The following is a 144,179-nucleotide window of genomic DNA, read 5'->3' as shown; positions in this document are numbered from 1 at the left end:
TTATGCAACCTGTGGGCTCAATTGTATAGTTAACCTATATAAAATAATGGAGGTAAGAAAAAGAGGAAAGAAAGAGGAAATTAGTTAAAATATATACGTATATACATGACATAGAAAGTAAGGAAATATGAATAGGTACTACAGTCCTTTTTTGCAGCTGTCTCAAAGCCAGCTTGAGGTCTTCAGGTAGCACCACATGTGTCAAGGCCCTTTATTCTGTATTGTGATCCAGACCTTCACCTTAAGGAATCAGAACTCATGATGGTCCTATCTGCATAGGGTTGCAGTAGTCTTCTGTTTACTTTTATCTTATTGAAAATTTCTAACATACATGAAAATAGAGAGTAGTATAATGAACTGTGTACCCATCACCCAGCTTCAACAGCTATCAGTCATAACCAGTCTTGTTTCATCTTTACCCCAACCTACCCATCTACTCTGAGGATTATTTTGAAGCAAATCTCAGAAGGATATCATTTCATTCATAATTATTTGTATCTCTAAAAGGTAAAATGTGTTTTATAAGCATAACCCCACTACCACTATCTCACATCTACAATAATTCCTGATATTAAGTATACAGTTGGTATTCAAATGTCCCACCATTGTCTCTTAAGTGTTCCTAAACAGCCAGTGTCTTTCAATTAAGATTCAGTAAAGGACACATACTGTGTTGATCACTGGTTCAGAGCATATACTGCATCCTTCAGGATAGCACAACATCATCACAAGGTGCTATATTGTAACTGATGTCATAACTGAGTCTTCAACAGATCATGATTCTACGGGTATTGTGTTACATAAGAGTAGTGAATCTCATGGGCATCTACCAGTTGCATTCTTTTGTTGTATAAGTAAGGTTCTTAATCAGAAGCAATACTGTGTGGGACACCACGGAAGTATGTGAGGCAGCAATTCTAAGAATGGTGGTGTTGATAAAATGATGGCCAGGAAAAGCAAATCCAAAACCAGAATAGGTATCTCTTCCAGTAAGGAAAAATCACTGTCTCCATGAAGTGGTCCAGTGTAGCTGGCTGATCCCTCTAGGATATAGTATTGAAATCAGAAGTCTCTCATTTTATGAGCCTTAGTAGGAAGCAGGCCTCCACATGATACTGTGAAAACTTAAAACTAGAGATGCCTAGATATTCTCTTTCTCTAGACAGCTACGACATGGCATGTGATCTAGGTTTGGCCATTCATATCATCGTTCCTGAGACTGCTACTCGTGAATATAGTATCAGTTTTGAAACTCAAATAAATCAGTTATCTCTAAATTTTGATTACTGTTTTGTAGAAGCCATCCTGATGTCCACAAATATAGTGTGGAGACTGTACAGTGGTATCCTCATGACACTGGCATGTTCACATCAAGCTCATTTGATAAAACTCTGAAAGTATGGGACACAAATAAGTTACAAGTAAGTACATTAAAAACGTTTCCAAGTTGCTTTGTGCGATAAATGAGAACTTAATCCTAAACCATTTTAGTGTGATTATTTGCTAAGATGTCATATATGTTAGATGTGAAATTAGTAAAGTAGTTAAGGAGAGCTAGAGTGCTTGAGTTCATATCTTGGTTCTGCTGCTGACTGTCTATGTGATATTTGTCTGAACCTCTCTGTATTTATCTGTAAAGGGGGTAATGATTGTACCTTATAGAATGGTTGTGAGGATTAAATAGGTCAATATATGTAAAGTACCTAGAACAGTGCCTAGCATATAGTAAGTGCTCAAAAAACATGAGCTATTATTATTATTTGCTTTATTATTCAAAAACTACTATGGTCTAGTGGTGTTGGGAAGAAAATTGGATTTATCTCCTATTGGCCAAAAGACTTAAAGGAAAAGAAAGTTTTTAACATTATAGGTTAGTAAAGGTAGACAGTAGATAATAGTTTTTATATTTGATCAAATTTATATTTCTTTCTCATGCTGATTTTTTTCCCTGAGCTCTAGTCCCATATGTCTCCACCTGTCTTCAGAACCTCTCTTACTTAAATGTAGTGTCATCTTCTCAAACTTAACATGTTCCAAACTGAAGTGAACATGATGGCTCCTCACATCCATTTAGTCCTCAAATCTTAGTAATTCTTCCTTCAAACTCTCAGATTTCCCTTTTCTATTTCCCTCACCATCACTGTACATCTAGACTACTCCTAAAAACTCCTAACTGGTTTCTCTGCATTATTTTTCTTCCACATTTCCACAGCAAGTTTACCCTAGAATTAATCAGAATCAAGCAGTTTCATCCTGTCTCAACACAAAACCTCTAGTGACTCCGTTGTCTAAATTCAGCCTGGCATTCTAAGTTCTCCATAACCTCACTTCCCACTTTCTCAACCTTAGCTTCTACCTCTTTTCAACCTAAATGATGTACTGCCACTAAATTGATCTTTTGCCTTCTGAACACATGTTATGTGTTATGTTCCCTGCCTCAGGTCCCCTTCCCTATGAAACTTCTCCCTTCTCTTACTCATCTTATAACTGGAAGTTTATACTCTTTAACCAGCATCTTTCTATTTCTCCCACTCCCCAGCCCCGGTAATCACTTTATTCACTGTTTCTATCAGTTTGACTTTTTAAGATTCCACATGTGATATTATACAGTATTTGTCCTTGTCTGCCTGACTTCACTTAATATAATGCCCTCAGGGTTTATCCATGTTGTCACAAATGACAGGATTTCATTCTTTCTCATGGCTGAATAATATTCCTGTGTGGTGTATGTGTGTGTGTGTTATCTTCTTTATCCCTTTATGCGTTGATGAACACTTAGGTTGTTTCCATGACTTGGCTATTATAAATAATGCTGCAAAAAACATGAGGGTGCAGCTATCTCTTTGAGAGAGACAGTGATTTTATTTCCTTCAGATATATATGCAGAAGTGGGATTGCTGGATCATATGGTTCTATTTTAAATTTTTTGAGGAACCCCACATTGTCTTTCATGATGGCTGCACCAATTTACATTCCCACTACCAGTCACAAGGGTTTCCTTTTCTCAGTATCCTCACCAACACTTATCTCTTTTTGATAATAGGCATTTTAACAGATGTGAGGTGATATCTCATTGTGGTTTTGATTTGCATTTTCCTGATGATTAGTGATATTGAACACCTTTTCATGTTCATTTTGGCCATTCTTATATTTTTGGAAAAATGTCTATTCATGTCCTCTGCCCATTTTTTATTTGGATTGTTTGGGTTTTTTACTACTGAGTTGTATGAGTTCTTCATATATTTTGGATATTAACGCTTTATCATGATTTTCAAATATTTTCTCCCATTCTTTAGGTTGCTTTTTCATACTGCTTATGGTTTCCTTTGCTGTGCAGAAGGTTTTTAATTTGCTGTAGTTCCATTTGTTTATTTTTGCTTTTGTTGCCTTTGATTGTGGTATCAAATCCAAACAGTCTTCACTAAGACCACTGTCAATGTTTTCTTCTAGGAGTTTATGGTTTCAGGTCTTAACGTTCAAGTTTTTAGTCCATTCTGAGTTAATTTACGTGCATGGTGTAAGATAGTGGTCCAGTTTATTCTTTTGCATATGGTTGTTCAGTTTTCCCAGCATCATTTATTGAAGAGACTATCCTTTCCCCATTGTATATTCTTAGTTCCTTTGTCATAAGTTAATTGACCATACATGCCTGGCTTTATTTCTGGACTGTCTTTTCTGGTCCATTGATCTGTGTGTGTTTTTATGCCAGTACCATAATGTTTTGATTACTATAGCTTTATAATGCAGTAGTCCCCCCTTATCCATGTGGGATACATTCCAAGACCCCCACTGAGTGCCTGAAACCACGGATACTATCAAATTACTGTGGTTATAGTATATACCAACCCTGTATATACTATATTTTTTCCTATACTCATGTGTGGGTAGCATATATGATATGGATACACAGAACAAAGGGATGATTCACATCTAGGTGGGACAAGCAAGCTTTTATCATGCTCCTTAGTGTATTATTTAAAACTTATGAATTTTTTACTTCTGTAATTTTCCATTTAATATTTTCAGACCACAGTTGACCTCAGATAACTGAAACTGAGGAAAGTGAAATACAGATAAGAAGGGGACTGCTGTATAGTCTGAAATCAGAAAGTGTGATGCCTCTAGCTTTGTTCTTCTTTCTCAAGATTGTTTTAGCAGTTCGGGGTCTTTTGTAGTTCCATACAAATTTTCAGATTATTCTTTCCTATTTCTAGAAAAATGCCATTGAGAATTTGGTAGAGATTGCACTGAATTTATAGATTGTTTTGGGTGCTGTGGACATATTAACATTGTTAATTCTTTCAATCCACTGGTATGGAATATCTTTTCATTTATTTGTGTCTTCAGCTTCTTTCATCAGTGTCTTATAGTTTTCAGTGTACACCTTTTACCTCCCTAGTTATATTTATTTCTAGGTATTTTATTCTTTATGCTGCAGTTGTAAATGAGATTGTTTTCTTAATTTCTCCTTCTGATAGTTCATTAGTGTATAGAAATGCAACTGATTTTTTTAACAGTTTGAATCCTGCAACTTTACTGAATTTGTTTATTCTAACAGTTTTTTGGTGAAATCTTTAAGGTTTTCTATGTATAATATCATTTCATCTGCAGATAGAGACAGGTTTACTTTTTCCATTGCAGTTTGGATGCCTGTTATTTCTTTTTCTTGCTTAATTGCTCTGGCTAGGACTTCCAGCACTGTGTTGAAAAAAGTGGCAAGGGTGGGCATCCTTCTCTTCTCCCTGATCTTAGAGGAAAAGCTTTCAGCTTTTAACTGTTAAGTATGATGTTAGCTATGAGCTTGTCATACATGGCCTTTATTATGTTGAGGTACATTCTCTCTATACCCAGTTTATTGAGGAAAATATTTAATACTTCTTAATATAAGTCAGTACCCATTCGTGATTTTTTTTAATTCCTAACATAGTAGGAATAAAAGGGAAATTCCTTAAACTGACATTTACAGATTACATGATTACGAACATAGAAAATCCAAAGGAAACTTTAGCCAAGTTATAATATAAGAAAATTCAGCAAAATTGCTGAATATAGGGCTTCCCTGGTGGCACAGTGGTTGAGAGTCCACCTGCCAATGCAGGGGATGCGGGTTCGTGCCCTGGTCCGGGAGGATCCCACATGCCACGGAGCGGCTGGGCCCGTGAGCCATGGCCGCTGTGCCTGCACATCCGGAGCCTGTGCTCTGCAACGGGAGAGGCCACAACAGTGAGAGGCCTGTGTACCACAGGAAAAAAAAACAAAATTGCTGAATATAAGGTCAGTTGTATCTGAATTCCAGGCACAAAGAATTATAAAATGAAATTTCAAGAGTAATATAGTTTATAACTGCAGCACAAGTCATCATATACCTAGTAAGAAATTGAAAAGTGTACAGGACCTCTCAACACTACACAGAAAACTATAGAATATTATTGAGAGAAATTAAGACCTAAATAAATGGTGGGATATGTCACATTCACACTCTCACCACTTTTATTCAACATAGTTTTGGAAGTCCTAGGCATGGCAATCAGAGAAGAAAAAGAAATAGAAGGAATCCAAATTGGAAAAGAAGAAGTAAAACTGTCACTGTTTGCAGATGACATGATACTATACATAGAAAATCCTAAAGACACCACCAGAAAACTACTAGAACTCATCAATGAAGTCCAGTAAAGTTGCCAGAAACAAAATTAATATACAGAAACCTGTTGCATTTCTGTACACTAACAGTGAATTTTCGGAAAGAGTAATTAAGGAACAATTCCATTTATAATCGCATCAAAAATTAAAATACCTGGGAATAAATCTACTTAAGTTAAAGAACTGTACTCAGAAAACTATAAGACACTGATGAAAGAAATTGGAGAACACACAAACAGATGGAAATATATACTGTGTATATGGATTGGAAGAATTAACATTGTTAAAATGAACATACAACCAAAAGCAATCTACAGATTCATTGCAATCCCTGTCAAAATACCAAGGGCATTTTTCACAGAACTAGAACAAATAATTTTAAAATTTTTATGGAAAAGCGAAAGACCCTGAATAGCCAAAACAATCTTCGGAAAGAACAGAACTAGACGAATCACGCTTGCTGACTTTAGACTATACTACAAAGCTACAGTAATCAAAACAGTATGGTACTAGCATAAAAACAGATACGTATATCAGAACAGAATGGAGAGCCCAGAAATAAACCCATGCACTTATGGTCAATTAATCTACGACAAAGGAGGCAAGAGTATACAATGCAGGAAAGACAGTCTTGGCAATTCCCTAGTGATCCAGTGATTAGGACTCTGCACTCTCACTGCCGAGGGCCCAGGTTCAATTCCTGCTCAGGGAACTAAGATCACACAAGCCCCGTGGCATGGCCAAAAAAAGAAAAGAAAGGAGAGTCTCTTCAATAACTGGTGCTGGGAAAACTGGACAGCCACATGTAAAGGAATGAAATTAAAACATTCTCTAACACCATATACAAAAATAAACTCAAAATGGATCAGAGACCTTGACATAAGGCTGGAAACCATTAAACTAAAAGAAAGCAGAACATTCAGAACATTCTCAATATAAATCATACCAATTTTTTTTTTGCCTCTATCTCCTAAAGCAAAGCAATAAAAGCAAATATAAACAGATGGGACTTAATTAAACTTAAAGCTTTTGCACAGCAAAAAAAGCCGTAAACAAAACAAAAAGACAAACTACAGAATGGGAGAAAATATTTGCAAATGATATAACTGATAAGGGGTTAATATTCACATATATAGACAATTCATACACCTGAACATCAAAAAAACAAGCCTGATTAAAAGATTGTTAGAAGATCTGAACAGACATTCTTCCAAAGAAGACATACAGCTGGCCAAGAGGCACATGAAAAGATGCTCAACATCATTAATCATCAGAGAAATGCAAATTAAAACCACAATGAGATATCACCTCACACCTGTCAGAATGGTTATCATCAAAAAGACCACCAATAACAAATGTTGGTGAGGATGTGAAGAAAAGAGAACCCTTAGGTGCTGTTGGTGGGAATGTAAATTGGTGCAGCTACTGAGGAAAACATTATGGAGGTTTCTTAAAAAACTGAAAATAGAACTACCCTATGACCCAGCAGTTCCACTCCTGGGTATTTATCTGAAAAAAACTAAAGCACTAATTCAGAATGATACTTGTATCCCAATGTTCATAGCAGCATTATTTATAATTGCCAAGATATGGAAGCAACCCAACTGCCCATCAACAGATGAATGGATAATGGAGATGCAGTGTATACAATGGAATACTACTCAGTCATAAAAAAGAACAAAATTTTACCATTTGCATCAAATGCATGGACATGGAGGGTATTATACTAAGTGAAATAAGTCATACAGAGAAAGACAAACACTGTATCACTTATATGTGGAATCTAAAAAGTACAACAAGCTAGTGAATATAACAAAAAAGAAACAGACTCACAGTTATAGAGAACAAACTAATGGTTACCACAGTGAGAGGGAAAGAGGGAGGGGCAAGATAGGCATAGGGGATTAAGAGGTACAAACTACTATGTACAAAATAAGAAAGGTACAAGGATATATATTACAACACAGGAAATACGACGAATATTTTATAATAACCATAAATGGAATGTAGCCTTTAAAAACTGAATCACTTTGTTATTGTATATCAACTATACCTCAGTTCTAAAAAGAAGAAGAAAGAAAAGAATTAGAAGGCTTAATATTATAAAGATAATGATTTTACCCAGTATGATCTATAGAATCAATGCATTTCTGATCAAAATATTTGCAGAATTCTTTTGTGGAAATTGACTAGGTAATTCTAATGTATAATATATATGGAAATGCAGAGGGACAAGGCGCTCTTGAAGAAGAATGAAGCTTGAGGACTTCACTACCTTTACTTTACTGTAAATTAATTACACTAATCAAGGCAGTGTGATATTGGTACAAGTGAAAACAAACACACACAGGGGAACAGGATAGAGAATCAAGAAACACACCCATAGCTGTATAACTATTTGGTTTATGATAAAAATAACACTGCAGTGAATTGGGGAAAAGATAACCTTTTCCATAAATGGTGCTGGATGAACTAGGTATCCATATTTAAAAACTAGTTTTGACCCTTACCTCACACCAGACACAAGAGTCAATTTCAGGTGGATTACAAGTATAAATGTGAAAGATAAAATGATACAGCTTAAAGATGAAAAAAGAAAATGTGTTTGTGGCTTATGACAGTTAAAGACACAAAAACTACAAACCAAAAAGGCAGAGATAGATAAATTGAGCTACATTAGAATTAGGAATCTCTAGTCATCAAAAAACACTATTACAAAAGTGTAAAGGTAAGCCATGGAATGGGAGATGATATATCTGACATATGCATATGTTTGAAAAAGGACTGATGTACAGATTATATAATCAACAAAAATTAAAACAGTCCTATAGAAAAATAGGCAAAACACTTGAATAGGCACTTCAAGAAAGAGGATATCCAAATAGCCAATAAATAAAAGTGTTCAACTTTGTTAATTGTGCACCTGGATGTGTTATTTAAATACATAATGAGATACCTCTCTGTACCCTCCAGAATGGCCAAACGTAAAAGAGGTTGATGATAACAGTTACATATGTTGCTGATGAGATCACAAATTGGTACAGATATTTGGTATTGACTGAAGCCAAATATGTGCATATCCTCTGACCCAGCAGTTACACTTTTGGGTATATAAATGCATGCATATGTGTACTAAAGGATATTTGTGAGAATGTTCATAGCAGCACTGTTGATGATAACCAAAAACTGGAAACAACTCAAATGTCCATTAACAGCCAAATGAAATCTGGCAAATTTTACATCGGAGTACTCTCATACAATGACAAGGGAACACTGCTGTATTAACAAAATGTATGAATCTTATATAATATTAGGTAAAATAACCAAAAACTAAAGAGTGCCTAATATATAATTCCCTTTACAGGAGGTTCAAAAATAGGCAAAACTGACCTAATGATGATAGAGGCCTGTATGATGGTTATCTTTCTTGGTGAGATTTGTAAGGGGGTGGTTCTAAGGAGCCTTCTGGGGTATTTGTAATGTTCGTAATGTTCTGTTTTTCAATACAGGTGGTCATTACTTTGTGAAAATTCACTTTGTGAAAATTAATTGAGTTGTACACTTATGATTTTTGTGTACTTTTCTGTATGTTACACTTCATTTAAAAGTATGGCTTTTAATTAACATTTTTTAATTTAATTAATTAAAAATGAATAAGCCATACATTTACATTTTCTTTCCTTAACATTGACTTCTATTAAAACTCTGACACCTTGGATTTAAATTTTCTTTAAAACATAAATGTTTTGCTAACTTAAAACAGTATTCCATGAGTTCATAATTCTGTTTGAAATAAAGGTATGACAGTATTTTATTGATAATAAATTTGAAACGCATTCAGTAAGAAACAGCTGTGCATCTGCTATGTATAAAGAAAAATAAGGAAGGCAAGATACTGTCCTTTTCTCCATCGTCTACTCCCATCATTAGTTTTCCCTATTAATGTATATATGAGGTACTTTTCATACCTTCATCTCAGTTTTCCATGAGCATGTTTTAATAGCTTGAGCATATGATGTGGCTATGTGTCTTAGAGGAGTGTCTTCTCTAGAGTCTTCTCTATTTAAGGTGTAGAGCCAAGTGGAGATAATCCAGGAATTGAGCTATACCTAGGTGGAATTCGGGAGTGAGGTCTAAACTGAAAATATAGATTTGTGAGTCACTAGGATATAGGTGGCAGTTGAAGAGAGGAGTGCACAGAACTAAACCTTGAGGAAGATTCATAGGACAGAAGGAACAACAAAGCCTGCAGAAGACAATGAAAAGGCCCAGCCAGAGAGAATAAGAGGGAAATCAGGAGTATGTGATATAATGGAAGCCAGTGGAAGAGATTGTCTTAAGAAGGTAGAATAGTCAACTGTGTTGAATGCTACTGACAGATTAAGTAAGAAAGAGACTACATTTGGTGATAGAAGGTTATCAGTGGTATTGGCAGGGTGGTGAGAGCGGGAGTAGTGGAGATAAAAAATAAGTTTGCAGTGAGTTGAGAAACACATAAGAGATAAGAAATTAGAGACAGCCAAAATGTGGATTTAAAGGGGGAGGAAGAAGATTAATTAGGAGGAATTTGGGTGAAAAGGATTTTGTTTTTTTGTCTTGGGGAGGGGAGTGCTGTTACAATGAAAGAGACTTGAACATGTTTTAGTGCTGATGGGAACGAGCCAGTAGGGAGAGAGCAGTTATACATACTCGGGAGATAGAGGCAATAATGTATAGGGTGAGATTTCTGACAGTGCTGAAAGTGATCTGAACACAGGTAGGGAAATTAAATAAGAGGAAGGATCATTTTTTTCATGATAACAGGAATGAAGAAGGAAAAAAGATAAGCGGAAGCAAATGTGTTTATAAGTTTGTTGTTAAGACAATAAGGAAATTCTCATTGAATGGCTCCTATTTTCTCTTTGGAATGAAAGATCAGATCACCTGTAGTGATGAAGTGGTGATTTTTGTGGAGAGCGGAGGTTTGAAATAGCTGCAAATATTGTAGACAACGCTATTGAAATTGTAGGACCGGCAGTCAGTACTAAAGCCCAGTTGAGATGAATGATCTTTTATAGTGATACTAGTCTTCTCTATTATAAGATTTTCTTCACCTGGATAGGGCAGAGGTCAACTAACTGCGGCCCATAGGCCAAGTCTAGGCTCTGGGCCAAGGCTTCTCATGGACTCCTTTTGTAAAAAAAAAAAAAAAAAAAAGTGTTACTGTAACACAGACATGCTCATTTATTGTCTGTGGCCGCTTTGACACTACAGTGACAGAAATGAGTAGCTGGTTCTCAAAGCCTACAATCTGACCCTTTACAGAACAAGTTTGCTGACCTCTGGTGTAGTTAAACCTGGATATGGGTACACGGAAGACAGACATTTGGAGTCAGGTTGAGGTCTTGACAAATGCAATGATAACATCAAAGATATTGGCAGTTGAAGTATTGAAACTTGGGATCCAAGCTGAAGAAGGAAAAGAAGTGAAGAAAGAAACTGATAGGACTTCTGGGATTTATTGAGGTGTCTTGTAGGTAGCTGGGCGGGGGGGAGCAGAAATGATATAAAATTTGGTCATATATAACTGAAATAGGTGATTCCAAAGGAGAAGCAGTTCTAGGTGATGAGAATGTCCTGGGTGTGGTAGCTGAGGTTGTATGGCACTGAGAGGCAGAGTACTGGCTAGATCGTCTGTGTAGATACTGAAGTCCCTCAGAATGGAGCAGAAGGGAAGATGGTGAACCAAGTGGTTGTCTTGTCTTTATCTCTGGGATTTATTAGAGAAAAATAAATAAATTGCTAACAGTGTGAAAATAAGTAAATAGAAAATTTGTTGCTTTTGTGATTATAATTAGAACTTACACTTATTTTAAATGTCTTTTGATTACTAGATTGCAGATGTATTTAATTTTGAAGAAACAGTTTATAGTCATCATATGTCTCCAGTTGCCACCAAGCACTGTTTGGTAGCAGGTTGGTACATATGTTGTTTTTTAACATATTGAAAACTTTCTCCCTTTTAATATCTAGTTAGTTTTGATATAAACATTTTAACCCTGATGAAGATCACAATTCTTTTTTTAAAAAAAGTGTGTATTACTCTTTATATTCAGTTTCAAGGATATTGTACAAGTTGGGCACCGTGCTAGGTTTCAAAGTGGCTAGGATTCACAGATTAAGAAAGCACATTTCTGTTCCCTTAAGAGTTACTTTTTTTTAATTTTAACATCCTTATTGGAGTATAATTGCTTTACAATGGTGTGTTAGTTTCTGCTTTATAACAAAGTGAATCAGTTATAAATATACATACATCCCCATATCTCCTCCCTCTTACTTCTCCCTCCCACCCTCCCTATTCCACCCCTCTAGGTGGTCACAAAGCACGGAGCTTATCTCCCTGTGCTATGTGGCTGCTTCCCACTAGCTATCTGTTTTACATTTGGTAGTGTATATAAGTCCATGCCACTCTCTCACTTCGTCCCAGCTTACCCTTCCCATCCCCATGTCCTCAAGTCCATTCTCTACATCTGTGTCTTTATTCCTGTCCTGCCCTTACGTTCTTCAGAACGAGTTTTTTTCTTTTTTTTAGATTCCATGTATATGTGTTAACATACGGTATTTGTTTCTTTCTGACTTACTTCACTCTGTATGACAGACTCTAGGTCCATCCGCCTCACAACAAATAACTCAATTTTGTTTCTTTTTATGGCAGAGTAATATTCCATTGTATATATGGGCCACATCTTCTTTATCCAGTCATCTGTCGATGGACACTTAGGTTGCTTCCATGTCCTGACTATTGTAAATAAAGCTGCAGTGAACATTGTGGTACATGAAAGAGTTACTTTTAAACCACCAAATTTTCAAAGATTTTACGTGAACAAAATTTGGCAGCTTTTTCATTTTGACACAGTAAAACAAGGAAATGATTTCCTTTTCTCTAGAATGTGTGATTCAAATTAAACATCCATTTTTATGAAAGCACCTGCAACAAAAATTTTCATGTGTAAGAAGAAAAAATGTTTTTCTCATATCAGGTATCAGGTCCCTGTGATATTATTTCTGTGGCACTTCATGAATCTCCTCACCTCCAGACATCAGTCAGCTGCTTCATCTTTAAAGAGTTTGGGCACTAACTTTTCTTTGAGGTTCACTCAGTCTGTGTCCAGAGTTTCTGTGAATCTGTTACTAGTGATTGGAAGTATATCATTAACATGGAAAAGCTAAGCTATTAAAATAAAATGAATTTTTCTAGTTATAAACATTAATAACTATTTAAAGTATATTATTAGCATACATTTTTATATTTCTGCATGGATATAGTGAATATGTCATGACTCATATGGTAGTTTCTTGTTTCCTTTTGGTGATGATTTATAGTAAAATTATCTGAAACTTTTTGTTTTGTTTTGTTTTTACAGTTGGTACTAGAGGGCCCAAAGTACAACTTTGTGACTTAAAGTCTGGATCCTGTTCCCACATTCTACAGGGTATTTGAAACAACAACTGCTTTGAGTAAACCATTCAACAAAATGAAACATTATTAACAATGTATTCTTTATAAGTGACATGACTGATGTATTTTGTGCTAGTTGTTAGAAGTCAGCAGAGAAATAAAGATCCTTTTGTGCATTATTGTTATAAAACTAAGCTATTGAGGAGACATTTTTATGTACAGTAGCCACAGGGGAAGCTCAAAGAATATAGAAAGTCTAACTCAAAACCTTGTGTTATTTCTACATTGAAAAAAATGAACTACTTATGAAACTTACATCAGTACATTTGTCTCCATGAGCATTTTTTAATATTGTTCTGGCTGAGTAAACATTCTTAATATTTAGGTGCTTGTTTTCTCAATAAAAATATTTTAGAAAAACGTATTGAAATAATACTTTGGTAAAGTTTTACTAGCTTAAATTATTTTTGCTACTTTTTTATTAGTATTAGATCATCTAATTCTAAACAATGAAAAAATGGGATGTAATTCAGATATAGTATTTTTATTCATCTCTGAGAAACACATAATAAATATATCAGGAAAACTTGGTGAGATGGATAACATTTGTTTTACATTATCATGAATTTCTATGAATATAAGCTAGGTAGATGAAAATATATGATTTGAATAGTTAGGTAGAAGTGAATTAAAATGCTGAAATCACTTATCCTATGAACTTATCACTTGTGCTTTCTAGATAAAAATTTTTATATAAATGCCTTTTACAATCATGAATTAAAATAATTTTTTTCTGTTATAACTTTCTGAAAACTTAGAGAACATTTTTATTCTTTAGAATGTTTATCTTGTATGGTGGTTTGTTGCAGGGATTCTGTTGTGGAGATAAGTAAGCTTGAGCTATATCACTTATTAATAGATAGACTTGCTAGGCTAACACCTGTATTTAAAAAGACAGACTCACTTGCTCTGAATGTTTTTTCCAAAGCAAACCCAGACCTTTTATAATAAAATAGCATTGTGAGAAATGCCCCATAGACTTCACATTAATATTTAAATATAGATTATTATAAATGTTAAAAATATCATGATTGTATCCATTTATTTTTAAGATTTAGTCTATGCTTTCTTCATAATCCGACAAAATTAATTGCACTGTACCTTTTGATTTTTTTCAAATATTTTGCGAGTCATTTTATACAGTTGTTTTGCAGGTCACAGACAAGAAATATTGGCAGTTTCCTGGTCACCGCGTTATGAGTATATCTTGGCAACTGCAAGGTAAAATGCAAATTATTTGGTTTTGAAGTTAATAATTAATGCTAAGCATTTTGGAAAGACTGTTTTTATGTTAGATGCATATTTAGTTGCTAAGTAGTTCCTGGAAAATAAGATAATTGAGTTACAGATTTTAATTCATATCACCAAAAGAAATCTTCCTTTGCATCGTAATCTTAATCCTGAGTATCCATCTTGAAGGTGCTCACTTTGTAAAACAGAAAACAACAGAATCTATGTAGCAATGCAAATCAACTAGTACTACCCATGAAACAACTGTTTTGTGTCATTTTTGCTTACAGAAGTGTAACACTGTCAATTTAAGAATAGTAGCATTTTAGGGCTTCCCTGGTGGCGCAGTGGTTGAGAGTCCGCCTGCCAATGCAGGGGACACGGGTTCATGCCCCGGTCCAGGAAGATCCCACATGCCGCGGAGCGGCTGGGCCCGTGAGCCGTGGCCGCTGAGCCTGCACGTCCAGAGCCTGTGCTCCGCAACAGGAGAGGCCACAACAGTGAGAGGCCCGCGTAACGCAAAAAAAAAAAAAAAAAAAGAATAGTAGCATTTTAATTCATTTTCTTTAACCCAAAATTATTTTGAATCTGATTCAACACACTCATCAATTCATTGATTCAGTTTACTAACATTTAATGACTCCTATCATGTGCCAAGCAATGTTCTAGGGACACAGAGGTAACACAGGCGTAGTCCTTTCAGGAAGCTAATAGTCTAATGAGGGGGTATAGTCAGAAAAGTCAGTGATTTCAGAACATCCTGAAAAATGCTTTAATAGAGGTATGTTTCTGGTAGGTATAATATGGGAAAAAAGAACAAGAGCACTTAACTCTTTTTCTTTTTTTTTTAATTGGGGTATAGTTGTTTTACAGTGTTGTGTTAAAAGCACTTAACTCTTGAGGATCAAGGGAATTGGGGGTTTTATTTGCTGGAAGGAAGAGTCTTACATATTTAAATGCTGACGGAAAAGTATTGCTGGAGAGAAATTAGTGAAGATAAGAAATGAAGGGGTGACTTCCCCAGTGGCACAATGGTTAAGAATCTGCCTGCCAATGCAGGGGACACAGGTTTGAGCCCTGGTCTGGAAAGATCCCACATGCTGCAGAGCAACTAAGCCCATGCACCACAGCTACTGAGCCTGCACTCTAGAGCCCATGAGCCACAACTCCTGAAGCCCGCACGCCACAACTACTGAAACCTGCGCACGCTAGGGCCCACGTGCCGCAACTGCTGAGCCTGTGTGCTGAAACTACTGAAGCCCACGTGCCTAGAGCCTGTGCTCCACAACAAGAGAAGCCACCACAATGAGAAGCCCACGCACCATAACGAAGAGTAGACCCTGCTCGCCGCAACTAGAGGAAGCCCACGTGCAGCAGAAAAGACCCGATGCGGCCATAAATAAATAAATAAACAAACAAATAAATATATTTTTTTAAAAGAAGGATGAAATGGAAGGAATAGTTGGTACATCAGGACCTTGACTAGGCGAGAAAGGGTAATATCAAGGGTCCCAATAGAAGGGGACACTGATTTGACACATGAAGGGCATCATGAGACTAAATGGAAGGAGGAAAAAGGCATGAATACAATTAAATCTGTGACTTTGGCAGAGAAGCTCAAGAAATGCGAACCCAGTGGCCTGTGTTTTTTAGTGAGTGGAACTTGATGTCATCTATTGAAAATACTGGAATGGGATGCAATTTTCAGGGAAGGTAGTTAAAGATTTGGAATAACAGTTTTAAATGAATGGAAGAGGGAGCTGATTAAGGGCACATAGGATTGCAGGTCAGTATTTTGTGCTCTATCGAAGGTGTAGCCCACAGCTGTACTAAGCCACAGAAATCAAAACATTGAATGACACAGACTTAACAATTGTCTAAAAATTGTTCAAGTCACAGGTATAAGGAAGGAAATAAAATCACCAAAAGGCTTATAGGAAGGATCAAGGACCTAATGAGATAGAAGCATGAGTGTTGATAAGAAAATTTAAAAACTGAAGGGACAGGAAGTAGTAATCAAATTTTGATATAGACATTTTAATAAAACTTTTTGCAGAAGAATTATTACAAAAACTACTTTTATTAGTCTTATAAAGAAATGTGTCTCAATATTTGTAAAGCAGCCAGCCCTTCCTCTCTGTCACAGTTTATTCCTCAAAGAAGTTTCTGTTAATAGTTTGCAGAATGTGACATTGAAATTTATGATTTCTGAAGTAGAACAAAGTCTAGAATGTAGCCATAAGAAGGCTGGCCAAAGAGGTGTGAAGGTGAGGAGCTGGGCACTGCTTGTGGGTCCATGCTAGAGTGGATTTACATTGTTTGTTTCTTACTTGGTTTTCCTCAAATCAAGAGGGAAACTAAGAGGCTTTCAATTCTCAGAGTACCCCAGGAATTTGAATCAATACCAGAATGGACCTAGTAATCAATGTTAGGAGTCAGTTATGTCCATATCTTATCTGTTTCAGAAGAGACTTAAGTCCTCAGACTCCTCCCATTGCAGACCTATTCCCCAGCTGGAAAGAAAGAAAACCAAATTGAGAATGGGAAATGCTAACTTTTTGCCGACTATTCTAATTGGCTACATTTGATGGTGATGTGTGAAAATAATCAAAGTTATGGGAAGAGATAAACCCTGTATAGATATTTTTTAAAAAGGTTTATAAATGAGGAATAAGCTTATAAAATGCAGCATAATACTCTTTCTAATTAAAATGACCTGGATAAACCCAACAGGTGGGAATATTATTGAGGGCTTTGTGAGGATATGATACCATCAGTTGAACTGATTTATATTTTCTTTAGTAGTAGTTTAGGAGCTGAAATTAATAAGTGATCATGGTTTTACCTTTTTTCGTTTCACTTGAAATAAAATGAAAATAAGTGTTGAATTTCTAGGAGACATTAAATTTCTTTCTTGTATATCTGGCAAAGATTGATTTGAGTACAGGAAACCAAATAAAAATATTTTGTTCTTATGATTCACCTTATTCTTAATTTTTTTCATATAAAAAGAAAAAAACCCCATATTTCTACCAAATGGATTCTTAAGCAAAGTGAAATTAGTTCACTGCTTGATTATCTAGGCAACATTTGAATAACAAACAGTAGAACAGATATAGTAACAAATTTGCCAAGGAACAAAGCTCTAAGCCTGTCTAGTCTTTGGAGAGGAAGATGCTCATGTCATTAAAAACAACAGAAAAAACAGCAGAATTCCGTCCTTGTGATTTACTTTTTTTTTTTTCTATTTTTTCACTTCTTTGTGCTACTATTGACTATTGAATATTTGCTGGAAAGGCAAAAGTATAACCATCCAAATGTACAAATACATTTGTGCTAATATACTGAGACCTCTCTATGCCATAATACTGGAAAGGTGGGTGAGGAGTACCGTCATTATCCTAGCTCTACACGTTAATGTAACATTTATGTCTTCTCAGTGCTGACAGTAAAGCAAAATTATGGGATGTGAGGAGAGCATCAGGATGTTTGATTACTCTTGATCAGCATAATGGGAAAAAGTCACAAGCAGTTGAATCAGGTAATGAAAAACATATTAATATAGAAATATGGCATTGATAATATTTTTATATTGAAATTTTTGAATTGAAACCAAATAATAAATGTATGTTGACAAACTGTAGATTTTATATTTTTTTAAAAAGGCATTCACAACAAATCAGTTTCTAAATTTACATCAACTAAATTATGGTTGTCTTTTTTTTTTTTTAACTGAGGATTCCAGTGAGCTTTTTTTTTTCTTTCTTTAAAATTTTTTTTTATTTTTAACATCTTTATTGGAGTATAATTGCTTTACAATGGTGAGTTAGTTTCTTCTTCTTTTTTTTTTTTTTGCGGTACGCGGGCCTCTCACTCTTGTGGCCTCTCCCATTGTGGAGCACAGGCTCCGGACGCGCAGGCCCAGCTGCTCCGCAGCATGTGAGATCTTCCCGGACTGGGGCACAAACCCGTGTCCCCAGCATCGACAGGCGGACTCTCAACCACTGCACCACCAGGGAAGCCCAGTTTCTTCTTTATAACAAAGTGAATCAGCTATACGTACATCCCCATATCTCCTCCCTCTTGTGTCTCCCTCTCACCCTCCCTACTCCACCCCTCTAGGTGGTCACAAAGCACTGAGCTGATCTCCCCGTGCTATGCGGCTCCTTCCCACTAGCTATCTATTTTACATTTGGTAGTATATATAAGTTATGGTTGTCTTTCTTTAAGATACAAGTAAGGGGACTTCCCTGGTGGTTCAGTGGGTAAGAGTCTGTGCTTGCAATGCAGGGGGCCCAGGTTTGATCCCTGGTCAGGGAACTAGATCCTGCATGCTGTGTGGCGCGGCCTTTAAAAAAAAAAAAAAAGAAAGAAACTAAAAGATACAAGTAAGTATGGCATTTCTTCTGCCCCTGAATTTTTGAATATAGAAACTTTTCTGGATTAACTTGTTACTTTATATTTTTCCTCACATGAGACCAACTAATACAAATTCAGTGCCATTTAGGAAGTTACAATAAATTAAAGAAATGGTGATATTTTGTGTCCATTTTGTCATAAAATTTGCAAGCTGTGTTTAATTTGAGTCCACTGCAATCCAGGTGACAAAGTACCTCGATTGCATTTTTATAATAGAATTTAATTTCTGTGTAGGTTAAAATTCTGATTCAGAATTAAATTTGGACCAGAAATACATTAGGTTGAACTATATAAAACCTATGATTGTTTTAATAATATTTTAAATTAACTTAATCAGGTTATTGAGAATTATGCTTTCTCAAACCTGTTCATTTTGAAAGTAATATAAATTTTGATTGAGACTAGAACACTTCTTTAAGTGACAAATACTAGTAGTATTGATTTTTAATAGTCCTTGGAATGATTTTTAGATTGAAAATGGAAATAATATATAAGAAGTTTAATTTAAAATTTTAATGGTAGGTTTATGAAGTTAATTGAGTTTGATAGCACAGCTTACTCTCTGAAGAAAAATTATATTTGGCAGGATTTTCTTCCTTTGCTTTTCCTATTTGCCTCTGCTTTTATGGTTCTAATTTATATAGCTTATGTTCAAGTAATCCAAAGGGATGATTTTAAATATAATCAACTTATATTTAGATAATTCAGATAGTATTCCTTTAATATGTTTAAATAACTATATCATCAAGCATTAAGTGTGTGTTGAATTTATAAGAACAGATCAACTGAATTGTGTTTTTCATTGCAGCAAACACTGCTCATAATGGGAAAGTTAATGGCTTATGTTTTACAAGTGATGGGCTTCACCTCCTCACTGTTGGTACAGATAATCGAATGAGGCTCTGGAATAGTTCCAATGGAGAAAACACACTAGTAAGACATTTTAAGTACCTTGAATGTTTTGGATCTACATTAAAGAAATGAATCTGTGACTTAACACTTGGTGTTTTTCTGTAGATTTGACTTTGTTTCTTGCCTCTGAATCACAGCTTTCTTTATATAATATTTTTCCATTATGTGAACTAGTAATTCTCAACTCAGGACAACCCGCCCCACCTCACCCCACCACATTCTCCCCACTTAGTGGAGAATCATTGCTCTACTGAGCCACTGTGTATAATGGGAGCGTGCCATCTCTCTCAAGTATATTGTAGAAGAATAAAAGATTGAGAACAACTGATATAAATTAAAGCTATAAAGTTAGTCAAATTTTATACTATATCTGACTTTTAAACAAAATCCAAAATGAGGGACTTCCCTGGTGGCTCAGTGGTTAATAATCCACCTGCCAATGCAGGGGACACGGGTTCGATCCCTGGTCTGGGAAGATCCCACATGCCATGGAGTAACTAAGCCCGTGCGCCACAACTACTGAGCCTGTGCTCTAGAGCCCGCACGCCACAACTACTGAGCCTGTGCTCTAGAGCCCGCGCACCACAACTACTGAGCCTGCGTGCTGCAACTACTGAAGCCCGCGTGCCTAGAGCCCATGCTCCGCAATAAGAGAAGCCACCAGGGTGAGAAGCCCACGCACCACAACAAAGAGTAGCCCCCACTCAGCGCAACTAAGAAAGCCCGCACGCAGCAACAAAGACCCAATGCAGCCATCCATAAATAAAAAATAAAAATCAAAAATGAATGTTATAGTACCAAAACATACGGTAATTGGAATAGAGGTGTTCTAAAAGTGCTAGATTCTTTTTTTTTTTAATTGAAGTATAGTTGATTTACAGTATTGTGTTACTTTCAGGTGTACAGCAAAGTGATTCAGTTATACATATGTAGATGTATATATCTTTTTTTTCGATTCTTTTCCTTTATAGGTTATTACAAGATACTGAATATTGTTTCCTGGCTATACAGTAAATCCTTGTTGTTTATATATTTTATATATGGTAATGTGTATCTGTTAATACCATACAACTAATTTATCCCCTCACCTTCCCCTTAGGTAACCATGAGTTTGTTTTCTATGTCTGTGAGTCTGTTTCTGTTTTGTAAATAAGTTCATTTGTACTAGTTTTTAGATTCTGCCTATAAATGATATCATATAGTATTTGTCTTTCTCTGTCTGACTCACTTCACTTAGTATGATAACCTCTAGGTCCATCCATGTTGCTGCAAATGGCATTATTTCATTCTTTTTTATGGTTGAGTAATATTCCATTGTATATATATACTACATCTTCTTTATCCATTCATCTGTTGATGGACATTTAGGTTGCTTCTGTGTCTTGGCTATTGTGAATAGTGCCACCATGAACATTGGGTTGCATGTTTCTTTTTTTAATTCTTTTTTATTTTTTTAAAATTTTTATTTATTTTATTTTTGGCTGCGTCGGGCCTTCATTGCTGCGTGGTCTTTCTCTAGTTGCGGCGAGCCAGGGCTACGTTCATTGCGGTGTGTGGGCTTCATATTGCAGTGGCTTCTCTTGTTGTGGAGCACAGGCTCTAGGCACACAGACTTCAGTAGTTGCAGCATGCAGGCTCAGTAGTTGTGGCTCGCGGGCTCTAGAGCGCAGGCTCCATAGATGTGGCACACGGGCTTAGTTGCTCCACAGCATGTAGGATCTTCCTGGCCAGAGCTCAAACCCATGTCCCCTGCATTAGCAGGCAGATTCTTAACCACTGTGCCACCAGGGAAGCCCACATGTATCTTTTCTAATTAGAGTTTTCATCTTTTCCCGTTATATGCCCAGGAGTGGGATTGCTGGATCATATGGTAACTCTATTTTCAGTTTTTTAAGGAACCTCCATAGTGTTTTCCATAGTGGCTGCACCAATTTACATTTCCACCAACAGTGTGGAAGGGTTCCCTTTTCTCCACACTCTTTCCATACAAGTGCTAGATTCTTATGTGGTAATTAATTTTTAGTCTTTTTAAAAATTTATGTTATAGTCCTTACCAGATGTACCTCTGGTTTAGTCACTTTCAGAATAAGCTACCAAAAGTTTATAATTTGGCAATATACTAATAGCTAATATTTATTGAGAGCTTATGTGCCAGTTACTATGCTAATAAAAATTAACATTTAATATATGTGCCAGAGTATACATGGTGTTTAATCACCACATCAACACTATGAAGGTTGTTACTCTTATAACTCCCATTTTACACATGAGGAAAATAAGACATAAAATTAGGTAACTTGCCTGAGTTTACATAGCTACAAAGCAACAGAGTTTGACTCTAGATTCTACTCTTACCATAATGCTGATTATACCCAGACCCCTTAAAGCATTTATTAACTACCTTAAGGTTCATATTAATATTAATCATATTCCTTTCTTTAATCATCCTTTCTAGCTAATTCTTAGATAATCTAGGTATCACTTTTATTATTAAAAACTAACTTTAAGGTCAGAATTGTTTGTGCCAGATTACTTTAGGGTTTGCTAATCCCTCTTATTCTTTATGAAATGCTTCTCCATCGTGTCTCAGGCTAAAAACTCAGACATTGCAAATTTTAATTTAGAATCTCCCACTCATTATATTGTACCATGTCTCTAATCAGGTCACACCTTCCTTTTTCTCAGTTTATTCATTTGTTTAATAAGTATTTATTGAGTACTTCCTATTTTCCAGGCAGTATTATACAGCAATAGAGAAAACATAGAAAAGTTCTATCCTTGTGGAGCTTACATTCCAGGGAGAGAAAGAAAGACATCCATCAATCATTGAACGGATGGATGGATGAATGGGTAAAATATATATTCGGTGCAGTAAGTACTATAAAGAAAAGCAAAGCAAGGAAGGGAGCATAGAAAATATTAAGAAGCTGGAGTTGATGTTTTACCTAGGGTAGTCAGGCTAGGTCTGACTCAGAAGATGACATTTGGCCTTAAGGAAATGAAGGATGAACATCCAACATCTGGGAGGGAGAGCATTCCAGGAAGAGGAAGGAAGAAAATACAAAGACCCTGAGGCAGGAGCATGCTTGGGATACCCAAGGAGCATGTATGTGGCTCTTGTGTTAGACTAGAGTAAGCAAAGGGGAGAGTAATAGGAGATAAGCAACAGAAGGAACAGGATACCAGAACTTACAGGCTTGTAGCCCTTGGTAAGGGCTTCGGCTTTTTCTATGCGTGAGATAGAAAGCCACTCAAGGCTTTTGAGTGGAGAAGTGACAGGGTCATCTTGGAAAAGTAGGTTGACATGTGCATCAAAGGTGAATGTGATAGAAATAAATGGTATTGAGTACATACATAAATTGTTAATGTGATTTTATTCCATTTTTCTCTCCATCTTGAAGGTGGTGATACTCATACTCTATGGATTTTTGCTAGTAAGCCCATATTTTGAATAGTGTGTTTAGAATGGATAAAGAGGACTTGATCAAAGGAAAAGTCATACATGCAAAAATACTAGAGTGGCCCAGAAACTCACCTACAAAGAACACTTAAAGGAGTTGGGACATTGATCCCAGAAAAAGTAACTCTCAGGGGAAGCACACTGTATTCAAACACTTAAAGTGCTGTCAGACAGAATAGTAAGCAAATTTCAGTCCTGCCATTTAGTAATTTGGGGATATTAGGCAATTTATTTAAGGTGAGATCATGAAGGACTATGGTCAGAGTTTCAGTGTCTCCATCTTGTAAATCAGGATTATTAGTTACCTAAACAGTAATTGTAAGGGCAAAATGGAAGTATGTAAAGAGTAGTACTGTACCTGCTAAATAATAAGCATATCATAAATGATAACTATTTTTATTGTATGGTGTTGCCTTATTGGTAGTACCCTTATAATTTAAGAAAAATGTATAAGTACATGCTTCCAATATATGTATAATTATTTATAAATTATATACACGTACTGTTGTGAGGCTATATATTATATTAAAGCTTAATTTCTTATTTTTTAGTTAAAAATGAAATAGAAATTCTCATATTTTCCCCTCATACCTTAATGGATCATCTTACAGACTCTTTGATGTGCCAACTGCACTCTGGAAACCATTCCCTTAGAGTACAGAAAACTGTACCTACAGGGAAAATTCACAGAGAGACAGCTTTTGGCACAGCAGCAAAATTTTAAAATAGCTATTCTGGTGTTTACTGTTTTAGTTATTGGTGTTATCATTCACCCAGTCACCAATGGCTAGAAAGTGGGAGTCTATCCTTTATTCTTCCCTTCCCTTATCCCAGCTATTAAATCATTTACAAGTCCTCTGAATTGTTTCTTCATAATTTATTTCTTAGCTCTCTTCCCTTCCATCCTCACTTTGGGCCCTCATGGTCTCTCTCTTTAATTACTCTAATGTCCGTCTAACTTTTCCCAAACTCATCTCCCAGTGAAAGTGTTTCCTCAGTAAACTTTCAGGTTATGAAAACTGAATATTTTTGCCTGTTGTGCACAAGACCTTCATAAGCTGTCCCTTCTAACTCACTAGCTTTATATCTTGCCACTTCCCCATTTTTTTCCCTGTCCTTAGCCATACTGAGCTACTTAAAGGTCTTTAAATATACACTCTCTCACCCTTCCATTCTTTGCGTCGACTGCTGCCTTTGCTTTAGAATACGGTCTTCTCCTTCCTGTCCTAGCTGCTTCTCAGCTTTCAAGATTCATTTCAGGCACAATTTCTTTTTAACTCCTCTAGTCTAGCTTACCTGCTTCCAGAGTACCCAGTGCTCACTTGTATTACAGTAGACTGTGATCATCACTTAGTGAAATTAAAGAAAAATAATTTACCACAGTGTGGCACAGTATTTTTTGATTAGTATAGTCTAGATTTCAGTTTCTGATTCTGTCGCTTACTAGCCAAGAGACCTTGATCGAAATACTTAACCTTTCTAAGTGTTTTCTTTTTGTTTAATAATGCTACCTATCTCATAGTATTGTTTTGCATATTATATGAAATAATGCATGTAAAATATTTAACACATTGTCTGATACTTACAGCAAATGTTAACACTTAGTAAACATTACCTGTCATTATTATTAATTACGCTGATAGTTGTTTGACAGCGAAATGGGCTGCCTTATGACGGAATCTCGGCATCACTGTAGGTGTTTATTCAGTGACTAGATGTATATATTTCCTGGGACAATAAAAGGGATTCACAAGATAGGGAACTGTGTTTGCCATCATCCTATCCCACATCTATGAAATTTTCCTCCCCTATCAGAATCTTTTCGAAGACTGTACATACCACCTTTTAGACATCATAACCAAAAGTAGCCTGTTCTTCTTCAGTACTTTCATAATATATAGCATGATATTTGTCACATACTGCTTTTTATGGTAAGTGTTTATAGTCATAAAATGGGAAGCTTAGATAATCACCTAGCACAGTGTGTGACACTAAGCACTTAGTAATTGGTAGATCTCTCCTTTCCTTCATCTGTTACTAGAACTTCATTCCATAGGCATTGAAAAGATACTGATAGTTTTGAGCCCACAGGTGATTTGATCACAGCAGTGATTTACCAAGATTAATAGGACAGTAAGTTGCAAGATGGATTGCAGGGGGAATGCCTAAGGACAAAGACAAAAGTTAATTATCTGGTCCAGTATTTATACCTCATTGAACACTTTCCAGTTCACATTTGGGAAGGAATGTGGTATAGTGGAAAGAAAATAGGTTTTGTAGGTAGGTGATCTGATGTGTGAATAAGACCATCACATTCTAGCAGTTCCTAATTTTTCCAGGAGGAACAGAGAATTGCTAGTTGAGATTTGTGTTTTGTCTCCACCCCACCTCCCCACCCCACAGTGCTATTCTACAAATTGTTGTGCATGGAGGATCGAAAGACACAAATGAGAGAATGTTATTCTTTTAAATATATAGGAATTAATAAATCTAGGGACTCACTGAATACTTCTGTATCCTAAGTGTTTTCTTATGCATTATTTCATTCTTTAAAAAATATTTATTTATTTATTTGGTTGCACTGGGTCTTAGTTGCGGCAGGCAGACTCCTTAGTTGTGGCATGCAAACTCTTAGTTGCAGCATGCCTGTGGGATCTAGTTCCCTGACCAGGAATTGAACCCTAGTTCCCTGACCAGGGATTGAACCCGAGCCCCCTGCGTTGAGAGTGTGGAGTCTTAACCACTGCGCCACCAGGCAAGTCCCTGCATTATTTCATTTTATTTTTCACAATAACTCTGGTAAATGATGTTATTCCTTTTAACAGATTAGAAGAATGAAACTCAGAGATTAAATCATTCGTTACTCATAAGAGGCAAAAAAAAAAAAAAAAAAAGGAGGGATGGAGTGGGTTTCAAAAACCCAAGTCTACTGATTATAAGTTTAATGTTTTAACATTTCACTGTACCACTGCTGCATTGAGAGTTGAACACATGTGCTCATTTCTGTCACATGTTAACCTCAAGAGTGGGTAAGCCAAATGTAGTATCCACAATTATCAGCATATATCCATTTGAGTCTCAGTATTTGTTTATACACAAAAACACACACATATGCACACACACACACACACACACACTCCCACCCAACCTTTAGAAAAAGAGAAAAAGGCAAATCACTCACTGTCTGTTTAAACTCCAGTATTAGCCATAGTGAAGGGAGGTATTGGTGATCTGCTTGCTCATAACTCCTAAATGATTAGATACTGGTTTTACACTTACCCTAAGCTTCTTATCTAAATTATCACCAGGAAGTAAACCTTTATCCCCAAGCTTCTCGGACTTTGATGGACCTACAGAACATCTAGGGATCTTGTTAAAATGAAGGTTCTAGTTCAGTAGATTGGGATGGGGCCTAGAATTTGTTTCTAACTGCTCAGGTGATGCTGATGTTGGTCTTGCATCTTTGACTTACAGGTGTAGAATTTTTGTTTTTGTCCCAAATATATAATTATTTATAAAAAGCCGCAATTGTAGTATATACAGTATTTGTGTTCTTTGCTTTTTTATACTTAGCTTTTATCCCTATTTTCTGCATAATTTTCATACTTATGATTTTTTAATTTCTATATAAACTGTAGAGTTAATATAACACTATTAGGAATTTACATCTATTCTCAGTTACTTTGCCATTCTAGATAGTGTGGAATTGAATTCCTCTCGGCATGTACCTTTTTGCTGTTTAATTATTTCCCTAAGATAAATTCCCAATAGTAGTTACTAGGTCAAGGAATAAGAATATCTTTGTTGTTTAAAGGGTACAGAGTTTCAGTTTTGCAAGATGGAAAATGGATAGTGGTGATGGTTGCACAGCAATGTGAATATACTTAATATCACTGAACTGTACACTTAAATTGTGGTTAAGTTGGCAAATTTTATGTTATGTGTATTTTATCGTAATTTAAAATGTTATAAATAAAAAGAAAGTTATCCTCCCTCCAAAAATATATATATATTATATATGTATGTGTGTATATATATAATTTTTTTGGAGGGAGAATATATATATATATGTGTGTGTGTATATATATATATATATGTATATATATAAAGTATACTTTATATTTTGTTGCATAATAAACCATTTGGTCTTTTAGAAAGAATGATCAAGTTGTGGTGCCACCTACACGTTTACCTCACTTGTACTAGTATTGAGTGTCTCAATGGTTTATTAAAATTTTTGCTAAATGGTCTAAAATGATTCTTCAAGGTTGCCTTAATTTGCATTTTTATTTCTATCACAGTTGAAATGTGAACATTTGTTTTTGTGGGTCTATTTACTGTTTGTGTTTCCCTCGTATATGAAATGTACATTTATGTCATTGGCCCTTATTCCTATTAGGACATTGATCATTTTTTTAGACTTACTAGAGTCATTTCTATAGTAGAATATTTTAAGTAAATATTTTTTGCTATCTTTGTTGTCTTTTTAATTCAGATTTAAGTGAGTAACTTTATGCTTTTACATCCTACAGGTGAACTATGGAAAAGTATGTAATGACAGTAGAAAAGGATTGAAATTCACTGTCTCCTGTGGCTGCAGTTCAGAATTTGTTTTTGTACCATATGGTAGCACCATTGCTGTTTATACAGTTTACTCAGGAGAACAGATAACTATGCTTAAGGGACATTATAAAAGTGTTGACTGCTGTGTATTTCAGTCTGATTTCCAGGTAAGACTGATATTTAGGGGAATTTAGAATGTTTGGGTAGCTGGCTTGCCAGAGTAGTTGTGTATAAAAGAGTAAATTGCAATTTCATTCTAAGGAATTATACTTTTTATCCACATCTGAGCTAGAGTTTATTAAATAGAGGATAGATTTTTTTTAGGTGGCATAGGATGTCTCTGTGAATCAATATAATACTGTGCAACTTGACTGGGATACATTCTTTCTTTTGTATATGGGCTCCATTTATTTGGCAGTTGAAAATCTCTGGCAAATTAAAATACTTTCTTGCAAACGAGCTCTTGGGAAAAAATGGAACATATGTGTCTCGTCTCAAAGTATAGTTTGTGTATCTTGATTTACATATGTGTATGAAATTTTGTTTATTTTTTTCTTATTTTCTGCCAAGGGCTAATAAGTTTACTTAGTGTTGATGCAACTTACATAATTTCTTAAATACCTATGGTTTTTGTTTGTTTAACATCCTAACCTTTCTCTTTCATCTCACCAATGGAGCAGATTGTTTTTTCCATAGAACATTTGCATAGATTACCTCATATGCTCCTTTAAATGAGTCTCTAATGTAGCAAGATTGTTGGTATTTTCCCTGCATCGTAGATAACGAAAATGAAGCTCGTGAAAATTAAATACTGAAAGAATGAATATTATGGGTTATTAGAGCTAGGAGGGACTTTATCACCTTATTCATTCATTCATTAATACTCATGACTTAATTTGTGTCTGACGCTGTGAAGTAAGATATACAGGGCTGGTTTTTCAGCCAGAACACATCAGTATGGCGGTATCCATTATTAAAATACTCAAATTCATATCCTGCTGTTTGTTACATAGCTATTGTACTAAGCCCCCTAAGTGACCTCCAGCTTCACCCCCTTCCCTGGGGCCTCCTAGACCCAGTAACTAAGAGGGACCTTCAGACCCTGCTCCCTCTCTATGTTCAGTATCTCTTCTGATTGGCCAGTGTCCTGGTGTACCAGTTATTAAATATTTTTAGTGTTACTCCTGGGAAAAGGCTACTAAGGCAACCAGAGGGGTGATGTGACTTGCCTCAAATCAGCAAGTAGATTGACAGAGCATGATTATCTATTCAAAGAAATTCTTAGAATACAGTACCTCTTTTCTTATCCAGAGTCACTTAGAGACACAGCCAAGATTTTAACACAGGTATTCTGACTACCAGTTGTTGCTTTCCACCAAATCAGAGCTTCCTAGAATGTATTGAAAGTATGTCATGATAATTGATTCCCTTCAATCCCTGAAATAGCTGGGACAAGCCTAGGATAGCCAGAGAGCTGGGGCCAGTTGCCTCCTGACAAATACCATTTCTTTCTTTCATTCATTCATTCATTCATTCATTCATTCATTTAGCTGCATTGGGTCTTCGTTGCTGTGCGCAGACTTTCTCTAGTTGTGGCAAGCAGGGGCTGCTCTTTGTTGCAGTGCACAGGTTTCTCATTGCGCTGGCTTGTCTTGTTGCAAAGCATGGGCTCTAGGTGCACGGGCTTCAGTAATTGTGGTGCATGGGCTCAGTAGTTGTGGTGTCCGGGCTTAGTTGCTCCGCAGCATGTGGGATCTTCCCGGACCAGGGCTCAAACCTGTGTCCCCTGCATTGGCAGGCGGATTCTTAACCACTACACCACCAGGGAAGTCCGACAAATACCATTTCTGTATGTGCTGTGCCCTAAGAAAGATTTGAATCACTGCATTACATCAGAAAGCTTCCAACTCTTATCCCATTCCATTTATTATGATTTCTGACAAGGAAAATAATTATAAATCTAAATTATAAAAGTAAAGGAGAGGGCTTCCCTGGTGGCGCAGTCCACCTGCCGATGCAGGGGACACGGCTTCGTGCCCCGGTCCGGGAAGATCCCACATGCCGTGGAGCAGCTGGGCCTGTGAGCCATGGCCGCTGAGCCTGCACGTCCGGAGCCTGTGCTCCGCAACGGGAGAGGCCACAACAGTGAGAGGTCCACACACCGCAAAAAAAAAAAAAGTAAAGGAGAGTAGTATTTTTGCATCCATTCAGCATCAGAACCCTTTTAACCAATTACATGTTACACACAACCCACTATCTGAAAATAAAATTGATATTTATAGTAATTCTATCATAAATGTAAAAATTTGAATATACCCAACATCAAAATAAATAATGATAATAATTGATTATTTCCCTTTGACTAAAATAGGGATCCATGAGTCCATTCTGCTATTAGTAAGTAATAAATTGAAAGTCTGATGAGGAATGGGATATTTACATAATCTCAAGGTAGCACCCTACAAAATATTAATTACAAAGGTAAAATGAGTAATTTTACCTTGAAGAAGACTGGCATAGGTCAGCTTAATCAAATTATCAAAGTGTGTGATTTTCCTGGCAAAGATATATCACCTGAATTTAATCATGAGGAAACATAAGACAAGGTTATCTGACCTTAGTGTATCTTGGATGTATATCTTCTCAGGAAACTAAATTGCTCTAGGGCACTGAGCATATGAAAATATCTTTGCATCATCCATAGTTAGTGTAACCATACATTCTAGATTTAACAATGCAGTCTGTAGAATTTTGTTCCATTTAGGAAATCTGATAATGTGTAACTAAATGTAATTTACTTAATTCTCTTTACATCTATATTTCCTATAAATCACTTTATAATCTTATTTTCCTTTTACTCAGAACCTTTACATATTTTTTTAGAAAAATACTAATTGTACCATGCCTCAAATAGCTTTTGAGATGAGTAACAGTAAAACTAAATAATTTCATACCAGAACAGGAAAAAAAAGTTATAGTGTTAGAAATATTTGTGTAGAAACATTTAGTCAGTCAGAGGTTTATAACCACTTAACATTTTGCTGTTTTTTCTTTTTAGCCCTTCCTCTTTGCTTAGTAGCTTTTAAAAAAATTGACCTAGTATTTTACATCCTGTTTTTTTCTTTTCACACTATGACTATTTGGTTTACATCCTGCTCCTTTCTCTTGACAATATGGATATTTTCCACTGTCATTAAATATTCTTCAAAAATAAATTTAGTGATTATGTAATATCACATCATATTAATGCAGCATAAGTTTATAAATCATTACCCTGGACAATAATTTTTGGAAAATTATTGTTATTTTTGTTATTATAAATATAATATTGATGATAATATCCTTGAATTTCATGTGTGTCTTTGGCATGATTTCTTAGAAAGGCATACAGAAACTTCTGACACATGTTGAGATTTCATTCTCTGAAAAGATTATAGCAATTTATACCCTCTGTATGGGAGCGTATCTGTTTCACTGCCCCATAGGAATATTTTCAGTACTAGCCAATATAACATAGTTCTGAAGTTTTGTGGGGAGGCGAATGAACATTGTTCAGCATGTGCAGACAGCATATCCATAAAGACATTGACATTGACTGTGCATCAGCCCAAGCTTCTTATAGAATAAGCTTCTCGGGCTTCCCTGGTGGCGCAGTGGTTGAGAGTCCGCCTGCCGATGCAGGGGACACGGGTTCGTGCCCCGGTCCGGGAGGATCCCACATGCCGCGGAGCGGCTGGGCCCGTGCACCATGGCCGCTGAGCCTGCGCATCCGGAGCCTGTGCTCCGCAACGGGAGAGGCCACAACAGTGAGAGGCCCGCATACCGCAAAAAAAAAAAAAAAAAAAAAAGCTTCTCAGCAAGCATGGCATATATGTCTTAATGCTCTTTAGTTGCGTTCTTTTTTTGAACTTTTGGCCTATTTTAGCTAGAAACTCATATGGTTTCTTCATTGAAGTCTTTATTAAAGCTCAGTTATTGACAGAAAAGGACGAAATTTATTTCTTCCATTTTTTTCTCATTCTCTGACACTTGAAATAAATGGATACTATGATTGATTAAAAATTACAGTGATTGTTTTTGTGAATTTTAACGTGTTAGCAACATGTTAACATATCCTAATACTATTTTTAAATACAAAACAAGGCTTTACTACATCTTAAACAAACAAAAAAAACATCAGCCCAGTTTCTTTGGGGAGTAGAAATAGAATTAATCTTAATTAATCTAACCTAAGAAATAATCATTTAAAAATTGATGTCATTTATTTCAGATTGGCACCAGCTTTAAAGTGACCTACAATTACATCTTTGCTTTGTGTTATAGGAACTTTATAGCGGTAGCAGAGACTGCAATATTCTTGCTTGGATACCATCCTTATATGAATCAGTTCCTGATGATGAGGAGGTAAATATTATTTACACAAATTGAACAGTGACTTCTAAATCATAAAAATAGTTTTTATTAATTTACTTTATATGAGAGAAACTTTTAAAGCATTTCTTGCTATTTTGTGATTGTAAAAATAACTTGCGTCTATAATATATTTGGAAAATTCAAAAAAATATTAAGAGAAGAACATAAATTTCTGAAGTTTATTAATTACTATTAACATTTTGATTTACTTCATTCTTGTTTTTTCCTGTGCATACTTTTTAGCATGGTTAATATTATGCTTGAGCATACAACTTAGCATCCTGCTTAAGACTTTTTCCATGTCATTAATAAGTATTTGTAAATATTGTTTTTAATAATATAGCATTCTGTCATCTATTTACCATAATTTACTCAAATATTTTCCTATTGGAAGACATTTCTTTTGATCATTATAAACACATCAAGGTAAATATCTGTTCAAAAATTATTTACATTTCTGATTACTTCTTTGGTTAGATTCCTAGAAGTAGTGTTACCTCTTGAGTTATCATGTATGACATGACACTATCAAATTTTATCAGTTTATACTTCTACCAGCAGTCTGTTAGTGCCTATCTCAGAGCATAAACTGGTACAAATATGACAGTGTGAAAAGAACCTGAAAAATGTGGCGGGAAAACAAAGATAAATAAGACATGATTTCTGGTCTTAGGTAGTAGCCTCTGAATTTTTTTACTTTTTTGTCAAGCTATCTAAAGGTGAAATCTTCCAGATTTCATCACGTGTCTAATTTGATTTATTATGGCTTTGATTAGTTTTAGTGTACATCTGCTTTAAATACTGAATTTTTTTGTACAAAGCTTAATATGTTCAAATAATTTGGTTCAGCTATTGATTTTGCATTATTATTTAATTACTGTGTCCTGCTGTTTGGGAATTACTATATACATTAAATCTAACTCATAATACTCTAGGCCATGTTAGAAAGTTTAACAATCATTCACCAACTGAAAACTATAAAAAAAAACTAGAAATAAATCATCTTTGACTTATGTATGAAAAAAGGATATTATTTAGAAGAAAACTAAATTGCTTATTTTATAAAGAGAGTATGTGACTCTGATGGTTTATTTCCTCATTATATAGTTACAGTGATAGTTTGAACTCCCCATCTAGAAGAATTTTTGTATATGGGAAGTTAAGCTGAACAAGTAGAAATCAAACAGAGGTGCACATAAGTTAGCTTTATAGTTAGGCTTTAGAGCTATGAAACCTTACCTTTTAAAATACACTGTATATATGCTTTAAGATAGGCACCATTCTCAAATTAATATAAAATTGTAAGTGCTAAGATTATTTCCACAAAATTTTAGTTTGAAAGATTTCTGTGAGTGTAGGTAGAACGTGAATATGATCGCGATGCAGATCCCAATAGAGAAGTCTGTCTACACTAGACCCTGTTCCTTACATGTATATTTACTATTTAACTCATATTTAAAAGTATTTTCATCTCACCTATCAAATGGATGACTGCTGCCGTTCCCCAGAGAGGCAACTTAACACAAAACAAAACATACACATGCACATACTCACACACTCACTTTGTCTATAGTTTCAGGTAAACTAAATAATAGTAATACTGGTAACTGGGTTCGAATCCCAGTTCTGCCATTCATTAGTGATCTGAGACAAGTTTATGATATCTTCAAACATCAGAATCATCAAAGCAAAATTGTTCTTAGGTTTCCTTTCAAATCCACCCTTGAGATGAGATTTACTTCTCCATCAACCAAGATACAATCCCTTAGGGGTGTTTCTTCTGATATCCAAGATAGAGGAGGAACTTGAAGGGCATTGGGCAATAGGGGCAGGTTTTATGGTCTTTAAGCATAAATCCTATTATTTAATTGGCAGGCTGTTTTGTTATATTCTGAGGAATCTGCCTTCCTTTTGCCCCCTCTTCCTAACATTTGGTCACAACCAAAGCAAGCCTATGTAACTCCTACTCACTTTTTCCTGCCTGAGATCTCTAGGGTGACTATATTACAGTTTAAATCTGACCTCTCATCAAGAATCTTACTTTATTTTGACAGTTACACAATATGTAGCTGTTTTATTTACCACTTGTGTAGATGTATAATCACTTGCTATATTGAGACAACCCTATATTCTACCTATAAAGATTTTCCACTAATTACCAGTAAGAAATGTAGAATTTATCAAGATGCATGTGTGGAAGATGGTCCAGTTTGGTTTTGTTCTTCCTTCCCATTATATGGACCTGAACTAGATCCGCTTTAAACTCATGCTTCCCTGTCTCCATAACATTCACAACTATCTGTCAGTAGAACAGGCAGGCTGGATGGATATGTTCAAGCGTAGAAAGAATGTCCACTAGGAGGAGATGTTGTAGAGAAAACTGAAGTAATAGATGGTAGTTAACTTGATCAGTAGGTCTCAAACAGTATATGTGTACCACATCATATATAACATTTTTACTGCAGCTTTCAGTTACAAGCAAGATGTTTTATTTGTGTTTTTTAACAATAAAATGTACTCCTAATAATACTGTAATATATTTATATTGTTATCCTTTACTGCTATAAACAGTAAAATTTATATGCAACTGCCTTTCCAATTTTCACTTATTTTTGTTTGCTTACCATAGCAACAATTATTTACATTAAAATATAATTTTGCTTCTCTGTTGATTTTTCAAATGAAATTTAAATGTTTAATAGGTTACATATTGGGCTTCCGTAGTGAAATTAGAAGGCATGGCCTTTGTGTGGTTCATCTACCCAGGGACATTTTGGTGGATATCTAAGGCAGAGTTAAAGGCTTTTAGAGCTAGAGTAGGGAAGCATAATCACCTAACCCCTAAGGACAATACATCTTTAAATAAACTGTCACTAAATAACCTAACTTGGTAGTTAAATTATAAACCCAGAAAGGTAGGAAATTCAGTAAACACTTGGATGAAAAAAATAAAGGAACAGTCTTCAGTATGCTACTCTTGCAAATCAGTGGACTGCTACTAGAAATAAATGAATAGTTTGCTGAGGTTTGGTAATAGTTTTGGATCTGGATACCAGGCATAATGGAATTTTGTTTGTGCAACTAAGTGACAATAGCCAATATTAGGTTTACTAATGGTGACAATACCACCATTAGATTAAGTAATGGACTCAGATCTAAGCTTTAACAACTATAAAGAATACCTAAATTAACATATTGTTTTCTGATTGTCCTGGCTGATACTTGGGGAATTTACTGCAAACACCCACTTTGTCTACTGTTATCATTGTTTGAATTTTAAGAGTCTAAATCATCATGTTCATCAAAAGGAAATGAACATTCTCAGACATACAATAGGGGCTACCCTTAACATAAAATATTGCTATATGTTGTAAAAGGTAATATATCTAAGATAATTTAAGAATAATCTAAGAACTAATACATTATTGGATTCGGAGTCTGAACAAACTGGCAGCAAACATAAAAGCTGCAGAGTAGGAAGCACACGTGGCCCATAATGCCCAGATACTCAAAAAAAAAGAGATCATGTTAAAGTCCTTTAATCATTTGCCAAAGAATAAGAAGGTTAGCCATTCAAAAATTTTCCCCAAACAAGTGAATTGATTTGAAATACCACAGGTAATTAAAATTCCTCTGTTGCTGATTACATTTATTAGGTACAGCTTTAAAGTTGTAAGAGTACTGTGATGTTTTGTTATTTTAAATAAATACCGTCTAATGCATGTTCTGTTTCACAGAAATCTCCCAGGGAAACCTATATGCTAATGACAAAATGTTACCGTTTCCAATACATTTTGCCTGTCTTTTTCAACTGCTTCCCTAGCTACATACATACATACATACATACATACATACATAAACCTTGCCACTTAATACCAAAAATGATATTACTCTGTTTGATGAACTCCTTATTCCCCACATGTGGATATTTGCTTATTTATAAAAATCAGGTCCATCCAAGCAGTAAAAAGTTGCTCACATTAATATTTTGGGCTCTCAAGTCAGACTATAGACCTGAGTCCAGCCTTAGCCACATGGATATTAATGTGCCCTCTTCTCCAGGTAACTCCAAAGAGGCGTAAAAATGCCTTAAGTAATAGCAGCAGCATCGTGTGTGTGTCTCTGTGTCTGTGTGTCTGTGCATGTCTGTGTGTGTGTATGAGGTCACTACTTTGAAGGAAACAGATAATTTAGATAAAGTCTGATATGTCTATTTAAAATGAAGTTACATTATTTTATACTGTATGCGGGGTGTTTCTTTTGTTAACTTTTGGTTTGAAATTAACAATTATATAGTTTCTTCAAAAATAATCTAGTTCCTTTTTATCTGATATATTTCATAACTATATTGTGAGCCTAAAATTATGAGGTAGAATAATTGAGTCTTTCTTTTTTGCCCCTCTTTTTAGACTTCAGCCCAATCACAATTAAATCCCGCATTTGAAGACGCCTGGAGCAGCAGTGATGAGGAAGGATGACTGTCATTCTTAGTACCTTTTTGTCTCTATTGATGAAACTTTTAAAACAGGACTGTTTTATTTTTTTAATTGTCCAGTGACAGCTAAATTAGCCCTGAATTTGGGTGGTTTTTTTCCTTTTGTTTTAAAATGAAGTTAATAGTTGCATGAAGTCCTGCAACAGAGTTCCATATAGTTTATTTAATCAGAACATGTCTCCTTGATCCCAGTTGCTATTGTTTGCCACAGCCTGTATAGTTATAGTAGAAGGAGACAGGTCATGGTAGCCCCTTTGTGGGAACTTGAGCAGATTGTGTGAACAATAAGATGCAGTCTTAGAGGATGAGCACGTAGAGGTTATCAGCACTGACTTTCTCCTGCTGGTTGTACCATCACCTTGCTCATTTTCACTTTCAAGAATGATTTTACTGAGGATTATATCAAAAAGTATAGTTGAAAAGTTAACATCAAAATTTGTTTATTATTATTTATGTATTCCATTTTTGCAATGATTTCATTTACTTAACCGTTGTCTAGCTTTATGTTAAATTTTCTTGAACTCATTGCCTTCCACAATCTAAGAAGCGCATCACAGGAGGTATTTAACTTAGGGAAGATACCATGTTTCCTTTATTTTAATGCATCAGATGGCAGCTTGAACTACTCTTCTATGAATCTGTTTAAGATGTGACCAAGTCCTACTTCATTCATCAAAGCAGAAAATATCCTGTCAGGGAATCTGGCTTAAACATGAAATGTAATAAAATTTCTATTTTATTTTCTGCTCTTCTTGTGTCATAACCCACAAGTGATTATCATGAACCTAATCTTATATTCCCTTTCTGATTCTATCAATAGGAGACTAGTTAAAGAGGTTTTTGTGAGCTTGAATACCAAGTATACAGTTGTTGAGTTTTTAAGTGTGTGTTAGGCCTCATATCAGACCTTTCTGGCCAAACGTTTTCCATACGTTTACTTTATAGTTGATCTTAAGCCCTGACCATTTTACTCTCACTTTTTCTCATTTGGTGAGGATTCTTACAATCTTTGAGAATGCTACTGAAATTGGAATTTTTTTTAATTTTAAGAAAAAAGGAGTCTTTCTCCAAACTGCAAATACATATAGGTAACTGGTACATTTCGAAAAGGTCCATCTGCTGGGGATGTGGAATGACTACCCTCCTAGTGCCATGGGATGAGTCTAATCCACTGACCGGGCAGGGCTGACAACCAGTGAGGCCTTATCAGTACCTCTTGTCTGCGACGTTACATGTTCCTGTAGGCATCCATAAACCATTTTCCTTTTCCCCTCTGAGCTCTTCTGAGTCAAATCTCAGCCTGTTCCTCAAAGTAGTCGGAGATGGCTCCACCTGAGCACTCACCTATGTGCTGTGGGCCATTTGTGGGTTTGGTGTGAGGGCCATCTCAGGAGATCATGGCTCCCCACAAGCATTGTTCAGGTCACAAGCTTCTCTGCTGTGTCTGCTTCCTGCTGTCGCAAGCAATCCGTTCCCCACACTAGTAGGGTATAAGAGGGTCCCATCCCTGGAGACCATGGCTCAGTGTTTAATGAAGAAGGAGAGGAGGGGAAAGGAGCACCTGGTTCCAGCATGCCCCCCGCCAAGACCTGAAGAGTTGATCCAATTAATTTTAAACATACAAAGCCCTGGTCCATGCATATGGGTCCTCATAAGAGCTGCTGCTTATCAACATGCAAAGAGTCTCATGCTCAAAACAAAAAATGTAAAAGAAGTAGTTCATGCCACTGTTGCTTTCCTAGATGTAGACCCTAGCCCCTCTAAGGTTGATTAGGACACCCTAGAGAAAGGGGGCGCTGCTTACAGAGAGGCCACTAGCGACCAGTAGGAGCTTATCAGGTAAACACCCAACAGAAAAAACAAAAGGAAAAGTTTTAGTCATCTAGAGGTACAAGCCATTCTGTAAGTTTAAAAAAAAGGGTGGCAGTGTGATGAAGGACTGATGATTCCATGGACAGGGGCAATCCCGGGGGTAAGTTGCCCAGAAGCACCTGGCCCCTTCAGCCTCCCTTTTTTCCTCTTATCAGCCAGAAAAAGAAAGTAAAGACTGCACCTTCAGGGTGCAAAAGCCTGAAACAGGAAGAGAACAGAAAAACTGACTGCTACTTTTGGTGGATACAAGCTCAAGGGGAGAAAAAACAGGAACTTTAAATCTTAGGTACTAAGCAAATACCAGTCTAGCAAACATAATGCTAATTGTAGATTACTTAATGATTTAAAAACAAAAACAAAAGGTAATTGAATAATATATGCATAATTATAATATTAAAGCAAAATTTTATAATTTGATGTAATTGAAAATCCAAAACTTATATACTAAATGAATATACTAAAGAATTTATATAGCAATAAGATTAAAATGGCACCTTATGATGGATTACTACAACGTTAATGATGTGGTCCCATCCATTGGGGCCCCCATACTCAATATCCAATGTTATTTCTTTTAAATTTTATTGAAGTATAATTGATTTACAATGTTGTGTTAATTTCTGCTGTACAGCAAAGTGACTCAGTTATATATATTCTTTTTCATATTCTTTTTCATTGTGGTTTATCACAGTATATTGAATATAGTTCCCTGTGCTATACAGTAGGACCTATATTTCATCCATCCTATATATAATAGTTTGCATCTGCTAATCCCAAATTCCCAATACTTCCCTCCCCCACCCCCCTCCCCCTGGGCAACCACAAGTCTGTTCTCTGTGTCTGTGAGTCTGTTTCTATTTTGTAGATATGTTCATTTGTGTTGTATTTTAGATTTCATATATGAGTGATATCATATGGTATTTGCCTATCTCTTTCTGACTTACTTTGCTTAGTATGATAACCTCTAGGTCCATCCATGTTGCTGCAAATGACATTATTTCACTCTTTTTAATTGTGTGTATATATATATGTGTCTGTGTGTGTGTGTGTGTGTATATATATATATATATATATATATATATATCCCACATTTTCTTTATCCATTCATCTGTAGATGGACATTTAGGTAAATAGTGCTGCTATGAGCATAGGGGTGCATGTATCTTTTCGAATTATAGTTTTGTCTGGGTATATGCCCAGGAGTGGAATTGCTGGTTGATATGGCAACACTATTTTTAGTTTTTTGAGGAACCTCCATACTGTTTTCCATAGTGACTGAACCAGTTTACATTCCCACCAACAGTGTGAGACCCTTTTCTCCACACCCTCTCCAGCATTTATTATTTGTAGACTTTTTAATGATGGTCATTCTGACCAGTGTGAGGTGGTACCTCATTGTAGTTTTGAATATCCAATATTACTGAAATTACTGATTCTATTCAGTCAACAACCTGTAAATATTTTGCCCTGTACACTTGGCTAACATGTTCTGTTCAGTGCCTATTTCACCAGCCTCTAGCTGCTGTTCGCCTTCACTTCAAAGAGACACAATACACCTTTTCCAGACTGTCCATTGGGTACCTCAGCAGCTTTGCCATCACAGTCTAGGCAGACAAGATGTCAACTGCATCCACCTTTTTCCAGGAGCACAGGTGTGATGTTACATTGATGACATCCTCCTCCATGGAGACTCATTTGATATACATTTAACATATACAGGTCCAACATGTTTTAGTACTTTGGGGGTTCTGAAGGCAACATATTGTTTATTTACAAATTTTACTTCCAAATTAAAATCAGTAGGTACTCCCGTTAGTGCCCTGAAGGACTTTTTCACCAAGGAAATTTTGGCAACCTCTTGTCATACCTCCTGGAATCTCTAGACCATGTAGGATGGCCATAAGTTGTCCAAGGGCTTATGATGCAAGAAACTGCCCTCTCAGCCTCATACTATGCTCCATTAAAACAACAAGTAAAATACATGCTGAGCTCTCTGGAAAATAGAGGCTCTCACAGACTCTGAGCCTGTGACCTTTCATACCCAACTGCTTGTTAAGCATTGGGTCGTAGAAAGAATACACCAGAAACTCGGCACAGCTACCAAGGCCTCTTTAGACAGGATGGAGCCGAACCTGAGCTCTCTGGCATATTCCACCTGCAGGAGGAGGCGGCTTCCCCTGTCCACAGTCCCTTGTTAAATGCCATGGTGCTGGAGGATGTCACCCCTCCCCCAGATCACTTGGCTGCTCAGAATCCACTTGGGATTAACTGAATGAACAGCAATGGGAGTACATAGACTATGCAAATGGCACTGCTAACCATCATACATGATGGAGCTCAATGAAATGTTGCTGTTTTCCATCTCTTAGCCAGGATGTCCCTAATTAAGGATGGGACCCAAGAAACAACACACTCAACCAAACTTCTGGATGCCCTGGCCAACCAGTAGCCTCATTTCACATTTCTTATAAACTGTTGGGTCATTGCCTAAAATTGTCCCTTTAAGGGAGAAAAAAACGAACAAAACTGGGACTCTCTTGCCTCACAGATGTCCAAAATATAAATCAAAATCACACCTCTCCATATATATTTAGGCCACAATACAAGGCCTTTCCAGTTGCACGCCATGCTACTTCTGGAGTTACAGACATTATTGATCATAACTAAGATACACATTTTTCTTCTACCAATACACAATGCTAATCTCTTGGAGAAGGTATTCAATAGAGCTTTCACATCCCTTGTAGGTGTCAGATAGCCAGTTTAGTTAAGAGACATAATGGTCTCACACAGCTCTTTTTCAAATTCCACTCAGGTAAATGGACCCCTAAATGGGTCTCTCTCTTGCTCTAGGCCTTAATCTCTCTTAATTCAAGGCCCCTTGGCCAGTTTACACCTCACACCAACTTTTAAAAATTTTCTCTCCCCCTTATATTTAAAGGGCATGTGCATTGCCTCCATGTATATAAAGACTCATTGTAAATGAGACCCTTTTTATAACGTTTTCCCATATCTTTATAAATGTTTTATCATTCCCTCATCCCAGAAGGGCTGGAGGCCAGATCAAGGGGTGCATTAACCAAATTGTCCATAGACTAGACAGCTGTTTACCTGATAGAGGACCCATTTGAGCTGAAACTTTCACCAAAAACAAAAACCCTCTCAGTGCAGCTGCTCACCTTCCTGTTGACTGTTGGTCTTATTGCTACTGGTCTGTATACTTTCATTAATTTACAAGCTGAAGACCCAAACATGGTAAATGTGAGACCCCACATCACCTCGAGTAGATACCCTCTGGGAAAGGATACCCCAGCCCCGTATCCCAGAGGGCATCTCCTAGTCCAAGTGCTCATCATTGGAGATGACTTCACTCTGACACTAAAACCTCGCTTCCAGCAACACATGGGTTGCCTCTCCTAAGGCACAAATTGGACGCAGGACATTTTTGCTTATCTTCCTTCGATATTGGGGATCCCATTACATTTCTGAGCTACTGTCTGCCTAGCCCACGATCCTACTCCTTGTTCTTTGCCAAAAGGCACACCCCTCACACCTGTGCCTAAAGAGAAATCGAGTAGAGGTTACTGCTATGTGTTCTAAATTAATGGAGATTATTGCTTTCCCTGGAGGCATTTGCCTCATATTAGTCAAATCCCTCAGCAATTTGGGGAGAGGACCACCTAGTTCCCAAGGCATTTTCCTACTCTCACCTTGTGCCTCCCACCATGATCGCCACAACCACTCTTTCTCCTTGGTTACACACAATCCCACTAATCTTACATATACTTTACTAATGTATCATTTCATACTGTCCAACAGAACAACTGCTCGACCTGCTACCTTGATATATCATACCTTTAGCACACTTTCCAACTCCACTTAGATATTGTTGGGGACCCCAAGAATTTCCTATTTCTTGGTTAATGTCATATAAATAGAAAATCTAGTCATAGGCTGGCCTGCAAGGACTCCTTACACCTCTACTTGTGTTCTTCCTTTCTACTCTCTTAGTAAAATGTTTTCTACAGTGTTAGTGCAACTTATGCCCTGCTCGCTAAAAGTCTCCACTAGTATCACCCCCAGGGATTCCTTAATATGATGCCAGAGCGTCACAGGGCCAGTTGTATTGACTACATTTTCTTATTTTCTGTATCCTTGATACTGTGGCATTTGGATCCTTGATCGATCCTGGTGACACTGCCCCTTCCAGAACTAATTCCCAGAGATAGCAAAGGACCCCCCTGGAAGCATGCCTTTAGTATACAAGACAACCAATCCAGAGTCCACAACCCCAACCATCCCCTTTATCAAATTCTCACACGCCGAGCCAGTATTCCCCCTGCCCTAACTCACCCCAGAGCCAGGTACCAGGCAGCGAGGAAGCAGCCCTGTAGCCCCAGTCGACTGAAATTATTAAAAATATCCAATCCCAGACTTACTCAGTGTACCTGCCCTGACTCCCCCATTCCTTCCCACAAAAAATGTTAATAAAGACTCTAGGCCATGCTGCACCCTCTCCCTCTCTGCCTCCTGACTAATCCTGGTCCTTCCCCATGTGGCTCTTCATGGCATGGTGTGCCATGCTTCCTGGTTCTAGGGATATTTGAGTATAAACTATCCTTCATTTCCATGTCTGCGTGTCTTCGAAGAAATCCCAGCTACAAACACTAAGTCATTCTTTTTATTAACTTCACAATACTCCATCTTGTGAATGTACCACCATTTGCTTCCAGCCATTTCCCTGTTTAGGGCCACATGTACAGTGGTAAAGATTGTGAACTGCAGGGGCTTCCCTCAGGGGCTTCCCTGGTGGCGCAGTGGTTGAGAGTCCGCCTGCTGATGCAGGGGACGCGGGTTCGTGCCCCGGTCCCGGAAGGTCCCACATGCCGCGGAGCGGCTGGGCCCGTGAGCCATGGCCGCTGAGCCTGTGCTCCGCAACGGGAGAGGCCACAACAGTGAGAGGCCCGCGTACTGCAAAATAAAAAAAAAAAAGATTGTAAACTGCAGTATATCTCCCTTAGGTAATGTATTTGGGTGATACACAATAACTTTAGTTATTGAATATCATCTTTTCCTCTGGCAGAGGAAATGGTAATTTTGCTGGGTAGGATTCTTGGGTTGTAGTCCTTTTCTTTCATTAGCCTGTAACTATTACGTCCACTGTCTTCTAGCTTCTATTATTGCAGACTAGGATTTTATAATAAAACCAGTTTGATTTTTTTCCCCTTTGTGGGGAACTCGTTCTTTATAGCTAAAAGCTTGTCAACTATGAGGGTTTTGGTTTGTTTTTTTTTTTCTTTTTATCCTTAGAGTTCCTTAATTTTATCAGATGTCTGATAAGTCTACCCCTCTCCCATCACTTCCTGGACCTCTTGTGAGCTCTTTCAATCTGAAGCCTCAAGCCTTCTCTCTGCTCAGGAATATTTTCTTCTAATATTTGTTTAATTGTTGCTTCTCCTCTTTTTTTTTTTTTTCTCTGCATGACCTAATAATTGCATGTAAAGTCTACTCTCTCCTTCATAGTCTTATCTTATCCTTCCTGCTCACCTTTTTTTTTTTTTTTTAATGCTAGAACAGTTCCTGCTACTTAGTAGGTGCTCAGTAAATACTTGTTTTGTGGCTTCTATTCTGTACTTCGAGATTTTGCACTTGACCTGTGAGGTCACTAATGCAGGCCTGACTCTGATCATCAGGAGAGACTTTAATTATTGTTTTACTCTCCTTCCCACCCTACACCTTTGTTTTGTTTTATTTTTAAACACTTGGAGAAATAGGAACGCTCTATAGAGGCTTCTACTTGAAACTTGTTTTTAATTGTTTCATTCAATTGGTATTTGTCCAATCTTACTGACAGTATATATCAATGAACCTATTACAAAGGTAGTAATCACCTGCAGTTTCCATTGCCTTTTACATTTTACAGAATTTCCTTCCATGGTGACTTGGCTAACAGTATGTGTCTTTTAGTCATATAAAGTGCTTGTATCCTGCCATATTTCAAAGGACACATATACCAGTTGTTTACTGCACCTCAAATTGATCCCAGTTTTAAAGTCATTTATGGTACACCTGTGAAATGCCTAGTTTTTAAAAATATATAGAAAGAATAAGCACACATGTTTTATTGACATAGCCCTAAATCTATGTTTTCACAGGAAGTCCAAATACAGCATCATAGATAAGCTTTTTATATTTCCTGCCAAATCTTTTCTTTACAATTAATTGAGGAAATACCTTAATAGAGAAAAAAAGAAGATATCTTCAACTGAAGCATTCTTTCTCTTCAGTTTATACTAAAAAGCCCCATTTAAACTAGATAAAAACCTTTAAAGAAAGCTCTGAAGACAAACCCTTAAACTGTAAAAGTTGTATTAACAGATTAAAAATAACCTGAAAATGAAGACTCTTCAGTAAAGGACACAAAGGTATAGAGAGCCTACTATTGATAAGACACTAGAAAACAAAAACCTTTAGCTCTGTTATTTAAAGTCTCAGTGAGACAATAATAAAACCAGTTTGTCTCAACAAACTAATCTCAATTATCTTTCAAAGAAAAGTCACTAACCCTAATGGCTGCATAGTTCTAACTCATACTTCATTACTGTTCTGTCATATACTAATACTTGGTTGTTTCCATAAAAATGGTTAATTACTGAAGATTAGAAAAGAGTTTCTGTAAGTTATAATTTTTAAAAACAAACACACTGATAGATTTCCTTTTTTCCAACATAATTTTTTCTCTATATTCAGATCCTATTTACTGAGCCTGAATTTTAAAACTCTTGAGTATCATTAGAACAGTAAACTTAAAATCAGTCAAACCATGCCAGAAATGAAATTGGCAAAAAGCCTAGCATGCTTGAGATTTTTCCTTTCAAAAAGTCAGGGAAAGCTAATTACAGAAAGGAAAATAATCACTTTGCTTCGTATTGTGATGAAGGTTCTAAACATCTGACGTTTAAATCTAATAGAGTTGTTTCTTCTGTTTTAGCTCTGGAAAAAATATTAAATTTTTAGGGGACATATCTAACAAAGCTCAATCATGAATATGGCTTTCCTTTGCAAAAAATATGTATAGTCCTTCTGTGCTGCCTTGATCACTGTACTAAACCCTGGTGCCCAGAATTTATTACAAGTCATTTCTGGTAAGGCAAGCTTGTCTATCTTACTAGAATATCAGCAACATCCTCAAATAAGGGAGGCATAGTTCTTTTGCTGCCATCTAGTTCTTTATTTTTCTGTTTTTAAAATTGGACAATTAAAAAATAGAAAAAATCTAAGGGAAATAATAAGATAAACAACTGTGTTGTGACCTCTCTAATTCTCTGTGTGTAGGAATCTACAAATGCCCTGTATCCTCCTGACCATCCACTCCTCTTTATCCTTATGAGGATACTCATAAACTTTGTACTAGTGGGTTAATACAGCTCTCCCAGTCTTTGCTCTCCCTAGGCTTGGAACTAAATAAATGTCACAATCTTAACTTGATTTGTTATTTTATCACTAAAAAAACAAGTCAGTGTTTAATACCAAATTCCTCAAGCTCCTCTTATTTTTTATGCCTTGACAGTCTGTCCAGTGGTTATTGCAGAGAATCTGTAGCCTTGGGCCTAACCAGTGACTTTGTTTCCTAGGAAGCAGCCCTGTAGCCCCAGTCTACTGGTGGTCAGCTCTTGAAGGCAACAAATGATTGTCTGAGTGTGGCACAAGAGTGATTGGCACAAGCCACTTCTCCTTTGTTCATCTAATCATTACAGCAAGAGTTAGCAACAGTACTAAACTAGGGCCTGCTAACCCATTCCTGTTCAAACACCAGCAGGAACAGGAGAGCTGCTACTTCCCAGGTGGCTCACACTCCACTCTCCAGCTTCTCTTCAGCTGTATAGTAGCGTTATCCACTGTCCTGCGAAACTGTGTATCATCTATATAAATGTACTGTTAATATTGTGCTAAAATGAGGAAATAGTACTCCTAATAGGTCTTTGAGAATTGAGCTATTAACTATTTTTATTATATGGTTTTAATGTTTTTTATTATTATGTATGAAAAAATTTGGGTTTCAGTAAGTACTGTGGAAAAAATGTGTTAAAAATAACTCAGTGATGATCACTATGAACATGAAGGAATGGTAAGTTTATTATAAAAATGTACTGGTTTCAGAAAGAAATAAATAATAAAAAGCAGACTGGAAATCAGAAGACCTGAGTCTTCATCTTAGTTTTACTACCAAGTAAACATGTGAAATTTGAATACTATTTTTTTACTTTCTTTTTTTCCATTAGTTAAAAAAAAAAAAAAAAGGAAGGGACAGAAAACTGGAGTAGAAAATTGTCAAATTCATTCCTGTTCCAAAATCACACATTGTAATATTCAGAAAGCATTTTAAAATGGTATTCACTGTGTGAAATACATAAATAAGTAGAGGTTTATATTCAAGGTTAACTGAAGTTCATTGAAGGCATAGGTAGAGTGTCTTTATAAAAGGCTCATGAATTATCTTATACTAAATAAACACTCATTTTAATGAAATTAACATGCATTTTGCCTAAACTGAAACTTGTAAAGTTCCCATCCAAATTATTATGGAACCACCACTTGATTTAGCAAGTTAACCTCCCTGAGCTAGCTTCATTTGTGGAAAGGGAATAAAATACACCTTACAGAGTTGTAAAGATAAATGAAATAAAGTTCTTACATATAATAATTGTTCGGCTAATAGAACTCTTGTTACTTAAAATCTCATAATTATTGGGTTCTGAGGTCTTGTCAAATTCTCTCAAATTTTACCTCCTCAGGACATGGTCTGCTTATTTATTTTATCCTTCTCTCCCTTCTAGAATGTATATTCTATGAGGGCAGGGATTTTGTCTGTTCTAGTTACTTCTGTATCCTCAGTACTTAGAACACTGCTTGGCAAATAGAAGATGCCATATATATGTGTAATTTATTAGTGAACACCACCATTACCAAGCACTTAAGTGCAGAACAACAATTTCACTCATAATTTGCAAATGATAAAATGCTTAATTGATTATGCTATTTTTAAAATTTACTATGTATGAAATTTTGTTATTAAATATTAGTTAACAACTTGGGTATTACATTAATCTTGTAGTCTTTCTTCTCACCCAATGGCAAAGTGTCCTATTCTTAAGGTTGCTATTGGTCTGTACACCTATCATAGATCCTCCCTGAATCCTTTAGAGGGCTGCTGTTATACCAGAGACTTGCTATATGAATCTCAATAGCCAAACAAGATTAGGGGATCTTTATGAAACCTTGAGTTCAGATTTCTTTACGTGGTCTTCTCCAACTCTAGCCCATTTCCACCTGGTAATATTATGGTTACACTGAATTTCTCCATTGCCTTTGGCTCTAAAGTTCTGGGCATTCTTTTCTTGTCTACCCTCTTTATGGAAAATTGACAAATATTTTTGGAAATTTTACCTGCTCAGGGCATTGATTATCTTTGTATCCAGAAGGAATACAAAAAAGGCAAGACAAGGGCTCACAATCTCAAATGCTTACAAAGGCCAGGAGAACATGGTAAATGAGTGAAGGGGTGATGTAACGAGACTCAAATATGAGAATTATATCATTTATTTTTATTGCACTTTGCTATAAGCATGTAACATAAACATGATATTAGAGATTAAATTTTGATATAAATTCAAATACTAACAAATATTTTAGTTATGCATTTCTTCTATAATTCATTATTTTTTATCTTGAACCAGAGAAATGTGACTTTTTTCTTCATCATCTGTGAGCAATATTAATTTTATTCAAGTTAATAATGTAAGTTTTTCACAGATATGGTTTTTCCAAAACATAGATTCGTCACTCAGGTTTTTGTTTTTTGGGTTTTTTTGCATTTTTAAAATATCTGGGTTATTTATAGAATTCAGTTCCTGGTTAGTTTTTGGAACTACACCTTAGTATACTAACTTCCATTTTTTAGCTCTTTACTCACATTATCAATATTAGCTGAGAAAAGGCAAAATGATCTAAGTTTATTTTTATAAATTTCAAAATCAAATAACTTAGAATTCAGTTCTTAGCTCCACAAGGGGTAGTCATCACTTAAATTTCTGGAAAATGATTTCTGCATATTAAAGGCCAGATTTTTTTGTGGCTTGGTGTGTTTCCCAAAGGCACGGTTTGGTTAGAAATTAGATGAATAAAAGGAATGATTTGTTTGTGTAATTGATTGCGAACACACTTACAGAGAAATAGAGTGTGAATGTCACCCGGAGTCCCAATCTTTGAATAAATCTTCACTGATGGGTTCAGCTGACACTTTCTTTAGATAACACAAACCAATTTCTTAGAAACATCCAAAAAAAAAATCCCTTCATTCTCACACCACATCTACTTTGCATACAATTCACCAAGGAAGGAGAGCATTGGCGTGTCTCCTGTGGTTCAAACCACGGTAGCACATTCATTTCATAGTATTCATTGCTATATTCATTTTATGTTCTCTTTTTCTAAATTAAATTTTATTCTTATTTAATTATGAAATAAACATATTATTGTATAAGTTGTGCAAACTGCCAGCATGGACTTCAGTTTTGAAAAACAAGTCCAGTATTAGCTCTGACTCGCTGAAGCACCTCCTGCGGCCCTGTTTACCCACTTCACTCAACATGCAAAAATAATGTTCTGATATGCCTATTACTGGCACAAAGTTCAAAAGCAATTCAAACACTTAAAGCCTTCCAGACACCACAAATGACTATAGCTACTTGGGTGGTTTTTATCTTTTATATCTGTACACTTATTGGCTGGAAGGGGAAAAAACTGTAAATGATTTAACTTTTTCATGCTGCTTCATACTGTAAATCCCTTCACTCCAGCTTCAGCATGGTAAGAAATATTACATGAGGTTAAACTTATATTTGCAAATGTTAGTTTCTATTCAGGACACAATTTCTGCTGCAATCAACCTTTTCATAAACCCATCACTGGCAAAAGGTTTCAATGCCAAGAACATTTTTTTTACTTAATACATTTTACACCATTATCATTGCTGTAATTTCAGTCCGTTAAGTTATTCATTAAGTTTGTCATTAACATGTCTGCTTTTCTGGGTATATTTCTTACTGTGGTTGGTTTCATAATAGCTTCTGAAGTCATATTTAATACAGTGTGCATTAATAGTTGGTGTGCAGTATTAGTCATGTAGGAATAGTCTCTACTTCCACAATGACATATGCTCTTCAACTTCCTTTGAAACACATGACTATGTCAGTTTTTCATTTTTCCACTTTTAATCATGAGAAAAAGTGTGATATGACAATAAATGGCAACTCCCGGTCAATATTAGGGAGTTATTACATAGTGGTGGGATTTGTGATAAACCTGAGAATACCTGCTCAAAGGCAGTAGCTTTTATGAATTAGGATTAGATTTGCCTGAAAACTCAAGTAACATAGCTTAAATAAAATATAAATTCATTTCTTTTGATAAAAGTCCAGGAAGGCAGTCCTCAGCAGTATGCTGATTCTGAGATCATCAGGAAGCTAGGTACTTTCTTATTGATCTCACATCCTTTATCAGCATCTTACCCCTTGAGATACAACAAAATTGTTCTAGCCGTTATATTCACATTACACCCAACAGGAGAAAGGAAAACAAAGAAGACGGCATCCTCCCTTTGAGGACACTTCCTTTCACACACCACTTTCAGTAACATCCAATTGGCCAGTACTCCTGGTCAGACCTAACTGAAAAGGAAGCTGGGTCTTTAAGTGGCCATGTGCTCAGCTAAAAAGTGGGAACTCAATTACTGTTGACAAAAAGGAAAACAAATATAGGAGAACAACTAACAGCCCATGTCATATGACTACTCAGCTCCAGCTAACTTAGGCCATGTGTGAGCGTGGGCCTATTGAAACTAGAAATGCTAATTATTCAAGAGAAGTGAAAAAATCCATATTTTTATAGGAAAATACAATTTTTATATGTTGACAATTCAAAAATTTTTATGGCTGGAGAGTCAAAAAGTGGTCTACATCCTACCTGAGTGTACTACTTGTGACCATTTATGTAGGTAAAAGTATAGAACATCATGAACAAGAGATCTGCTACGTGTCTTCATGTTTCAACATTTATGCAAAAGGAAAAAAAGGATTTATTATGGTAGAGGGAAGTTACAGGTATTAACACATGTATTCTCAGGGGTGACATTCACCAGCTCCTTACCAGGTGATGACACAGGGAAGAAATATATCCATACTAATTTGTGGCATGCTTTTGATGAGGCTATCAGAAATGAAGTGACTCAGTGCTTGCTTCACCAGCACATACAATAAAATTGGAACAATGTGGAGAAGATTAGCATGGCTCCGTACAAGGATGACACAAAAATTTGTGAAACGTTTCATTAAAAAAAGAAGAAGAAGAAATGAAGTGATTCAACATAAACCAACAGCCCATGTTGCTCAGGGAACTAACATAGCTTGGCAATTAAACCAATCTCGAAACCAATTTCTAGGTATTTGTCATTACAACTTTTATTCATTCAACATATTTATTGAGGACCTTGTAAATGCCAAGCTTCTCTACACATTTTTATGGCAAAAGATCGAGAGCCAGAGGGCTCCATTCTCAGCCTTGTTTTCTTCAGCACCAGATCTTTAATAAAGATATTAATGGCAGTGGTGACATTTGCATATGACACTAAGCTATGAGGTATGACAAATATCATCGATGACAGACATAGCATCTAAATTATTTTAACAGCTTGGAACAAATGATATGCCAAATTCAATTAATTGAAAGTGAAAATGTCAAATCCTACTCTGAAGACCTGTGGCAGACACTGTTCTTTGTCTACCCGATATCTATTTCCATTCCCTTCTTGAGAAACCCAAATTCTGCTTGGGGAATCAATGTATCCAGCTAAGTACTCACTTTCCCTACATCCCTTGCAATTTAGAATGGCAAGATTACACACTTCTGGAAACACATTAGTAGAAATATACAGGGACTTCTCTGGGGAAACTTTTGCATTTCTAAAGAGGTCAGAGACAACTGGCACCTTTCTTTCTCTTCCTTCATCCTGCCTTCAGTATCAGAGGTGATATTTGACTTGCAGCCATGGGGGACAAGCACACAAGAAAGGACAAGAGAATGGCAATGATAATAGGGCTTGACACTGTTAGGCCACTGAACTAACAATATACCAGCAATATGTACCTCTGGTCTTCTTAATGTGTGTGAAAAATAAACCCCTAATTATTTAAGCCACTCTTTAGGCTTTCTGTTACTTGCAGCAGAATGCATTCCTGTCACAAGTCCAAAATACCAATTGCAAAAGGAGGTAAACTTCACAACTATGAGGCAAAATCTGGTGGTTAACTAGAAACTTAATATACCAAGCCAGTGTTCTCTTAATTTACTTTAATAGACATATAAGATTCATAAACAAGAAAAAATAATATCACATATAAAGTATTGTGGCTCGTTTCTAACTCCTTGCAGTACATTTGCAATTAGGATGAACAGGAGACATGAAATCAAGTCATATGAAAATGGCCAAAGGGATCAAGAGCCATTTAACCCAGAGAAAACAAAGTCCGCTGTGGACATGACAACTATCATTCAATATCTGAAGAACAGTCCTATAGTATAAAGGTTTATGTGTGGCTCTAAAGGGCAAATTAAAAACCAAAGGAAAGCACAGAAGCTTTTGTTTCACTGTGCATGGCATGTGGGATCTTCGTTCCCCTACCAGGGATCAATCTGCACCCCCTGCAGTGGAAAGTCTTAACCACTGAACCGCCAGGGAAGCCCCAGGAAAGAGTTTTAAAGCATGTCTTTCTCAAGATCCATTTTGATTGACATTTTTTAAAAGCTTGTGTTTTTCTTTAATATTTAATATAAGCACATCTAACCTGAGCCTGTTGTACTGTTTTGAATTCATATATACTCTCCTTCCTCTTTCCTCCTAACCTCTCTCCTTAGAACTGTCTCAAAGGAATGAGTTACTCAGAACAAGCTTCCTTTCTAATTTACATTTTTAAGACATTTTTGCATTTTTAAGACTGGGCTTAATAATAAAGTTACTAAAGTTGCAAATTTAAAACCTTGTTTTATTTAATAGCAAATTCATCATATAAATCTTGTTATACTACTTGTAAATCTAGTAAATTTTAAGCATGACATATCAATCAACTGAAGTTAAAGAACTCAACTTCTCTCTTTGTTATTGAAATAATTCACACACCATTTTTAAAAATCACCTTTTAAAAATAAACAATTCAGTGGTTTTAGTGTATTGCCAAAGTTGTGCAATCATCACCACTAATTCCAGAACATTTTCAACACCCCAAAAGGAAATCCCATTCCCCTTAGCAGTCACTCCCCATAACCCCTAAAAATACCTAGCCCTAAGCAACCTCTATAGATTCTGTCTTTATAGATTTTCTTATTCTGGACATTTCATATATATGGATCCTACTATATATGGTCTTTTGTAACAGGCTTCTTTTAATTAGCATAATGTGTTCAATATTCATCCATGTTGTAGCATGCATCAGCACTTCGTGCTTTATTTATTGCCAAATAATATTCCATTGTATGGATATACCACATTATATCTATCAGCTCATTAGTTGATGGTCATTTGGATTGTTTACACTTTTTGGCTATTATGGATAATGCTGCTATGAACATTGTGTACAAGTTTTTGTGTGAATATGTCTTCACTTCTCTTGGGTATACATATAGGATTCAAACTGCTGAGTCATATGTCAACTCTGCATTTTACCTTTTTTAATTGAAGTAGAGTTGATTTGCAATATTGTGTTAGTTTCAGGTGTACTGCATCTTACTCTATGAAGAACTGTCAGACTGTTTTACAAAGTGCCTACACCATTTTACATTACTACAAGCAACATACGAAAGTTCCAACTTCAATTTTTCTACATTCTTGCCAACATTTGTTATTGTCTGTCTTTTTTATTATAGCTATATTAGTAGGTGCGAGTGGTGTCTCACTGTAGAACTCAGCTTCTCTTAAACCGTAAGTCCTATTCACCAGCCTATTCAAATTCCCTTAAACTGCATTGATAATTTTAATAACTGATGTTTTTAAGCACTTCAAATATCTTACCAGACAAGTGAACATGCAAAGCTTCCAATAATTTAAACATCTCATAAATCCAATAAATTAAACTTAAAATGCAATCAGACAACTTTTCATTTCAGGCATTTAATACTGATTATAAACATTTTATTTTATTTATTTATTTATTTTTGAGGTACGCGGGCCTCTCACTGATGTGGCCTCTCCCGTTGCGGAGCACAGAGCTCCACCTGCGCAGGCCCAGCGGCCATGGCTCACCGGCCCAGCCACTCTACGGCATGTGGGATCTTCCCAGACCGGGGCACGAACCTGTGTCCCCTGCATCTGCAGGCGGACTCTCAACCACTGCGCCACCAGGGAAGCCCTGATTATAAACATTTTAAATGGTTACATCTCTAACCTTTAAATCATGAGTCTGAATTCAATGATAAAACTCAAAATGGAATCATAAACCTGATCTGTCAAATTCCTTAATAAGACTGATTCTCCTGAATACTAAAATTTTAAACCCTAAATACTCATATTATCCATAATTCAAGTATCTATCATAATTATAGATATTTAATATTTACAGCATTATATATAATCATTATCAATAATTACTAACTTATTCCTACATTTAACATGAAAGTATCAAACTATAAGTTTGACCCCTTTTAGCATCTTCTAAAATTTTAACTCTTCCTGGGTTTGGAAGAACACTTTCTCGCTAAGGAAACAGTTTTACTGGATCTAATTAATTCTTGATCCATTCATTATAACGGGTTTAAGCACAAGCTATGTGCTGGTGAACAAAACAGACCAAATCCTTTGCTGTGCTCAAACACTTCCATTGCGTGTGAGTGTTACTTGCATGACTTTAAAACTGTGACTGAAGAAATGGAAATGGGAGGAGAGAGGAACATCTTTTAAAAGGTGAGAGTTATGATCTTATACTGAAGTAGAGGAAAAAGACAATAAACAGATAAATATGAAAATAAGATACATTATCGAAAAGTGCAAAGGAGGGAAAAAAAGGCAAAGGGAATGAGAAGTGGGGGCAAGAACCCGCATTAAATTTTTAGATAGGGCAGCCAAGAAAATCCTCACTGGAAAAGATGAATTTTGAGTAATGACTGAAGCAAGTGAGGGAGCTAGCTAAGCAGACATCTGGGGCAAGAACATATTCTAGATAAAGAATATCAAGTGCAAAGGCTCTGAAGCAAGGGCATATATGGAATAGCCAAGGATCAGCAAGACAGCTAAATGGAGAAGAGTAATTAGGGGGATAGTGGCTGGAGATGATGTCAGGTTAAGAGAGGCCTTGCAGGTCCCTGAGGGGATATAAGAAGCCATTGGAAGGTTTTGAGCAGAAGAGAGACATGATTTGACTTAGGTTTTAATAGGATCACGTGGTGTCAGTGTGGGGATTGGCTGAAGAGGAGCAACAAGCAGAAGCAAAGAGGCTCGTAAAATCCAAGCAGTCCCAGGGTGCTGGCAGTGGGTATGGTGAGAAGTGGTTCTGGTTAAATTGTGAAGGTAGAATTGGCAGAGAGGAAGAGGAGAATCAAAGATAATTCCAAGGCTTTTGGCCTGAGCAACCGAAAGAATAGAGCTTCCATTAAATGACGTCGGGAACACATGGCAAGGGAGAAATGTCAGAGGCTCTATGGTGGACATTTAACTCTGCGGCACTTAGATATCCAAAAGGCTCTCCCAGTAGGCACCTGATATACAGATCTGGAGTTCAGGAAAGAGATAGCATTTAGAAATATATGTTTTGTAGTCATGAGTATACAGATGGCATTTAAAGCCCTGGTAGTTTTTAAAGTTTTGATCCCCTGAGGAATGAGTGTAGAAAGATGAGAAGAAGACCAGGACTGAACCCTGGGCACTCCAACATTTAGAGGGGGGAGATGCTGTTGAAGAGCCTGAGAAGGGATGGCCAGGAAAGTAGGAGAACAGGCAGACAAATGTGGTACCCCGGAAGGCAAGTGAAGACGGCACTTCAAGAAGACAGTCACGACTGTGTTAAGTGATGTTGATAGGTCAGTTAAGAGGAGGACTAAAAAGTGACCATTGGCTCATATACTCAGCAACTGCATCAGCTTCCAGTCCTGGAAGAAGAATAAGTTTCTCCAGAAGACTTTTCCCTGCCAGATCCCAGTGTGAATTAGGAGTTTCCCTTTAGTGCTCCTCTGGCACACGATGCTTATCTATATAAGAGCATTTAGTCAGTCAGCAAAAATTTATCTATTATTTATTATTTGCCAATTACTACTCTAGGCTGGCAACTTAACAAAAAGTCAAAAATCCTTTCTCATGGAGCTTTCGTTTTAAGAAGGGTGTGGAGGGGAACAGACAGTGAACAATGTTAAAAAGAAAATGCGTATAGCATGTTAGAAGGTACTAAGTGCTGCGGAGAAAAATAATAGAGGGAAGGGGACGGGGAGTGTAAGGAGTTGTCATTTTAAATAGTGTGCCCAGAAAAGCCTCTCTGAGCAAAGGCTGGGAGAACAATCCATGGGAGTGTCTGGGAGAAGAGCATTCCAAGCAGAGGGAACAAACACAGAAGCCCTAAGGCAAGAGCATGCCTGCTTTGTTCAAGGAATAACAAGGAAATCTGCAAGGCTAGATCAAAGTAAGGGAAAGGGAGAGTGTTAAGAGAGAGGGACAGAGAGGGTATGAGGAGAGGTGGCAGATCAGAAATGGTCTTATAGGTCGTTGAAAAGACTTTAGCTTCTTGAAATGTAGACAGTCAAATGGAAGTGTGCTTTAAGTGTTAATACACATATTGAATTTCGAAGACAGTGTAAAAAAATGTAAAATAGCTTGCTAATAATTTTTAGAGTGATTGCATGTTGAAATGAAAATTTTTGATATATTGAGTTAAATAAAATAGAGTATTAAATTTTTTTTTAAAAAGACTAGCTTTTTCTCTGAAACAAATGGAGGAGGTTGAGAAGAATGACATGAGGTCACTCTTGTTTCTGTTTTGATAATAAACTGTAGAGGAGGGCACCAGCAGAAGCAGTGAGCTAGTTAGGAGGCAATTGTAATAACAAAGGTGGGGTTAGGAAAACTTGTCCAAAGTAGAATGCCAAAGAAGTTGCCAGGTCTTATCCAGCAAATACCAGAGAGGCCAAGGGAAGAGGCAACCATTTCCTGCTTTCTACAGGTTGAGAGGTAAAATCCTTGACCAACAGTACTATTCTGTTATATCAGTTGGGGCAGGCTAACTGTGGTATCAGATGAACTACAAAATTTCTGAGACAATGCAATATACATTTGTTTATAGCTCATATAAAATCCCTCTCCTCCAAATGGTAATTTGAGAACTTAGGATCCCACCATCTTGTGGCTCCACCACATTCAACATAAGGCTTCCTTATGCTGCAGGGGAAACAGCAGAAAGGGTCTTACTTGGTAAGTATGAATGAGCCAGACCAGGAAATGCCAAGCCCTTCTGCTTGAATTCCATTGGCCAGAACTCTATCATATGGCCACACCCAAACTGCAAAGAAGGCTGGGGAATAGAGCCCCGCTGTGCACCCAGGAGAAAGAAGAAGCTGACCTAGTGAAGAGCTAGCCATCTTCTGCTCCAACTGTGAATGGGTATGCTTTTCATCACCACACATGCCAAGACCTCTTTCTTCAACGCACCAAGAGCTAATTCCTTTGCAGATTTTTAAATGACAAGGAGCTGGCTATTTGTGTGCCCACCACTGTTTTCACTTACCTGCCCGCAACTCTTTAAGCTTTCTGAAAAAGTCTAATTTTTCCTCAGCCTAGTCTAGAAGAAAAAAGCTGAAATGAATGAAGTTGTAACAAACCAAATGACTAACAAACTGCTTTGGGGAAACTGCTCCACATGCATTTCCTAGACTACTTTATCTGCGCAATTGCTGTATCATTTAGAAATACATAGGGAACTCGTTTTACATGCAACAGAATGGATATGTAAAACCAAGAACAACAGAGATGAAAGATACGCCTTTTAAATTACATTTGTGTGCACAGTCAGCTCTTAATGATCTTTGCGGAAGAAAAAGAAATATGGATAATATAAAGCAATACACATTTTTTCTTCACTTAGAAATTAGTCACTAACACATATATGCCCATCTCCACTCAGTCTGATATTCAGAGCTGGCTCCTACTATCATTTATGACAAATGATCAGTAAACGTTGATTAACTGACTACAGGTTACACTCATAGGAAGATATCCTGAAACTGTAAAATAAAAACATTACAGTAAGAGTTTAAAATGCACATTTCAATTAAAGACAATTTGATTGTTTTGATATTCTTGTAGGCAGCTAAGGTTCACACGTTGACAGAACATAATCCCTGGTGCCTCTTTCTGCTTACTTATTACAATTTTATTATAGTAGCAGTCTCCTGGAAAATACCCAAAAGCAACAAGATTTTTTTTAAACTGTTAGTGTATCACATAGGATTTAAAATGTAAAGATGAATCTAGTATTTTTACAAAATCTTATATGATACCCTATTAATAGAAGTGTCCTTAGTTTCTTTTCTTATCTCAAATTGATAAGCCTTTCACAAAAATTAAATGATTATCCAGTCATCCTGAATGTATAATAAATTATACAAGTTCTCGCTTCAGTAGCAGGTATATCTAGGGGAAAAAAGATATGTAATGTTTAAAGAGAGAGAGAGAGAGAGAGAGAAAAACTGATCAAGATTCTTACCATTGGTTATTTCATAGCTGTCCAAGGTAGGGTTGGACCACTATTTGAGGGACCTAAAAAAATCTGTGTTTTTTAACATTTGTTTCATGATTATGCAAATCAGGTAAGTTTGTGAAACATCAACCAAGTACAAATGTAACACCTCCAAGAAGACAGAGCTTCCATCTGCTGAATTGTTTTGTAAACCTTCAAGGTATGGGACTGCCCTGGTGGTCCAGTGGTTAAGACTGTGCTCCCAGTGCAGGGGGCCCAGGTTCCATCCCTGGTCAGGGAACTAGATCCCGCATGCCACAGCTAAAGATACCACGTGCTGCAACTGAAGATTCTGCATATAACAATGAAGATCTGGCAGGCGGCAACGAAGATCCCACGTGCTGCAACTAATACCAGGTGCAGCCTAAATAAATAAATAAATAAACAAACCTACAAGGTACACTGAACAGTTACCAATACACAAAATTTAGAATAACATAGTACAAATATAGTATATGTTAAAAATTCCAAAAGAATCATGACTGCTAAATAGTTTTACTTTGCAAAATTTTTTGTTTTCTTAATTGTTGTTTTGTTTCAAGCACATCATTAAAATATACCTTATCTTGATGGTATATTATTTAGTCATTCAATAAGATACAAATTATGACAGTTCTCCTATCTATTTGAGAAACATTTTATTATGAAATGAAATATATAAGAATTTTAATTAAGTATTATTTAGACTTGGCCTTCACAGGAATTTGTGATATCAAGATATTGATTGAGGGACTTCTCTGGTGCTCCAGTAGGTAAGACTCTGTGCTCCCAATGCAGGGGGCCCCGGTTTGATCCCTGGTCAGGGAACTAGATCCCGCATGCATGTTACAGCGAAGAGTTTGCATGCCTTAACTAAAGATTCCATGTGCCGCAACTAAGACCCAGTGCAGCCAAAATAAATAAATAAATATATTTTAAAAAAAGATATTGGTTGAATACACAAAATAAACCGCTGCACTTTAGTTTCAGATAATATAGTTGATTCAGAAATCAGTTCCAGGGCTTACCTGGTGGTGCAGTTGTTAAGAATCCGCCGGCCAATGCAGGGGACACGGGTTCAAGCCCTGGTCTGAGAAGATCCCACATGCCATGGAGCAACTAAGCCCATGTGCCACAACTACTGACCCCGAGTGCTGCAACTACTGAAGCCCGCACGCCTAGAGCCCGTGCTCTGCAACTAGAGAAGCCACTGCAATGAGAAGCCTGTGCACCACAATGAAGAGTAGCTCCTGCTTGCTGTAACTAGAGAAAGCCCTCGTGCAGCAATGAAGACCCAATGCAGCCAAAAATAAATAAAGTTTATTTTAAAAACAAAAGAAATCAATTCCATAACATTTAAAATCAAATTAATCATAGCTGATGTCATAATCACAGTAAGTGACAGTCCTTCACGGTGGAAAACCACTTGTATTAACATTTTCAAATGATTGGAGTTTATAGGAAAATAATTATAATGCTGATTTTTATGATAATTTAAGGGATATTTGCATTCCATATCTCACTTATATCCTATCCTGGGGATATAAATTTTATAGACATCTTAGATATCTGCACAGAAGGATAGCAAAAAGAAAATGATTTGTCTGAAACTCATAGTTTGCATTTTCAGTGCCAAAAAGAAATGATGCCATTAAGCTTGGCAAGATATAGACACATTGGGGTAAGGGTTGGTAGTCACCTAGTCCATGTACCTATCACATTGCAATCATTGTTCTTCCTCTGATGATAGCAAAGTTATCTTTTATTTATTTTTTTTATAAATCTTTGTTATTTTTATTTATTTTATTTATTTATTTGGTTGCGCCAGGTCTTAGTTGTTGCAGGCAGGCTCCTTAGTTGTGATTTGCAGCCTCCTTAGTTGCAGCTCTCCAGCTCCTTAGTTGTGGCATGCAAACTCTTAGTTGTGGCATGCATGTGAGATCTAGTTGCCTGACCAGGGATTGAACCTGGGGCCCCTGCATTGGGAGCACGGAGTCTTAACCACTGCACCACCAGGGAAGTCCCAATAGTATCTTTTATTGTTTTATTTTTTAATTAATTAATTTATTAATTTATTTATTTATTTTTGGCTGTGTTGGGTCTTTATTGCTGCACCTGGGCTTTCTTCAGTTGCATTGAGCGGGGATTACTCTTTGTTGCGGTGCGTGGGCTTCTCATTGTGGTGGCTTCTCTTGTTGCGGGGCACAGGCTCTAGGCACGTGGGCTTCAGTAGTTGCAGCACACGGGCTCAGTAGTTGTGTCACATGGGCTCTAGAGCACAGGCTCTAGAGTAGTTGTGGTGCACGGGCTTAGTTACTCCACGGCATGTGGGATCTTCCCAGACCAGGGCTCAAACCAGTGTCCCCTGCATTGGCAGGCAGATTCTTAACCACTGAGCCACCAGGGAAGCCCCAAAGGTATCTTTTAAATGTATATAGAATGCTCATGAGAAAACATTTTTAAAGCATTTAAATAGCAGCTTCACACAAAGTACTTCCAATGACTTTCCTAAAATTCCTTTTTACCTTCTGCACACTTATTTAGCATCTACTGTTGGTAGGCTACTATTCTAGGCAGAAAGGATACAAGAGAGAGTAGATAAAATCTCTGCCATCAAGGGTTTATCATTTCATTGGGGAGGCAATAATAAATATCAGAAGAGATAGGTTATATGTAAGAAGTTTCCCAAACTGCAGCTCTCTGGGCAACTATAGCTGAATCATATATGGTGTGTGTTAAAATGCAGATTATGTATCCCACTATCTAGACCTACTAAATCAGCATCTCTAGAGACACATTTCCAGGAATCTTCATTTTAACAACATCCTGATAATCCTCGCTCTCAGTTAAGTTTGTGAATCACTGGTAAAAGTTAAATCCATAACAGAGTGACACAGAGTAAGAAATTGCAGGTTAAGGATTCAGTAATTATAATTATTCACAGGAGATATTATTGTCTCAGTTAAAAAATCATAGAAATTCTACAAATTACTGAGTTTAATAAAGACGAAGGATACACAATAGTTACAGAAAAATTAATAGCATTCCTATATTTACAATTAGAAAATGTAACTTAAAAACACATATACTGTTTATAATAGCCACAATAATTATAGGGTTCCTAGGAATAAATCTAACAAAATATGTGAAAAACCAAAACAGAGAAAAATCAAAACTTTATTAAAAAACAGAGAAAATTTACATAAATAGAGGAATAATATCATGTTCATAAATGGGTCACTTCAATATTCTAAAGATGGCAATTCTCTCTAAATAAATCTTTAAACTTTAAGGCAATTCAAATCAAAATCCTAACATAGCATTTCGTTCAAAAAGCAAGAAGAATTGGTCAATACAGAAATTATGTGGCATCCTTTTGTATTTTATAATAATATTAATGGAGAAATTCTAACCAGGGCCTATAATAATTTCAGTTCAAAATTACAAATTAGCAATATAACAAACTAATAAAATGTATCCAAACTGAAATATGGATTAGAGAAATCAATGACAGAGATATGCATTCTCTTAGGTTCTCTTTATAATGTACTGGTTTCCACTTTTATAATAGTTTAGTGATGAAGCATCTCTCCCTTGCCTTGGATCACATTTCTGTTTTGACATTTATGAACTTAAATTTTGTTATGCTCTTTCCACGTAATTCTTCTATTTCTACTTACAACAGCACTAAAACTTCTGTTTACCGGTTGACTATATCTCCCCACATTGATGATTTTTCTGCATCAGTACAACAGCTTGATTAAACAGATTATTTTAAAAGGAACATTCACTTCTTTTTTTTTTTTTTTTTTTTTTTTTGCGGTACGTGGGCCTCTCACTGTTGTGGCCTCTCCCGTTGCGGAGCACAGGCTCCGGACGCGCAGGCTCAGCGGCCATGGCTCACGGGCCCAGCTGCTCCGCGGCATGTGGGATCTTCCCGGACCGGGGCACGAACCCATGTGCCCTGCATCGGCAGGCAGATTCTTAACCACTGCGCCACCAGGGAAGCCCCGAAACGTTTACTTCTTTAGACTCTGATGGGATGCTTCAGTATATGCTAATCACATTTGTTAAACTTTCTTTGATACCGTTCGTTATTATAAATTTGTACCTATTTTGTTTTTATTTCTATCAGCCACAAGTTTCTTTGTAAGGTAGTCATGCAGAAAATATTTTCTAGCTATTAGAGATCAATGTTCAGATGTTTCTCCATATATATATCCAAAATAGCATTAAGAAGTGTGAACATTGTTTGGTTATTTCATTGTGGATCTCTTTTTATTGTCTGTTTGTGTTCTCTGGGTGTTCATATCATCACCCAATTTAGTAACATCTGTGATTTGAATTAATGTGCAGTGTACTTCTATGTCCAGACCAAAAATAAAAGAGTTAACATTCTTCTGAGATACTTTAAACTGAATGCAATTTAATATCCAAAAAAAAAAAAACAACTGTGAGGGGACTTCCCTGGCAGTCCAGTGGTTAAGACTTCACCTTCCAACGCAGGGGGTTTGGGTTCAATCCCTGGTCAGGGAGCTAAGATCCCCCATATCTCGTGGCCAAAAAACCAAAACATAAAACAGAAGCAATATTGTAATAAATTCAATAAAGACTTAAAAAATGGTCCACATCAAAAAAAAAAAAAAGGAACAACAACAACAAGAAAGAAAAAACAGTGAGAAACCATTTCACACCCATCTGACTGGGAAAAATATAAGGTCTGAAAACATCAAATGTTGGCAAGGATTTAGGGAAACGGGAACTATTAATACAATGTGGTGTTAGTGTAAATTGGCACCACTTAGGAAAGTCTGTCAGTCAAGGAGAGTCTGTCAGTCAGGGTCCTCAGCTGCAAGAAATAGAAACAAAGTAACTAATTTAAACATAAAAGGTGTTTATTGAAAAATATTGAGAGCTTACAGAATCTCCACAAGGGCTGGATAATAGGCTTGGAAAAGGTAGGAACAAAGTCAAGCTTTGCTGACAAACTAGAGCTAAATTTATGCCAGTGAATCAGTCTGGGAAGCCACCCATGCCACTAGCAAACACAATTTCTTGTGTCACTAGCTTCAATTTCAGAATCCTGGGAGGAGGGTTGTCAGGGAGTTGCAGCAACTGTGAGCTCTAGCTGTCCAAGCGGGTGGCAAAGTGAGTATCATGCATTTCCAGCTTCTTGAAGGAGGTGAGCTCTGCCTCTATGAAGTCATAATAGGAACTTCCTCATATATAGACAGAGGATTCAGATACAGGGCAGCCAAAAAACAGCAAATGTCCGTAGAAGAGAACAATCTATTCCATGACCAGCAGTTCCATTTCTAAGTATAAATCCTAGAACGTTTTCTCCATGTGTACAAGAAAATAGTTGCTTGTATATTCCTTGACACATTGTCTCCAGAAGGGAAAAATTAGAACTAAACCAATTTTGTTCATTAGAAGGCAAATGAATAAATGGTTTAGTTATACAATAGAATACTCTAAAGTATTTAAATGAGTGAGCTACATGAATCAACATGACTAAAAAACAAAGTTGTAGAAGAATACATACAGTATGATACTATTTCCATAAAATTTAACCATATACAAAATTACAGTATATATTGAGATAGATATACTAATGAAAGTATAAACACATGCATGGAAATGATACATAGCTACTTCAGGATACCTTTGGGAGAAAGAAAAGGATTAGGATAGGGTGGAGCTTTAACTGTAACATTTTATTGCTTTAAAAAAAAAAAAGCTGGGCTTCCCTGGTGGTGCAGTGGTTGAGAGTCCGCCTGCCGATGCAGGGGATGCGGGTTCTTCGTGTCCCGGTCCGGGAGGATCACACATGCTGCGGAGCGGCTGGGCCCGTGAGCCATGGCCGCTGAGCCTGCGCGTCCGGAGCCTGTGCTCCGCAACGGGAGAGGCCACAGCAGTGAGAGGCCTGCATACTGCAAAAAAAAAGCTAAATTTGGAAAATATTAACATTTGCATAGTGAACAATATTATTATTTCACCCAGATCCCTTTGGACCCCTTACTGACCTCAATAAATCACTTGCACACAACTTTCTGCCTCAGGTCTGCTTCTGGGAAATCTGACCTAAAACAGTCTATCAACACAAGCTCCTACTTCCCCCCAATCTTTGCCCATAACTCTACCTTCCCTCTGTTGCCTATTGGTGAATGTGCATGTTCAGATCTGAAAACCCAAATGGGGTGGATTTTCATTCCTTCTGTTTCTCCAAACCTGTTCTGTCATGGTCCACCAAAGACTTCCATATTGCTAAATCAAGGGCCAATTTTGGTTCCCAGCTTATTGGGCAATCACTTCCCTCACCTTGAAACACTTTCTTCCCTTGCTATGATAAAAGTTTGGATTATTGTTCAGCAAATACTCATTCTCCTCACCCTTCCACTGTAGGTTGAATATGCTTCCCACTCCCCTCTGATGTTGGATTTGGCTATGTGACCCACCCTAGCCAATGAAATATTAGCCAACCCGATGTGAGCAGAGGCCTTAAACATGCTTCAATAATGTGAGCAGAGGCCCACAAATCATGTGGATTTTGGACTGCCTCTTGTACCCCAGTTGATCTTCTCCAGGTGGCTGCTGACTCTTCAATCTGGGTTCCAGAAATAACACACATGGGACAGACTTAAGCTAAATCTGCAACCTAAAGCAGAGCCACCCAGCTGAGCACAGCCTAGATTTGATGAACTGCAACCAATCTGCTGACTCGTGGGCATGAGAACAGGTATACTGCTATAAGCCACTGACCTGGGAGTGATTTGTTACACAGAACTATTGTGGCAATAGCTGACTAACACACTTGCCTTCCAGGAAACCACACTCTCCTGATTTTACTCAAATCTCAGGACTATTCCTCCTCATTCCCTGATGGCTTAATAGTGGGGTGCCCCAGGACGAAGTTCTGAAACCTCTTCTCTAGTCTCACTCATGGTGCTCTTAGCCATTCTCAGACCAGAGAATAAATAAATATCATGTGGAAGCTCCCAATTTTTTTTTTTTTTTGAAGCTCCCAAATTTATATCACCAGGCCAGACCTCTCTCTTGAACTCCAGACTGGTATAACCAACTTCCTACTTGACATTCCCACTTGGATATCTAATAGGCATCTTAAATTAAATCAGTCCCACAAACAACTCCTGATGACCCCCCCACCCAACTGTGGTCTCTCAGTCTTCCTTTTCATAGTAAATGGCAGCTCTCTCCTTCCAGCTGATAGAGGAAAACACCCTGGAGTCATCCTTGACCTTTTTGTCCCGCCTTTCACACCCCACATCAGATCCTTGCGAAATCTTGTTGATATTATCTTCCACTCCACTCCAACAGCTCTGGCCTCCTTGCCATTCTGTAAACGTGATCATCTGGGGCACGCTCATGCCCTGGGCCGTTAGCCTTACAGTTCCCGATGACTGGAATGCTGTTACCCAGATAGACACACAGGCTTGCCACCTCATCTCTTTACAATTTTGGCTCAAATGCCTCCTTCACCTGAGGACTTCCCTAGCTACTTTAACAGTGCAACTCCTCACCTCCCCGCCTCCAGAAGTCCCTATCCCCATCTCTTCTTTATTTTTCTTCACAGCACTTATCACTACATGAACACTCATATTTTACTTGCTTATTCATCTGTGGCCTGTCATCTCCAACTAGAGCGAAGGTAAATGAAAGTACGTTCCACAAGAACAGAGGTTTTTTTTTTTTTTTGGTCTGTTTTGTTAGCTGTTGAATCTTCAGAGCCTGGAACATAAAAGCACTGAATATATATTTGTTAAATGAATGAATCCATTTGATCTTTTGCATACTTGAAATTTCATAATTGTGTATAGATGGGCAGATAATGACAAATGCAAAGACAAATATTGTTAAGCAATTGTCTCTAGTTCCCAGTAGCCAAGACTACTAAATGACATGGTTTTATTATGAAAGCAAAATTTATCTAAAAGGAAGAAGAAATCTTTAGTTTCACTGAAGCTGGGATTCTCTTAAATTTGAGCTTTCATGTTTTTTTGCTTTTTCTTTTTTTTCCTGAATGGCTACTATGGGGGTTCTCAACATTTTGTATAAAACATTTAAAATCTCTTGTTGATGCAGTAGGATTAGGTGATGGTAGGCAACTACCTGTATGTGAGGGAAACATGCTTGTGGCCCACTGAGTGTTCTTCTTTCTACCCTCCCTCCCCAGTAGTCTGGACCCTTTTGTTGTGATTTCATGCTTAAAACTCACAGCACAAACTCACAGGCCAGGTTTGTGAGGTGCATGGGCCAGGGCTGCAATCCCTGAGGTTATTTTTCTAGTTTCTAGAAGACAATTCAATTCTAGTTCTTGGTTTTTGCCTCCTGAACAAGTAACTTCTTTTGTAAGTAACAAGTAACTCTTATTTTGCCCTCCAGCTATTGATGCCAGGATTCCAAAACATGAGTGCGTTTAGGAGGCTCATGATCAAACACAAAGCCAGGTAAGGTAAAAAATAATGGAGCGCGCATACACACGCCTACATTCATCCTCACCCCACCACTCAAGCCAGCCGTGGTTGAGGAAAAGTCAGTGTGTCAGAGTGTGTTGGCTGCAACAGCAGCTGTTACTAACCAGGGCAAAAAAGTTAACTTCGATTATATACAATTTCCTCTTCATTGCTCTAAAAGCCCCCTTCACTCCCCAATATTTGCGGCAATTCTCCAGTTTTTAATAATCAGGGGATGGAGCTGACCCAAATTGGGCCTCTCGCCGACCTCTCGTTGGGTCTGGCCTCCATTTCAGATAATGAATTAACCCTCCGAATAGCCTTTTCAGGAGCAAGAACTCCCCTTTTTTCTCCCTCTCCGCCGCCAGCCTCACCCTGGGCCAGGTTTTCCTCATTTCAGATTTTTCTGCAGCTCAATCCTGAGTCATGCATGACGACAGTTTTCACACTATTTATGTTAAGCCTCGAGATGACCTCAGGTGATGACATTTGTGCTCAGAAAGAAATGTAATTAGTGTGGATCTCCCCGAGCGGTCCTCGGTCCCCCGTCCCGGCCGCGCTCCGAGCTGCGGGGCGCCGAGCCAGGCGGAGGTGGGGCGACCGAGGCCGCGCGCCCTTCCCGGTCGATCCCTCCCGGGAGGGAGGCTCCTCCCCGCGGTCCCTCGCGAGTACCTGGCGGCGGCGGCGGCGGGCGGTCAGGGGGCGGTGCTCCGCGGCGTCACGCTGCAGGGTGGGAGAGCGGGCAGGTGACACCCGGCGGCCTCCGCCCCTTTTCCAGCTCGGTCCGCGGCCGGAGCAGCAGGGCCCGCTGTGAGGAACGCCGCGCTCGCGCCGCCGCCCGCCGCCGCCCTCTGCGCCCGCGCCCGGGCACTTGGGCTCAGCTTGGGCTCGCCGGGTGAGTGTGGGGCTCCCAGCCGGTGGGCCGGGGCCAAACTTTTCCGAGACGCTGAGGAGAAGAGATGGGGGGAAGTAGAGAGACGCCGGGGGCAGGGGTCGGGCGCAGCCCGGTGGAAAGAACTTGGGCGCGGCGCGCGGGGAGTGGGATACGGGTCCCGGAGACTCGGGAGCCCGGCCAGGCCCTGCCTGGACTCTGGAGGGCGCTTCGGAAGTTGTCGCCGCGCCGTCTGCGGGTGCCCAGGGTCGAAGCCCTTCCCGCCGGAGGGAGGGGCCGCCGCGCTCACCTGCGCCCTCCCTGGGAGCCCACCGCCGCCCCCAGCATCCCAAAGGGACGGTGGTCCCCGCCGCCCCTGGGTTTTTGAGCCTCTCCCGAGCGCTCCCGCGGGACAGGGCCCAGCTGTTCCGGGCGGGGGGACAAAGGTGCTTGCGGGTGGGACTGGGAGGGAGAGGGACCTGCTCGACCTTGACCTCCGAGGTCACTTTCCCAGCTCCTGGATTTGGGCTCGCTCGCCCACCTCCCCGACCCCCCCCCCCGAATCCCCGAGCCCCTTTCTTTCTGCTTTTTTTCCTCTGGGGCGCTTTTGTGTCCTCGAGGCCGGATTGAACTTGGGGCGTTGCTCTTGCAGCGGGCGCTGCCTCTTTGGCTCCCCGAGCTGCATCCTGTCCCGGCGGCAGCTGCTGGCTGAGGAGAGTGATGCGTACACAGCGGTGGAACAGGTCGTGCCGGAGATGGAAATCGGAAAGCCTGTTGTTTCATCTTACAGGGTATCGTTGGTTAGGAAATGGGCCTTCTCCCCTAATCAGCCAGCGCTGATTCAAACTTACCGGATGCTGAGAGAACGCTCTTTCGAGCTCCCTTGGGGAAGCTGCGACAGGAAGGATATGGTCTCTACCCCTGTCCTCTCGCTGTGTGGTTGGGAAAACAAGTCGTACAAAGACTGAAGAATAGTTTTGGCGAGCCAAGCCTTTTTCCTCTTGCTGAGCTGTTCCCTCGAAAAGCATTTTCATTTAACCCTGTACTCGCAAGTTACTCTTTATTTCACTTCTCGCTTGCATCGCCTAACTGCTGTGAAAGAGTCTTCGATACTTTGGGGTTGCCTCCGCCTTCTTAGCCATCACTTGTTTGTTAATTCCCTTATTTTGTAGTTTCTGCTTCTACCACTGGCCAGGAATTGTTCTCCTCAAGGTCACCGGCGATAAAAAAAAAAAAAAAATTTTTCCCCCAATGGCAGACATTTATCGAATGCTTCTGTGCCCGGCACTGTTCTAAGAACTTGTATCAACTCTTTTAATCCTGGCAACAATCCTATGGGGGTAAATAAATGATAACATTATCCTTTTACGGATAAGGAAACTGAGACACGGGAACTTGCCCAGGACGTACAAGTAGCAGGGGGTGATTCCAACCCAGGGGCCCTGGTCCAGTGTTGAGGCTATTAACCACTGTGCATACTGCCTCACCTAGAGTTCCTTTCTTCATCCTTACTTTCTTGAAGTCCTGTGCTTTGTCATGTTCACTGACTAGGCTCTCAGTCTCAGGTTCTTCTTTTCCTTCTTGTGTGACTTTGTACTCATTTAGGTTTTCTTTTCATAGAATTTTGTTACTTAGGTTATCACTGCTACTTACCCACTTAAAGATTCTGTGCTTTCCATGTATCTTATTCAGTTTTAGTGTAGCATATGTCAGTGCATACTGGAATATTCCATTTGGACTTGCCCTGCTTTGCCCCAAAGCATTTCTAGTTAGCGTCATTTATGTCAGCCTCCCTCCCCTTTTTTGTAGTCACCCAGGTGCAAAACAGCAGTCATGTCTCACATCACACTTCTCCCAATCATGAAACCTCTTCTTTCGGCTTTTACCTTGTCTCTTCCTTCTAGCCTTCCTCATTCTCAGCCCCGTTCCCTACTCCTCTTCACCAGTCTCCCTCTTCCCCACTCCTGAACATTCATTTATCACTTATGTCATTTTTCTTTTTACTGTTGGTTAGCTTCTCTCATAAATGTTCACGGTCCACAGAGAGATTGTTAACAACTTAAGACTTTAACTCTTCAAGCCTTACAACTAGTAGTTGCTTGATAAATGTTTGCAGAATATGATGCAAGATGAATTAATGTAGCATATATTGGGTGGGTTGAATAATGGTGGAAAACTTTTTGAAATTTTTAAGCCGGGTTTTACAGGGTGTTAAGGATGCATTGGTAGACGTGGGGGACCTGGCAGGCTTTGTAGAGGACGGGCAGGGAAGCCTCTGCCAACTCCATTGCTGCAGATAGGAACCCAGCTACCCTGGCTAAACATTCCATTTAGAAGGGTAAGGAAGTAGGGCCACCTCAGCAGAGAGCCATGAATCCTAACCTCATCCTAGCCAAACAAAATATGAAGCCGCACAGAGTTACAAGAAAAACCCAATTTCATTGAAAAATATAACACATACACAAAAATGCCTACAACATAAATGAAGAGATTACCACAGTAGATATATTTAGCAGTAGAATGACTGTCTTATTCTGGCAGTAGATATGATAGTTGAATGAGACTGCAGAAAAGCCAAATGGGAATCTTTTCTCGAAACCTCTGCATAAGGTAATGTGGGCCTGGACTGATCCTGAGAGGCATTGTCAAGGAAGAACTGGCTGTGTTTGGGGAGGTTTGAGGTGAGGAGAAAAGAAAACTGGAAGGAGGTACCCAAATGGTGAGATTGGCGAGCCAAGAAGAGAGTTTTGACCCCCTGAGCGTGAGTTGACCACACTAAATATTTTGCCATTTTACCTTTGCCTCTCTCTGTTTATTTATTTGGGTCTTCATTGCTGCGCACGGGCTTTCTCTAGTTGCGGCGAGCGAGGGCTACTCTTTGTGGCGGAATGCGGGCTTCTTACTGTGATGGCTTCCTTGTTGCGGAGCATGGGCTCTACGCGTGTGGCTTCAGTAGTTGCAGCACGCGGGCTCAGCAGTTGTGGCACATGGGCCCTAGAGCATGCGGGTTTCAGTAGCTGTGGCGTGTGGGGTCAGTAGTTGTGGCGCATGGGCTTAGTTGCTCCGTGGCATGTGGGATCTTCCTGGACCAGGGATCAAACCCGTGTCCCCTGCATTGGCAGGCAGATTCTTAACCACTGCACCACCAGGAAAGTCCCCTCTCTCATTTTTTAAATGCATGTTTTCCTATATCCTACTACATATAGAATTTTAGTGTATTGTGTTTTCCTTATAATACATAGTAAGCATTTTTCACCTATATTTTCCAAAACTCCTATTGTCTGCCTTATATTCTAAAAATTATAATGTAATTTCCTTAACTAATCCTCTGTTGTTGGATAGGTATATTAGCAACTATTATAAACAACTTAAGTTACAGTAATGCTTACCTTGCAGTTATGTCATTTTACAAATTGGGATTTGTTTCTTTATGCTAGACAGTGGAATATACTTAAAGCCTCTGACCTCAGGTACTTACTGATCGAGTTGAAGAAATAAGACTTTTTCTAGTTTGTTTAATTGCTTATTCTCCTTGGTGTGCTACATGTGCAAACATCAGCTTTAGAATATAGAAGAATGCTGTTTACCAAACAAATAATTTTGGAGCCTTTGTATATACAGTAGCATGTTAAATTGAGAACGAGTCTTGAGTTTCAATAAAACACACCATATAGCATGGAAAGAAGCATGCCATAAACACATTTTTAGAGAGGAGTATATCTTATATGTATTTCTGTGACTCATCCAATTTGGACCATTAACATGTTATGAAATAGCTGAACACTAATGCAAATTTAGCACTTTATAAGATTGGTCTTTTTTTTTAAAATTGAGATTTTTAATTATTCCTAATTGATTTAGATATATTAAAAGCACATGTTATTGCCTGACAAGTAAAATTATCCTCTTTGTTAGTGATAAATATTTCTAAACAGACCATTATTCAGAGGAACTAAGTTACCATATAACATATAACTCATAAATGTGCCGTGTTAAAGACAAATCTTCATCCACTTGGAGAAGCAGCACAGGCCTTGAACACCAGCAGCCCAGCTCCTTTGTCCCCTCTAATATAAGGTATAGAGCAAAACCTAGCCAAAATCAGGGAGTTTCAGAAGTTGCATACTCAACAAACATTTGAGTGTCAGCTTTGCGTCAGGCAAAGTAGTCGGCAGGGTGCTGAAGCCCGTCCATATCTATGTGGGTTCAAGGGAGGTAAACACTTAGAGTACAGTGTGGAAAACTGTGATTAACACAGAGTGTTGGGGAAACCGAGCAGAGAAAGGCAGACAAAGTTGTCCTCCTGAGCCAAAAGAAGGAAGACTGGGAGTTGGGGCAGCAGAAAAATGGGATAAGGGTGGGAAATCAAATCCAGGCTGAGAGCATGCAGGTGCATTCAGAGAATTGGAAACACTGTAAAATCACTGCAGAGGAGGGTGTGAGAAGAGGTTGCCTAGGTATGCACAGCTGGCTTACTGAGAGCCTTGATTCAACTAGTAAAGATTTTGGATTTTATCCTACAGACAATGGGGATCCAGTGGAGCCCTTTAAGAAGGGAATGGACCTGTTAAGATTTGTATTTTTTGTTGTTGTTTTTTTGGCTGCATTGGATCTTTGTTGCTGCGTTGGGTCTTCGTTGCAGCATGTGGGCTTTCTGTAGTTGCGGCGAGCAGGGGCTACTCTTCGTTGCAGTGCACGGGCTTCTCATTGCGGTGGCTTCTCTCGTTGCGGAGCTCGGGCTCTAGGCGCATGGGTTTCAGTAGTTGTGGCACACAGGCTCAGTAGTTGTAGCTCGCAGGCCCTAGAGTGCAGGTTCAATAATTGTGGTGCACGGGCTTAGTTGCTCTGCGGCATGTGGGATCTTCCCGGACCAGGACCTGAACCTGTGTCCCCTGCACTGGCAGGCGACTTCTTAACCACTGCGCCACCAGGGAAGCCCAAGATTTGTGTTTTGAAAGCACCTGTCTGCATGTGCAACTTAACCTTTCTGGAACCTCCCCTTCTCCCGTGGAGGCTTTATCTCCTTTCTCTATCTGACCTGGAAAGGACAGCTACCTTCACTATTTACATGAGATATCTTGATTACGCTCAGTGTACATAACAATTTGGGAATAGAAAACGATCTTGTGCGACATGTTTATAGAAAGCTCAAGCCTGTATTTAAGTTTTTACCTGCTTGCTGAAAATCATGAGGTGAAACGTTTGGGCATCTTTTAGACATCAGTCATAGTTGCAATCAGGCACTTTCTGTTCTCAGGAATTCTCAGGAATTGTCTAAAGCCAGCAAGGTCTGCACCAGAATCCTCACAGCACACATGGGTGCAGAAAAGTGAAGAAAGGTGCTCAGGTGAAGAAGCAGAAAGGGTGCTCGGCTAGGGTACACGGTTACAAGTGCGAAGCCAGGATTTAAACCCAGGTATGGTTACGACGTTCAGGCTCTTCCCCCTCTGCATACTGACTCAGTGGGTTGATGATTTAGAGGGTATGAGAGACACTAGGGCTCTGATATCCAACGATAGTTTTGTGAGGGCATAAGCACAACCATAAACGCAAAGCTGATTTAGACTTTTTAGGGTCAGTGGTAGAAATGTGAGAACTAGAAAAAGAGGGTTTGGCTTGTTGTCCCTCAACTAAATACGGCCCCTCCATGCTTCTGCTCCTTCCTTTCCATCCCCAATTGTGGGATTTTGTCTTACTAGCACCTTTGTGATGTATTTGTTTGCTTGTTATAATTCAGTGGCATAACATGGACAGAATAAAAGGAAAGGCTGCTTGTATTTAAGGGGGACTTATCCTAAGTCTGTCTGGGGCTTCTCTGCCCTCTCCTCGTCTTTCCTTTTTCCTGCCTTCTCTAGGCAGAGAGTGCTGTGTTGGATCCCGTGAGCCAAAAAGTTTTATGTCTGAGAAGCAAACAAACAAACTAATGAACGCTGACCTCACATTTTAATCCCTCTGCTCTTTATCCTTCAGTTCACTAGAAGGCACACGCTTATACCTTCAGTCTTTGAAGAATTTCTTTGAAATTCTAACAGGTGTGACTTTAACCTGAAGAAAGAAAGAAGGTAGAAATCCCATTCTTAGGAAACCAGAGTTTAATTACTGATTATTTAATAGCTTATTCCTGAGCAAACATGGAATTTAAAAAATGAAGTTGTGAGAACCACTATACATTGTTTAAAGGGAGGGGGAAAAAGAATACTAGATGTGATATTAAACATTAAATATAGTTAATATTTTTAAAATTAAAAAATAGAAATATTAGGTTGAACACATGCAATTGCCGTTTCTCTAGGAGAAATATTTGTATATTGGCAATTACATATGGTTCATCCTAATATAAAGACAATCCTCTTCACATCTAACCAGTCGACACTACGAGCCCATGCTTCTCATTTCCCCAAAAAGCAGACCAAATGCTGCCCAGGCATGATGAACACCAGTTCCTAGCAGCCTGTTCCCTGCTCTGATGGCTGGCTCAGTGGCTGTATTTTTTTTTTTTTTTCCCGCGGTACGCGGGCCTCTCACTGTTGTGGCCTCTCCCGTTGCAGAGCACAGGCTTTCAGACGCGCAGGCTCAGCGGCCATGGCTCACGGGCCCAGCCGCTCCGCGGCATGTGGGATCTTCCCAGACCAGGGCACGAACCCGTGTCCCCTGCATCGGCAGGTGGACTCTCAACCACTGTGCCACCAGGGAAGCCCAGTGGCTGTATATATCGCAAACTTGGTGGTGCCAGTTATGCTTGTTATTGTGATTAGATAATTTAAATGTGTGTAAATCTATAAAGTGCAAAAGGGAAAGAGTATTATTGCTTCTGTGAAAGGAATGTTGAATTCTTTGAAAAGATTCCATAAACGTGAGTGCCTTAAAAAGTGGGCAGGAGAACTAACGGTAAAAAATTGGAGAGAAAATTGTGAAAACTTGAAAGATAATATCCTGAGCTTGCTTTACAAGTTTTGTTTTTGTTTTTTAGTTTTCAGTCCACTTAGAACATTAAAAGTGGAAATTGTAGAAAATGAATTCTGAGTATGGTTTACATGAGAAAAATATTGGGGAGGAATTCTTCCTCAAAGAAAATCTTGGAACTACTTTGGAAAGTTGGCAGTTAATGCGTACTTATATGTCTCAAGGTAAAGTACGTGTTTATGGGATGTACATAATTTTTTAAAAAATATTTATTTTATTTATTTTTTTGGCTGCCTTGGGTCTTTGTTGCTGTGTGCGGGCTTTCTCTAGTTGCAACGAGCGGGGGCCACTCTGTTGCGGTGCACGGGCTTCTCATTGAAGTGGCTTCTCTTGTTGCGGAGCACAGGCTCTAGGCACACGGGCTCAGTAGTTGTGGCTTTGGGCTCTAGAGCGCAGGCTCAGTAGTTGTGGCTCACGGGCTTAGTTGCTCCGCGGCATGTGGGATCTTCCTGGACCAGGGCTCGAACCCGCGTCCCCTGCATTGTCAGGTGGATTCTTAACCACTGTGCCACCAGGGAAGCCCAAAACATCAATTTTTAAGGTAGTATTTTTTCCCCTAGAAATGAATTGTAAAAGGGATTTATTTATGAGGTAGTTTCTTATAAAGAGGATCTTGAATCACTTCATGTATAATACTTCCAATAATCGTTTTGGTAAAGATAGAAAGATATTCTTTAAATTAACATTGTTTTTTAAAAAAATTATTTTTAATTAAATTAAATTTTTATTTGGCTGCACCACACAGCATGTAGAATCTTAGTTCCCTGACCAGGGATCAAACCCGTGCTCCCTCCAGGGGAAGCATGGAATCTTAACCACTGGACTGCCAGGGAAGTCCCGTAAATTAATGTTGGTTCTTGGTAACTCATTTATTATGGACATGAATGAAGGTAAGCCCTTTGAAAGCATTTCTCCAAAGGTGCCAGGGCTAGGCTAATAAAGTTTAGGTTCTTATAACGATATACAATAACAACTCATATTAGGTAGATCAGGGTATTTTTAGACCTGAGATTGGTCTATGGATGGGCATTAGAGGGTCCATAAACTCTTCACAACATCAGATTTATGTATACACATCATCCCTAGGGAGGTAGCACATAGCACCATAGTCTCAAAGGTTGAAAGCTATTGATTTAGGAAAGACATGAAATAAAATATATAAAATGCTTAATAAAGTTTAACTTATTGTATACATGTACAAGGATTAGCTTTTAATGTTAATGTTGGAATTAGACATATAATGTTGACATGAACCAACTGTGTAGACTTTATCCATGTTACAAGGACACAGTACCGATAGTGAGGCCCTAGAAAAGAGAGATCTCCTTCATCCATGGTAGTTTTCATTTCTGTTTTCTTGGTTCTCTGGGAAGAAAGGTTTCTACTTATTAAGTGTTAAATCAATATTCACTCATTTATGAAATAAACATTGGCTATTTTCTGTGTGCTAGACCCTGGAGATATAGAAATCTAGAAGTCAGCTCCTCTTCTCATTTATTTCTTTATCTCATGCCCACATCCAAATTAGCAGCGGTCATGTCAGCTCCGTCCCCAAAGTGTATCCTGAATCCATCTATTCAGTAAACTCCTAATCCTGCTGCCTCCCTACCATCAATTCTCTACCAAGCAAGCAACTTAATTTGTAAATCATAAGTCAGATCACGTCACTGCTTTGCTTAAAAGCCTCTGATGAGAGTTTCAGTTTTATAAGATGTAAAGAGTTCTAGAGATGGATGGAGGTGATGTTTGCACAATATGAATGTACTTAATACCACTGAACAGGGCACGTGAAAATGGTTAAGTTGGTAAATTTTATGTGTATTTTACCATAATTAAAAAAATAGTCATACACACGAGTTATACGAGGTTCTCAGAAGAAACATTTCGTGTGTATAGGCTTTAAGTGAATTCAAAGCAATGGATTCCTTCTAGGACAATAGGCTTTAACAAGAAAGCTTTTTCTTTCTTTTTTTCCTTTTAATTCCATTTTTTATGCATACCTGCTGACTCGTATGCCTCTGGCATGGAGAAATTAAGGGAGCAGTGTCTGCATGTAAGATGAGATGTGATCAATATTACTGATCCATGTGTAGCCTGGGGAGGGGACGGGGAATTCCTGTCCCGAGGTGGCACAGAGCTGTCCTTTGCAACATTCTCATAAAATTGGGCAAAGAGTTCGCACTACAATGTTTATGGGAGCAGGAGGGATGGGGAAAATGTAACTCTACAAAAGCAAACTCTAATGCATGCAAGGATCATTAGGTTGGCAGATATATTAATAAGTGAAAAATCTGGAAGTGCAATGGTAGAACATAAGGCTTGTACTGCTTCTGTTTTTAGTGCAAAAATGTACTAGCCCATACACTTAAGTGAATGGCCCACAAATTGAACAATTTAATGTTGACATCATATCCATGATATTATGTGGAGTTTTTGCTAACGGGAAACTAACTCATCCAGCCTAAAATGTTTCTTTTAATCTGTATTCTGTTCTTCTAGTCGTACCATTAATAGTGCTCATGTTATCAATTTCCCCCTTTATTGAAAACAATCAACATTTATTTAAAACAATTATAATCCTTCTGGGGGCACTGGAAGCACAATGTGGTGATCATCTTGCTTTTACTTTTTAAAAACATTTAAACTATGATTTTGCTAGAAATAGGAGGCCCAGTGATGGAATGTTAGAGGAATGGAAACTGACAATGTGTGAAGGTTTAGAGGCAAATACATACGTGTAGCTTGGAGTGCTGATATCTAATATACCATTGTTTCCACTAACTCGAAATAAACACATTTAATCTTGAAAAAAATAGTCATACAACAACAACAAACAGTCTTTGATGGTTTCCCCTTGTACGTAGAATAAAACCCTGGCTCTTTCACTGAGGCCTCAAGACCCTGCATGCCCACTTCTCCGATTCAGCTAGCATCCACCTCCTCCTTGTGCTCTGCTTGCCCTTCCTCTGACATACTGTTTGTCCCTGCCTCTGGGCCTTTGCCCTAGCTGTTGTCTCCTGCAGGACTGTTCGCCCTTAGATCTTCTCAAATGTTCTAGAGCTTTCTGGCTACCCTTCTAGTGTTGCTGCCCTCTGCCTCTGGTGACCCTATCACATCAGTCTGCCATGTTTCCTTTCTTCATAACTTTTGCCACATTTGTCTGATGTTTGTGTGGGGGTTTTTTTTGTTTTTTTTTTTTGGTGTGTGTGTGTGGTACGCGGGCCTCTCACTGTTGTGGCCTCTCCCATTGCGGAGCACAGGCTCTGGACGCGTAGACTCAGCGGCCATGGCTCACGGTCCCAGCCACTCCGCGGCATGTGGGATCTTCCCGGACTGGGGCACGAACCCGTGTCCCCTGAATCGGCAGGCGGACTCTCAACTACTGCGTCACCAGAGAAGCCCTGATGTTTGTGTTTATCTTTGTTTACTTATGTGTCTTCCCACAAGAAAGTAAACTGTATGAGAATAGGGATCTTGCTATATCCCTTGTGTCAAGAAGGGTGCTTGGCACATAGTGGGTACCCAGATATTTATTGAATAGTGAATGGAGATGTGGTCCCTTTCCCCAAGGACCTTGCAGTTTCTGATACCGAGTCTCAGGAACCCTGAACTGTGCTTGTGAGTGAGGTCTCACATGGCGAATAGACAACTAGTTCTGCCCCAAATAAAGTGATGTGGGGAAGGAGAAGGAGAGAATGATGTTGGGGGCCAAAAGGGTCAAAAACACATCAACTGTTTCCTCTCGTTCAAGGATGGAGAGAAACTTTTCCTCTCTTCTATCTCCCTCCCCATCTAAAAGAAAAATATGAGAAAACAACACTATAGCTATGTATCAATATTCAGGCATGAACTCTGCCTAAGCCAAGCTTAAAATGAAAATCATGTAAGATATCTTTTATTACTTTCCCAGAAACACCTGACTCCCCTGGACCATTTGCTCTTAGAGGATCCATTATGAGCACTCAGTTGTATTAGTCAATCAGATTGTCTTACGAAAATGAAACAAAAATCTTCCCAATCTTTCTATCACTCCAATATTACCTTCTTTAGCACGCATTTCCCCGGTGACAGTCAAAGCTCACCCTTTCCATCCTGCTGTCATACCAAAGTAGTTTTGTGCATGGATAACTGGACTTTTGTGTGCATGTTTTTCATTAATATTTTTCATGGTAAATATAGGAAAAAGTTTTATGATATAGATAGATTCTCTATGCTTGACATGGAAAATCATACTTTCACATAATCAGAAAAATTAGACTACTTTCTGACTACGATAATAGATTGTATGCTGATTTTAGAAATATAGAAGACTTGTAACAAAAAATAACAAAACAAAACAAACTGGTAACAAAAAGAAAACAGACATCACCCATAATCCCACCAACCAGAAATTACCATTGCTAACATTTTGGTAAATTACTTTGCGGCCTCTTGTAGGCATTTTTTCAAAGGTTGTCAGTTTTTCCTGAGGAAAAAAATTGGGAACTACTTAGTTGAAGAACAAACCATTTCCTAGTATACTTAAAAAACAACCACCGGGCTTCCCTGGTGGCGCAGTGGTTGAGAGTCCGCCTGCCGATGCAGGGGACAGGGGTTCGTGCCCCGGTCCAGGAAGATTCCACATGCCGTGGAGCGGCTGGGCCCGTGAGCCATGGCCACTGAGCCTGCGCGTCCGGAGGCTGTGCTCCGCAACGGGAGAGGCCACAATGGTGAGAGGCCCGCGTACCGCAAAAAAAAAAAAAAAAAAAAAAAAAAAACCACCACCACCACCTTATAAGCATTTTTAACATGGAAAATTTCTTTCTTTCTTGTTTTAAAAACTCATATTATGGAAATTTGCAAACATTTATAAAAGCAGAGAGAGTACTATAATGAACTAGATATACACATCACCCAGGATCATGGCTAATCTTATTTCATCTGTAAATATTTTGGTATATCTCCAAAGGATAAGGACTTTAAAAAAACCACAGTACCATTATCACACCTAAAAAGTTAAAAATAATCCATTAATGCCATCAATGTCCAATCAGCAGGAAGTTTAAAAAATACGTATAAATCAGGTTATAACTAAAAGGGCAAAGGTGTAGAAATTCTTGGCTAATAGGACGATATACTGTCTACTTAACAAGCTCTACAGTTATAAAAAAAGATTAAAAACAACAGAAACTTACTTAGCAGTGCTTATTTCATGTAGGTAAGTATTAATATGTTATTAAATAATCTGACAATTTATTTCCATAACTTTACTATTTCTACATTCTCAGTGTTCAATTTAAAATGCAGTGTCCACCTGTACCAAATGAATTTTTTAAACTCGTCTATTTTGGGGGCTAATACAGGGCAAAAGTGTGAACTGGGTACATAAAAGTCAGCAGTTTATTTGATTTATTTATTTTAAAAAATATTTTGCTGCGTTGGGCCTTCATTGCTGCGTGCGGGCTTTCTCTAGTTGCAACGAGCAGGGGCTACTCTTCGTTGCGGCACACCGGCTTCTCATTGTGGTGGCTTCTTTTGTTGTAGAGCACGGGCCTAGAGTGCGTGGGCTTCAATAGTTGTGGCATGAGGGCTCAGTAGTTGTGGCTCACGGGCTCTAGAGCGCGGGCTCAGTAGTTGTGCGTATGGGTTCAGTTGCTCCGCAGCATGTGGGATCTTCCCAGACCAGGGATCGAATCCGTGTCCCCTGGCATTGGCAGGTAGAGTCTTAAACACTGCACCACCAGGGAAGTTCCAAGTCAGCAGTTTAAAATGTTCTCATAAGGTCCCATACTATGTACATTTAATTTATTTTCCTAAAGCTATAAATACTTTATCCAAAGTAGAATGAAAACAACACAATTTTAGGCATAAACTCTTACATTAATAAAGCAGAGTAAAACCATTTATTTATCTGGGTTTTTATGAGTAGTAGAAATAATCTTTATGCTCTTAAGAGTACATGATAACTTTTAAAGAAAAAAAAGCAAAATCCTAAAAGTCTCTGATGAATGTATTCCTATTTCAGATATTGTGAGGGTGTAATAGAGAGAATTTAGAGAATAGCAAGAAAATTTACTTGGCCAAGAGAATTGCTGGACGATTCAGGTTGCTGGCTTGTCACTGTCAGTGGAGAGGAAACTAGGGTGTGAATCGGGGAAGGTTGATCCCTTGGTCCAGCACAGAGCCTGGACAGGTGTCTGCTGTATGGATGGAAAGAAATGAGAAAGGCAGAGAAAGTGAAGAAAAGGAAGATCTAGAAGAAAGAAGGGTAGGAGGCCAAGGTTTGGAGCCTGGAAACATGGGTAGATTGTGGTGTCAAAATTGGTCTTAGAGAAACTGGATCAGGGGAAGGTTTTGGCTGAGATACTGGTAATTCCTTTGTTTTTATTCCTTGGTAATCATTGCAGGTTAAGTGAACAAATTACATGTTCATTTGTAGAATTTAAGACTTTGAATCAGTGGCTTTTTCTGGGCAATTCCTTCATGATGGGGCATTTAGAGATTTAGCAATTGTTGATATATTTCAAAGATCAGATGGTTGAAACTCATAATGGTAGATAAAGCCAGAATCATTAAAGTTTCTCCCTCGCCTCTCCTCCCCCACCAAGGGAAAAATCCTTGGAAATCATTTAAGTATTTCCTGTAAAACTAACTGGAAAGGAAAAGTCTTTCTTTGTTTACTTAGAAAGACATTTGTAAATATTTTCTGTGACCACTTTTATAGGGCAGTCATTGTTTTAATCTTGCATTGGTCTGCAATTTCTCTTTGATGTTGAGCTATTGTTTGAAAGGGCCATAGCTGGAGGCTCCCACACTGAGATAATATTGAACTAAACTCTACTTTTCTATCCAGATAAATAGTGGGGAGATATGTTTGTCTTTCTAAGTTGTTAATTCTAGAATCATTCATATCAAAATTATTTAATTTAAAAATTAAGTAATGCTATTTAGCAATACTATACTTTATTATAAATGTATTGTATTTTACATACATTATGCATTAAATCTATTTGTCTCCTAGCTTAGGAATGTAACTCTTTTTCCCTGGGAAAACCTTTTCTTCAGCTAAAATAATCAAATTATAAATTTTGTTCTCAATTGGCGATGTCTTTTGCAGACATAGAATAAATGCAGATCCTCTGTTGTCCTAAATCTGTGTTACTTGTTAATTTGTGAAACGGCACTGAGACACCTTAATAACATTTTATTAGAACTGAATGAACAATATGGTATAGATACAGGAACAAGTCTGCTAACCCAGGGGCCATTTATTATGAAGTTTCATTTGCAAAATGCTATTGAAAATCAGTAAGAAAGCAAGGAGATCATCCCTGAGCAGAGAAGACAGTGTCCTGAAGTCCACTGAGTAAATCTGTACTTGACCCATAGGGAGATCCTCTGGTTTTTAATCACAGCCCATATAGCATTATTTCAAACATTCCAGCATCATTGGTTATCTAGTTTCTCATCCCATAGCAGATTAAGGGCAGCAAGTTAGAATGAATGGGGTCTTATAGAACCAGGAATGCTGTTAACAGACAATGTAGTGGCTAACAAGCTGATAGGGAGGAGACAGGAAATACATCAGAAGCAGACACGGGTTTTGGAACTTTTTAGTGTAGGGCAAAGGTCCATAGCTGTAGACATGGATAGGCCCAGAGAGCAGTGCTGTGATACTGCTGCTCTTACTAATATCCGTGAATCATCCAGAAAGTTTCAGTGTATAAGATGGTTGAAATCTTTTTTAAAATGTTTTACATTTTTCTACCAGAAGCACTTTTTGAAGTGATTACACCTACAGATAAGCATTTCAGTATCTAAAACATTCACTTCTATGGAACACTGCAATCCTGGATGAGGCTGGATAAATGAATTGTATCCAGAAATAGAAAGCAGGATGAATTTATTTAGTCTTTACTGTTGGTTACTTTTCTTATCCACACTTCTTTTTGAGGACCATTTGTTTTTCTTCCTTTTATGGGCTTCTCTGTATATTTTAGGGATGTGTGCTATTATGCACATGTGTGTTATAATACTTTCCCTATGTTCAGATTTTTTGTTCTCTCTAGAAGTCATCAATCCACGTGACCTACCCATCTACTTTGGGTACCATCTCCCTCCCCTGATGAGGCTCCATTCCCTATTCCCATCCCCACCCAGAATGAACCTGTTACTGCCAATTCTGGCTTGTCTCAAAGGCGAAGTATTTGAGGTCAGTTGATTTCCACCCTTCCTCTCATGATTCTTGGCTACTGCCTATAAGAGATACGCCTTACTAGGTATTACAGCCTTTCTGTTGTCTCCTCCTACTGTTAACCACACCTTCAGCTCTGTCTTTTATCCTTTGAAACCCTGTTCCACTGTGTTCAAACTCTATCATATCTTCAGTGCTATCACCTGCCAAAAATAACTGAATCATGGCTCTTCCCCTTACCCCATGCCCACACGCTCCTTATGAAAAGGTTCATCCATCCATCCACTCAACAAATATTTGCATGTCTGACACATCCCAGGCGCCATCTCAGGTGCTAGAGAGGCAGCAATGCACAGAACAGAAAAAGATCCCTGCCCCCAAGGAGCTCATGTTCCAGAGTGTTACTGGGGAGTGGAGGGAATCAGACAATAAACAAATACATATAGAATGTTGGTGAAATATATAAAAATAATGCTGAAAAGTGCTATGGGGAAAAATAATGCAATAGAGACAGGGAAGTGCATGTTGATGGGGTGATGAAGGTGACATTTTAGCAGAGATCCGAAAAAAGGGAAGGAGCATGCAGGTATCTGCAAGAAGAGAATTCCACATTGTTGGGACAGTGGTTCAGATGCTTTGAGGCAGGGGTGTTCTTGGCGTGTTCGAGAAAGGACAAGGAGCCCAGTGTGGCTGACACTAGCTAAGTAAGAGAAGAGGTCAAGGAGGAAAGGTCAGAGAGGTAGTCAGGGCCACTTATAGGAACTTTGACTTTTAGTGTGAGTGAGGTGGGAAGACATTGGCGCATTTTAAGCAGAGAAGTGACATGAGTTGGGTGTTTTTATTTTGTTTTGTTTTTTCTTCAGCGTGATGAATACATTGGAGGTGGACAAAGGTGAAATCAGGGAGACCAGGTGAGAGGCTATTGCAGTAATTCAGATGAGGGAAGACCACCGGTAGAATGAAAAGTGACTTGGACCACCAGTAGAGTGAAGAGTGCTTGGATTCTAAAAATATATTTAGGAGACAGCGTTGTCAGGATTTGCTGATGGGTTTGATGTTGGGGGTGAGAGAAATGGAGGATTTGTCTCGTATTCAAAGGTACTACACATTTGGATGGACTGGCCAGAACTCCCCTATCTTCCCATTGCCACATCTGAATCAAACTGTTAACTTTTTCACTTCCATGGGCAAGTAAAACAAAACTCTCCTTTTTTGGATGCCTCCCTCTCCAGCTTTGCTCTCTGCTTTTCTTCAACCTCTTTGTCCATCATTTCCCTCTTCAGTCCCACACACACTGTGGACTTTGGCATCTGACTTTATTTGGCATCTCCCCATCCTCTCTCTCTCTGGGAGACTTCAAAACCCTTTCAGAGACCGACTACGAGTAGCCTCATCAGACAAAGTTTGTTGTCTGACCCAACTGTGATAAGCTCTACTAGACTGTAATTGCCTGCTTTCATAGCACATCTCTGGGCCTCTTCACCTGGAAATGTGCCAAGAAAAAATCATCAATTCTAATATCCCTTCTTCGAACCACAGCCTCTGGTTTATCAGCTCTCTTACACCTCCCTTTCTTTTTTTTTTCCCTTCCAGTTTTATTGAGATATAATTGACATACATAAACTCTAAGTTTACAATATAATTATTTGACTTATATACATCCTGAAATGATGACAATAAGTTTAGTGAACATCCATCGTCTTATATAGATAAAGAATGAAAGAAATAGAAAAATTTTTCTACCTTGTGTTGAGAACTCAAGGTTTACTCTCGTGACAACTTACATATGGAACATAGAGCAGTGTTAATTATATTTATCACGTTGTATATTACATCCCTGGTACTTATTTATTTATTTTCTTTACTCACAAAGTTTATATGCAAGCATGGGGGAGACGCTCAACAAATGAAGGAATACACATGAGGGGAAAAAAAAGGATGAAACACAGATGGTGCGATGCTAAGAATTCAGGGTGATGTTTCTGTCAGGTTTGTTCATTTCTTTTTTTGCATCTTTATTGAACTATAATTGCTTTACAATGCTGTGTTAGTTTCTGCTGTATAACAAAGTGGATCAGCTATACATATACATATATCCCCATATCCCCTCCCTCTTGCGTGTCCCTCCCACCCTCCCTATCCCACCCCTCTAGGTGGACACAAAGCACTGAGCTGATCTCCTGTGCTATGCGGCTGCTTCCCACTAGCTATCTATTTTACATTTGGTAGTGTATATATGTCCATGCCACTCTCTCACTTCGTCCCAGCTTACCCTTCCCCCTCCCTGTGTCCTCAAGTCCATTATTCTGTACGTCTGCGTCTTTATTCCTGTCCTGCCCCTAGGTTCTTCAGAACCTTTTTTTTTTAGATTTCATATATATGTGTTAGCATACGGTATTTGTTTTTCTCTTTCTGAGTTACCTTACTCTGTGACAGACTCTAGGTCCATCCACCTCACTACAAATAACTCAATTTCGTTTCTTTTTATGGCTGAGTAACATTCCATTGTATATATGTGCCACATCTTCTTTATCCATTCATCTGTCAGTGGGCACTTAGGTTGCTTCCATGTCCTGGCTATTGTAAATAGAGCTGCAGTGAACATTGTGGTGCATGACTCTTTTGGAATTATGGTTTTCTCAGGGTGTATACCCAGTAGTGGGATTGCTGGGTCATATGGTAGTTCTATTTTTAGTTTTTTAAGGAACCTCCATACTGTTCTCCATAGTGGCTGTATCAATTTACATTCCCACCGACAGTGCAAGAGGGTTCCCTTTTCTCCACACCCACTCCAGCATTTATTGTTTGTAGATTTTTTGATGATGGCCATTCTGACCGGTGTGAGATGATATCTCATTGTAGTTTTGATTTGCATTTCTCTAATGATTTGTGATGTTGAGCATCCTTTCATGTGTTTGTTGGCAATCTGTATATCTTCTTTGGAGAAATGCTTAGACCACTATTCTTCTCATTCATCCGTAACTGGTTTTAATCACCATCTAGATGTGAAAGCTTCCCAAATCTGTATCTTCAGCCTTGACCTTTCTCCCAAGTGCCTGCTGGCCATCTCCACCTGAATGTCCCACAGGCTTGTAACACTGGAATTTATGAATTCCCTACCTCTTAAACCTGTTCCTCTTTCTGTGATCCTTATCTCCTCTGGTGACACCACCATGCACATACTCACTCCACCAAACCAGAAACTTTAGTCACGCTACCTTGTGTCTTTATCCTGTCTAGTGAATCACCAAGCCCTTCCTGTATTGCCTCACAAATATTTCTTGACTTTGTGTCTGCCACCACTGCACGTCACTAAATTATCTCTGCCCTTGTTGAGGGCTTTCAGCATTTCTCACTGGGATGATTGCAGTTAAATCCTAGTTGGTCTCCCTGCCTTTCTCACCCCCTGACATTCATCCTTCATGAGCTAGGTCACAACACTGGTTTAAAACCCTTCAGGGACTCCCTCTGCCTTTGCTAAGGCTTGCACATGCTACTGAGAGGGTGCTGCTGGGGTAAGCTTGAGGGAGAGGGTCAGGGTGGGTGGACTCTGGCAGAACCGTCTGGTTGAGCTCTAAGACAGCATTATGCTTCAGCATAATATTTCATCTTTTGAAAGCGTTCCATTGCCTATGCACCATCTTTTCTTTTTTTAAAAAAAGTTAATTAATTAATTAATTAATCTTTGGCTGCATTGGGTCTTCATTGCTGCGTGGGCTGTCTCTAGTTGTGGCGAGTGGGGGCTACTCTTCGTTGCGGTGTGTGGGCTTCTCAATGCATGGCTTCTCTTGTTGCGGAGCATGGGCTCTAGGCACGTGGGCTTCCATAGTTGTGGCACGTAGTCTCAGTAGTTGTGGCTTGCGGGCTCTAGAGCACAGGCTCAGTAGTTGTGGCGCATGGGCTTAGTTGCTCCATGGCATGTGGGATCTTCCCGGACCAGGGGTCAAACCCGTGTCCCCAGACGGATTCTTAACCACTGTGCCACCGGGGAAGTCCTACCATCTTTTCTTGCTATTCCTCATTTGCACCTCTTCTTCAGAGCATTTGCCCATGCTGTTACCCCAAAGTGCCCAATTCCTGCCAATCACTAAGAAGTAGCTCAGATCTCTTGTCTTTTAGGAAGTCTTCTTATCAATCACATCTTTATTAATTTATTCACTGAGATTTATGGAACAGCTGCATTGTCTCAGGCAGCCAGCAACATCCCAAAAGGTGGAATATGGGAACGTACCTGAGTGAGTTAGAGCAGTGCTCCTTAGAGTTTCTGTGATGGTGGACCAATTGAGTTGTTCTTTGTTTTTGCTCTCTCACGGACCAATAAGTGGTCCTGTTGCACATGATTAAGATACAGTTTGCACCACGTGTGACTCACCACACTAATTCAACAACATCCAAACTGGTGTATACCTTGTTCAACAAGTATCACATGCTTGGATGTCCCTGCAATGTCAAATTGCCATAAACATTTCTAAGTACTTACACCTGATTTCTGGACTTACCTTGGACCAGAATGGTAATAACCATTTGGACACCAGCACCAGTCCACAGGCCAGCTTTGAGTAGCGTTGTACTAGAGGGTTTGCCGCAGATGCTGTGGTAGAAGAGGAGACAGTTATATCAGGGGCTCAGAAGAGACTAGACAGAGCTCTAAGACGAGCATAACCCTGTTAGAGGAGGGCAGAATTTAACAAAAATTAGATCTGCTTACCAGCCAGGTGAACGAGGCTTTTTAGCCATGAGGGGAAAGTGGAGCATAAAGAGGGAGGGAAGGTGGAGTAGTCTGGGGCTACGAAGATTGGATAGTAGGAACATAGTGAACAGGGGCTGCTGAAAGGGAAACAGTGAGGCTGCAGCGTCAGCGGGGTTGATTTTATTTACTCAGCAAATACTTTCCAAGAAACACCTATGTGTCAGACCTTTCCTAGGCACGGGAATAAGAAGCCAAGCAGAGACAGTTTTTGCTCTAGTAGAGCTTAGAGGGGTTGCTAAGAGTAGTCAAGGAGTTAGACTTTAACTGCAGGCAGTCTTTGAAGGATTTTGAGCTGGAACATGGCATGCTCAATTTAATCCTTGGAAAAATGACCCTGGTGGATTGGGGGAAATGGATGTGGGGAAATGGATGGCTATTGAGTCAGGAAAGTTAATCGAGAGGTCATTACAGTAATCCAGGTAAGAGATGATAAAGGTCAGAAAGTAGCAGTCAGAGGTTGGGGGAAGAAATGGGGGTGAGGGAAAGAGAAGGGACTTTTAGAAGTATTATTAGGGTGATATAAATCACAGGTCTGGAGGGGTCAGTGGAGTTTAGGATGGCTTTCCGTTTCTGACTTGTAAGAAGGTTGGTGGGGCTTCCCTGGTGGCGCAGTGGTTGAGAGTCAGCCTGCCAATGCAGGGGACACGGGTTCGTGCCCCAGTCCGGCAGGATCCCACATGCCGCGGAGCGGCTAGGCCCGTGAGCCATGGCCGCTGAGCCTGCGCGTCTGGAGCCTGTGCTCCGCAACGGGAGAGGCCACAACAGTGAGGGGCCCGCGTACCACAAAAAAAAATAAATAAATAAAAATAAAAATAAAGAAGGTTGGTGGTCCAATTCATTGGAAGAGGGAGGGATCGGAGGAGTAGTAAGTAAAGCATCTGAGGACATCACACAGTTAGGTACCCCTCTCTGCACTCCTGCAGTGTGCTGTGCTAAACTGTATCATAGCATTGTTTAATGTTTTCTGAGCTTGTGAGCTCCTTGAGAACGTGTGCCCACTTTTCTACCCTAAACACTTGGCGCAGGGCCTCACATGGAACAGGCTCCACAAATGATTCTTAAGCTGAACAGGAAGAGTCTTCATTTTTTATTACTGCCGTAACAAATTATCACACGCTTAGTGGATTAAAACAGCACAAATTTATTATCTCATAGTTCAGTAGGTCAGAAGTCCAGGTTGACAAGGGTGAATCACTCTGCTCTGTGTTTCAAAGGTGCTGGCCCTCTTGGCTCTTATCAGAGGCCTCTAGAAAGAATCCATTTCCAAGCTCATTCAGGTTGCTGGCAGAATTCAGTTCCTTGTGGTTTCAGGACTGAGGTCCGTGTGTCCTTGCTGGCTGTCAGCAAGAGCTGCCTAAGCTCCTAGGGGAGCTCTTTCCAGTCCTTGAATGTGGGCTGCTACATCTGAGAGCCACGGACAGTGCACTGAATCCTTCTGCGTCCAATCTCTCTGTCTTCCTCTCTTCTTCCAACCAGAGACAGTTCCCTGCTTGAAACGGCTCGTGTGATTACATTGGGCCCACCAGGATAATCCACGATAATCTCCCTACTTTAAGGTCTGTAACCTTAATTAGATCTGTAGAGTCCCTTAGAGATTCCAAGGATTAAGGCATGGACATTTCAGAGGGGCGGGGGAAGGTGGGAGCATTGTTTTGCCAACCCTATTAGTAATTATCCACCAAGTCGTGTGGAGGTTACGATCATGTTTCTTAATTATTTGTAAATCCCAGCACCTCCCATTTGTACAGGGGAGCACAAGGAGACTAAGGCTGGCCCAGTGTCAGAAGGAAACGGGAGCAGAGAGAGATCACAGTCCTTCAGTGTCTTTTCTTTCTTCCAATCATCCATCTTTTTATCTATCCCATCCATCCATCCATCCATCCATCTATCCATCCATCTATCCCATCCATCCCATCCAGTCATCCTTTCAATCTGTTATTTATTAATGAACATTTGAATACCTGCTTTGTTTTAAGAGTGTACGCTAGGTTGGGAAATGAGGAAGTGAGTGAGCTACAAAGATAAATGACACCTGATTTCTGTCAGCTGGTTTTCAGTACATTGATGTCTACATCAAATTTTTATAAATCTATACCATCTGCTGATGAGTTTGACTTGTTTTGATAATGTTTTCTTCCCTGCTTAGTGAATCTTTTTTCAGTATGCTTTAGCTTCAAACCCTATACCAAGGACTCAGTAAATGTGTGTGATTATGATCATTACTGCTTGGCTCACTCCCTTTTATGTGTGGCCATAAAGTTTGGGAAACATTAATAAATATAGATGATTGTTGTGTTAATTTTTAACTTTATTAAGATAAGTAACCATTGTTACCAATATCTTACCAACCTTTCCAGAGATAAGGAAGTATTTGTCTTGTACCTGGCATTAGTTATGGTTTTTAGTGATTATCCCATAGCAACTTTGATAAAGCTACTTCTTTCCTTTTTATATCTACATAGTGTTTCCTGGTATGAATATGGCAGTTTTTTAACAAGTCTCACATTGGTGGACATTTGGTTAGTTTCCACTTCTTTTGCTATTAAAAATTGTAAAAAGTCTTCTATGTGTACCTTTCACACAAGTGTTCAGTATATACCTAGAATATTTGCATGCAACAGATATTGCCAAATCACTCCAACAGAGGTTGTACCAGTCTAAATTCCCACCTGCAATGTACAAGGGTGCCTGTTTTGCTATACCTTGGCCAGCAAAGTATGTTATCAGACTTTATTTAATAAAGTAAAAATGGTATTTCACTCTAACTTTGAACTTGTTACATTGCTGAGTGAGGTTGGATGTCTTTTTTGCATATATTTTAGAGTTATTTCTATTTCCTTTTCTATAAACTATTCATATATTTTATCCATTTCTCTGTCAAGTTGTTGGCTTTTTTCTTATTAATTTGCTGGCATAAGCTGGGACAAAGTGAGAGACTGGCATGGACATATATACACTACCAAATGTAAAATTGATAGCTAGTGGGAAGCAGCCACATAGCACAGGGAGATCAGCTCAGGTGCTTTGTGACCACCTAGAGGGGTGCGATAGGGAGGGTAGGAGGAAGAGAGACGGAAGAGGGAAGAGATATGGGGATATATGTATATGTATAGCTGATTCACTTTGTTATAAAGCAGAAACTAACACAGCACTGTAAAGCAATTATACTCCAATAAAGATGTTAAAAAAATTTGCTGGCAGTCTTCATATATTGAGGAAATTAGCCCTTTGGGAGATGAGATGCATCTATTTTTCTTTCTGTTTGACTTGTCTTTTGATCTTGTATATAATTAGGCTTTTGACATGCACAAATATTTAATTTTAGGTGGGTTTTACATCTTTACAAACTTCCAACTGTCATGGTTGGAAAGGCCTTCCTCATTTCAGTATTATAAAATAATTATCTCAGGTTCACCAAGTATTTTTTTAACTTTTTATTTTGAAATAACTGTAGATTCACAAGAAGTTGCAAAATTAGTGCAGAGGGATCTTGGGTACCCTTTACTGAGTTTCCCTCAATCACCAGGTATTTTTATAGTTTCATTTTTTTATGTTTCAATTTTTGATGCATCTGAGATTTAATTTGGTATGAGCTGTGGATTCCAATTTATTTCTTTCCAATTGGTTACCCATTTGTCTAACTTTATTTAGTGAATCATCTATATTTTCCCCGGTAATTGAAAATGCATACATATCAATCATGTGCTAAGTTCCTGCATATACTGGTTAATCTTTCAAATTTTTAAAGTATCACAACTTGAAGAGAAACTGAACTGTCACTGTATATTTTTCCAAGAGCTACATGTTGAGATGACCAGAGCTGGCCTTGTTTCAGAATCCTGTTATGGTATAATTTGGCCTGTTTGTCTAGAATTAACTTTGTAGTGCTGTGGGTTGTGCTGGGATTCACGTGAATAACATTCACTCCTTGGCCTCCAGGAGTTCATCTTAGCTATTGATCCCAATCTGTTGAAGTAAGGCCTTTAGACTGTGTAGTGCTTAAGGTTAATCATGCAATTAACCTCACAAAACCTTTCTGAGGAATGTATATTACCTCCATTTTGTAGATAGGAAACAGCGACTCAGATTAAAATTGCCCAGACCTCAGGTCTAGAGCAAGTTGTCAGAGCTCAGACAGCTTCTGGCCTTATGATTAGTATTATCCCACACTGTTCCAGGACATGCCTCAGACCTGCCCGAGGTGTCTCTTTACTCCATGGATCTGAGATAAAAACCAACATAACTTCTAGGCTGCAACATAACTCCATTTTTCCATCTCTGCCTTAGCAAACTTAAATCACCGTTTTTAGTTCTTGCTTTCCAATGAAAAGACTAAGCAAAGACACATAACTTTTCCAAGGCTTTTCTGATTTCACTCTGAGCGATGCTAAAGGAAAAATAAAATACTCAGCTGCTTATTTAGTTATCTGAATTTAAGGAGTAGATTTAGATAATTCTTAAATTCTTTCTCAGCTCTGTGATTCTAGATATATGTTTTTTATCTGGCTAGTATTTTCCATAGTTTTATGTGCCTATATAGGAGGGAGTGAACAAAAGCATTTAAAGAATGACAAGTATTTTCATGTGGGTTGTTTAGAGGGAAAACATGCTAGAAATTCTTTAATCCAATTAAAATCACATCTGTTAGGGGAAGTCCTGTAGGCTGGTTATTGTATAATATAATAGGAGTCTTGATTTCAGTTCATTACAGTAGCTTGCTAGCATATATTTAAAGGCCACCCTTTAAGACTGTCTATGTGCTTTGAGTTTAAGGTTATCAATTCACACACCCTGTACGGTCCACTTACAATTTCTGTTAGCTGCAGTGTAGTCCATGTGATGCTTTTCATGGGGTAGGGATTTCAGGAGAAGTAAAGCAGGTGAGTCTCCAGCGCTGAATTTTCCACTTAATGTTAAGAATGATCACTGTAGCAAAGTAAGGTCTTCCAGATGATTTTGCCCACTTCTCTTGGAAGCCGTGTCTGTGTGTGGTTGCTATGGACAGTCCTCACACTAGCCAATTTGGATATCTAGATACATAAATCATTTCATGTATCTGGTGGGGAGGAGTATATTCTTAGGGTCTAGTGAGCTAATACAATGCCAGCCACACCCAAGAAACTGGCTCATAAACTAGAATCCCAAGTCATTCATTTAAAAAAAAAAAAAAAGATGGAATAAATGTGAAAGTGGATAGTCCTGCTCCGGAGATCCAGGTCTAGGTGAGAAGATTGTTTGGTAAAATTAAAGCAAAAATGTCTAATTCTGTTCTCCTCTCTAGAGATGATTCTTTCTTTTAAAACCTTCATTCACAACACCCTTCTATGCAGGGCTGGAAAACCTAGTAAGTGCTTTGCCAACTGTGTTTTTGAGACTTTGAGGGGACCTCTGTTGTTCAGTTTGCATTCAGTTTTACATCACCTTCACGAATTTAAACAGAACTGTCACAACCTACAGGCGTACATACCTCAGAGATATCACAGGTTCAGATCCAGACCACCACAATAAAGCGAATATGGAAGTAAAGGGAGTCATGTGAATATTTTCATTTCCCAGTGCACATCGAAATTATGTTTACACTATACTGTAGTCTGTTAAGTGTGTAACAGCATTATGTCTAAAAAATGGATGTATCTTAATTATCAAATACTTAATGGCTAAAAATGCTAACCATATCTGAGCTTTCCGTGAGTCATAGTCTTTTTGCTGGTGGAGGGTCTTGCCTCAGTGTTGATGGCTGCTGACTGGTCAGGGTGGTGGTTGCTGAAGGTTGGGTGGCAGTGGCACTTTCTTGAAATAAGACAACGATAAAGTTTGCCCCATCAATTGACTCTTTCACGAACGATTTCTCTGTAGCACACAATTCTGGTTGATTGTATTTTATCCGCAGCAGAACTTCTTTCAAAATTGGAGTCAATTCTCTCAAACCCTGCTGCTTTATCAACTAAGTTTATGTAATTCTAATCCTTTGTTGTCATTTCAGCAATCTTCAAGCATCATCACCAGGAGTAGATGCCATCTCAGCAAACCACTTTCTTTGCTCATCTATAAGAAGCGACTCCTCAGCCATGAAAGTTTTATCCAGAGATTGCAGCAATTCATTCAGATCTTCAGGCTCCACTTCTAATTCTAGTTCTCTTGCTTCTTCCACCACATCTGCAGGGACTTCCTCCTCTCAAGTCTTGAACGCTTTCTTGTCATCTGTGAGAACTGGAATCAACTTCTTTCAAACTCCTGTTAATGTTGATATTTTGACCTCTTCCCATGAATCACAAATGCTCTTAATGGCATATAGAATGGTGAATCCTTTTCAGAAGGTTTTCTACTTAGTTTACCCAGATCCATTAGAGGAATCACTATGACAGTTATAGCCTTATGGCATGTATTTCTTAAATACTAAGACTTGAAAGTCAAAATTACTCGCTGGTCCATGAGCTGCAGAATGGATGTTGTGTTAGGAAGCATGAAAACAACATGAATTTCATCTTACATCTCCATCAGAGCCCTTGGGTGACCAGGTGCATTGTCAATGAGCATTAATACTTTGAAAGGAATCTTTTTTTCTGAGCAGTAGGTCTTAATGGTGGGCTTAAAATATTCAGTAAATCCTGTTTTCAACAGATGGGCTGTCATCCAGGCTTTGTTTTTCCACTTATAGAACACAGGCAGAGTAGGTTTAGCATAATTCTTAACAATTTTCAGAATGGTAATTGAACTGTGGGTTGAATTTAAAATCACCAGATGCATTAAACCCTAACAGGAGAGTCACCCTGTTCTTTTGTAGCTTTGAAGCCAGGTATTGACTTCTCCTCTGTAGCTGTGAAAGTCCTAGATGGCATCATCTTATTTATTTATTTATTTATTTATTTATTTTGCGGTACGCGGGCCTCTCACTGTTGTGGCCTCTCCCATTGCAAAGCACAGGCTCCGGACGCGCAGGCTCAGTGGCCATGGCTCACGGGCCCAGCCGCTCCGCAGCATGTGGGATCTTCCTGGACTGGGGCACGAACCCGTGTCCCCTGCATTGGCAGGTGGACTCTCAACCACTGTGCCACCAGGGAAGCCCTGGCATCATCTTCTTCTATAAGGCTGTTTTGTCTCCATTGAAAACCTGTTTAGTGTAGCCACCTTTGTTAATGATCTTAGCTGGATCTTGATAACTTGCTGCAGCTTCTATATGAGCACTTGCTGCTTCACCTGGTGCTTTTATGGATATGGCTTCTTTCCTTAAACCTCATGAACCAAACTCTGCTAGCTTCAGACTTTTCTTCCTCAGCTGTCTCACCTCTCTCAGCCTTCAGAGAATTAAAAAGAGTTAGAGACTTACTTTGGATTAGGCTTTGGTTTAAAGGAATGTTGTGATGGTTTGATGTTCTATCCAGACGAGTAAAACTTTCTCCATATATACAGTAAGGCTGTTTGGCTTTCATATCATTCATGTGTTCACTGGAGTAGCACTTTTAATTTTTTTTCAGGAACTTTCCTTTGCATTCACAACTTTTGGCCAACTGGCACAAGAGGCCCAGCTTTCAGCCTGTCTTGGCTTTCAACATGTCTTCCTCACTGAGCTTAACCACTTCTAGCTTTAAAGTGAGAGATGTGCAATTCTTCCTTTCACTTGAACACTTAGTGGCCATTGTAGGGTCATTGTGTTGATAGGTTCACAATATTGCAGGGTTATAAATGGGCATAATTTCAATATTGTTGTGTCTCAGGGAATAGGGAGGCCTGAGGAGAGGGAGAGAGATGAAGGAATGGCTGGTTGGTGAAGTAGTCAAAACACACACAACATTTATCGATTAAGTTTGCCATCTTATCTGGGTGGGGTTCATGGCACCCTCAGATGATTACATAGTAACATCAAAAATCACTGATCACAGATAACCATAAAAAATACAGTAATGAAGAAAATGTTTGAAATATTGCAAGAATTACCAAAATGTGGCACAGAGACACAAAGTGAGCAAGTGCTGTTGGAAAAGTGGCGCTGATAGACTTGCTCAATGCAGGGTTGTCACAAAACCTCATTTTGTAAAAAGCACAGTATCTGTGAAGCAAAATAGAATATAGGCTGATGAAACAAGCCATGCCTGTATTTTGATGAACTGCTAAACTGTCTTCCACAGTGGCTGCACCATTTTACAGTTCCAACAGCAACGTATGATTGTTCCAAATTCTCCACATCCTTGCCAACGCTGGTTATTGTCTGTTTTTTTAAAATAAATTTATTTATTTTATTTATTTATTTTTGGCTGTGTTGGGTCCTTGTTGCTGCGCGTGGGCTTTCTCCAGTTGCGGCCAGCGGGGGCTACTCTTCATTGCGGTGCGTGGGCTTCTTATTGCGGTGGCTTCTCTTGTTGTAGAGCACAGGCTCTAGGTGCGCAGGCTTCAGTAGTTGTGGCACACAGGCTCAGTAGTTGTAGCTCACGGGCTCCAGAGCGCAGGCTCAGTAGTTGTGACGCATGGGCTTAGCTGCTCTGCTGCACGTGGGATCTTCCCGGACGAGGGATCAAACCCGTGTCCCCTGCATTGGCAGGCGGATTCTCAACCACTGCACCACCAGGGAAGTCCTTGTCTGTCTTTTTGATGATAGCCATCCTAGTGGGTGGTTGTCTGGTCCACTTCGGAATCCCAGCATAGGGCCTGCTATGGTGTTGATAAATGTTGGTTGATTTCCTAAGTATGTTTTGCCATCTTGCTCGTCTTAGCACCCTCCACACTGGAAAGCTGTGTGCTGCAGTAAACAAGCATAGACTAGGGTCCTGTTGAACTTTGAATACCTGCTCTGCAACATAGTAACTGTGTGATCAGGAACAAATTACTTAACATCTCTCCAGCTTCAGTTTCCTTATCTGTGACCTGAAGATTATGATACCTTTTTCCTAGGGTTGGTATGAGGATTAAGTAGATAATGTGAGTGAAACATCTAGCACAGGACCTGACCCAGAGCCCTTGATAAGTGGACACTGTTGTTATTCTGTTGTTATTCTGTTGTTATTCTCTTGGATAACTTGGGTAGCAGCTCGCCCTACTCCCTTGCCTCAGGAGGTAGAGGCAACAGTTGATTTCAGATGCACCTAGTTGCACTGCCTGTGGTATGCCGGGTCAGCTCCCTTTCTTTCTTCAAGAAAACTCCCTGCAAATCTCCTCACAGGATCTGTTAATACCTCTTCAGTTTTTGAGTAAAACTACTGAGGTCTGATGAGATAGCTGACTGTCATTTGTGGGTTTGCTTCTTCCTTGGGAATTTCTGCTTAAGGTTTAACTGACCCATTTCATAGATTTGCTTGCTTCTATTAACTCATTATTAAAAGGGCATTCCTTTCAGAAGTACCAGTTTTTAAAACTTTAATAAAAGCAGCTTTTTAACTGCAAAAATCCCTGATAATGAGGATTCCAGGTTGGCACGGGTTGATTTGGGCAACTGAGAAAAGTCTTTGCGACCTTTGTCAGAGAAGTTGCTTAGCAGAACTTGTTGCCATCTTGCTTTTGAACCTCTTGGTTAATTTATGAAAGCAAAGGAACTGCTTTCATCTGAGACACACAGTGGCTGAGTTCCCGTGGCAGGAAGTGTTTGTCCTTACAAATCTCATACACAGTGGTCACCTTGGGAGACCTTGGTATTTTGTTTTACTTGTTCATGCTTTATGGTGATTTCACAATTGTTTCAGTGTTTTTACCTGAGAGCTATAATAAATAAATAAGACACACTTGCCCTTAGGGATAGTCATTATTCAGCCTCAGTCTAACTGGTCTGGTTTTATCTGCCTCTTCCCCTCTTTACAAATCCTTGTGTACTATACAACTAGACTAACGGTTTTTTAACAAGCAGCCTCTGAAATTTCTAAGTCCCCATTTCTGCTAGTAGAAAAAATGTGATAGGAGCAAAACCAAACAGCTGATAACTTGAGGTTAAGAGGGAGGGGAGAGGACAGGTGGAAAATAGCTTTACTGGAAAGAGAGAGAGAGGGAATGAGGGAGGGAGAGAGGGAGAGAAAGTTTTTAACGTTAGAGTAGTAGGGAGTGGTGGGAAGTAAGCTGGAATCAGATAATGGAGCTGAGAACTTGAGACTTGATGTGATTTTTTTTTTTTTTTCCTGGTAAGCGGGCCTCTCACTGTTGTGGCCTCTCCCATTACGGAGCACAGGCTCTGGACGTGCAGGCTCAGTGGCCATGGCTCACAGGCCCAACCGCTCCGCGGCATGTGGGATCTTCCTGGACCGGGGCACGAACCCGTGTCCCCTGCATCGGCAAGCGGACTCTCAACCACTGTGCCACCAGGGAAGCCCTTGATGTGATTTATAATGGGGCATCACTGTAGGTTCTTGAGGAGGGAGAAAATATAATAAAAGTGGTATATGAGTCTGATTTTTTTTCTGGTAATAATATTAACCCTAAGCATGAATCTAAAGGAAATAAGCATGGAGGCAGGAGTTGTCCCAGCCTGAGTGCAGTAATACAGGGTGAAGTGGAGTTTTGGTTGTTAGCATGAAAATGGTGGAGAAAGGTTTCATCTAAAAAAAAATCAAATTAATTTTTAGCAGTTTGCAAGTTAGAGATGAAAGAGCAGAGTCAAAGATGAGTCTGGTGTTTTATATCGGAAGAAAATTCAAGCCATTAACATTGGTGTAGGTATTGGATAAAGAAGCCAACTGGTGGAAAGTAGAAGTTGGGTAAGATGAGTTCCTTTTGGGATTAGTTAGGTTTCCTGTGACAGTGGTATGTCCAAGTTATAATGTTTATGGGCAGTTACAAATAGCGGCCTCTGGCATACATGAGAGGTTAGCTCAGAGTATAGATTTGAAAGTCATTACCATAGTAGTAAGAGCAGGCGGATAACAAGAAAATCCCACAGATTGAGGGCAGAAAGCCCCAGTGCAGGAGTGTGAAGAAAGGAACCAGCAGAACACAATGATAAAGGGCTGACTGATGGAAAGGCATGAGGCCAGTTAGAAAAGTGCTATGTTCTGAAAGCCGAGGTTAGGGTTTCAGGAAGGAAGGAAGAAGTCAGACTTGTGGGATGACAGGGAAATCAGCATAGATAAGAACTCAGGAAAAGCCTTTGGGTTTAGCAAAAGGGGGGTCTCTAACCTTTGTGTATGGCTCCTGTGAGCAAGGACACCTGTAACCAAGAGAGGTGGTTGTTTGAGCACAGTCACACCCTCCATCAAGCACCCTTTATAGACGGTAGGGTCCAGAATCTCCACCGTGATGATGAATCACAGTGTGTCAGATCGACTCAAGAACAGTCCCTCTGTCGTATTTCATTATCATAGGCCCAGCCCTTATTTTTTCCATTTGGATTGTGTCCCAGCATGGCCAGGGGCTGTTGTTATTGATTTACCAACAGAGGCCACAACAGTTAAACTTTCTCCTATCACAACACATGTCTTATGATGAAAATTAAATATATACCAACCAATAAGTCTGGCTCTCTGTTGTCAAATTTATTGGCAAGGATCCTTTTGCTACTTTATGCTCTTTCCTTTTAAGTTTTTGTTATTTATGTTTCTCATTTTTCTTTTTTTCCTAGAACTTGTCTTGGATTAAGATTGAGATTAGATAAATAGAGAAGCATTCTTAGAAGAGAATAAAGAAGAGCTAGGGTGACTAGAAGGGTAGGTTGACGGTTGTGGCTGGGAAGGGATTTTACAGAGTAATGAAAAGAGGCTGCATTGTTACTATCCTCAGCCTTAAGAGAACTCTGTGAATGATGTTTGACTGAGAGGTGTAAGATCAACACACTTAATAAAAGCATGAGTCAAGGTTATATTCCTAAATTTTATTTGGAGGAATCACAAACTCTACAGCTCAGAATTAGCTAAAGCTAATTTAACTATACTAGCTTCTATACTATATAATACATAATATTTCCAAACACAACTTCTGACCTTAAATGCTATTTCTCCCCAACAAGCAATTCTCAATTCTGCATTTCAGTATCTTCCCTCAGAAGTGAATTTCAAGTTTTTAAGTCTGTCAGAACTGGTGGCAGCACCTGGTACCCCAAAGATGGAGCCTGGCCTCCTTCTGTGTGACACTGAGACACCAGTAGGCACGTTGATGTTTCTGTTTAATTTCACATCTCAACAGGGTGCGGTGGACACCAGGACGCCCGCGGACACAGCACTTTACTCAGACATTCATCAAACACTACACGTCTCACAGGATCAAGAATTTGGCAACTGACAGTCGTCTGTATTAACTTTCATAAAAACAGGCTTATCTTTTCTTATTCCTGGACATATGGCAGTTCTAGAAGACGGTGCTGCACACGTTGTGGTTTATTTGTCAAGGGAATTCCTTCAAGCCACCAGGATTTCATTAAAAGGTCACAATTCAAATGAGTGAAATGCAAGTAATCTTATTTCTAGAGTTAAAAAGAAAAAAAAAGTACAGCTGACCTTTAATGAAAACACATTCCTCAAGTTTTTCAGAATCAAATCCCATTAAAGGAAATCTTTTGAGATGATCAAGTACAGCCTCTCAGTAAAAGGCAAAAAGCATAAATAAATCCAATTAAACTGTAAGTAATTGAGAAGTTGACCTTGTCATGTGAGATATTTACAGATAAATACGGCTTATTTTCTTATGCTTTAACTTAATTTGAAGCTGAGAAAATTGGATCTTCCTGCTAGCCAGTGCAACAAAATGTAAACATCAGCTCTGATCATTTACTTGATTGATTGATTGATTAATACCATGGATTTTTTTTTTTTTATTGCAGTACGCGGGCCTCTCACTGTTGTGGCCTCCCCCGTTGCGGAGCACAGGCTCCAGACGCGCAGGCTCCGGACGCGCAGGCTCCGGACGCGCAGGCTCAGCGGCCATGGCTTAGGGGCAGCCGCTCCGCGGTACATGGAATCTTCCCAGACCAGGGCACAAACGCTTGTCCCCTGCATCGGCAGGCGGACTCTCAACCACTGCGCCACCAGGGAAGCCCAATGGATGATCTTTTTTTTGCCTCCCCTCCTCTGGTTTAGTTCTGTATGAGATATAAATTTGCATAAGACACCCCTCCCACCCTACTCCACAAGAACTTACAAGAGTTTTAAGTGATGCAAAACATGTCTACAAATAAAATTAAATGCAGTGTGATGACTACCAAATATATAGAGTGTCAAAATAATTGACAACCAGTTTGGCGTGAATGTCCAACCCACCAGATAGAATGCCACCTGTGAAAAACTGACCTGGACATCCCAATGCACAAGAGCGAAATACTAGTATTGGTTATATATACTGTGCTGTAAGATTGCATATAATTTGGATAATTCCATAATTGATTCAACTGAACAGTAGCATATGATAATGGGCTAATCTATCATCAGTTTTGGACAGAACAATATTTCTAACATCATTAATTCTTTACAGAATCTCTTTAAGCAGATGTTTAGATACGCAGTAGACAATAGCTAAGCAGTAGGCTTAGAAAAACTCATATGTGTGAAAAGCCTTGAATGAATGGATGAGTTCATCTCTCTTCCCTTTCAGAAGGGGTTCTAATGTCACTGTCTTCACCCATGAGTGTGAAATGAAGGCGTGTATTAAGTATTAATACATAGCAGAGCGAAAATCCTAGGGGCACTGCCCCAGACTGGGCCATCCTGCTTCTGTTGTCCTGCCCCACAACATTTTCCTTCATACTATAAGAAATGCTTTATTTCATTTTCTTAAGTACCTAAAACACTCACTTAAAAATCCATTTGTGTTAACAAGCAGTGTTTCTCTACCTGTCATTGAAGGACCCCTGGAATGATATGATCGCCTTCTGGGGAGGCCCTAGAAATAGGCCTTTTCAACAAGTATCTCAGGAAAGTCTAATGCACATTAGAGTTTAAGAATTAACTCTCTTGTGCTTGCTTCGGCAGCACATATACTAAAAATTGGAACGATACAGAGAAGATTAGTATGGCCCCTGCGCAAGGATGACACGCAAATTCGTGAAGCGTTCCATATTTTTTAATTGCAATCATTGTTGCTTTTGTTGTGGTCATCCATTTACAATGCTTGGTGTCAGTTTATCTCTTGTAAAAATAAAATACAGTGTGTGTGTGTGAAAAAAAAAGAATTACTCTCTTGTTGTGAATAATGATGAAATTCTTTTCTTTCCTGTATCTAGCCAATGTGAGTTGCAACTTAATGAATTGACTTTTTGTCTGGGGGACTAGGTAGTTGTGTACTTGGAACATTTTTGGTGGGGTTAAGGCCTTGGTAAATAGGGGATTTAGGGCTGAATGAGATCTCTGGGTATAAGGTATACCCAAATACATCTCATATACTCAGGTTGTATTCTCACTTTTAAAGTGTTGTTAATTATCTATACCAAGATTCACTCCACCTTGAAGGTGTATGCCATTCCCAAGGGACACCTTTAAGGCACCTTTCTCCGCTCACCAGTTGAGTGTGGGGCCTCCATCATCAGAGTCTCTCTATTGTTCCCTTCTCGAGCTGGAGAAGGGAAAGATTAGGCTTAGTCCATTTGCTTCTCTTCAGATTTGGGCGTGCTTGTGCAAGTTCTCAGGCTCTTTTGCAACAGCAGTACAGCTGGGGAAGAGGCCGTGTTGGGTTAGGAGCTCTGCCGTCCTATGGATGCTACTTTGCTCTAGAGCCTTTCCTGGGCCTCAACTGTTTTGAAATTTAGAACATTTGTATGGGTCCCTTCCTTATTTGGTTCCTTCTGTGAAGTTTTGTGGCTATTTCTTTATTTATGATTCATATTACTTTTTTTTTCATTATTTGGAGGGAGGTTGTACCAGGCAACTTTATTCTGCAGGTTTCTGACTGTTGCTTCTTTATGCTTTTCCCTGGCTTCTCTTTCTGTTTTATAAACATGGGTGTTCACTGAGAAGGTGCCCTTTGCCGTGTTTCCTCCTGCATTATTTATCACAGAAATGTATTCTGCTCCCATGTTATCACCTCTCTTTATTTATAGTTAATGATGACCTTAATCCTGAGCTCTGATTCTGGGTGTTTCTCCAAGTTGGCTGAACATTTTCACTTATTGTATTAGTTTGCTAGTGCTGCTGTAACAAAGTTCCACAAACTGGGTGGTTTAAATAACAGAAATTTATTGTCACACAATTCTGAAGCCTAGAAATTCAAAAGCAATGGGTTGGCAGGGTTAGTCCCTGCTGAGGTTGTGACAGAAGGGTCTGTTCCAGGCCTTTCTTCTTCACTGGTAGATGGTCATCTTCATGTTCATATTAGCTTCTTATATGCATGTCTATGTCCAAATTTCCCCTTTTTATAAGGACACCAGTCATATTGGATTAGGGCCCACCCTAATGATTTCGTTTTAACTTGATTACCTCTGTAAAGACCCTATTTCCAAATAAGGTCACCTTCTGAGTATTGGAGGTTAGGATTTCAGCATACGAATTTTCAGGGTCACAGTTCATCCCATAACACTTGATTGTTCACTTCATGCCACAAATATTTTCTGCTACACGCCAGGCAGTGGTCTAGGCGCTTGGGAACACAAAGATAATTAGGCCTAATCTCTTCCTCTTGATGAGCAAAAAGATAAGAATTAATAAACAGGCATTTTCAATACTGTGCAATAAGTTTTATCATAGATGAGACGAATTGTTATGAGAACACCTTAGTGGTACACCTAAGCCCGACTGATTGAATCAGGGGTGGCATCTCAGAGGAAGCAATGCTTATGCTGGATTCTTCCCAACAGAATGCAATCGCTGCATTGTCTTTCTCCCTGCTTCCAAACCACACCCTCAGTCACCCAGCCCTGGACTCTACTACCCAGATAATCTTTTCAAGCACCACTTTGATTAAGAAATTTCTCGGTTGAGAAATCTGTAATGACTCTTACTTTGTCAACAGAGCTAGGTCTAAAAAATTCTTTAGCTTGGCTTTTGGGTGGTCCACAATCAAGTACCAACCCTGGAGTCTACCTTTCCATTGTTCCCCTCTTTCACTCTGTGCATTATCAAAACAGACTAACAAACATTCTGGAAACGCAGTTGGAGATTTTCTATAATTTTGTGAAGGCAAGGTTTTGATTTTGTTTTCTACTATATCACTGGCACCTAAAGCGGTGCTTGACCTCTAACAGATACTTAAGAATATTGGTTGAATAAGCAAATGAAAGAACTTTCCCCTGGAGGTCCCTCTGCTTGTGATGTGTGCCTCTCCTCTGTCCCAGGTGCACACATTTTTGCCTATTGAAATATTATAGTCAAGGTTCAGCTCATATGCTCTCCTCCATTATGCATTTCTTCTGGGTCACATGTCCCGGATGTGAACCTTCATTCCGAGAGGCTGTAGCTGTCTGTGTGAACTGTTCACGTGACCCTGCATTCTGCTTTGCATTTTGGGTATCTGTTTCGGTGTTTATTTTTTCTTCCAAACTGAAAGTTGTTTGAATTCAGGGACCATATTTTAAAAATAATATTGTATCCTGTTTAGCACTTCCTTGCACAACAACAGATGCTCAAAAAATACTTTTTGTTTGAAGAGAAAATGAACAAGAGGGGTATCTCATTCATTTGAAACAAAGTAGAGAAGAAGGCCTAAGGGATGGAGTATTTGGTCTGGCCCCCTTGCCTTGCCTTGTTTTTCTGAGTTTATACTTCAAAATTAATTCAGCAGATATTAATTGAGCACCTACCCATTTTACTCAAGGCATTGTACTAGGACTTAGATTACAAATAGGAACTAACCTGCCCTTGAGGTACTTATCACTTCTTCTAACAGAAAAATGAGTCCTATTGGTCCTGGTGGTCTCTTTAGTCTATTAGTCTAGTGAGTCATACGTATATAGTGTTATAGTTTCCAGAGGCATCTAATTTGTACAGTTTTTCAGATGCTTTTCTCTTTTCAGATTTATCCAATTTTCTAGAATTCTCCCACATGTTGAGGCTGCCTGAGGGCAGGGCCCTATTTTCATCCTCCTATTCCCTACTGCCTAGCACTGAGTTTACAGCTGCTGGTGATTTGAGCAGGTCCTTTATTTACCCTAAATGTTCTCTGACTCTTCTCTGAGTTGGCCTTGTCTCTCCAATTACAGAATGCTGTCCTGGGACCTGAGATGCAGCAAAGACACTGATTACTCTGCTTAGCCTGGGAAGCCCTCTGTTTTCATAAGAGTAATAGTAAGCACAATAAATAGTGCATTTAGCATTTTGCTAAAGGTTTTACATGAATTGTATTTCCTAGTGGGGCCTTCTGCTAATATCATTGGTTTCTAGGACGCTTTCATTTCTGACAAGTTGTCATATTAACATGTTGAGGTTGTTAAATGAATATCTAAACTAAAGTCTGTCTGCCTCGTACATACTCATGAATCAGGATTATGTTTCAGAGCCAAAACAGGAATGTAATCTAATGTATATAATAATGTATACAATGTGTGTGTGTGTGCATAAATATATATATATATATATATATATATATATATATATACACACACACACACACATACATATAAAATATAATGTAAACCAGTCTGGTGAGTCATGCATATATAGTGTTATATTATCCGGAGGCATCTAATTTTAATAGGTCCCTCTATCAAGGGAATGTGAAGATGTGAAAATCAAGATGAAATAATAGAATTGTAAGGAAAGGAGGGGGTGGTAAGGATATTTGTTTTGAGGTCCTGCTTGACATGGAAAGTAGAGCTCTTAAACCTGATTGAAGGGCAGATCTGAGTCTATTCATACAGAGAGAGTGTTAATATGTACTCCTATGTCATTGTTATTGGGAGTGGGAAACACCCATTTTACTTAAACATGCTGTATACCAGTGAGAACAACATTAAGTTTGTGGAAGTGGTAATAGCAGTTACAAGTGTGAGTCCAACTCTATGCTCTCTGTGTTTATGGACTTATGGCATATTATCTGTATCATCAAAGAGGCTGTGGCCCAAGGTAATTCCAAATAGCAGACATGTAAAAGTCACTAGAAAGTCTTATATGGTGTTGCAAAACATGCTTAACTTATTAATCATGTTTTGTTTAAACAAATAAAACAATCAAGATTAGTCTATCCGGAACACACATCACCAGGGTGAGCAGAGAGCACTTAGATGGGTGGGTTCCCTGTCAGACCTTTGGTCCATATCTGAAATATCACTCCAGAGTAATCACCTAAAGTCACAATTTAAGCAAACATTGTTTCTCAAAGCTAACCTCCCTTTCCTCCTTGTGGGTTAATCAGTCTTCTGCCTTTTTCAGGCTCCTCCTTCCTCCCTGAAGCCATGTGCTTTCCCACACGTGCGGGGTGGGAGCCAGCACAATACCAATTACCCTGTAGAAACCACTGCAGGCCCAGTCCTTTTTCAGTGCTTGGTTTAAATATGGGCACTTGATACAATCCTGGGAGGAGGTGTTTAAGGGGCCTCTGGGAGCATTGGGAAAGGTTTTAAACCTCCTAAAAAGAGACACAAAGAAAAGACCCTTTTACTACTCTGGAAGAAGGTGTATGAGAATGTGATTTTTGGAATGACTGTCACCATCTTTTTCCACAAAAATGACAAAACAGAAATTTCAGAAGAAATTTTCCTACCTTTGGACTTCTTTTTCTATGAGATAACACATCCTCTTACTGCTTAAGCCATTTTGAGTTGTGTTCTGTTATTTGCAAATGAAAGCATCGTCCCTGATACTATAACATTCCCATTTGAAAAACAGAAAGTTAGGCGTTTAGTATCTTTATTTGTGTTGATCAATTTTGTTTGCCTAAAAGACAAGGCTTATATTCTAATTTTCTGTAACTTACTAAGACCTAAGATGTAGCAATAATTTTCTCTTGTCACAAATGCTTGAGAACTTCAAGCTTATTTCACCTTTGAAATAGGAGTTTAGTTTCCCTACATTCTGGGTGTGTATGCTGACCCAAAGATCTCCCAGATTTCACATCTGTTGAAATTATTTTGAATCACCAGAGAAACTTTTTCCAATATTGATTGCACCTCCTGTTCCTGCCCTTCTTGACCCAGACACCTTATCATATCCTAGTGACATTCATTTTGAACCCCTTGTCATGAATCATGCCTATTCCTCATATTGTGGGTATTGTCATGTCAGAGAATGGTTTATGCAGTATTAAGAAGTTCCCAAACCTGGCCCATCATCAGAGTCTCCCCAGACATACTAACTGAATCCAAATCTCTCTCTAGGTAATTATGACAATCAACCAGGTCTGACAGCCACTTGTATTAGGGGTATAGAAGAGAGGAAATTTGTACTGACCTGATCCCATACCTAAAGTAAATGGTTTCAAACCTCCTTTGACAAAATCAGCATATAAGAACAAAAATTTTATTTTGTTATAGCTTAATTTTTAATTTTAATAAAGCTTTCTTTATTCTTTGGGCATGGTAGGAACCTATTTCGGTCAACTCTAAATGTGACCACCCCTCTCTCCATCACCTCTCAGCAAGTTAGAAAAAGCTTATGTATAAGTTAGAAGGAGGGGTCCTTTAGTTTCCATGTCCTCTGTCCACACTGCCATCCCCTGAGATGTCCAGGGTCCTATCAGGTCTTTGACCACTAGTCCATACAGATCTGTGTTGTTGCTAAGCTACATGATTCCTTCATTTTGTACAGCTCTTCTGCAATACTTCCACATCTATTGAGTGTACTCAGAAGACTTTCTGCTGCCCTTGCACCACGCTGGAGCAAGAGAAACTCTCTACGGATGCCTAAGGCCCCATCAGCCACCTGTTCCCGCTCTACCCAGGCAGCAGAGCCTGACTCCTTCTCCTCTGTTTCCATAATACTACTTGGCACCTCACCAGGGCTTACTGCCCTTTTCTCTGAGATCTGCACTAATTGCTTTCCCTCTGACTTTCTCCTTTCCCAAGCCTGAAGCATGCTCTTCGGTGCTAGGAGGCATGGAAACCTCAGAGGTTTCCTCCTAGATCTCTTGTCTATTCCCCTGAGTTCTTCTGTATGGCTAAGTACCTAAGCTTTTATAACTCAAAATCTAGGATTAAACTTTCTGGGTTTTTGCCTTCTATGTTGTGTTTCATTCCCAAGGCGATTTGCATTAACCTAGCTGATAAAGGAAATACCAAAGAGAAGCACAAGTTCATATATGTATGTGAAGCATTAAAATAAAACACAAAATCCTGTATGGTAAGTGTAAGGAACATGACATGTTTTTTGCTTCTGCTGCGTGTGTGTGTGTACATGTAATTGCAGTACACACATGTATATAGTAATTAATAAAACTGAAAATCTGTACGAAATAATTTTTCACCGAGTCTGTTCATGTTCTAGATTTACTTTCTTTAATTTGCATTCATAATAAATGACAAAGGGAAAAAGGATTTAGGATAATATGCTAGAAAGTACACTTCCCACATAGTTACCTCAGGCTACTCTACGTTTATTCCAGTAATATTGCCATAGCCCTAAACATTTCTGGATTTGTTCCTTTGCAATTTACAAACCGTAAGTTGAAAATGTTAGTAAATTATGATAATCCTACCTCCACTTCCCCCATTCCCACCCCCACTTATCAATATGTAGCTCAGCTTGATCCGTTTACCTTCAAAACCATTCTTATGATTAGTTATGAGCTTGATTTTTAGAAGCAGTAGACAAAGATTTTTCTCCCTTAAAGCCAATTAAATGAAATTTTGAAAAACTCTGATGTTGATTTGTAAAGAAAAGCTCAAAAACTGCTTTGAACAACAGTATCCCCGAAATAAATATATAATTGCCAAAGTGATTACCCTGAAGCAAACTACTTTTATTTTGATGAAAAAATGTTGGTAGTTTACTTTAAACTAGTGCTTCTCAACTAGGGATGACTTTGCCCCCCAGAGGACATTCACCAATTTCTGGAAACCTTTTTGGTTGTCTCAGCTGGGGGAGGGGTGTTCCTGGTGTCTGGTGGGTGGAGGCCAGGGTTGATGCTGAGAATCCTGCACTGCTCAGGGCAGCTCCCCCTAACTAAGCATTGTTTGGCCAAAATGTTGAGAAAGATGAGGTTGAAAAGCCCTGGTTTAAACAAACAAATGATCACTTTTTAGTCCTTGCTCACATTTTAATACAATTAAAAGTTTCTGATCCCCTTCCCCCAGACTTAGGCAGGTCAGCTGTTTTGTTCTTACCCTGCTGCCCTATTTCCATTACAGACCTCCATCCCTCTGCTGGTACCTTCCTTAGCTCATTTCAGTTTATGTGTCCCTGAGCAGCAGCTGGGGCTAGCCAGAAGTGTTCTTGCAGGTTTGTCCCTGATGTCTGATGTAAAAAGCAGAGATCAGTGGGGAGCCCAGAACCTCCCAAACATCAAAAGAGAAAGGGAGAATCATAGGGCCCTGCTCTGGGATGATAGGCATGCCCTAGGGAAGCCTTACGCTGCCTCAATCCTCCTTTCCCTCAGGGAGAATGTCCCAGCGTATTTTGCAGAGTTTGGACAAATCTTTTTACATGAGGGTTCACCTGTAAATGGTTGGCCGTGGTTTTCGATTTCTGGACTCCTGCCATGTCCTTCCCACCACAGGCAAGGTCATATCCCCATCTGAGTAAACTAAGGTCATATCCCCATCTGAGTAAATTCCAGCAAGAAGTCCTCCCAGCTGAGTGCTGCCTTGTGAGTCCTGTTGAGATAGATCTCAAAGTGATCAGATTCCTCAAGCTCACTCTGTGTCCTGGTGTTAGCATCTATGTGGCTTTGAAGAGTTTCCAGGTAAGCTGTAGATGTCAGGCACATTTCTCACATTTGAACTTGACATCTTTAATATAGGTCTAAAGAAGCTAGTCTGGGCAGATTAAGTCCCTTTTTTAAAAAAATTAATTTATTAGTTTATGTTTGGTTGCGTTGGGTCTTCAGTTGCTGCACGCGGGCTTTCTCTAGTTGTGGCAAGCCGGGGCTACTCTTCGTTGCGGTGAGTGGGCTTCTCATTGTGGTGGCTTCTCTTGTTGCGGAGCACAGGCTCTAGGTGCATGGGCTTCAGTAGTTGTGGCTCGCAGGCTCTAGAGCACAGGCTCAGTAGTTGTGGCGCATGGGCTTAGTTGCTCCGCGGCATGTGGGATCTTCCAGGACCAGGGCTCGAACCCGTTTCTCCTGCATTGGCAGGCGGATTCTTAACCACTGCACCACCAGGCAAGTCCCTAAGTCCCTTCTTTACCAAGTGGTCCAGTTGCCATGTGATACTGTCCAAAACAAGGAGTGGAATTCATGGGTTAGTTGCAGGTGCTGGTCAATGAAATAGCAGCACCAGTTCCCCATCAGTGAGCTCCTGTTTACTCTAATCCTGCCACATACATTTGACGCCTTTGGAAATGGGCTGAGCTCTGGCAGGGAGCCTTTTTCTCTTCCCCTGTAGCACCTGCCTGTCTCTTCCACCCATAGTGAAGGTTTGGTAATTTGTCTACTGTTTTTGAGGTTTAAGTCTCTGCTTCACATTCATGAGACCCCTGACTATTCTGGCATCTCCAGATCTGAAATTTTATGCCATTGAGTATTTAAAATCAGTTATTAAGGTCCTAGTTCTGCTGTCAGCTAGAAGATATCTCTGTACCTTCACTACATAGAATAAGTTTCTCCCCATATCTATGTACCATTGCCTAGCAATCAAGGGTCCCTGTTAAGGGGGGAGGTCTGGGTTGGGACGGGGGGAGATATGCCTGGCTCTACCCCGGGGGTAGCACTGTATTTATAGGACAACTCAGGTTGCCCCCAATTCATTTATCAACAGTTTTCTAGTCTAGTCCCCTATAATGTAATATTGGCGTCCAGTCCATCACTGTCCCAGCTTATAAGGAAGTTCTCAGCAGTTTAGTTCCAACAAGCTAAATGGATCAGGTTTCTTTTCAGGCCCCATCCCTACACAATTATGCAGGTTCCTTCTCTTCTGGTGGGCCCACAAGGGTTAAGGACTGTTGGATGGCAGGTATTTACAAGGAAAGGATCCCTGAGAGAGTTCCACTCCAGTAAGCTTGAGACAACAGATCCCTTTCCTGCCTCTCCAGTCCGCCCTTTCACCTGCTTGAAGGGCATCTACTTCTGTCTCTCCCTCCCCCCTCTCCCTCCCCCCCTCCCTCCCCCCCCACGTGTGAGTTACTGCTCTGACGACCTTCTCCCTCTTCCTCCATCTCAGTCTTGCATAGTCTTTTGGATTAGAAAAGCCAGCTCTCTTTGCTGCCTGTGAATATTACTGAACTGCATTAGACTGGTTTCTTTGAGGCTTCGTGCTTTAGTGAGGGCTGGCGAGAGGAAAATGGCCTATGTGGAATGACTGGGGGGAAAAGAGGAGGCAGGGCTTGCACAGAAAACAATTTAATACTTTGAAATGTAAGCCCACCATATGCCCTATAAAGTAGAATCTTTCACTCTGATTCTGAATAATTTAAACAGCATTATTTTGGCAGTTTAATTATGAGAATAATGGCTCGAGGTCGTTACATCAGTAGTTAAGGTGAGCTGGAAAGTAGCTTTTATCGTGGCCTAAAACATTCCTACCGAAACCACTGGAAAACATCAAGGGAAGAATCATTTATAATTTGTGACTTACCAGCTCTTATAATGAAAGTAGTAGACTTTTCTCTAGATTTGTGCCATGTACTGCCATTCAACTGAGTTTGGCTGGATGTTTTCCATTTAAATTGGTACAACTTATCTCTACAAATGATCATGTCTGACGTTGATTGAATATTCATTCTTTATCAGATCTGTGCTCTAAACTTTATACATGTATGTTATCTCCTAGAGTCTTCCAAACAACTCTGTGAGTTTATTTTATCTTGGTAGGTTGTAGAATTGCCAATTTATAGATAAGGAAATTGAACTTTAATTTTGCCCAGGGTCACACAGCTAAGTCAGTGGTGGGATTCAAACCAAGGTCTTTGCGATCCCAGAGCTTCTGCTCCTACCCCCACATCACACCTTCACTATAGAAATCATCCACAGGAAAACCAGAGTCCAGGCTGACTCTGGAAAGTTCCTGGCATCACCATAGCTAATTTGAGTCTGAACTCAGCTTGAGGACACTGGATGTATCAGATCAGAGGCCATGCTGAGATACCACCCTGGACTTGGAGAGATCCTCTGGAGTGGACAGATCCTTGAGGCATTAAGATGAAAATCCCTCTTTTGTGTTTATGTGCAAGTGTGTATGGGTGTTCAAGCAACGATGTCCCAGCAAACGGGCAGCTGATTCCATTCTTTTTTGTTTGTTTATTTAAAATACTTCAATTCTTTATTTTTGGGTAGGTAATATAGTCACATGAGTCAAGACCCAAACAGTATAAGGTCTTCCTTCCATCCCTTCGGCCCAGTTTGTACCCTGATCCCTTCCCCATGGATATCTTTTCAGAGTTCCTTGTATGCTAATATAAATAAATGGAAACTTATATTCTTATTCCTTTCTACCTTTTCTGTATAAAACATAGTCATTTAAAAATTCTGTCCTGGGCTTCCCTGGTGGCTCAGTGGTTAAGAATCCACCTGCCAATGCAGGGGACACAGGTTCGAGCCCTGGTCCAGGAAGATCCTACATGCTGCGGAGCAACTAAGCCTGTGCGCCACAACTACTGAGCCTGCACTCTAGAGCCCGCAAGCCACAACTACTGAAGCCTGCGCACTTAGAGCCTGTGCTCCACAACAAGAGAAGCCACTGCAGTGAGAAGCCTGCGCACCGCAACGAAGAGTAGCCCCCGCTCGCCGCAACTAGAGAAATCCTGTGGGCAGCAACAAAGACCCAACACAGCCAAAAATAATAAATAAATACAATAAATTTATTTAAAAAAAATTCTGTCCCTTCCTTTGCTTTTTTCACATAGACATTTATCTTGGATATTTTTCCATGTTAGCACACAGAAAGCTTCCTCATTCTTATTTACAATGGCATGGTGTTTCCTGGTGTTAGACATATCATCATTAACCAATCAGTCAATTTTTAATAGACATTTGGCTTGTTTCCAGTCTTTTGCTCTTATTGACTGATGCAATGAATAAGCTTGAATATATGTCATTGAGCATATGTGCATATATCTCTATAGGAGAAATTTCTGGAAGTAGGATTGCTGGCTTAAAAATATGCGTTTATAATTTTTTTACTGATAATGCCAAATTGCACCAAGGGTTATACTAATTTGCACTCCCACCAACAAGGTATGAGTTTCCCACAGTCCTTCCAACAGAGTGAACACATTTTTGGATTTTGGCCCATCTTTATTGATAAAAATTTTTGGGCTTTAGTCCATCCAATGCAATAAAATATTGTAGATTTCTTTTTTAAAACTTTTTTTAAAATTAATTAATTAATTAATTGTATTTTTGGCTGCGTTGAGTCTGTTGCTGCACGCGGGTTTTCTCTAGTTGTGGCGAGCGGGGGCTACTCTTTGTTGTGGTGCCCGGGCTTCTCACTGCGGTGGCTTCTCCTGTTGCAGAGCACGGGCTCTAGGCACATAGGCTTCAGTAGTTGAAGCACGCAGGCTCAGTAGTTGCGGCGCACGGGCTTAGTTGCTCTGTGGCATGTGGGATCTTCCTGGACCAGGGCTCGAACCCGTATCCCCTGCATTGGCAGGTTGATTCTCAACCACTGCGCCACCAGGGAAGCCCCGTACATTTCTTACTATGGTTAAAGTTAAGCAACTTTTCGTATGTTTAAGAGCCATTTGTATTTCCTTTTCTGTGAAATTTGCCCATTTTTTTCTTGGCTTATAGGTCTTTTTCTCATCAGTTTCTAGGAACTCTTAATATATGGGGAAGAGTAGCACTTGTCTGTATTTTAAATTGAACATATATTTTTTTTCTGTTTGTCATTTGGTTTTTTTCCTTTTTTCTTCTTGATTTTCATATGGTTAAATTTGTTAGTCTTCTCTTATGTCTTATGGATTTTAAGTCAAAGTTAAAAAGTGTTTCTCTACCCCAAAGTTATAAAAGTGTTCTCCCTGTTGTCATCTAGTACCTTCATGGTTCTTTTAAGTTTTTACTTAAATCTTTGATATATTGGAGTTTATCTTGGTTTATAGTATAAATTTTGGATCCAGCTTGTTTTTTGCAGTTGACTATCTAGTTGTACCACACCATTTACTCAGTAATTGCTGGTAATTCAGTGCCTACTGGTTTGAGTTGTCATCTTTATCATATACGATATGTCTTTAAAAAAATACATATATACTTTATATATGTATATTCTAAAATGTCTTTATCTTAGAATGCTAGAATAAAGTCTGAATTTTTCTGTTGCAGACCTAGAGGGTTTACTTTTTATTGTGGTAAAATATACATAATGTAAAATTTAACATTTTAACCATTTTTAAGTGTAAAGTTCAATGGCATTAAGTATGTTTGCATTTTTGTGCAACCGTCACCACCAGCTATCTCTAGAACTTTTCATCTTCTCACCATATGACTTGAAATCAAACCTACTATTCATTTTATGATGCACCATTCCTTTGTAAGGTGTGTGCTGTTTTCAGAGATGTTAAAATTTGGGAAAGTGTACATCTTAGAATTTATGAAATATGATACTAAAATCCCCAAAGTTTTTGGTGTGTTTCTGGATGTTCTGTTCTGTTCCATTGGTTTGCCTCTTCATGTGCTAGTGTCACACTGTTTCAATTACTGAAGATTTAGAATATCTTTTAATACATGATAGAGCTAGTTTTCCCTCATTGGTCTTCTTTTTCAAAAGACTTCTTTTTCCAGCTGTTTTTGTCATCAGTCCAGATAAACTAGGCAACTTCTCCTTGGCTCTTGTACATCTTCTTTTCCTCCCTCTCTCTACCTCTATTTCACTTAAATTATAAACACTTGAATATAGAAGATCTTCTTACGCCTGAAGGTCAGCTAAAAGTCTGGATCAGGGTATCTTTTCTGAGAGTTTGTCATCTTGACTTTCTTCTGGGTTTTTACTTCAACATTGCCATGGGAGGTACAGTCCATTCCTGACCTATATTGTTTCCATAAAGGGAGATAGATGCTCCTATGACAGTTCTTAGAATCACCTACTCCTTTTGCATCTCGTACATAGAACATCAGCTTTTTGAGTGAATTAAGCATTGTCCTTATGATGAAAAGTCTTAAATGTTTGCAACGGCATCAGGGTTTAATGTGATTCACTAATGCATTTACCTTCAGTAAGTTTGTTGTTTTGCCAGTTATTCATATTAAATTTTTAACATTTTTAATATTGTATTACTAGAAACTTGGCTTTATTTGCATCCATAGATCATAAACACATCTCTTTTTTGTTTTACTGAAGAACCCATTGTAAGGGCGAGTAAATCCTGTGGAAAATGGCCTTCAGTGATCTTACATCGAGGACCGTGCGTCTTTACGGTAATTGGATCAAAGATGCTGGTAAGTAACCAAATTTCTTAACTATGGCTCATCCTTCTTTTTCCTGTCAGATTCCCATATTTAATAGGATTTCATTGAAACAGAACGAGAGACTTTGCAACTTAACACTCCCTCACTGACACCCCACATATTGATTTTTATTAGTAGTTAATGAAGAAGTGTCAAAGATTTCACTGAAGATATGTACAAAGATAGAGGTACACAGGTGACGTTCATTACAATGTTTATAATAGTGAAGATAGCTTTAATATCCAAGGAAGGGAACTGGTTAATAAATGATGGTACATTCCAACTCAGTAGCCATTAGAAGTGATTTTGGAGGCACGGAGCTCTTAGGCTTGATTCTGCCCTAATGCTCCTAAGGGAAATAACAGTTACTGCCAACAATGGCTCTGTCCAGGATGACTCTTGAGTGGGAAGGGCCACAGCCCCCAGGGGCGTATCAGAAAGGATGGGGAGCATTTCCTAGGGTAACCCCTGAGTAATTCTAGAATGCCCAGAGTAATTCTCCCCTTGCCCATTAAAAAAGTAAAAATCAATGTTGTTGAAGAACATTTCATGCCATAGCAAGAAGTTTAAAATACATTAAATGAAAGCAGCTTATAAAACACCACATGTATTTTTTTTGTGAGGGTTAGCAGTTATCTCTGTGTGGTAGGATTATGGGTAATTTCTATTTCCTTATCTATGTCTGTCTAGATGTTTTTAAAACAAATGCGTGTTGCTTTTATAACTACTATGAAATGTGTTAATAATATAACAAAGGTAAATTTTAAAAAAATAGACAGGAATCAGCACGTTTTAGAGCTGAGATGGACTTAGGTATCATGAAAGCTACCTCCTCATGTTAGAGTTGGAGAAACTGAGGCCCAGAGATGTGACCTTCCCAACATCATGGTCAGTTGTTAGCAGAAAAGATTAGAACCTATGTTCCCTGATTAGGATTAGTATTCTGACATCACACATTTGAATTACTTTCCACATATTCACCACCATCACCACTTCAGATTAGTTCTTATCCATCAATTAGAAATCACATGTTTACCAAATTCAGGAGGAAAAGTGTCACCTCTTTATACCTACCACAATTGAAATTATATTCCAATTTACACTGATTTCAGCAAAGATACACTGTTTCATGATTGCTGTCTTTCTCAGTAGACTACTGAAGACCAATCTTATTTCACTGAAAAAGGTCCTAACAGTTTTGCCCCTGAAGAATGCCAAGGACCTGAAAGAGATCCCGTAAATAAAGAAGCTTCACTCTGGTGAATGGAGAGTTAAGGGAATTTTTATATTTTCTCATTTTTTTTCTTAGTTTTTCAACTTATGTAATGGTGCAGAGAATTATAGGTTTCTTTAGAGGTCATCTTTCTCTGAAGGTTTACAGTAGTTCTCATAAACTCAGTAATTTAAAAACTAATTTTTTTGTTTTGTTCTAATGGTTTTTATTTATTTATGTTTAAAAATATGAATATTTTAATTTCTTTTCAAAGTAGAGGTATAACTTGCTACCTGAAGTCTCACGATTTAACCTTGAAAACCAAATAGATTTGGGTACATTTTTTAAAATAGACCTGTTTGGAAGAATAGATCCCTTGCTATCCAACTCTTGCTATTAACTATCCCAATTGCAGGAACCCAAGAGATTCAGGTAATCAATATCCTAACTCAAGAGCCAAATAGATTTAGACGATGATGAGTATCTATAATAGTGCTAGAAGTATAAAATGTTTTAAGATGAACTACTTATGAATTCCACTTCCACTTTTATTCATGGGTCAACCCTTTATTTTTATTAGGAATACTTACATTGGAAAGCCCAGTAATATTAGGTCAGAAAAAGGAACGACAAAGGGGTGGAGGTGGTTAGGGAGAGGCAAGGAGAACCCTGGAAGCAGTGTTGCAAACAGTGCAGGGAGGAGGAGAGAGAGGCAGGTGATGCTACCAATCTGAAGCTAAGCTAATTTAAAGTCTTGAGAGAAGAGGGAGGGTAGGGATGTGTAGTGAGAAGACCTAGATTTAAGTTCTGACACTACTGTGAACCAGCTAGGTGATCTTGAACAAAGTATTTATTGTCTGTGGGTTTCAGTTTCTTTGTTAGCAAAACAGAGATGAGAATGGTATCCACCAGCTACCAGACAATAGGCATGAACATGCTCTGTTGTTTGGGAAATATCCCAACACAACCGGTGGTGGTGGTTGATGACTGATAGAGCATTTCCATCTTCAGACACGTTTAATATAGCATATCATTTTTTAAAAAAGTTTCTTCACATTTTCTTTTCCTGTCAAAATCTAGAAGGGTTAGAATATTTTGTGTTGAGATTTATAACTTTATGAGAACACTCTCGCGTGTAACAGGAGAGGTTTTTTGCTTCTGCTTAGTGTGGTATCGATCTCTGAGAGCCATTAGGAATCATTTCTGGCCATCTTAGTCCAGTTTTACTTTGCCTGCCCTCTGAAGGTCTGAGCCCATGATCAAGTGCCAAGAATTTCAAGCGTATTCTTGGCTTTGGCCCTAATCCTGAGTAGGCTTCAGAAAACTTAATGATATTCATTGGATTTCTGATTGCTAGAGAAGTGGGGGTCATGCATAGTTATTTCATGTGGAAAATTCCACAGCTACAGAATTTTAAAACGGTTTAATGAATACTTAAGCTATAAGAGGGTTTATTGTGATTCTTAGATATGAGATGTCAAACCTTGAAACAATGCTATAACTTTTTTTTTTTTTTTTGCGGTATGCGGACCTCTCACTGTTGTGGCCTCTCCCGTTGCGGAGCACAGGCTCCGGACGTGCAGGCTCAGCGGCCATGGCTCACGGGCCCAGCTGCTCTGTGGCATGTGGGATCTTCCCGGACCGGGGCACGAACCCGTGTCCCCTGCATCGGCAGGTGGACTCTCAACCACTGTGCCACCAGGGAAGCCCTGTAACATTTTTAATGTTTGAAAAGCAACTTTCCTTGCCTTTGAATAATAATGATGATGACTTTTCAGACATAGTTGTGATTTTTTTGCAAGAAGACGATGTCTGAGTAAGATTTGCTGCCACTCTGAACCTTTAGTACTTCACAAAGTATGAGAGGTACATGTTTGCTTTTCCTTCCAGCTTCTTCATCTTATTGGTGCTTAGACTTTTAAAAGGGTGTACTCTTTGAGCTAGTACATGCTACTTAAGAAGCGAACACACTCTTAAAAGTAGTTGGTGGAAAAGTTCATTAACATTCTATGTATGTGGCCCTTGTACTCTCCTGTACTCTCTCTCTTTAGAACGCTCTTAGAAAAGCACTATCGGGCTAGTAATAAGTCAGAACTTTGGTAATCACTGGGTCATGGGCTCTCAGACAGCCTGCCCTCCCATCCTCTGCCTTTATCTTGGTTCTGCTCATAACACTTAAGCCCAACTCCGATGCTAAATACAAGGTACATGAAACTCTCCCTCCCTCTCTAGGGAAAACAGAGCTCACTTGACCCCTGATCATTTTGTAGTTTGTGGGATCACAGACTGAGGCAGAATTAACTTTAAACATTGTCGAGCAGCCCCCTCTACAACCCCCTCATGGAGTCACCAGCCACACCTGGCTTGTAGACATCTCATCACCAGGAACCTCCTGCCTCACATAGAAGTGGGCTCCCTGTTCAGAAAGGTATCACTGTTGCCGAGAGAGAAGGCAGGAAAAGTGAGCAGTCCTCAGAGTCGTGGACATATTAAGACTTTGAATTTTGTTTGCTCAGCAGGGAGAGCTAATTTAAGCAGAGGAATAATCTGAGCAAAGCTTTACTTCTAGAAAGTGAATTTGGCAGTTGTATAGAGACAAGACATAGCAGATTGGGTCAGGAGGCAGGGACATCACATAAAAGATTATTGCAGAGCACCTAGTGAAGAGCACTGAGGACCTCAGTGTAGGTGAAGGGAGCACTGAAGCCCTGGTTTATAACGTTGATGGTTCATCACGGTCACGTTGACAGCTTTTTGCAACATACAGATGCCTGGGACCCATGCCGAGTCTTTTTTTTTTTTTTTTTTGCTATCTGGTTTATAAATATTCCAGAGGTGATTCTGCTGTGCTGACAAAACTGAGATCTGCTGAAATAATAGTAGCCATGCTTACTGAGCAACTTGAGGTTGTGCCAGGCTCTTTACTTAAAATAACTCACTAAATCCTCTCTGAGCTACATGCTGTTTTATGCCCAATTTACAGATGAGGAAACTAAGCACAGAGAAGTTAAGTCGGTGGCCCCAGGTCACATAACAAGTCAGTTATGTGAGAGCCAGGATCAGAGCGCAGACTGAAATAGGATGAAAAGGCTTGGTGTTTTGTTTTGTTATTTGCTTTGAAAATAATATGAAATTAAATTAGCTAGCTTTTCCTAAAAGATAAGATTTAAAAAAAAATCTGTAGAACTGGAAAGTCACACTCAGGATTCTTAAAAAAAGGTGTGTGCTTAAAATGTTAAATTACAGGAAAAATGATTTATTTAAATCATTTTTAAATAAAATGAGCCAGACCAGCATGCGTTTCCTGGCTTTTTGTTTCTCCTACTGCTACCAGCAGAAGAACAGAAATATGATGTCATTTGATACCCGCGTACCACCCCTTCCCCCTCCCCTGCCACCACTGAGCTAATGAAAGAGTACAGTAAAATATTTCTAATTCAGGAATTCCTTTGCTGACAAAAACAAAAGCCAAAAAAACTAGTTTTCAATCATGCCCGTGATGTCCATTAATAACAGAAACATTTAAAATTCCTTATAAAGAAAAAGAAAAAAATAAAAATCACCCATATTGTCCCCATCCAAAGGTGATAATGTTAACATTCTTCCAGAAGCCTTCTTTTAGTATTGGTTTTAAGTCTTTATTTCATTGGAGATAAAAACTAGACATATTAATATGGTTTATGATGTTCATATATTTAAGGTTTGGATTACCCACTGATGGAAAAAAATCCGTCATTTATAAATTTATTTTGGCAAAGGGCTATCTTTCCTAAACGGTGCTCCACAGAATGTTAGTTCCACAAGGTGTTAAATAGTATTCTACAAAAAATCAGGGCTCCATGGCCAAGTAAGTTTGGGGAATGCTGCATACCACCATTCTCATCTTGGCAATTCACAACAAACATGAAGCACTAAGAAATCATGCAGAAAGGCACTTGTTTGTTTAACCTAGCATTTCTAGTAGCCTTTCTCCACTTTTTGTGGAAAGACTTTAAATAGCTTTCTTATATTGCATAGTTTGGGACATGCTTGGATAGGATACACGGTAAGGCACAAACTCATTTTTCTCCCAAGTAGTCAGTTTTCCTATTTACTGAATCGTCTCTCCCTTCCTGCTTGCTTATGAGGCTTTCTTTATCGTACATTAAATTCCTAAATATCTTGGGGTCCCTCCTAGAGCTGACTTTTGGCTTATGTATTATTTCGAGATAAGGCATCTGTCAGTATTTTTGAGGGAAGCCCATTTGAGTATAGGATAAATCACCTTTAATAGCTACAGCCATGCCCTGGTATATCTGAGTATCAAATGTGAACTTTCCAGCAATAAAATTGAGACCAAGTAAGTCATCAGGTGTGGAGTCTATTGAAGAAATGTTTGCATTGGGTAGGAAGTCAGACTCGAAGGGATATTCAACGTTTTTTTGGTGATTGGCCACATCATTAGCAGTTTCAGTGGGCAAGGGCTGTATTCCCCCCACCCTTTGTCCCAATTAACAAGAATGATGTTGATTCTTGATTAACCTAAGGTTAGTCAAGACTCGATTTTGAGTCAGAGGTACTTGGAAACTTGTCCATACATATTTTCCTTTACAATATTCTGGCTTCATGAGGCAATTTAGTAAAATTACACCCGAACTATTTAAGATTATAGAATTAATCACATTTCATCTTGAGTTGCAAGTTTTAATTGATCTAATTCTCATGGCCTGGAACTAGCAGGGACCACATGAATTTCTTTTTTACATGGTTGTGAGGCTAGTACTTTTTTGTTTGTTTTTGTTTAAAATATCAGATTGGTTAGCCCACATTTTGGACACCTAGAACCCACATTTTAGATACTTAAATGATGCTAAATCCCCTTTCAATTGTATGATACAGTATACAGAAAACTTTCCCCCAGTTTTCTTGGGGAAAGAAGAAAGTTGAGAAAAAGCAAAACCAAACATATTTATATATATAAAAGCATGTCTGGATGGAGAAACTCTAACATGTTACTGGTGGTTATAGACAGATGATAAAAGTTTGCTGGGTGTCTTCTGTTCTCCAGATTCAACTGTGTACCCCTGGTAGAATGACCAGGATGAACTACATCCATGGACTTGCTCCCCTGCCCTCTGGTTTCTGGTTGAGTTCGGCGACTGGAGAGAGAGGGAGGAGGGTGAGGCTGGGGTATTGATTTCCCTGGCCCCTTATTTGCAGGTTTGCTGTGCGGGCTGAATCCCTCAACTGAAGGTCACAGCTCCTCACCAGAAGGGCTTCTCCATATGGCTCTCTCCTGGGTTCTGGTAACCACTACCTCCTTTTGCCCTTTGAGCCTCACTGTTTCAAGCTCCATCACAATTCCTGGTGATTTCCCTTGGCACATCCTAAAAATAGCAGCGATCATTGACCAAATAGTCCACCGTCAGTGTTAGGATCTAGGTGCTCACTTAAATGCTGGTTCCTGTCAGTTATCTCTTGGCTAAATGGATGTGCACTTACACCTTGTTTTTCTCTTAGATCCAAGAGTTGAAGACTGGCTCCTCATGTCCTCACCTCTGCCACAAACTGTCATCCTGGGACTCTATGTCTATTTTGTCACATCCCTGGGACCAAAGCTCATGGAGAATCGAAAGCCCTTTGAACTCAAGAAAGCGATGATAACGTACAATTTTTTCATAGTACTCTTTTCTGTGTATATGTGTTATGAGGCAAGTGTCTTCAGTATTCCTAATGGGAGAATTTTGCCTGAGTCTTTATGTTTGTCTGTCATGATGTTTCTTGTTATGACTGTAAGGGTAACTCTCCAAAATTTAAGAAATTTCAGAAACTTAGCTCACTAGAGTAGGTGTTTGTCAAAGAATTGTTATATATAGACCAGATATTGAACTCCTTAGAGGATCTCAGTATAGTCTGCCTCACAGGTGGTGAGAAAAATTAAGTCCAGGGACTTGCATGCAGTTAGCCATAAAAGATGATTGAATGAGTCCATAAATATTAAATTTTAAGGAAACTCAGAGTTGGAGAAATTAGATAACTTACCCAAAGTAGTGTAGCTGGTAAGTGGAGGACTGATATTTGAATCCAGGTCGGTCTGACATCAGAGCTCATCCTGACTCTAATGAGTTGACATCATCATGGTAGCAGCTTTGGGTTCTGCATGCCCTGATGACCTGTTAGGTGGTAGACTGTTTGGTTTGATTTAGCTGGGCTTTGTGGGGTACAGAGAACTTAGACTCATACAAAGCAGTAGGTGAGGGAAGCTGTCCCTTAACTGTCAATAAGAGAGGTGGAGAACTTCTAGGACCCGAAAGCAGACTCATGAATGCTCTCTCTCCCCTCTGCTGATTACAAGTCTCAGCCACCCTCCCTTACCTGCTTTTCTGGGATTTCTTGCTTCTCTTCCAATGCTGGCTGGCTTCCTCATCCTATTCTCCTTACTTACTTCCTCTGCAGCATAGCCTATACTTCCTCACAGCTGAGTCCCAGGAGGGCCTTGCATGACCTCTCCAGCCTCTCTAGACACCATGGCCTCTGCACATGCATCCTTCCAACCTGATTCCTGCCACGGATCCACCTGATCAGATCACCTTAAATCTGCTCTGGCCTCATTTCTCACAGCCTTCCTGAAGTCTGGACTTCCTTTGCTGCCTTCTACTTTATTTCCAAAATTAACTCACAGGTCACCTTACTCTCCTTTCTGGAGCATAAGCAACTGAAAGGGAAGGAGTAATAGAATAGAGCTAGGGAGCAGAAAAAATACATGCTTTGGGCAAGTTATCAGAGATAGGATATCGCCTACTATAGGACAGTGCTAAGACAGACCTGGAAGCCAGGAGACCAGGGACTAGTTAGTCCCAGCTGCACTACTAACTAGCTACCTGATTTTGAACTAGTCATTTAAATTCTCTGGGCCTCACTTCTCTCATTTTATAGAGTCAGGATTGACCTTGTCTCTCAGATCCCTTTATGCTCTGTGTCTGGTTGTACCATTGAATGTGATGTCCCCAAATATATTTCTCTGGAAGGAATCCAGTTATAATCAGTAAGTTTTGTTTTCTATTTTAGCAATTACACCATAAAAGGTTTGAGAATATCTGAATCTGAGAGTTTCTATTTCCCATTAACCAGTAATACTAGAGTAACTTATATGCAGTTTGGGGGTTTTTACCTGCCAAATATAAATTATTACTCTTCCTTTGTGAAAGCCTAAAATATAGACATATATGTCAAAAGCTCTGCAGGCTTTTGGAATGTTCTTAAACTTAATATCAGGAAAGCATTAAGTTCTACTTTCTGTTTAAACAAAGACTTTTGACAGCTGAGCAGCACGTCACCTCCAGGACACATTCAAGCACATGGTTTATTGGGTGGGGCATGATTACATTTGCTCTACAGAGTGAACCCCTCTACTAGGGATGTTAGGGTAAATATGAGTAAGGTGAGAGAAGTACATCAGACTAAAGGAACCCACATGCCTCATTTTATAGTGATGGTTTGAGTGTGCTAGTTACTTGGCACCAGTCAAGAAATAAAGAGAGACCAGTGAAGACCCTGCAGAAGGCTACATCCCACAGCTTCTCCTATTTGGTGCAGCACTTGTTTGGCATAGGGTAGCATGGGGAATCAGTCATCCCCATTTGAGTGGATGGACTTAGAGTGTTACTTGCATCAGTCAGAAGTGAGTCCAAGTGCAAAAGAATAGGAAGATGCTCACTGACAGATCAGGATTTTGTAAAACAGATTTAACTATTTCTGTACCACATTCCCTTGTTCCTTTGAGAAAATTCATTGACTTGTTTTTGTAAGATACTTTTCTCACCCATGATATATGTCTTATACTTTTCTGAATCTTAATTCTCAAGACTTCATAATTTACCAAGTTAATAGTGTGATTAATTTATATTACAAATCAAGCTAGGAGCTAGTATCAATCAAAAAAGATAGTGTTTTTAAATACCACGGTCTAAGGAGTTTTTCTTTCTCCTTCGTTTCTTTTCTTTTTACCATTAAAATGTCATTCTGATTATGCCTCATAAACTTTTGCCTTTAGAAGTTAATTTACTGTAAAGTTGTCATTTCAGCTTTAACAGTAATTAAAAGTGCAAACTTGTAATGTAATAGAAAATGATATAATCCTTATGCTGAGAAGGAAGACATCCTCGGGAAGATGTTGGCATTCGTGAGAATAGGACTCCAGAGAAGAACTGGTCATATTGTCAGAACACTAAATTAAGCCAACCATTTAATATAAATGTTACTTTTCAATCAGGTACTGCTTTAAAAGACCTTCCCACTGTCAGACTGAAAGAAGGTCAATGTAATCTTTGAGTTAAGGTCCAGATTTATCAACAATAGGCTTTTTCTTCTCACCACTAGCCTAAGGTCACTTCGTGGGTGTGTTGGAATTAAGGCTTGCCAGGCTGCACTTTCTTGTTAGTATTTTCATCCCTTACTTGTCATGTCAATCCAAAGCAAAACTAATACGTGAGTCTTGTATTTGGTCGATCTTGATTTAAAAGCTGTGGACCATCACTTCACATTACATCTACTATAGCCGAGACAGGAAAAACCCAGTTGATGCAGCAGCCATCGGATGAGTACATTGAGAAAGTTGCTTTGCTCATTTATTTGTTGACTAATTGCAAAGGCTGGAACTTGTCAGAAAAGACTGATTTCAGACTTAGTCACCCCTTTGAGAGTACACAGACATATGCACAAGCACATAGAGATGTACATAAGGTCAAACACTTATCGGTATTTGCTGTTCAAACAAAACATTCCTAGTATTTTGTTCTCCACTATATTAGAATAATCATCCCAAGAAATAGGTATTTTAGTTAGTACGCAGTTTATACAAATGTGACTTTACAATTTTGAAAACCTTTTTTTTAACATCTTTATTGGAGTATAATTGCTTTACAATGGTGTGTTAGTTTCTGCTTTATAACAAAGTGAATCAGTTTGAAAACTCTTGATGCTTTGATATCAAGCGAGTTCCTGGTTTGTAATTGTTCTAGCCCGCCTTTCCTTCTGCACTGACTGCTGACTCAGCTGAGAATGTAATGAAGAGACATACTCAAAACTACCTTCATTGTAGCCGTTGAGCAAATATTTCCTTCTTTAATATGCATGTGCTCTCTTGCAGTTTGTGATGTCTGGCTGGGGTACAGGTTATTCCTTTCGATGTGAAATTGTTGACTATTCACGCTCACCTACAGCATTGAGGGTAAGTTTCTTTTTGGAAAAACTTGTACCACAAAATCAACGTTAAAACTTTTTGGACTCTATTTGTAAACACTGAATGTGAAATCAGAATGGGTAAATGACTCAATTATCAGAATATATGTGTTGACAGAAAAAGCTAAAAATTACAAGAAAAAAATCAAAGAAATTCAGGTGTGTAATTTTCTGTAAAATGAAAACTGGTGCTTTTCTTTTTGAATTTCTTGGATTTAAAAGTAAATTTATGTCTGGTTCCTCAAAAAACAGAATTACCATATGATCCGACAATTCTACTTCTGGGTATGTACCTAGAAGAATTGAAAGCTGGGATTCAAAGAGATATTTGTACGCCAGTGTTCATAGCATTCTTCACATTAGCCAAAAGATGGAAGCAACCCACATGTCCATCAGCGGATGAATGGATAAACAAATAGTGGTATATACATACAACGGAATATTTTTCAGCCTTAACAAGGAAGGAAGTTCTGACAACTGCTACAATGTGGTTGAGCCTTGAGGACATTATGCTAAGTGAAATAATCTAGGTACAAAGGGACAAACAAATACTGCATGATTCTGTTATAGAGGTACACAGAGTAATCAGATTCAGAAATAGGAAGTCAAATGGTAGTTGTCAGGGGCGATTCACCAACGAGGACTTACTGTTTAATGGATACAGAGTCTCAGTCCTATAGGAGGAAAAGAGTTCTGTGAATAGATGGTGGTGATGGTTGCACAAGAATGTGAATGTACTTAATGCTACCAAACTGTACACTCTAAAATGGTTGGGCTTCCCTGGTGGCGCAGTGGTTGAGAGTCCGCCTGCCGGTGCAGGGGACACGGGTTCGTGCCCCGGTCGGGGAAGATCCCACATGCCGCGGAGCGGCTGGGCCCATGCGCCATGGCCGCTAAGCCTGGGCGTCCGGAGCCTGTGCTCCGCAATGGGAGAGGCCACAACAGTGACAGGCCCGCGTACCGCAAAAAAATAAAAAATAAAAACAATAAAATGGTTAAGATCGTAAATTTTATGTAATGTGAATATTGCCAAAATTAGAAAAAATAAAATTTTCTTCCATGTAAAAATAAATAAATAAATTCATATCTATGTGTGTTTCTGCAGATGGCACGCACCTGCTGGCTTTATTACTTCTCCAAATTTATTGAGCTCTTAGATACTGTGAGTATATAATCACCACATTTGGTAAATGTTTGATGTTTCAATGAAAACAATAAGCTGTGAGTGTACAGTTGTCTTATAACTTTGGTTATCTCTCTTCCTCAGGCAAACCTCATATTATCTTTTACTTTTTATTATCAGTTATTTTAGAGAAGAGGATAAACTTATTTTTCAGTCTTTTGCAAATGCCAAAAGATTTTTCTTATATATCTACCACCTGGTTAAGATAAGAATGTAACTAACACATATACTACAAAGCTACGTCTCTATATAGATGGATGACAGTTGTTTTGTGAAGTAAGTTCAAGAAGCAAAGAGCAGAGAATATGTTGCCTTTGGTTCTTTATAACAAAGCACTGTGTCATCCATATTCCTTTAAGAGGATAAATGCTTCAAAATTCATAAACTTACACTAGAATGTTAGATTATCCCTGGAATATCAGTAATTTTGGTAACATCAAAACTATTTCCATCTGCCTTTCTGAAGTCCATGTTTACTGGTCTTCTCCCTTCCTGAGTATCAACTCTGACTTTGAGTGACTAGGCCTGGGAAAAGCAAGTGCCATGGATTAGGATCCATGATGAGAGGAGAAAGCCATGCACCTTTATTTCCAGAAACAAAGGAAAGCTGGCTATTTATTTTATCTTTGTGGCATGTGGATCTTATTTATCTGGAATCAGTTCGGGGCCTAAGACTGACACGTGTTTTCTCTCTTCAGAAAATATACCATTACATTTCTGGTAGAAAATTTCAACATGCTTTACCTTCTCAGCTGGCTACACATAATGTTAGAATTAGAAAGGAGAATTTAGTGAGTGTAGAATCCAGTGGTTCTCAAACTTTAGCATGCATTAGATTCACATGGAGGACTTATTAAAAACACGTGTGCTTGGATCCCACCCTCAGAATTTCTGATTCAGTACGTGTTCGATGGGGCTCAAGAATTTGCATTTCTCTCAAGTTCTCAAGTGCTGTTATTGCTGTTGGTCCAGGGTCCACACTTCAAGAACCCCTGCTGTAGTCCAGTGGTTCTCAACTGCTGTGGTGCTGGAGACCTAACTGCGTTAGAAAACAAAAACCTGGGCCCTGCCCCCAGAGATTTGGTGTCAGATGGTCTGGAGTTAGAGACCAGGCATGGTTATTTAAAAACAAAAAACAGACCTTCTTGGTCATTGTAATATGCAGGCAGGGTTGAGAACCATTGACCTAGCCTGGAGCACTAAATCTGAAGAGAAATGGAAGCCAGAAAGTTACAAGACTTGTCCAGAGGAACGCCACTACTGACTAGGACTAGGACCCCAGATTGCTGGTTTATGGCTTTTTCTGTTGCACCGTGTTGCCTTCCTCCACGTGCATAAGCAAAAGCATTTTGACTTCATTGTTCCTGCTTTGCATGTTCTCAGTTTCAGCTTCCATAAGGAAACTTGCTGCTCTGTGTTCTTCCCTGAACCACATTTCTCAACTACTCTTAGGAATGCTTTTGTTTCTGCTACTCTGTTTAGTCCTGTACTTAGAAGTCTAACTCATCACTGGTCTTCTGCATTTTGAATATTTTTGAACATTTAATTCTGCTTTTGAATATTGTTTTGAACGCCCCCTCCACAAAGCCTTCCTATTCTACCTCTTTGTTTGTCGTTTCTGTAAACCACTGGATACATTCAATCTGGATGGTGCCTTTGTTGCCCTTCTCATTTTTCCTAAGCTGCTTTGCTTTCTTTTCCACCCTACTTCCCCAATTAACTCTTCAAGTATTTCCCTCTTCCTCTTTCTTTAATAATAATTTGCTAACTTCTGATTTGCTACAAGTCCTCTTTTAGTTTGCTTAATCCCTTATCTAACTTGGTAGGATGTGTTAGTTAGGGAGCAGTGTAGAAATTCAGTCCTAGGACTTAAAAGTCTGCTTCCCCATATATTTCAAAATCCACGTGGGTTTTTTTTTTTAACCAATAACATTTTTTCAATAATTTTTGGTCATATTCTTCACTTTATATCTTTGATTTTTAAATCTTCATTCAATATCTTTTCACCTTTTTATTGATTCTTGCATGACTAGGCATCGTACCTAAGTTCTCTCATACTTATTAGCTTTTGAGCTGCCTCTTGGAGAATCAGCTGCTTCTGTAGGCATTCTGTAAGGCAACTCTTTCAAAACACATTACAACATGGAATAGTTCGCATTTTGCCAATAGTTTTGTAACACTAGATAAATTATTGCATGATTTTATATGAACTTGATTTTCTTTAAATTATTTCAGATCTTTTTTGTTCTGCGTAAGAAAAATAGTCAAGTGACTTTCCTGCATGTCTTCCATCATACCATCATGCCATGGACCTGGTGGTTTGGAGTCAAATTTGCCGCAGGTAGCCAAGGGAGAGTTGGGATCTTGTGTTATAATTGATTACGTTTCTGTATGCTATAAGCATAAATTCTGTCCTTAAACGTGATTTAAAAGAATCTCAAAACATCAAAGAATCACTTTGATCAAACTTCTGACTTTCATTAATTATCTGAAACATAAACATAGGACTCCTAACTAGATCTCCCCTCCACCCCCCAATACTCTTTAATGTGTAAGACCTTTGGGTATAGTCTTCTACACATATCCTTTAGTTGTTTTGTTTGGATTTTATTCTTTTCCTATATAGTTCTATAACTATTTTTAAATAAATCATTAACAAACAAATAAAATGGCAAAATCCTTGTTTTATAGGAATATAGTTAGATAACTTATTCCTTGTGTGTTTCCAGGAAGTTAGAATGTTTGTCTCAAGTTCCATGTCTTCTTTGCTTTCAAATTTCCAAAAACGGATACACATCCCAGTCCCTAACAGCTCTGTAAAGATGTGTCAAATTGCAGTTTTCCACCTTCCCTAAACATCCTACCATAATAAAGGATGTTTTGATATTGTTTTTTAGGTCAAAAATAGTTTAACTCAAAAGCTTGGCAAACAGGTTCTTTAGTTGGTTTTGATTTTATGCTTCTCAACATCTAGAATATGAGAAAACAGAAAGGTAAGTAATTTTACCTATCATAAATTTTTTAATGAGTGATATCCTGAAGGATATAGTCTTACTAGCAAAAGTTGTTTGGGGGATTTATGTATGCTAGTTTCTTCAATTTAAGAAGTCTTCATGTAAGCCTGCAGCCCATACTAGACAAAGCTTTAACACTTCTGTGAAGAGCTCACCTCTATTGGGTATTCTGACTTGGTAAGACTAAAAGGAAAGAGAAACCACAATTGAGGAACTCCTGTTTGAGTTTTAGACTCTTTTGGCATGGGGAAAAATTCTGCATGTCTCAGAGCATGAGGGGACATGGATAAGCCAGTGGCTAGAAGAAGATGGCAGAACCTAGGGGAGCTGGAAGGGCTGTCCCTACCTTGGCCTAAGGGCATCAGATTTTCCAGCATGTAAAGTAGCTCCTTGCCCAAAATTGGCATTTATCTGTTGAGGATGTTTTTTTAAAGGAAATGTAGTTGTTTTTCTTATAATGTATATGTGTTAATTTAAAAATTTAACTCACATTATAACAAGATAGTCTGATCTGTGTCCATTTTACAAATTGAAGGTAGATATATTATTTAATCTCCATTATTTTTCTTTATTTTCTGTGTTTTTATTTTCTCTCACATGTATATTGTGCCTCTCAGTTCTTTCTACAGTGATATTTCTTAACACTATTTTTTTGGTGAAAATTAGAAAATACCTAAACATCCAGTAATAGAATGGTTATGATGTCTTGTGTTTATAATCATGAAATGCAAATGATATTGAAAGACATTTAGCTCAAACTTTTGTTAAGAAGCTTGGCTCCTAAATTATCAGAAATAGATGACTATTCTTACTATTCTGTTTTTAAAGTATGCTAGACAAGGTGTTTTCACTCCCTTAGAACTCACTTATTCAGATTTCTTCCCTGAGACCAGATTATTCTATTATAACGCTGAAAAATAAATATAGATTTAAAATATATAGGAAGACAATACCCCAAAAACAATGATTTAGAGAAATCGACACAAAAGTGGTCTCCCTCTCCTTCTTTATCCATCTCTGCATTTTCTATTTTTTCTAGTTTGAATATCTGTTGGTTCTATAATGGGAAAAAATAAATTTTATTTAAGAATAGAGTTGAGCATTTTTCTAGTTTCTCTCTTTGAGTCCACTGATAGTCTAGTTTCCATTTAAAAAACAAGCAATGCTTTCAATAATGAACATTTAAACATATAATATTCCTCAATTTTTCAATGTTACCATGTACATTAAGCACTTTGTAGTGGATTCATTGTCCACACCTCAATTCCCCTTCTGCTTTACAAAATGTAAGTGGTAGAAAATAATGTTTTCTTCTCTCTCATATGTTCCATGAGTTGGCACTTCTGCTCAGTCTCATGTGTGGAACCTAGTAAACACTTGTACAGCACACCTGATATCTATTCAGTGACAAGCACAGCAACAAGAGCTGAGGTATTCCCAGAAGTGTGGTGTGGCATTGGCTTTCATTCCTCGAATAAAACTGTCCAGTTTAAACTGTCCTTTCAAAAACTTGAGCACAGCTGATCTCTATCTAGTATTTAATTTCCTGTTTGCCTATTGTACTCCTCCCTGGGATAATAGCAATCCACCTTTTCTTTTGAATGTGATGAAAATATTTCTGAGGCAGGTTTTTATATTAATTATGTATATACTCCCTCCCAGAGATATGGAAAGTTGTGATAATTACCCAGGTGGTTCCTTTATTTTTTTCCAAACCAAAGGAGTAAAATGTGATGGTACTAATTATAATTCATCCTGAGATGTTTGCTTTTCAGAACTATTATAAAGAAGAAAACAAGCTTAGAAAATACTTTATTAGAAAAGCCTTCCAAAGAAGATATGAAAAGCATTACTAATTAAAATGTGATTTTTTGGTGAACAAACATTAAAAAAACTTCTCAGAGAATAATCATTACTAGAGAAAATAAGCAAGTTAATTTGATTTGATAGCTTATTTTGATCAGTAACCCTTACTGAACACTCTTAGCTATACTAGTGCTTTGTTAAATTCCTGTCCGTAGGATCCTCATTTTAGGACATTTAAATGGTGAAAGTTTCTGAGTGGAAAATAGAACTCTTCTACCAAAAAATGGGAAAGGTGTCTTAGTGAGAAAGGCTCAGTCTAATGTAGTTCATTATCAAGCATGAAATAGATTCCCTGTGTATATGTAATTGTGAGACAAATGGACTTGAGAGGTATTTGACTTGTCCCCATGTTAAGCAGCTTGACTCCTAATCTATTCTATTTTTAAATTAGCCTAGAAAAGTTGTTTTCATACCATACTAATTTATTTATTCACGTTTCTTTTGGGAAATAAGACGAATCCAAATGTAAATAATAAAAGCTGGAAGGTTGTTAATAAGCTTCATTAATTCAGTTTCTTCTGACTTGAAATTTGTGGTAATTACAGGATTAGCTGAAATTTGATTTACTTACTTAGGAGAGGGAAGTTTATGAAGCACAGTATAGCAGAAAAGAGATTTTAGGGGAATATTTAAACTACTTACAAGTAATTATTTAAAACAAGTATTTTAAGGGTGTACTTTGGCAGTGGTAGTATTTAGAAGAATCTAGCATTGCTGCAATTATGAATGATTTTTAAAAAAAATAATTATTTCTTCCATGAAACAATTTTTATGACATTTCTCCTTAGAAGATTGTGGTTGAAGTAATAAATTTGTATTTTGCTTTAAACTTTCTATAACTCATAGTGTTGATGAATTCAGTCCTTCCTCTAACATTGGCAAATCTGTGAGGTATTGCTTTATTTCTGAAATTAAAGAATATTAGAATAAATAAAATAGCATATTTTGGAGAAAAATTTAAATTCTAGGTCAGCGTTACTAAGCTGAATCAGGCTGTGCATAAAGAATGAAGATTCTTTAAGATTGTGCATCTTAGGAAAGAGACACTAGGGAAGAGTTTTGGTTTTTTTCCCTACCATCAACTGAACACTCTGTTACCCCTTCCACTGTACTACTGATCCAGCTAAAGGCAATTGTAACAATCTTTGCTTATATTCCCCCCAGGGTCCTTTTCTTCTATTCTAAATTGAAAGTGATCAGTGGGAGATGTGGTGAGATTAGAAGAGGAAAACCAGGATAGGAAGGCACAATTGATAATAGTCAAATAGAAGCAGTAAGGAAAGATGATTTAACAATTAATAAATGTTTATTTTGGAAAAACAATGATTGATTAAAACAAACCTAGCACAGCTTGGTAATGAAAGCCAGTGGTTTTACTGCCAAAATTTTGTGGCACTTGGACTTCCCTGGTGGTTCAGTGGTTAAGACTCCATGCTTCCACTGCATACTGCAGGGGAACAGGTTTGATCCTTGGTCAGGGAAGTTCCGCATGCCATGCAGTGCGGCAAAAAAAAAAAAAAAAAAAAAAATTGTGGCACTAAAAGTATTTATGGAAAACTATTGAGAATGGAAAAAGTTAATTTGATTCCCACACAATATTATGTAAAATAATATTCTTAGTGGCTTTATTCATAATAACCCAAATTGAAGACAACACAAATGTCTTTTAATGGGAGGATGGATACATTGTGATGCATTCATATCACGTAATACTACACAGCAATAAAAAGGCAATCACATAGTTGAATCTTAAAAACAGTATGTTGATTGAAAGAAGGTAGCCACAAAGAATACATCCTGTGTAATTCTATTTATATGAAGTTTTGTAACAGGCAAAACTAATAGTTGATGATGGAATTCAGAATAAAAGTTACATTAGGAGGAGTATGTTCTTGGAAGGAGCACATGGGAACTTTATGTGGCATCAGCAATGTTCTATACCTTGAATTTGGTGGTGGTAACATAGGTGTATACATATGTAAAAAATCATCAAGTTGTACACTTAAGATTGGTGTACTTTGTGTGCTTTATATATGTTAATTCTCACTAAAAATGAATTGGATTACTATTACTTAGCAATATATTATATTTAAAAGGAAGTCAACTTAGTTTGTTAAAGTAAACCCAAATCATAAGACTATTTTAAGGTTAAGATATCACAGAATAAAGTCATGCTGATTTATTTTACAAGATTTGTATTTTAGTTTTACTAACTGGATGTATTATCCAGCTCCCTCTAATTTTATAGCTATTTAACAATAGTGATATTTCATATATATTTTTCTTCCTACTAAAATTAAAGAAATAATTATACTAAAATTTCAGTTCAGACAAAAATATGTCTCATTTTAAGGAACAGTGCCCCTATTTTACAATATTTTTTTCCAGGTGGTTTGGGAACATTCCATGCCTTTCTAAATACAGCTGTACATGTAGTCATGTATTCCTACTATGGACTGTGTGCATTGGGACCAGCCTACCAGAAGTATTTGTGGTGGAAAAAGTATTTGACATCACTGCAGCTTGTGAGTAATTAATTTTCTTTAAAACCAGATACGAAACTAAACTGGAGTCCCTTGTCTTCCTTACGAATGAGGATACTAACTAAAGAGCAAAGTTTACAAAACACAGGGATATAAATTGTCTGGCCTCTTATGGCATCCCATAATTGTCCTTTCTTTGTTATGTGAAATTTTGTCAGGAATTTTATTGAAAGCAAAGCCTATTTGGTAGCCAAGAGGCTCAGACAATTAAACTAGCGTGTGTATCTTTATACTGTTTTATGCATTTATATAAAATAAAAATATTTATGTTCAAAATTATGTGAACCTTATCATACATAATATTAAATTAGGAGTTAGACATTCCGTATTCTAGATCTAAATGACCTTGAGGGAATGTAACTTTGAGAGGATTATGAGCCTTCCTGTGTGCCTGCCTATCTAGTCCTAACATTTTTAAGTCTATTTTTCCTCCAACTAGTAAAAGTACTATGGGAGTTAAAGGTGTAGAATGGTGGTGTAATATACATATTGACAAAAGTGACAACACCCTAAATAACCAACCATAAGGAAATGAAGAAGTAAATTATCTTAATTCCTGCTTGGGAATATTACAAAGTCATGAAAATTATTCACAAGTCCTTTCTTTTTAAGCATTTTTTATGATTGTAAAGTAATATATCCTCATTGCAGAGAAATTAGAACATCTATACTGCATATAGAATTTTGTATCAGGCTTTTTTTTCACTTAACATACTCTTAAATGTTGTAGAAACTTTTTAATAATGTGGAAAAATACTTATATAGCAAAAAGAATGCATGTTCATTATTTTTTCAAATATGTTGATAATATTTACACAAACACATCTGCATAGAATGTTGAGGATGCTGCTTACACTTTCTAAGGTTTCATTTTCTCGTCTGCAAAATGAGAGGAATAATTGTATCTACTGCGCAGGAATGTTCTAAAAGTTCCTTAAGATAATGCAAGGAGGGCTTCCCTGGTGGTGCAGTGGTTGAGAGTACGCCTGCCCATGCAGGGGCCCACGGGTTCGTGCCCCAGTCCAGGAAGATCCCACATGCTGCAGAGCGGCTGGGCCCATGAGCCATGGCCGCTGAGCCTGCATGTCCAGAGCCTGTGCTCCGCAACGGGAGAGGCCACAACAGTGAGAGGCCCGCGTACTGCAAAAAAAAAAAAAAAAAGATAATGCAAGGAAAGCTGATGATTATAACAGGAACAATGTGAAAATCTTAACTATGGTTATAACAGGATAGATTGTGGGTAATCATTATTTATTTTTATGTATAGATTTTTATTTTCCAAAATTTCCACAGAACGCATGTTGCCTTTTAATCATGAGAAAAAATATATCCAAAAAATCTGGATGTTAGCCCAAAACATGTCCCTTTTAAGACTGTGTAGAACGTTCTAGAACACAGAGCCCTTGGGCATCGCTAGGAGGGTCACCAATGCTCTCTCACTCCTTGCAGATTCTCTGCTGCAGTTGGCAGGTAGGATGTACTTTTTATCTATGACGGTGGAGGACCAGTGGCAGATATGAGGACTTAGCGATGCTTTGGCTCCTACAAAATAAGCGGGGCTCTAATTAGAATGTTTTTATTCCCCTCCCCACCAACGGAAATATCCAGTCTAACAACAGGACAGAATGTTTGAAATCAAACTGCCCTAGAAAATTAGGCCATAAGGTAGTGGTCCTGTATGCATTTCATCGGTCAAGGACTCAAGTCAGAGACTGATGGTTCTTTGAGTGTGAAAGGGCTGCTGCACTGCCCTGCTCCAGGGACATTTACATAGCTCCCCCTGGAGCTGTGCACTTTGGCAGGACTGAATAGTAGTTCCAAATTCCCATCTGCATTTTGACATTGTTCCACCCACTGTCATTCCCATAGAGGCTAGATTGAAAGATAAAATTCCCTGTCCAACAGTAGCCTGGATGTGGTTGGAGAGTGTTTAAACATAAGCAGACAAAGAATGCATTAAATAATTGCTCCATTGTGACTCTTCGTAGCTAAACAATACTTTTCATTCTTCCGTCTGTTAGGTCCAGTTCGTTATTGTCACTGTACACATAGGCCAGTTCTTTTTCATGGAGGATTGCAAGTACCAGTTTCCAGTCTTTCTGTACATCATTATGAGTTACGGGTGCATCTTTCTGCTGCTCTTTCTCCATTTTTGGTACCGTGCTTACACCAAAGGTCAGAGGCTACCCAAAACAGTGAAAAATGGAATCTGCAAAGACAAAGATCACTGAAATTCAAGCACAGCATAAATCTATGAATACGACTGCTATCTTGTCTTCCTTGACAATCAAGAGATATTTCCATGTGCAGTGCATTTTGTATATTTTTAAAAACCAAGAGCTTGTATTTTTATGATAAGTTATTGGGGTTTCTGATATTTGAGAGCCCAAAGCTCCCAGATAACAGTCTTCTGATAATTAGAGCCTAAAGCAGCCAGTTTTTCAGCTGCTTTTAAACCTAATCTAAAGGTTTTATTTAACACATTTTGTTAGATTGAAAGAAGGATGTGAAACAGTATAGTACTCTTCAAAGAAGTCCAGTATAGATGAAAAATATCGTTAGATATTTTGAGCACGGACAGAGATCCATGCCGTACAGTAGATTCCTTCTGCCGGGTCTGGAAACCTTTAACTGTGGGCTCTGGCTTTGTTGCTTGTTGACTATATTCAGAAGACACTGTATTTACTCTAAACTTAAATTCCCATTCTAAAGAGCTAATAGGGTGAACGTTAAGTGTATTTTTGATCAGTTATCATTTAAAATCACTAATGGTAATTTTTAATGGATCTCTTGAGTAGCCGGCACCAGTTTTGCTTGTAAGACTTCCTCACAACGCTTTTGTTGTGTAAACTGTTTAAAAGTGACAATCCTTTAAGGTAGTACTTGAAACTAAGGTTAAGTTATTATTTTGAAAACAAGGTGATTTGTTCTGATGGCTTAATGAACACTTTGCTATTACCGTTTTGCAATGAACTTTGTATATTTTGGGAAAGAGGTGAATTTATCAATGGAAAAAATAGTTGTCTGTAGTATTGTAATGTCACTTTCTACTATCATGGTTTAAAGGATTATCTCGGTTAAATATATATTGGTTAGATGTGTAAATGTTCATATCATTGGCACACATTAAATGATTTTAGACCACCCAGGGTTGGGTTAAGAGTGGCTTGTGAAGCAACTGGAAGCAAATGGTGGCACAGAGATTATCCAGGGAAGATCTGGTGATAAGGGTCTCTCTCATAATGAGAGCGAGCAAGAGAGAGACTGTATAATAGTTATTGTTACAGATTCACTGCATGGAAAAATATTTTCCAGAATTATGAATTAATTAACAGCCTGGAATTCTTTTTTTCAAACTTATAAACTATATAATGAGGGACTGAAATTCATTTTGCATAGCTCTCATTTCTTTAAAATTGCTACTTTCTAAAAGTCATATTTTCTTGTTGGAGAACCCAACTACTGATCAGTAGAGTTTTGCCCAAGAAACAGCAATATTTGGACATTTCTGAATTTTTCCACAGTGTTTTTTTTTTCTTGTTCTATTTTACTTGATTTTGAAGGATTGCTTATGCTTGTATGACTGTAAGCAATTAGTACCCCAGTAATTGTGTAACACACAGTGATACTTATTGTACAACAAAGCCTGAGTTTTTACCAACTGTAAACTCCTGTAGTTAGGTGTCTCCCTCCTAACCCATTAATCTGTACCATGGCCTTTTCTCTTCACACTCAGCAAATTAGTAAGGTTATTTGCCTTTAGTGACTTCACTCGCTTACAGTGTGAGAATTTGAGGGTTGATAAAAGGGGAGATTTCATTTTTTTTTAATAAATAGTAAAGAACAGGAGAGCAAAGCTAAAAGAAACAGCAGCTCTAATTTATTTCTCTGTGAGAGTCTCAGGGTTCCTTAAGTGTTTTCCTATTTTTCTCTTCAAATCCAGCCTGTGCTAAAATGAGGAGGTATGGTAGATGCTGTTACACATACACATAATTCCCAAAGACCCCAGTAGGGTAAAGACCAAAAGGAAGCAAACCTAAAAGAAGAGAAAACAGGAGGGTTTGTTTCTTCTCTTGCATACTTTCTGCCCTGCACTGTACAATCCCTCCTTGTCTCCCTGTAGTCTTTAAAATGTTTGCTGTGCCTGTGAACTAATAGCAACATGTGACAGAATCACATTCTACATTATATGAATAGGAATGGAGAGCTAGAATGTTACATGAAAAGAAACCACAGCTGGCAGAGGTCACCTCCGTATGAACATCAGCAGATTAGAATGGTTATCTGTAGGATTGGATGGGCATTGTTTTATTAAACAGCTCTGTGGGTCACACAGAGTTTCTGTTGGAGTTTCATCCCACTTTTCAGGACTTCCTTGCCTTTGGGTTTGCTTACCTAACAAATAAAAAGGCCAAAAGGCCAGCTGCAAAATCTGGCTTATGACATAAAGCTCTATGAATCCTTTAGAACCTATATCTATATTACAAATAAATGCAAATGTAAAATTTTAAATATCTGTGGGACATTGCCATTTTACAGTCTTAACTGAGTAGAATTCTTAACTGAGCAGAATTCTTAACTGAGCAGACTACATTGTTACATAAATTATAAGATTATGATGTTATACTTCTTCAATTATCCCTTATCTCTGTTAACTACTTTTAATGACTGTGGAAAACTCTGTGGATACTGTCAAAGTTTGGATTTGGTTTTTGGTGTGTGTATGATAATAAATATGTGGTATCACATGCACATGTGTGTGTCTTTCATTTTGGAATCTAACACATATGTTTGCCTGGATAGATGGTGTTTAATATGAATATTCATTTAACCAAATCATTTTACACATTTGTTGTACACTTGTTATGTTCAGAGCCCTGTGCTAGACATTAGAGTGATACAAAATACAAAGATGCCTACCGCATAGTTGGGACCTCCTGGAGCTTGCAGGCTGGCAGAGGAGATTATGTTACAGGGAAGTATATGATTGGTGCCATATGATTGAAAGTCATGGCACTTAGCAAGCAGGTAGGCTCCATGAAGGTATTTAAATTTGGGTCATGTATTTAAGATGTACAGGTTGTCAAAATGGGGAGTGGGTTAGTGGGCAAGGTGTTCTAAGTGAAAAGAAATAACAACTCAAGGCCCAGGGGAAGGAACGCATTAGGAAAGTGTAGGGAAAGGCCAACAGACCAAACTGAGTGAGGCATCCTGTAGGTGTCACAGAGAGATGAGGCCAGTAGGGAGGAGGGCTCTGACACTGGAGATGAGCTGCTGCAGCATCCACCCTTGATGCCCCAGGCAAATAGGAGCTTTCAAAGATTTGGGGGAGAGGAGAGGTATGACCAAAGTGGTACCTTAAGAAGAGTCACCTGGTAGGGTGGGGTGGAGGCATGAGACACTAAAGGCAGAGATAAATTAGTTGATTAGGGTGAGGGGAAGAGAGCTGGAATGTGTGACTGGAAAGAAAGAGGCTGATGTGAGAGAGCTTCTGATGGGAGAGTTGAATCTGGCGACTGATTGACCAAGGATGAGATGTGCTGCACAGTTCAGAGAAGCAGCGTGGGAGTGTGGAAAGGAGGCTGAATCTGAAGCTGTGAGGCATGGATATTAGATGCCAAGCAACCTTGAACAAGCCAGTTAACCTCTCTCAGCTTGTTTCTTCATCTGTAAAATGAGAATAATAGTACAAGTTCTTGCTGGATTGTTGTATGGTTTAAATGAGATAATATATTTAAAAGCCTTCTGTAGGGCTTCCCTGGTGGCGCAGTGGTTGAGAGTCCACCTGCCGATGCAGGGGACACGGGTTCGTGCCCCGGTCCGGGAAGATCCCACATGCCACAGAGCAGCTGGGCCCGTGAGCCATGGCCGCTGAGCCTGCACGTCCGGAGCCTGTGCTCCGCAACGGGAGAGGCCACAACAGTGAGAGGCCCGCGTACCGCAAAAAAAAAAAAAAAAAAAAAAAAAAAAAGCTTGACTTAAAAGCCTTCTGTAGTAACTGGTGAAAATATGAAATAACATAAGCACAAAGAATACAGATTTACCAGGCTTGAGTGGGGAGGAAAAGAAGGTGGATCCTTACCCAAGAGAGACCAAGGGGTTTGGTACCTCCACTTCAGGACATAAGTATATGTGTTGATTGGGGAGGAGGTGGGGACAAAAGTTTTTCTAGACGTTTCCAGCAGATGCAGTCACAATGCAGCAGGCTCACAGCAGGTCCTGTCACACCAGCCTGCCCCAGAGAGAAGACCAGAGGGCTCTTACTTTTATGGGGCTACCTGGGTGTGATCATGGCTTTCACTGACAGCTGGTATCAGGTCAGGCTGTACTTGCACATATGGCCCAACAATCTTTACAAACTGCAACACCCTTATCATCTAAAAGAGCACTTGTTCCTATATTTAAGCTGCAGCATTTTGAAAATATTGCTGTACCTTGTGTATATTCTAAAGCCGACAGGATTCAGTTAATTTAGGGGACAGTCTGGTTCCTAAGAGAGAAGGCTTGGTACGAGGTAGTATTGGCTTCAAGTGCCCAGGCCGCCCAAGGGGACATTCTGTGCTTAGTACTTACAACTTCAGTATGCATGATGTAAGCATCTGACTACCTGAATGTGAAGGCCGTGAGCGCAGACCTGCTGCCTTTTGTCTTAAAAGCTGCACGAATCTTGGCCAGCGTGTCTTCTGCTTGCTTTGTGTTATTGTGCCCATGAATCTTTTCCTTTCTTTCTTTTTATTGTGCCAAATATCCTACTTCAGGCCCAAATAGTTTTGCCCAGATGAGGGAACTATCCTTGGTCTTTTTGCATTTTGACCGACTATAAGAACATTTTATCCAACTAGGCTGCTTTCGTGGAGGGGAGCTTGGTGCAGTGGCTGAGAGCACTGACTCTGGAACCAGCCACCTGGTCAGATCCTGGCTCTGTCGCTTATGAACTGTGTGACCCGGATGACCTCTCTGTCTTAGTGTCCCCACTGAAAGTAGGAACCCTGGCACTACTTCCCTCATCAGTTCATTGTGGAGATTAGATGAGTTAATACAGGGAAAACTTTTAGGGCAGTGCCTTCCTTCTGGTTCAGGCCAAAAACCTGAGTCATCCCAAAAACCTGAGTCATCCTCAACTCCTCTTTCTCACTCAGCATCAAAGGCTTCCTCTTAAAGTATCACCAGAATTTGACCACTTCTGGGCCCTCATCATGTCGGCCTGGATTTCTGAAATAGCTTCCTCTCTGACTCACTGCTTCTGCCTTTGCCTGTCTACAATGCATGGTCTACGTAGCACCCAAAGTCATCTCAACATAAATTGATCATGTCACACTTACACTCAAGACCCACCAATGGCATGTGATTTCACCCAGAGAAAAAGCTGAAGTCTCTACAATGGTCTACAAGGCCTTCCATGGTCTGTCTCCCCTGCCATTGCCCCTCAGTCCTCATCTCCCACTTGGCTCCCTCTGGCCCAGCCACACTGGCCTCCTTGTGTTCACTGGACTGTATGAGGCACATTTCCATCTTAGGCCTCAAGGTTTAGCTTTTGCCTCTGCCTTGGGGGCTCTTGCCCTTGGCTAAACCCCTCATTTCCCTCCGATCTTTGCTCAGATCTTGCTTTCTCAATGAGGCAGGCCCTGCCTGCCCCGTTTACTACTGCAGCTGGCACCTCTCTGTGCCTTGCTCTCTCTTTTTTTCCATACAGCTCTTATTACCTTCTAACATGCTATACAGTGTGCTTAGTTATTATTTATATTGCTTATTGACTGTCTTTCTCATTAGAAAATAACCTCCTTGCGGGTAGACATTTTTGTCCATTTTATTCACTGCAAGTGCCTAAAACAACGGCTGGCATAGTACAGGAACTCAAAAAATTGGTATTGAATGAATGCATGAAACACCAAATAGGTGTTTGCTATTGTTACAGGTTCTCTCCCTCTGCTCACTTTTTACTGACTAATTCATTCATTCAACAACAGTTTTTTTTTAAAAATAAATTTATTTATTTAATTTTGGCTGTGTTTCGTCTTGATTGCTGCGTGCGGGCTTTCTCTAGCTGTGGCGAACGGGGGCTACTCTTCGTTGTGGTATGCGGGCTTCTCATTGCGGTGGCTTCTCGTTGCAGAGCACGGGCTCTAGGCGTGAGGGCTTCAGTAGTTATGGCTCACGGGCTCTAGAGCACAGTCTCAGTAGTTGTGGCCCATGGGCTTAGTTGCTCTGCGGCATGTGGGATCATCCCGGACCAGGGCTTGAACCTGTGTCCCCTGCATTGGCAGGCAGATTCTTAACCACTGCGCCACCAGGGAAGTCCCAACAGTTTGTTAAATACCTAGTATGTAACAGGTTTTGTGCTGGACACTGAGCATAAAAAACAAGTCAAATAATAGCAATCCCCACAGAGGTTTACACTTGGATAGAGGGAGACAAACATGTAAACAAGTCAAGTGTTCCAGCTGCAAAAGTGGTGGTTTTTAATCTGCATAATGTAGGGACACAAAGGAGAGAGAGTTCTCCCTGGCTGCCGGCAGGACTTCAGAAAAGGCTTGAAAGCAGTGGTAGTATCATATGACTCATGAAAGGTGAGGGCCTGTTTGTTAGACAGAAAAGGAAGACAAGAGTGTGCTCAAAAGATAATTCCAGGCCAGAAAGGGAAAGAAATGGCCTACATGAACTTGAAGGAAATGTGTAAGGTGAACCCAGTGTTTCAGCTTCAAGAGTACAGGCCCAGGGCCAGGACTGACTGGGATTCAGGAAGAAGGAACACATGGTGAGTTGTTTTTGGCCATGTTGAGTTTGAGGGATATCCCTCCATCAAATCTTCTCTTTTCCTCAGGCAGTAGTGTGGTGACTGTTCTTTCAAGGAGCTAGGATGAGGAGAGGATAAAGGGTAGTAGGCAAAGAAATGAGGGATTGAGGGAAATTTTTTTTTAAAGAAGAAGATGCATAAACATGTTTATTTCCTCTAGGGATGGCTTGAGGAGAAGAGTGAAAAGTTGTGTAAATACAGTGGGGAATGGATGTGCCTAGCCACAGCCACAGATGTGAAATATTTCCCAGCCTCCAGCAGGGCCCTGCTGAGTCTGGAGACCATACATCTGTAGTGGTCTCAATGTGCATAACCGTGTTAGCCCACAATCGTGTGAGCACCGAGAAGACTTGCACTGACCAAGGTGGGGATTTGCAAGAAAGATGCAGGAGGACAAGGAAGGGAGGATGTTGAGAGTGCCAGTAAGAGCAGACGAAGTGATGCATTATGGGAGCTGAAATCAAAATTCTCAAAGGACAGTGGTGCTTACGAAGCTCCTTATGTGTCTCATGCAGTAAAATCCTCACAATATCCCTGTAAGATAGGTACAATAAGGAAGATACAGGTAAGGAAATTGATGCTGATAGCATTTAAGTAACTTGCCCAAGATCATGCAGTTATGAAGTGGTAGAGCTGGTGTCAAACCAAATCTGTTTGATTTCAGAGCTCTTACTCTTAACCATTGTGCTGTAGGGCAAGGAGGGGTTGATGGAATAAGGGAGTGAACTGATTTGTAAGTTCACCTAGGAACGATGAAAACCCAAAATAACAGTTACTTAAACAAGATAGAAATTCTTTCTCATGTAAAGTTCCAGAGATGTGCAGTGAGAGCTGAGTTGGTTACACTATAGTATCAAAGACCCAGGAACATTCTATCTGCTGACTCTGCTATATGTGGCTTCCACTCCATAGTTATCTCATGATCCAAAATGGGTGTTGAAACTCCAGCCGTTATATACACATTTCAGCCAGCATGAAAGAGGAAGAGGATAAGAGAAGAACTTGATCTCTCCATTTAAGGACAAATAACAAAAGTGGTAACTCATTGGCCAAAATCTAGTCATATGGGTCGCATGTAGCAGAAAGTAATCTGGGAAGTGTCGTTTTTATTTTAGGTGACTCTACGTCAAGCTAAAACCAGAGATTCTATAACTATGGAAGAAGAAGGTGAATGGGCAAGGGGTGTAGGCTGTGGTCAGAAATTCAAAGTGTGGAGGTAACACTGGATGGCTCTGGAAGTGAGAGTCTGACATAGAAACTGTATGCTGGTTATTGGAATTGAACAGATGAGGAAGTGTTAGGCATGGGCTGGATGGGTTGTCCATGTGAATGTTGAAGAGCCTCACGATGATGAAGAATCTTGGGAGACTTCCCTGGTAGACCAGTGGTGAAGAATCCGCCTTCCAATGCAGGGGACACAGGTTTGATCCCCCAACAGGGAACTAAGATCCCACATGCCATGGGGCAATTAAGCCCGCGCCACAACTACTGAGCTTGTGCGCCTCAACGAGAGAGCCC

General features: G+C 38.9%; 2 protein-coding genes across 2 annotated transcripts in view; both read left to right on the top strand.

Annotated features, from left to right (window-relative positions):
- Window positions 1–37,039, top strand: part of ERCC8 (ERCC excision repair 8, CSA ubiquitin ligase complex subunit) — a 58,649-nt gene extending 21,610 nt beyond the window's left edge. Inside the window, exons 4-13 of the mRNA XM_081233394.1 lie at window positions 1,301–1,421; window positions 11,514–11,595; window positions 13,044–13,112; window positions 14,269–14,359; window positions 17,809–17,909; window positions 19,596–19,720; window positions 19,934–19,990; window positions 27,692–27,889; window positions 32,046–32,126; window positions 36,545–37,039. Coding sequence (XP_081089520.1) covers window positions 1,301–1,421; window positions 11,514–11,595; window positions 13,044–13,112; window positions 14,269–14,359; window positions 17,809–17,909; window positions 19,596–19,720; window positions 19,934–19,990; window positions 27,692–27,889; window positions 32,046–32,126; window positions 36,545–36,613 — 994 coding nt within the window. The 3' untranslated portion in view covers window positions 36,614–37,039. The remainder of the gene's footprint in view (window positions 1–1,300; window positions 1,422–11,513; window positions 11,596–13,043; window positions 13,113–14,268; window positions 14,360–17,808; window positions 17,910–19,595; window positions 19,721–19,933; window positions 19,991–27,691; window positions 27,890–32,045; window positions 32,127–36,544) is intronic.
- Window positions 37,040–67,528: 30,489 nt separating this feature from the next.
- Window positions 67,529–138,744, top strand: ELOVL7 (ELOVL fatty acid elongase 7). Its single transcript, XM_081233388.1, has 8 exons — window positions 67,529–67,673; window positions 114,723–114,820; window positions 121,542–121,732; window positions 125,170–125,250; window positions 126,367–126,423; window positions 128,680–128,785; window positions 133,713–133,849; window positions 135,889–138,744. Exons 2-8 carry the CDS (start codon window positions 114,757–114,759, stop codon window positions 136,096–136,098), a joined length of 846 nt encoding a protein of 281 aa, XP_081089514.1. The 5' UTR covers window positions 67,529–67,673; window positions 114,723–114,756; the 3' UTR covers window positions 136,099–138,744.
- The last annotated feature ends 5,435 nt before the right edge of the window (window positions 138,745–144,179 follow it).

The sequence above is a fragment of the Mesoplodon bidens genome, assembly GCF_964165515.1.
Source record: "Mesoplodon bidens genome assembly, chromosome: 4".
NCBI lineage: Eukaryota > Metazoa > Chordata > Mammalia > Artiodactyla > Ziphiidae > Mesoplodon > Mesoplodon bidens.
This window is presented reverse-complemented; position numbering and strand designations above follow the sequence as displayed.

Coding starts and splice junctions, on each gene's coding strand:
- ELOVL7 (XM_081233388.1), top strand. CDS start 114,757: ATGGCCTTCAGTGATCTTACATCGAGGACCGTGCGTCTTTACGGTAAT. Junction 114,821..121,541: donor TAATTGGATCAAAGATGCTG/GTAAGTAACCAA, acceptor TTTTTCTCTTAG/ATCCAAGAGTTGAAGACTGG. Junction 125,251..126,366: donor GCTCACCTACAGCATTGAGG/GTAAGTTTCTTT, acceptor GTGTTTCTGCAG/ATGGCACGCACCTGCTGGCT.